The sequence below is a fragment of the Lynx rufus genome, unplaced genomic scaffold (genome assembly GCF_022079265.1).
Source record: "Lynx rufus isolate CCGP_SWC_20201006 ecotype Redwood Valley unplaced genomic scaffold, mLynRuf1.p SCAF_4, whole genome shotgun sequence".
Taxonomy (NCBI): domain Eukaryota; kingdom Metazoa; phylum Chordata; class Mammalia; order Carnivora; family Felidae; genus Lynx; species Lynx rufus.
The window spans coordinates 55,360,312-55,493,343 of NW_025814856.1; the positions used below are offsets into that span (position 1 = coordinate 55,360,312).

Below are 133,032 nucleotides of genomic sequence, written 5' to 3' on the forward strand. Positions count from 1 at the left end.
GACTGTAAATAAAAGCTAGGACATTTTGGATGCTCCTTAAACAGTAGCTCTTACATTGCCAGACTCTGAGTGTCAGGGCTGGAAAGGAGTCTGGGTGTTGAATTGTAGAGTCCCTTGCCCTACAGATGTGAAAACTGGGACTCATATATAGATCTGTTTACTTGTTCATGCGTGTAACACAAGCCCCCCCAGGTGCCTGTAGATGTTAGGCACTGTACTGGGGGATGTATCAAGACCAAAAAAAAAATCTCTACACTTACAAAATTTACATTCTAGTGGGAGGAGACAGTAAAGGAGAGGACAAATCCATAAACTGGGATAATTATACAGCTAACAAAATGCTATGAGAATAAGAAAGCAGGTACTGTGATAGACAGGGTCTGACAGTGGGGGGGGGGGCAGGGGGCTATGTTAGATGAGGTGACCAGCTGGGGCCTCTCTGATGAGGTAATGGAGGAGCAGAGACCTGAATGACAGGAAGGACAGAGTCGTACTAAATTTGGAAGCAAGTGTTCTGGAACACTGCTTCTTCCTTGGTTTATTTTGGTGTCTGCCCCCCCCCCAGGTCTTTTTTCAAGGGGGGGGGGAAGGACTTTTATTTTTGACATAATTTCAAACTTGCAGAAAAATTCCAAAATAGTGCAAGGAACTCTCATCTTCTAGATTCACCAATTATTTATGTTTGTCCCACTCTCTCTCCTCTCTCTATATAAATATATAATATATACACATACTTTTACACATACACACATACTTTTTCAGAACTGTTTGAGAGTACATAATGCAAACATACTGCCCCATTACCCTATACTTCAGTGTGTATTTCCTAAAATAAGAACATTCTCTTACATAACCACCATCCGTATAAATCTTGTTGGTCGCTCCAACCTTTTGAAATTACATACATTTTTCTGGGTCCAGGATCACATGCTGCATGTAGTTCTCATGTCTCTTTAGTCTCCTTTAATCTGGAACAATTCCTTAGCTACTGTCTTTCTTGACTTTGACATTCCTTATGAGTGCAGGCCAGCTATTTTGTAGAACGCTCCTCTTGGGGTTCCTAGTGATTCTCGAGGAGTTGACTGAGGTAATGCCTTTTTGGCAGGAATGCCACAGAAGTAATGTCATGTCCTCCTCTGTGCATTGTTGCAGGAAGCATGTGGTGCCAGACTGTCTCGATATGGGTGATGTTAACTTTGACTGTTGGGTGAAGGTGGTCTCTGCCAGGTTTCTCCATATAAAGTTACTATCTTCCCCTCTGTATGTCATTTGTGGGGAGGTTACTTTTAAGGCATAAACATTCTGCTCCTCAAACTTTCACCCATTAGTTTTAGCATTCATGCATGATTTTCTTACTCCATCTTTCCTTTTCTACTTATTAGCTAACATTCTATTGCAAGGAAGACTTTTCTTTCTCTCTCACTTATTTATATGATAATCTATTTATTTATAACACTACAAACTCATCAGTTTTATTTTATTCAACAGATTATAATCCACTATTATCAGATTCTTCTCAGATTTGGCCCGTGGGAGGCCTTTTAAACTGACCCCTTTGTCTTTCTGACATGTCCCATCATCCTTCAAGAATACCCTTGCTTTCTGGCACTAGGTATTTCAGTCCTATCTTGCATTTTCCTGGCACTAGCCCTGGAATCAGCCTTCTCTCCAGTGAGCCCAGTTCCCATCGATATTAAATGGTATTTGGAATCCAAGATGTAGGTGCCAGATGGGCTGCTGCTACCCGTGTTATTGCTTCTAGACTCTCTCAGGGGATAGAGCTAGAAGGCTTCTCAAATTTTAACATGCCTATGAGTCATTGGGGATAACATTAAAAGTACAGATTCTGATCCCGTTGGTCAGGTTATGAGCTGGGATGGTATCAGAAATTCGGCTTTTCTAACAAGCTTCCAGGTGATGCTGACACAGCTGGTCCATAAGCCACATCTTGAGCTCCAAGAATGTAGGGCAATGGTTCTCAAACTGAGGCATGCATTGGAATCACCTGCAGGGCTTGTTAAAATAAGTATTCCTGGGCTCTACTCTCCAGGTTTCTCGTTCCTGAAGTGGGGATTGAGAATTTGCATTTCTAACAAGTTCCCAGCTGATGCTACTAGTGCTGACCTGGGACACTTTGAGAACCACTAATTTAGGACATTTGTTCCCAAAGGTGGCTACACATTGGAATTCCCAGGTTGTTTTGTTTTTGTTCTTTATTTTTAAGTACTGATCCTTAAGCCCCCAAAGATTATGATTTAATTGGTATAGGATGTGGGCTGGACATTTAGAATGTTATGAGTTCTGTACGTGGTCTACTGCTCAGCACGAGTCGAGAAGATTGTTGGAGGAAGGAATACAAAACCTTTAAGAAGGAATGAGCTTGACATTTTAAAAAATGTTTATTACTTATTTTAAGAGTTAGAGGGAGAGAGAGCATGCGGGGAAGGGGGTAGAGAAAGAGAGGGAGATAGAGGATCCAAAGCAGGCTCTGCACTGACAGCAGAGAGCCTGATGTAGGGGTAGAACTCATGAAACCTGGATCATGATCTAAGCCAAAGTCGGCCACTTAACCAACTAAGCCACCCAGGTGCCCCTTGACATTTCTGAGGGCCATCAAGGAGGCAGGCCAGTGTGGCTGGGCAGAAGGAGGTGAGGTCAGAGAGATAGGCAGGGATGGGATTAGAAGGGGATGAGATGGGTCAGGCGTGTAGAGGTTTCTATGGTGGAAAGGGAAGCCGCTGGAGTCTTTGAGGAAGGATGATGTGACCTGAATGCCTTAATTATGACCCTCATCCAACAGTCTTGAGGCCAGATCTCCGGCCAGGCCGTTCTACCCAAAGGAGTTTGGATTGTGACAAAGTATGAAATGGCTTCACAGGTTTCTCTAAGTACCGCCCCCCCCCAGCACATATTTTAAGTACTGTCCATGGATTTTGTTTAGAATTACTGTTCAAGGCTTTGAAATCTTTGAAAGGTAAGTTTAGGTACAGTAATAAAGTTTTATGTCATGGGAGAAGGACTTGGCTGATAGGGGACATCTCTAATTACTGAAAAGACATCTAAGAGTGCTTTAAGAAAACTAATATATGTTGCAGAATAATGTGAATACACCTAACACTACTGCTTAAAAGTGAAGATGGTAAATTTTATATTAATGTTTTTTATCACAATTTTTTAAAAGGATAATATTCATCATACATGTGAAAGACAAATCTGCAAAGCACTGAATTCTTCAATTTGTTAACTTGTTATTTGTTCTTCAGGAAAGTTACCGTGGGTATTTCACTACCATTTGGAAAAACTATATAATACCATTAAGAATACTAAAGAGTTTAAGCCAAGAATGACAAAAAGATAAAAGAACAATGTATAAAACCATGAACTTGGGAGATGAACAAAGTTGGGAAAAACTACTCATTTTAACACAAAGATTCTTGACGTGAGGGTTTTGCATCAGGTTGACCTAAGTAATAGTGTCCCTCTAGGGCACTAAAAACATGATTCACTTGACACGTAGCATTGTAGAAACAGAACTAGCCTCCAGAGAGAGGACGGCGAGAGGCCTTCTGAGATGTCAATTCCAACAAAGTGATAATAACTTGGAGATTTTGCTTATCTGCTCTATCCCCTCAAGGCCGTTGCACAATATGAGTGTGCTTGGATTGGACAGGATTCCTGTGACACGATTCACATTCTATTTTGATTCTGGCAGTTGGTAACCTTTCTTCTAGGAAATGGAAAAAAACCTGTTGGTGATATTCTGTTGTCCCGAGCATGTGAGGGCAACAAGTCTGCCCAGGGCAAACCGAGCAGAGGCCAGTGTGGCCCCTGGGTAATTTTTAGCAACACTTCCAGGCCTGATATTTGGTGGTGGCCTGCAACTAGCCCTGTCAGCCTGCCATGGAGATGACCTGCCCTTTCCCTCGGTTATTTGAGCCCTGGGTTTTTCCTGGGCAGGAGCTGACAGTGATGTCATCATCTCGTGATGTTGTTGGGTGACCTTGTTCACGGAGCTGGTTCCACTCTTTTCTCTTATACCCTAAAGTTGAACTGTGAAAAACAGTCTTGAGAACCAAGGACGAGGAGGCTCTAGACTCTGCTAAAGGGAAGCACCCCCCGCCCCCCGCCCCAGTCCTTCGCACCCGATTTCCAAACCCTTATCATGATTAGCTTTTATTTGACCCAGTTTCTAGCAATCCTCAGCCTGGAAAAGCCATAAAGGAAAAACAATGTGAGAAGAGATCAATGAGATTAGTTTTTAAATGTAATGGACTCAGCAAGGCAGAAACTATGGACTCGTAAAGAACGACTTTGATTCTTGTAATAAAGGCAGGTAAGTATTTACAAGGGGTCTTTTTGCACTGTGGACCAACCACAGAGGTCCGAAAGGCAGTTAGGAGAAAGGAAGCACATTATGTGGAGCCGCTGGTTTAATGAAATGAAACAATGATACGTGAACTCCTACTGCATTCCAGGCCCCGAGCAAGGACGCCTTGGAAGCCTCAGCCCTTCTGCAGCAGGTGGGCAGTGCCACCAACCCCATTTCACGGAGGAGGAAATAGGATCAGAGAGGCCGAGTCTGTTATTCAACTAGTAAGTAGTGGTACTGGAATATGAACACAAAGTTTCTTGAGTCCAAATCTGTACTCTTTACCTAGCACACACAATTGTTGGCTCTCAGATACTGTCACCAAGAGTCTTCCAGAACTCCAAACTCAGGCTCTTTTCATGAGTAACAGAATTACCCCAGGCCTTGCCCCACCACAACAGGTCTGAACTGAAAGGACATTGCAAAGAGGCTTTGAGCAGGTAAGCGAATCTGCTCTACGGAGTGGCGGCATCTGGCCTCAAACCCTGACCAAAGAGCTCTCGAGCCACCAGTCAACTGCACGCGAAGGACAGAGTGCTGACAAAAGCCATCTAGTCTGGAATGTGGCCTTGTCGACAATCTCCTTTTAGCTCCACAGGATGTGGGCACAATTAGAAGGGCATTTTACCTTACAACTTGCTCCCTGGGGCCTAAACAGCATGTTGTTTTCTTTTCTTCTTTGCTCCTGGCAGCAACAGATACTGTTGGGCTGGAATTCCACAAACTGTTTAGATTTAAGAAAATAAATGATACAGACTTTTCTGGCCAATACTAATATAATATACATGGCAAACCCAAGGAAAATTTCAAGTTGAAAAGCAAAGAGCACAGCGCCACCTGGTGTTGACAATGAAGACACATAAGTTTAGGTGCCCTCACCGAGCTAGAAGCAGCTTTACTAGCACGAGCCTGGCAGGGGTAAAACTTACCCCTGCATTTCCCTTCAGATGAGGAATTGAGCCCCAAAGGGCTGAGAGGCTTGCCAAAATTCACCAAACATGAGATGAGGAAGCTGAGTCCTGACCATTTGGTTTCCAACTCTGTGTGATTTCCACCCAGCCCAAGTGAGGGGAAGAGAGCAGTTCTTTTGCCCTTGGCGAACATGGGATACTAGCTCGTGCTGGGTCTAAATGGCAGCTGGTACTCAGAAGGAAGAGCCCTTCCTTTGCAAAGGGGATGACCTTTCCGGCAGGGATGACCTCCCACTAGCACTTGCCTCATGCAAAGATCTCCTTCATCCCTCTGCAGGAGAGAAGAAAAGCACAAGAAGCGCCCGATGCACAGCCCCTGTTCCTGCGCTCCGTGGATGTGGAGTGCCCGCCAGGCTATACCGTCAGCACCCTCTGTAGCCAGGTGCAAACAGCAGCTGCTCCACTGTCCTCTGCCAGCCCACAGGAGGAAAGGCAAAACTTGCATAAGGTGGCTCCTTCAGACAGAGGCAGCACTCTGAACCAAGATGAGTGGGAACCATCCCAATAAACACTTTTTTTTATAAGAAAAAAAGTAAAAGAAAAAGGAAGTGAAATAGCATGTGATCAGAAGTAAGGGGACTGTGTAGCTACACAAACTACACCTTGCATAACTCCAGGGACTGCAGCACAAAGTGGTTTCAATTTAGGTTTTAGAACTAGATTGGCTTGGCCTTTTCCTCCCCACGTGTACAATGAAGATGCTGACTTACACCTGGACCACTGAGGTCTCTGGGATCCAATGCCCCTCCGGCCTCCTCTCCTTGGCTCACTCTCCTCTAGCCCACTGGCCTCCTTGCTGACCCTTGACTGTGTGAAACTGCTCTTACTTCAGAGCCTCTGCACAGGTTCCAACTGCCTGGACAAATGCTGTTTTGCCAATTCCCAACAGGACTGTCTCCCTCCAGCTCTTTAGATGTCTGCTCAAATGTTACTTCTTTGGACACACTTTCCCTGAGCCCTTCTGGTGTTCCTCCTTCTCTCCTGCCGCTGTCATGCCCCATCACCTTACCCTCCATGTCTATAGTACTTAGCATTGTGGATTCCCTTTGTTTTGTTCAGTCCTCTATTTACATGGCCTGGCACTCAGTAGATGTTTGATCACAATTTTTAATTGATTGAATTAAATTATTTCACATCTTCTGAAAAGTACTTAGGGAGAAAAAGAGCAGGGATACTTGGAATAAGATGAATGAGTGATGAACTGGCCTCCAATACTGCATCCACTTCTGTGACTTGTGCAGCTGGTGCCCATGATGTGTCAGTAACATTCCAGACACTATCCTAGGCTGTTTATACAAATGCTTTCCAATCCTTACTGCTGACCTTAAGGCAGATGTAATTTGCCCAGCTGGTACATGGCACAGCTGGGATTTGAAGCCAGGTTCATGACTCCACACTTCCAGACTTTATGGTCAGTTTTCCAACTCACCAAGGGCAACACTGTGGAGGTCCTGTCAACACCCAGAGCCCAGATCCCCACAGTCCTGTAGGTGGGTGGGAGGGGAGGCAAGAAAAAAAAATTCCTTTGGAGTAATCAGTATCAGGAACTACAGTGGGGTGTGTTGCTTCCACACCTAGCAAGCTTCTAGAAGCAGCCAAGAAAAGAAGAATCTACATGCTCTGGGTATTAAGAGTGAGCAATGGATCTAAAAGGAATTTAAAACACTTGGCTTTGGCTTCCTCATTTCTTGGTGCTAGTTTTCCATTAGGTATCTACAGCTAGTACATATCGCTATTCTCAGGTAAATGGTAATGGAGACAAGATGGCTAGAAGGGCAGAAAAGTGGGAAGCATTGTCCAATTTATAGGGAAGACACCGCAAGTATCTGGAAAACAATGTGCGAAGTTCACCTTGGAAGTATCATTTGGATAAAGAAGTGTGTGTGTAAATACATGGGTGTGTATGCATGTGTGTATGGATATTGTTCAGCCATAAGAAGGAAATCTTGTCATTTGCAACATGGATGGACCTTGGGGGAGTTACGCTAAGTGAAATACACCAAACACTCCATGGCTACCACTTATATGTGGAACCTGAAAGGAGAAAAGAAAAGAAAAGAAAAGAAAAGAAAAGAAAAGAAAAGAAAAGAAAAGAAGGAAAGGAAAGGAAAGGAAATGGAGAAAGAAAGAAAGAAAGAAAGAAAGAAAGAAAGAAAGAAAGAAGAAAGAAAGAAAGAAAAAGATAGAAAGAAGGAAAAGAAAGAAAGAGAAAAGTCAAACCTTTAGATAATAGAAAGGTGGTTGGCAGGGGCCGGGGGTGGGGGAAACAGGGAGAGGTTGGTAAGAGTACAAACTTTCAGGTATGAGATGAGTAAGGCCTGAGGATCTAATGTAAAACATGGTGGCTATAGTTGATAACACGACATTGTATAACTGAAACTTGACTCAGAGAGTAGAACTTAAAAGTTCTTACAAAAAAAAAAAAGATAAATATGTGAGGTCATGGATGTATTACTCATCTAGGTGGTGAGAATCCTTTCACAACTTATACATAAATCACCACAGTGCACACTTTAAGTGTCTTGTAATTTTTTCAATTACATTTTCATAAAGCTGGAGGAAAAAGTACCACTTGCCCCTCCACTAACAGTGTTGTTACTGGTTTTCCTGTGGTTCAATTACTCACTCAGCATTTACTGAGGACAAACTCTTGGCCAGGCCCCATGCCAGAGGTGGTGAGTGCCCGATCCCTGCTCATAAGCAGGAACTTGTCTGGTGGGGCTCAGTGTTCTTCACTCACCTCAAGCAAGTAACCTGTCTGCCTCTGAGCTCCACAGACCCCAATACCCACTCTCAGCCTCATCCCTTCCTGTGTGGCAGGTCCCATACCTAACTCCCAGAGGAGACTCCCGCTGCCATCAGGCCCCCTCAGGGAACAAGTCTAAGCTCCACCCACACTGACTCCTCCTCGGGATTCTCCAGGGCCTCCAACTAGATTCCAGAGTAATGGCTTCAAATCATACAGTCTCCACTATAAGGTGTGTTTCAAGAAGTTTTACCAATAATCAAGTAAATCAAAGGAGTTTTCTATCAACCAGGAGGCTCCAAGTGCTAGGTCAGGCACCTTTTGTCTGCAGTTCCCACTCACCCCTTCCTCTGGTTCCCTTTAGAGAACGACTCCCCACCACCCCCCCAAACCCCAAGCTCAGACCATATGGCTTAGGTGGGGAAAATCTGGCTTAGTTTCAGGAGGGACATGTGGCTCAGGCCTGGCCAATCAGAGCCTTACGTTCTCATAGCCCTAATGACTGGCCAGGGACCAGAACACAAACCAATCTCAAGGGAGAGCACTGCCATTGGCAGGTCGGTTGTTAAGCCTGGATCTGCTACAGGGGAGGGCTTGCCCACATAGTTGAGTGGAGCTGGGTGACAGAAACACCAACTGAGCCTCTTGATCCTGCCAGGATGAATCCCGGAATTTTTAGTTCCTTTCCCTGTCCAATACAGAGGAGTATTGCTCTACAGGTGACAATTGCTCACAGTGGAACATTCCTCTCATTCTGGCTACAGGCTAAGAACATTGTGGGCAATAGGTATTATTTATAATAAAAGGGTGTATGGAACCAGTTTCTCTCTTGGTGTACAGAAAGATAATACCTTGAGTTTATGTAGATCTTTAAAAGTCACTACTGGAGATGTGTGAAAATTTGTAGCTGATGATTTTAGCCTAAACTGAGATACTCAAGTTACTTGGGTTTCAGTTTGGGCACATTTTGTCTGAAAGAGAAATGCGTAATCCTAAATTTTGTCAGTCCACCCTCCTTTGTATGAGGCAATAATTCATAACAATCTCTTTCAGGAAACCACCAAGACAGGGATCTAGGTATGGCATCTGCTTGAGAGGCTTCCAAAGGAGATGGTCAAGAGGCTCGGCTTGAGCTATGTGACACCACATTGCAGAAGCCTCATCACCAGCTCCAGTGACCACGGCCGTCCAGCTGGCTGGAGCTCCAAGTGCTGTGCAGCCTAGGAGTCCAAGGCATGGCTCCAAGGTGCCCTCTGACTGCATAAGCCCTCAGAGGGCAGCCCTGTGCAGCCCTGTAGAGGAAGCCTTGACGTGGAGGGCTGTGGCAGGATGCTGCCTGAGCTGCCCGGGTGCAGACTGAGTCCCAGCTCCAACCCTCCAGGCAGGTAGCCTAAACCACAGAAGGGCTCACAACACCCACCCTGCTTCCTCCTCCTCCGTCTGGTAACGTGCAAATGGTTATCCTGCAGCTGATCTTTTATTGCCCTTCTTCCTGTATCTTAACAGCTAGGAGCTAAGTGGACATTTGTATGTCACATCAGTTTTCTGGGCACACGAAATCAACTGTGTCAGATTTTAAGGGCCACGGTTTTTAGAAACCTACGTGTGTACACAACAGCCCTCACACCAAAAGTTCTAGTGTAAAAAGTTCTATCACTTCTAGGAGAAAAAAGAGAAAGAAGGCCAAGAATAAAGTAGTATCCAGGAACTAACCATGGATATTGGAAGCCACTAAAAATAAAACACAAGCTCAGGAAGAACTGGAGGGTGTGGCAGAGCAAGAGGGCCAGATGCTCCTGTTACCCCGTGGCTGTGGGAGACATCAGGAGCAGTGCACTACCCTGAGCCAGAGTCTCCACAGCACGCCCGTCTCCGCACACACACACACAGGTAGGAGTCCAGCAGATTCACATCCCACCGTCTAGTGCTAGCTGTGGGGCCACAGGCAAGCAATGCAAGCTCTGGGAGCTTCGGTTTGAAGAGCTATTGTAGGGATTGAAGAGGGATATACATACAAGCTGCTTCTGCCTGATGCCCCTTTATGGCAATCATTACTGTGCAGTATCACCAGCAGCAGCATCTAGGCCAAGAGTTTTACTTGGAAACGGTGATCCAAAGTATCTGCCATTCGCCACCACAGAACCACAGGTCCTATTTTTCCAATATTGAACGGGTTGATGTAAACAGGTTACCCTCTGGGACTACTGAGGCCTAAGGACAAAGTGTGGGGTGAGCAAAAGCGAAGGAAGGTTCTCTCCTGTCTCCTCACATAAGATAAAACCTGGCAGCTTGCTCACACTCGTCTTCCTCTTCTCCATTAACTTGCAGGGACAGGTACAATAAATAATGAAAACGAAACCTTTTTACAGTGTTTACTGGAAACATCTTTCTTGCACATGGCTGAAAATACTGTGCATATGTTAGCATATTGTGCTTGATGATGGACTAACACACACATTCAGCATATTCACAGGCAAGCTATCCACACATCAGACTTTCTACATTTCAAAATGGTACAACCTACTTGGTAGAGAACGTCAAGTTCTAAGTCCTGTCTAAATAAAGTCTGAGAAACTGCCACACATACATGTACTTTCCTCTCTCTTTCAAGCATTAAGTGCTGACTGACTGAAGCTAGAAATAAAAAGAGCTTTGCTTTTTAGCCACTGTGTTTTATTGTGCTACTGAGATATGTTGCTGAAGACCTCTCGTCACGAATGGCCCGTGATCCAAGAGCGGAAATATGTTCTTTGAGTCATTAAATATGTGTGGCATTGGTAGATATGACGAGGCTGAACCACACAGGTATATAACCTCTGAAGCCTGACCTTAGAGATATATCGGACCAAGCAGAAGTAACAGAAATCACGCTTCATATTCATGGCAGTGTTAACATCTACAATGTCACAGTCCCACCACCACCACCACCACCACCACCCACCCACCCACCCTGTTCTTTGGGCACTCTTTTTTGTGCTCTTATGGCATCCTGTGCATGCATTATTCTATCTACCTCCCTGGCCTGCAACTGTTGGTTTAAAGAACTGCCTTCCCAGAGGATTTGAAGGAAGTATGCATATTGGCAAAACTAATTTTCAGTGGTCCACCTGGTGCCTCAAACCTAGGAGATGCACAGATGAGTGTATACAAGTAAAGTCAACGTAAGATGTGTGTTTACTTTAAAGAGTTCGCATTAAAAAAAATTAAAAAAGGAAACATCAAATTCAATTTAAAGGAAAAAAAACCCAGAAATTGTCTGAGAAAACAACAGCAAATCAACTCCTGAAAAAGAGTTCTGCATCTTGGTGATCACATTTATTGAAAGGGTTGGAAAAAATAAAAATACTCTTTAGCTTAAGAATTTTTGAGTTATCTGCAAATCAACTCATTTCAGGAGTGCAAGAATCCTTGGTCATTTCTTAATGTCGAAATTAACGCAGGTTTCTCTTTTGAATGTCTTCTACATTTAAAGAGGCAATCATACAAAGTCTCCTATATTCCATAACACGATAAATTCTTTGTTTCAGCCAACTCTTAATGGAGGGGCAACTAGAACAACACCATCTCCCCGGACAAAGAGCATCGGAATATTCCGTTTTGTTGACTGGAAGAGGAAAAAAAAAAAAAACAAAACACAACACATTTATACAAATATGTAGTAGTATTATTTATTTTTTGAGAAATTGACAACAACAAAACCCACACAGACGCATCATAACACAACTGATTTAAAAACCTCACCACTCACTTACCTTTGTAGCACAAAGAACCACTTTATTAACTGTTTACTTTTCCAGAATGTCAATAATTGGGGCAAAGATTAGAGCATTCACCAAAACCCACGTTCCTCCTCTTCCTAGCACAGAGCTAGACTACATTACTCACACTTCCTTACAACCTGGTGCAGCCCTGAGACTGGGTTTTGACCAATGGGAAGTAAAAAGAAGTGACTGACCCATAAGCCTCCCACAAATGCCCCTCTGTGGCCTTCCTCCCATGACTAGCCGGACTCAGATAATGAACTCTGGAGATGCCAGAGCCGTAAGACAGAGGAAGCCTGGGCCCTTGATTAAGTACCTGGAAGAAAGCTATCATGCTGAACTAAAACTCCACTCAGGACTGTTATGTGGGTGAGAAATAAAATTCCGCTGTTGTACTGAGCCGTTACATGTTGCTCCTGTGTCCTACTACTGCGCTCACATATGTGGAACGAATACTTGGGGCACTAGCCTATAGGTGGAGCCTTAGGCAGTGAGGAAACAGATACGGAATACAAATATTTGAAATCCTCTTATGCCTGGAGAAAACATTAGGTAAAAATGTTGCCTGCAAAGGCTTGGAAGGTAGCCCAAGGGCCTCCCTAACCTACAGGTTCTAGGGGAAGAGGTTGGAACAAGCCAAATGTTAGTTGCTATTAACCTGATACATTCAGCAAGGCAGTAAGAGATGAGCCCAGGTAAGAACTAGCTGGTTTTCAAGCAGAGATCACAAGAAATAGGACTCACAGGGTTTGAAAAGCCAACAGTTTTTAGATCCCAAACTATAGACAATGAACAGGCACAAAAGCTTTGCGGACTGAAGCCCAGCAAACCTTCCCAGTTAAACAAACTCAGCCCTGAGGCAAGAATTAGTTTAAGTGTGCTGCTTTCCCACCCAAATTTACTTTAGCAAATGGCCTAAGGGTGGGAAGAACAGTGGGAAGGAACTAAAATAAATAAAGGCATCTATAGGCTATGTGTAGGCAAGAATGTTGAGGTTACTGGCCCATAGAATTGATTGGAAATGAACAGATCAGATGCACACAAAGTCCTAAGCTTTTAAAGAAATTGCATGCAAAGAAACAGCCTGGCTAAAAAAGCTTTTGACTATTTTTCAGTCTTCCAGCATAAGCAAGTACTTGGCTGTGAAAGCTGAAGCCCCCATTTAGGGTCGCCAGATTTAGCAAATGAAAATATAGAGTGCTCAATTACATTTGAATTCTAGATAAATAGAAGAGAATTTTTTTTTTTTTTTTTTGGTCTAAGTATGTCCCGAATATTACATGGGACACACTTGACCTAAAAGCCATTACTTCAAATCCTAGGACAGGGAACATTCACACCTCCCCAGGGGATTCTGCTGTATGTTTCCATTCTTCCCTTTTCCGAAGGTAGGTTTTTTTTGTTTGTTTTTGGTGAAAATTCTGTCCCTGTTCTGCTATAATGGCTGTGGGAGGGGCAATAGTAATTAATTCCTCCTTTTCAGGTTCTAGGAATCTATACCACAAGTGACCACATGTGGATCTGACAGAAAGAACAAAAATATTAGTAACAGTTGTCACAGAGAGCAAGATGCAGTAATGACACACTGGAATCAACGTGAAGAATCAACTGAATTAGTTACTCATCAGTGTGACTGAAAGAGAGAAGTCCCAGAAAATTCTGAGATTTATGGTCTAAACAACAGAAAATCATGCACTGAGGATAGGAAACTGAGAATGATCTCATTTTGAAGGTGAAGAACACCTTCAAAGGAATTTACTTTCAGATGTACTGAGTTCAAGATAATATCCAATGTGAAAATAGTTTCAATTAGAATACTGGGTATGAAAGAGTGAAGCTCAGAAAAGGAAACAAACTGGAGACACAGACTGATCCACAATCATGACAGCTACCAGTCACCACATGCCATGGCTTTACACATACCAAGTTCAGTGCCTCCTGTTATAATCCTGGGAGGCAGGCACAGTTACTGTCATCTTACAAAAGAGGTCCCCTAAGGCTTAGGAAGTTTCTATAACTTGCTCAAGGTCATGAAACTAACCACTAGCAGTAAAAATGTGAGCCCAGATCTGTGAAGAGCTCAAGCTTTGGTGCTGTACTGATTACTGTTACAGACTCCTACTTACTAAATGACATCACACCTCTGAGGGGAAAAAGAGACACATAGGTTAAAAAATTCAAAACCCATGTTCAGAAGGAGAAAGAAAATTTGCAAAGGAGTCAGCAGTCGTTGAAGACAGAAGGAAAGCCAGGATAAAGCAGAAATACAAAAACCTTTTAAAAGGCTAAAAGATGAACACTTACTATGTGCCTGTCACTAACCTGAAGGCTTTTCATGTAACCTCTCAGTGAATCCTAAATAGCTGTATAAAGTGGGTCCTACTATTATCCCCATTTTACAGACAAGGAGACTTAGTCACAGACAGACTGCGTAGTTTGATACAATTAAATAGCTGGCAAGCAAGGGAGTCAAGATTTAATTCCAGTCCTGCAATCTGAGTCTATATTTTAAACCACTATACTCTAGAAGGGTCAAAGACTGGCTTTTCAAATACTTAAAAGACATAGGTGATTTCCTTTTTTTTTTTTTCACATTGAACAATGAAATGTGCCAACATTCAGAAGATCTGCATAGCTCCACGAACTAATATTTTCCAAATGACCAGTGCTTGATGTCACAGAATCACACAATGTAAAAGATCCATTAAAAGGACAAGGTAGTGGGGCACGTGGGTGGCTCAGTCGGTTAAGCATCCAACTTTGGCTCAGGTCATGATCTCACAGTTTGTGAGTTTAAGCCCCATGTCGGGCTCTGTGCTGACAGCTCAGAGCCTGGAGCCTGCTTTGGATTCTGTGTCTCCCTCTCTCTCTGACCCTCCCCCACTTGCACTGTCTCTCTCACTCAAAAATAAACAAACATTAAAAAAAAAACAAAAAAAAAACAAGGCAGACCTATGAATTTGCATATAGTAAGAGTATGAAAAGTTCAATGATGTGGTCTCAGATTCCACACTGCAATTAACCTTTAAGAAACTACCACTTGTTGAGTTTTAATGTAGCATCAAACGCTAATACCCACAAAAAATACTCCTCCCTTTTGTAACTACCTGTGAGGAAGGATTTTCAACTATGACATATCATAACAGATTACATGCAGAAAAAGATGTGAGAATCTAGATTTCAATTAAGCCAGGCATTAAAGAAATCTGCAAAAAGGTAAAACAAAGACGCTTCTAAGTATTTTGTCCTGTAGTTGATGTTATTTAAATCAACATGTAATAGGCTCACTATTACAGAGTTAGTGTTTTTAAAATTTCTCTGTTTTAGTTTTTATTAATTATTGATAGCTTAAATTCACATCAAACAAGGAACACTGTCCAGCATTACTCTTACAGACTAACACACATGAGCATCTTAAACTGACATGTATCAGTGAATCCTGGCAACCGGATGAGGTAAGTGCTAGTATTCTTGCCTAACAATGAGGAACTTAAATCTGCCAAGTTAATTCACTGGCCCAACATAACCCAGGTGGGACATGGCCACAACAGCACTATAAATTAGGTCCGTCTGACCCTAAAGTCTTTGCTTTTGATTGCTATACTTTACTGGGTCCACAAGTAGGTGTCAAATCATGACGGGCTTTTTATAAATAAGTGTTACGCTGTTGGATGTTGAGAACATTCGACATTTTAAAAGTGAAGAACAGAATTCCATGACTTACTTTATATATCTCCTCATAGGTTTCCTCATCAATTTCTATGGTAGTCACAGTCTCTTCCACATCTCCCAATATCATATTTAAATGCTGATCATAAGCCTGCATAAGTGGAAAGGTGAGCGATCAAGAAACTTAATCATCAAATAAAGGAACAATGAACAGAGCTTACGCACAATACTTATATCACACACTTTTATACACAAATAAAAAATAATTCTGCTGTGCTAATAAGCTGTTTCTTCACAAATTATTTCCAGTGACAAGTTAACTGACCTGATAAAAATACAAAGCTGTTCATATGGCCTAAAATGAATTTACTCAAAATAATTTGAAATTATTATTTTTTTAAAGCGTCTACCCTATTGGTCATCCAAGACAGTCACATCATTTATAATATTTATGAGAAAAAGCAAATTCATCACTTTTCAGTAGACTTCTTTCAATTCCCTCTGTAACAGCATGACAAGAGAGATACAGTGAAAGAAATACGATTCTTTAACTGTGAAGAAGATGGCACTTCAGTCTCCCAAAGGCACAAGACAAGACCTCCCTGTGCTAAACTGAACACCACCGCATGAAACCAGTAGAGCAATACCCGGCCCACGTAAAACCTAGCCAAAATAAACTGTGTTTGGCACCTGTAGGCTCAATCAATAAATGTTGCCATCCTGATAGGGATAGCCTTAATCCAAACTCTAAAGCTCATGTATTTTACTAAAAGGTAAAACTCCAGGGGCCTTGTTCAGAACCCACTTATGCTTACTTCTTTTTTAAAAATTTCTTTTATTTTGGGGCATCTGGCTTGCTCAGTTCGTTGGTGTCTGACTTTGGCTCAGGTCATGATCTCACAGCTTGTGAGTTCGAGCCCTGCATTTGGGCTCTGTGCTGACAGCTCAGAGCCTGGAGCCTGCTTCAGATTCTGTGTCTCCCTCTCTCTCTGCCCCTAACCCATTCGCATTCTGTCTGTCTCTCTCAAAAATAAATAAACATTAAAAAAAATTTTTTTTAATAAAAAAAAATTTATTTTTTATTTGAGGCAGGGAGGGAGGGGGAGGGGGGAAGGGAGGGAGAAGGGAGGGAGAGAGAAGGAGGGAGAGAGAGAGAGAGACAGAATCTTAAGGAGGCTCCAAGCTCAGTGTAGAGCCTGACATGGGGCTCAATCCCACCACCCTGGGATCATGACCTGAGCTGAAATCAAGAGTTGGATGCTCAACCGACTGAGCTGCCCAGGTGCCTCTCACTCAATGCTCACTTGTAACAAAGGGTTAAATGGTTTACCAGCTCACATCAAAATAAAAGTAACACATCAGCCACATAGCAGCCACTTCTACCAAAGCATACCAACAAGAGCAAAAATCTATAGATGAGGGCCAGAAAACAAACAAAATATTGGGGGCCATTTAGTATAGAGGCAATGAAGTCTAGAAGGGAACTAAAGAAGCCTCCAAGAGCTAAGGCGACATATCTGTCCCGGGGTGTGTCTCCACATGCCACTGGCCCATGTATTTAAGCGCAATTCTCTTTTTCTTGGTAAAGTTGCCACTCTTCCATTTCCCGGGGTTCCTCTTCTCATAAAGCCAGCTGTATATCAAGATCACTGTCTTCCTAGGTCCCTGCTTTCTAAGTACAGGACACTCTTTACCTTTAGGTCTTATGGAAGGTGAAATCAAAGTACTTAAGAATGGGGCTGCAGTCAGATTGCCTAGGGTCATATTCTGGATCTTCCTTTAACTTAAGCAAGTAACTTCACCTTTCTAGGCCTGAGCTTCTTCAACTGCATAACCAGGCTAATTAGCGTCTACCTTGATAGGGCTGTTACAAAGGTTAAATGAGACATTACATACAAAACACTTATAATAAAAGCACCTGGAATGTAATTAATGCTCAACAAATATGAGCCGTTTTAAATCCCTTTAAGGTAGAATGATGGTAGTAAAAACAATATATACAGGAGAGTGACAAGTTGTCAAGAAAAGACAAAACCCTCAGTATACTCTCTTTATGAATAAATAGGACCACTTCAAGGGACCAATCCTATAGAAATACGTACAGATATACACAAAGAAACATGCACAAAAATACATACTGCAGACTTACTTACGGCAGCAAGAAATGGAAAACAATCTAAAAACCACTTTCACAATACACAGAATTCTATGCAGTCCTTAAAAAGAATAAAGGAGGGGCGTCTGGGTGGCTCAGTTGAGCCTTCAACTCTTGATTTCAGCTCAGGTCATGATCCCAGGGTTGGGCGATCAGGCTCTGTGCTGAGCGTGGAGCCTGTTTAAGATTCTCTTTTCCTTTGCCCCTCTCCCCAGCTCACGCTCATTCGCTCTCTAAAAAAAATAAAGCTGAATGGAGATTTATATGCATTCATGATGAATAATTTCCAAGAAAGATTAAGTGAAAAAGAAAGCTGCTCAAAAATACGTACAGCAAGATCCCAGTTTTATTTACAGGTGGTGTATATAGTGCAAATACATGCGTGGGATCACATGTATATGTATTTATGTGTAAATATATAGAAAAGACCTAAAAGATCACAGACCCAATTTCTAAGTGGCTAGCAAAAGAAAAAAATGGGATTTCACCTTTTACTCTATGTACTTCTGCGCTATTTAATTTTTCTCACAAGAAAACGCAAACTTATGTACATATCAGTAACTGATAGAACGTTTAAATAAGAATGGAGAATAAATGCTGTTTACAAATAAATAGAAAAAATGAAAGAAATGAAAATGTTCTTTAAAATTACATCATTTCTGTTAGAAAAAATATTAAAGAGGTGAATTAAATGCAGTTGTACTTGACTCGTAGAAATATGGGTGACCTTCCACCTTCTTATCTACATTCAAAATACTCTTCTACATCAGACAGTGTTTATATTTCAAGGGGGTAGTGGTAGGGAGGCATGACAGAGAAATAATCTGATTTCAAGGTAATTTAATAAATTTACTTACATGTAATCTGCCTCGAAGCTCTCTGTCATTCCTCATTTTCACATAAATTCGCTCATCCAGGCTGAGCCTGATGAGATCCAGGGGCTCCTCTACGGTGTTGGTGGTTTGTTGCTGATGAAAGAAACAGGCTTAGTAATACAGTACTAGCGAGTGCAGTGTTCAAGTCATTGCTATCCTGTATGACGGTGGGCAAGTTACTTAAACCTCAATGCCTGTCTCAGACTCTGTAAAATGTGGATGACGATAGCGCCTACCTAATACTGTTGTTGTGAGGCTCAAAGGGCATATTATGAAAGCTTAAAACAGTGCCTGGATCATAGTGAGTGCTATGTAAGTGAAGGCTGAAACACACGTACACAGGAAGGAGTTATACAGCAAAATAAGCATGTACTTTGTTCTCTCAAAATCCAAAGTGCCTGACCCAATTTCAGGGTACAGGAAGTCACTGTCTGGGACTTCAACCTTACCTCAAATTTCATTTAGTGATTTGAAAAAATTTCATTTAATGATTACCACACACTAATCAGAATGCCAAGGGGAGATTCAATCTGGGGCAGGTTGAGTTTAGGGTGCCAACTGGCCACTAAGATGAATATATTTAGCAGGGAGTATTGAATACTGGTTGAAAGCACTAGCTTTGAAGTCAGGCAGTGTGTGTTCAACTCCTGAATCTGAAACTTGTGAATTCGGATAAAAAAAAAAAAAAATCATGCCATCTCTGAGCATCAGCTTCCTTGTTCGTAAAATGAGGACGCCATAATCTTCCCTTCATGATACTTGCAAGGACTGGATGAGCTAATGTATTAAGTTAACGTATTAAGTGTATTCACAATAGTAAGTGGCAAACTGAAAGTACTTAAAAATGGTTCTTGTTATTTCCAATTGAAGAACTGCTGGAAATATAGGTCCCAGAGAGATCAGGGCTAGGATGACTTGGGAGTCATCCAAATGCAAGGGATGGGTAGGCAGGAAAGTTGGTAAGATTATTCAAGGAGTTTCTTTGGTGAGTACATCAGGCCAGTGGCAGAATGCAACTGAAAGTTACAGGCTCTACAGTCTTAAAAAAACTAGAATGAAAAAAAAATTCCTAACCTCAACTGGTCCTCAATCCCAATTAAACAGGTGATTGTCAAAGACCAGCTAACCAACTACTACATTACGGTAGAGCGGTCAGTCTCTGCCCTCAAGGAGTTCATTCTAGTGGGGAGAGGGGTATGAATAAATATATAGTAATACTACAAGAACAGACACACCACAGAGCCCTACTGCTCCTTTGGCTACTATAGTCTACAATACCCAACTGTCCATACTTTTCATCCTGTAGCTTTAAATTTGCCTTTTCAAAGAAGCCTCCCTGATTAACCAGTTCATTCGTTCAATAAATATTTGTTCAGGGTTTCCAGCACTGTTCTGAACCTGGAGGACAGAATGGTGAACAAAACCCTGCTCTTAAGGATCTCACATTCGAGTGGGGAAAGTCAGACGTTGAACATCGAAGGGTCTACTTAATATGAACAAATAACATGCTACGAAAAAAAATAAAGCAGACTGGGAAAGAGTGCTATTTTACGCAAGCGGCCAGATAAATCCTCGTTGATGAGGTGAAATTTCAGGAGAAAGCTAGGTTGTGGCCTGATCCACAAATATATCTTAGGAAGAGCATTTTCGGGAAAAGGAGAGAAGATGAGAAAGCCTGGAGGACCATCATATTATTTTATATACCAGGTCCTTGCTTGTTTTCTTCATGCCACATCACAGTTCCTACATATTACAAGTTTGTTTACTTATCTGCCCTTCCAGAGAACATAAGCTCCAAGTGGAGACAGGGCTCACGTTTGTCAATGCCGGTGTCCCTGGTGCTTAGAGCGGAGTCTAACCATACAAGTTGATGTTTACTACTCATTTGCTGAACGAGTAACAACCGTTGCGCTCATAATAGTAACTATTTAGCTTTATTATCACCTTTTCTATCAGAATCCCGACATCTCCGTGAGGCAGGCAGGGATAATCATTCCCATACCACTGATGAAGATGAGATACAAGGGAAAGGAAGTGACGAGTGTGAAGAATAATTAGTTTTCAGGCGGGCTTCCAAGGGGAAACCATCTCAGGGCGTGAGACAAAATTCGGAGGGGGCGCGGTTACCAAAGGGAAGATTAAAAGCCGTGATAACCTAGAAACAGGGCGGCATGAAGGCCACCTTTCGGTGAGCTTGGAGAAAGTAGCCCTGGGACGCAAAGCCGAACAGGGTGAGGGCTAACAGTGGAAAAGCCGCTCTGGAGTGAGCCCCTCAAAATACACTCACCTGGTCCACGTCGTCCGCCATGCTTCAAACCCTGCGCTCTTTCCTGCCTCTCGCGAGAGTACGCGAGCCGCTCGCGCGCCCCCCTCCCCCCGCCGCTGTCTCCGGAAACGCGAAAAATACAATGAGCCGGAAGTAGAGAGAAATTCGCTCTGCGCTGTCTTGCTTTGTACAGTTTGTATTGGTCATTTGAGGCTGAGGCTGGGGCGGAGCTTCATCGGCGTAGACTTGGCCTATAAGGAAAGGGCTGGCGATGGCTCGCCCAGCTGGAGGCGGAGCTTGTACTCCCATTCCCGCGGCTTAGTGCGTCAGTCTCCGGGAGTCTTGCCTGGGCAACATGGTTCGGAAGCGTGCGGCCGGTAGGGAGCCGCAGGGACGTGAACCGTGCGGCCGGAAGGCCAAGGGCAAGAGCACGGCCCGGCGTGAGGAGAAGGAGGCGGGTGAGAGCGAGACCGAGCCGGGCTTAGGGGTAGATGCTCATGCTCAAGGAGGGCAGGAAACAAAGTGCGGGGGTGGGGGGAGCTGACTTCTGGAGGTGAGGGGGCGGAGAATACCCTGTTTGCCTTGAGCGGAGCCGGCGTTAAAGGCGGCCCGGGGAGGCGGGCGGTTGTGCCACTGCTTGGGTCCTCACCGACGTCGCTGTGCTTTAGTCCTCGGGAGGACTGATGCGCCCTGGGGGTTCCCCTGGAGCTCAACCTGACCATTGGCTCTCCGGCGTTGCCTCTTTCCTGCTCCCTGTTGCCCACAGGATGCTGTCCAGCCTCCTGCAGATGCAAAGGGCTGAATAGGGCAAAAGGCATTACAGTTGTTTTGTGGCCCCCAGAAGACGGATGGACCAGAGTGCTGTAATGTGCGGACTCCCAGAATAATATCTTCAGTTAAATCTCACCCCAGAGTTCCAGATTCGGATCCAACCTGACTTCTCCACCTGGATGTCGAATAGGTTTCTTATATTCGTCAAGGGCAAAGCAAAACTCTTGCTTTTCCCCTTTAAGCCTGTTTCTTCCCCACCTTTTCCCATTCAATAAATGATCCCTTCACCCACTTGTTAAAGCAAGCCTCTCCTTTTCATTACACATACACATCTAATCCGTCAGCAGGTTCTACCAATCCAACCTCAGAGCTGTATCTCAGATCCCTCCACTTCTCTTTATTTCCGTGGTTACAGCCCCTGCCTAAGCCACCATCACTTTCATTTGAAGGACCACAGTTGCTTTACTGGTCTCCCTACTTCCCCACTTCTCTGCAATGGCTTTCCACCTGGCAGCCCAAATGATTAAAAAAAAAAAAAAAAAAAATCAGATCGTGCCATGTTCCTACCTCAAACCTGTGGCTTCCCATTGCTCTTGGCCTAAAATCCAAATTCCTTACCATGGCCTGCAAGACCTTACATGATTTGGCTGCTGCTACTTTTGTTGTCTTTTAGGACTCTTTGCCAGATACCCTCCTTATTGGCTTCCTGTCTGTTCCTCAAATATGCCATGTTATTTCTCACCTTGAGCCTTTGCCTTTGATATTCCTTCTGCCTGCAATGTTCTCCCATGGCTCTAGGGTGGCTGATTTCTTCTGTTCCTTCACATCTGAACTTACACTGCTTTGAGTGTCTGATCTAAGGTGATCCTTACCAGGTACTCCTTCACAGGCCCTCACAGCCTCTGTTGCATAATGTAATGATCTTGTTAATTTATTTGCTTCCTTTTAGGGTAGCCCGTCTTACTACCATTTAAGTTTATGCAAATGTGTTTTATTTTTTGCTGTGTCCTGTATTGTCCTCTCCCTCTTCCCTGCATATGCCAAGTGCTCAATAAATGTTTGCAATAATTGCATAGTGCATGCTGTAGAAGGGATTTCTGGCATTCCTAAAATAATCTGAATAGAAGTTTAGGTAACCAACAAGGATTCCTATGACACTAGGTTCAATACTATGATTATATAAGTTCAACATTCATTAGTAAATAGGCAAATGGAAGTCATTTCCAAACTTAGAAGGTAATTTACCCCACAGTTAATGCTGTGAGTTCCATTTTATTGATTTACTCATTCAGGTAATTTACCTTTACACAAAGGTAAATTGCCCTTTACACAAAGTATTTCAAGACAGTGATATTTTGGAAGAAGGTAGCAGGCTTTGTGGCTTTTGAAGGAACAATCAAGTTTGGAGAGATTGGGAAATGCTCTCTGAAGGAGATACGTTTGATCTGTGACTTTAAGGATGGGTAACATTTCAGCATATGGCTGTGGAAAGGGGTTGTTATTGCAGTCAGAGGGAATGTATTCTGAATATGTGGCACTTCAGGAGTTCGAAGTTTTAGCCTGATGGAAATGCCACCTGCCTGGGTACCATTTCTTCCAGCTTAATACTTGATCTGGACTCCAGGTTGGTGCAACTTAGTAGTTATATGCACTAGTGCAAATTATTTTGGACAAATAGTTTACCTCTCTGAACCTCATCTCTGAAACACAATACTACCTTTCAGGGTAGTTGTGTTTGCGAGTGAGGTAGAAGCATCTGCCACGGTCCACGTCAGGTAATCAGATGGGCTACCTTCTGTCGGTTCGGCCTAGGTGTAGGTGAGGAAGCATCCAGGCATGAGTCAGACCCTGCTAGCTAGAGGAGCTTGGCAGTAAGTTCTCTTCAAGGAAGAGTTACAATCTTTGCTGTGGTTGGGTCAAAGAACAGTCTGGTTGTGGATTGGGCTACAGTTCACACTGATTTGATGACTTTACAGTATAGTTTCTGAGCACCTCATTGCATGCCAAAGAAGGTGACACTTGGCTGCTTTCAACGTTTAGGGACAAAGAAAACAGTCTTCCACATTATTTCCTTGTTTCTATTAGGGTATGTCTAATTTCTTTATGTTTCTTCCCTATATCAATGCTTTCGTCACTGTGAATCATTAATTCCTTCAATAAATATTTACTGAGAACCTGCTATGTCCAGGCACTGTTCTCAGTCCTGGAATTAATAGTAGTGAACAGGACAGTCACGATCCCTGTTCTCGTGATGCTTACAATCTGTGGGGGAGGTGGGGGGGGGCAGACAATAACAACTTAAATAAATTCATGCAGTGATAAGAGTTACGAAAAGAAGTAGAACAGGCAATAGAACTGCCATGGGGGTGAGGAAGAAGCAGCTAAGTCAGAATTGGTAGTCAAGGAAGGCCTCTTTGAGGAGGTGATTGATAGTTTGAACGAATTACTGAATGTCCTGAAGGAGCCATTCATAGGAAGTTCTGAGGGAAGGCAGAGGAAGCTGTAAGTTTTAACAACTTAGGAGGAAATGAAATGAGCTTGGCCGGTTGGCTGGACACAGTAAGTGGGGGGAGAGTGGTAGAAATTGAGGTGGGAGAAGTGGACAGGACTCTTAGTTTGGAGACCAAACTAAGTTTGTATTTTATTCTAAGCACTATGGGATGCCGCTGGCAGTTTTAAGCAGGTATTATTAAATCTCACTGGAAGGTCAAGTAGACCATGTGGTAATTCCTGCCTTTCTGAAATAACCACATTGGCTTCAAGGAGGCTGGTTAGGTAACTCTAGATCTTGGAGAGTGCTAGAAAATAGCTCTCTGGATTCTCTGGGACCCAAAAAACCATAAAGAATAAAGAAAAAAAAATAACCTATGTTTCTACCATCCAGAAAGAAGCACCACTGAATAGTGGTATATTTTGTTCAAGTTTGTTTTTCTAAGTAGTGGAAACCACACAGTAAAAACATATTTGCATGCTTAACATTTTATTAGATGTCATTTTCCTTTGTCTTAAAAGGTGACTGAATTACCTTCCATTGTGTGACTGTACATAATTATTATGTCATGGTTGGGCATTCAGATTTTTAAAATTTGGGGGTATTACAGTAGCCACCCCCCCACCCCGCATCTGCAGGGATATGTTTCAAAGTCCCCCCTCCCCTCACAACAGTGGATGCCTGAAACACAGTACTGAACCCTGTATATGCTGTTTTTTTCCTAGACTCCATACCTATGATAACGTTTAATTGATAAAACTAGGCACAGTAAGAGATTGGCAACACTAATAATGAATAGAAGTTCAAACAATATATTGTAATAAAAGTTAATGTTTGTTTATTTTTGATAGAGAGAGGGAGAGTGCGAGCAGGGGAGGGCAGAGAGAGGGAGACACAGAATCCGAATCCAAAGCAGGCTCCAGAGCCTGACGTGGGGCTTGATCTCACAAACCATGAGATCTTGACTTGAGCCAAAGTTAGATGCTTACTTAACCTACTGAGCCACCTAGGTGCCCCAGCCTTCTAATTCTTATGTGAGATGATAAAATGCCTAACTGATGAGGTAAATAACAGGCATTGTGAAGTAGCCTTAGGCCACTGTTGACCTTTAGGAGTTTGTCAGGAGGTTCGGTTGTTCCTCACTGCAGTTGAGCAGTGGGTTGAGTGGGAAACTAAAACCGTGGGTAAGGGGGGATTACTGTATGAATGATGATACTATGGGCATCTTTTTGATTCACAGTTTCTTTGTTTCCTTTCTTGCCCCCTTTTAACTCCTCTACCTCTCTCTTCAAAGCACAGAAACACAATTGTGTTTTTTAAGCAACCAAAAAAGTTTGGTGAGGAAGAAACAGTGCTTTTGAAGTATCCTCTCGCGTGCATTTTTAGATTAGTAAAAATGAAAGAGTTTCACATCTGTTTGTTTTACATCTATTCATAGAGGGCTAAGAAGCGTTAAAGATCCAGGAATTCTGACACCCTACTCAAACTGTGAAGTCATAAACCCTCAAGCAGCTTTTGGCCATGGAATAAGAAATGTCTCCAGATTCTAAATATTTTTGAAATTGTTTGTTTCTATTAAAATGTTCAAAACACAAGAATGCATAGAGTCCTTTTATAAAACATTCTAAAGAAACTGATCAGTGATTTTATCTAGCATTAGAACATATGTTCCACTATAAGAGAAATTTATGAAAATTATGGCCATCATAGGGTTTTTCCCCCATGCAAAAGTATATTCTTGGGGAATGTAAGTATGTATCCATAGAGTCAGTAAGACAAACCATAAATGGAACGAATCAATCTGATACTAGGTTACTATTGCTGCACCTCCATAAAGGCTAAAGTATTTTTGTTTTCCAAAATTAATTGAAGCAGAGTCATGCAAAGGCAAAGGAGGATTCTTTATTTCAGATTCAGGATTGATTATTTTTATGAACATGTTTGCAAAATAGAAGCCATCTTCCCCTGCCGTGTTACTATTTATTAAAAGTTGATTTACTGATACCTGTTAAGAAACAGACTGTATTTCTAGATACGCTGATTTAACGAAAGACAGCAGCTTGTGCCTTTTTTAAATTTCCCTTTAACAAAAACCAACAATGATTATTTTAAGGAAGCAAAGGTATTTCTGAATTACTACTGTTATTCCAACCCTAAGTTTGCTGAGGTGGTTGGTAAATGAGTGCCTTTGGGTTAGATTGGAAAGGTTTCATAACTGTTTTGAGCAGGGTTTGGTTGTGAAAGGTGGCGGAAACATGGATTAGTAGCAGTAGGGTTGTGGTAAAACTTGGACATGCTTCTGAACTCCAAACATTTCACTTAGAAGTGAGTTACCCCTAAAATAAATAACTAGTCTTGGCAGGTAGTCAATAAGCAAGGTGCTCATAGCAGATTGATGTACTTTCCTTCCTGGATACTAGCTGCAGTTTGAGATTTGAAAGCTAGATTTTTGAGTCATGTGGCAGTCTGTCGTCCCAGGAGGAGTAGAATAAAATGCTGGTAAAAGGAGTGAGTTTTTACTGTGAGTGCGGGTGTAAGTTGGAGTAGAGACAGAAGGCTGCAGGCTGGTTGCTGAACAGATGGGACGGTGACCCGGTGACGGAGATGTGGCCTGGAGAGAGGTGACAGGGGCTTTTCATCACGTGCCTGTGAAAACACACTGCCTCTGCCTTTCCCGTGTCCCTTACCTCATGTTCCATGTGGTCGTCTAGATGTCTTGCAAGATGAGAAACCTCTAAAGGGGAGCCTTCTCTCCAAAGTCTCACGAGAAACGAGGAAGAGAGGTTGCAGTGATCCCGGGGGCCCCGCACACAGTCCAGCCAAAAGGAAGGCGGCCAAGGTGACTGTTAAATCTGAAAATGCCGAGGTGAAGGATGAAGCTCTCAGCGATGGGGAGGACTTCAGGTGAGATGGCTGAGAAGCTTCCTGCCAGGTCTTGATTGCTGCCATCAGGGAGGTGTGAGTAATAAAACCTCCCCTTTTTTGCTCGTCACTAGGATCCGTGCAAAAGACGGGATCTTTAAACTCTTCCAGCTAGAGCTCAGACCACTAGTAAGATTCTTCTTAGCGGTTACAGTTGGCCGTTGAACAGCCAGGCTTGAACTGCAGGGGTCCACTTATACGTGGGTTTTGTGTGTGTGTGTGTGTGTGTGTGTGTGTGTGTGTGTGTGTGTGTTTTATGATAAATACAGTAAGCTCTGTAAATGTAGTTTTTCTTCCTTGTGATATTTCAAATAACATTTTCTTTTCTCCAGCTGACCTTATGGTAAGAATACAGCATACAAGACATGTAACATGCAAAATATGTGTTAAACACTGTGTGTGTTATCTATCGGTAAGACTCCCAGTCAACAGAAGCCTAGTAGTAGTTAGTGGTAGTTGTGGGGAGTTAAAAGTTCTGTGCGGATTTTCAATTTTTCAAGGGTATATAGTTTACCTCTCAAACTTTTCAGATAACAGTGACAGTGTGCAGAAAGTGATTTATTTGTGGTTACACAGCTAGATGGTGGCAAAAACCAGGTGAGACCCAGGTCTTCTGACTCGCGGTCCAGTGCTCTTTCTCCTGCATAAAGGTACTCCATTCGGAAAATACTGGCCTGCCATTCCAGCTCTCTCTTGTACTGTCCTCGAGCACACTCTCCTCCCACCCAGCTGGACTTCTTGTCCCTCCTGCTTTGCCACCTGAGTTGTGCTCATTCTTCCCTGTACCTGGAATGTTTTCTTCCACCTAGAAGATGTGGATCAGAATCCATTTGCTTGACAGTTTCATTGACTCTTCCCTCCTTTCCTCTGGTTTCTTGCAGCGTCTCTTACGAGTGTAGCTTGTCTGCCTCGTGTTGTGCTTATTTGTGCCCATGTCATGTACTGCACCTGCTCCCCTGGAAGCTCTCTGAGGCCTGGAACCACTCCTGGTTCGTTTTTGTGTGCCTTGTGGCATCTAGGAAAGGACCTTTTGTTTGGCAGAAACTGAGCAAGATTTTTGCAGTGAATGCACATTCTTAGTAATATGTGGTGGACAGGGATTACAAGCCCAGTGATCTTCCACCTCCCAGGAAAGTTGTGGGGAAGAGAGGAAGAGGAAAACCAGAGGCAGTAGTCCCTTCAAAAACAAATCTTCAATCTTAGTGTTGGCTTTTCCAGCAACCTCCAGTCCTGGCAGAGAACAGTTGCCCAGGAGAGGGCAACAGTAGACAAGAGCATGAGGAAGCAGGTCAATTTTGCACTCAGTTCATCTCCCTTTTCCTTAGGCTTTCCCTGAATCTGTCTCTGAGCTTACTGTTTCCTGGCTGCCCGTCCGCACTAGTTGGATTCTTTCTGCAGAGAAATCCACATACAGATAGACCAGGATACAGTCAGTTGAAGCTCTGGGACCTCCTTTCCCTTTCTGTTGAGAGTCCAGTGCAGTCAGACCCATAGCACACGGACATTTCCGTTACATTCACTCTCAGGAGAAATGTTTTTGTTTCTGTGGCATTGAGAGAGAGAAGCAGGCTAAAAAGGCAGAATGTGGAGTTTTAGAGCTGAAGACTGAAGATCGGTTATTTTAAATGTCTGTGCTGAAATCCGAGATGATGTTGTCACCACTGTCAAACATACAAAAGCTGAAAAGTAACTCAGAGCTCTAAACACATTTTAGAATGTATATGAAGTTGCAAAGAGTAGGTTACATATTAACAACCATTTCATCTTGGGCCAGTTAGTCAGCTGTGGCCACTTCCCCATGTCCTTATCTACTGAACCAGCTAGCTGCCAAGCTTTTGTTGTTGTGTATGACAGACCTGCATACAGTCACATCCCTGCATACCCTGAAGTTAGAATTCCACCAGCTTCTGTCTCCTTACATCATAATTCTTAAAGTGGGGAGAAACAATCATCTGAGTTGGCTCCTGGTAGGACCAGCAAATGGGAATCCCCTCTTCTCCGTTGTGGTGCCCACCTGCACGTGTAGACACCCAGACACCACAGCTTTTACTTCTGGAACTCCCATTATTACTGTGGTTCCTTCTGACGTTCCCTGTACCCCCTGCAGGCTCAGCTGCGTTTTTCCTCACACAGCTCTAGGTTGTAGGGTCATTGCGTTCTTTCTGACAGCACATCCAGTGTCAGACTGATGATCAGAGCACATCTTGAGGAGCACTTGGGACCCACGCCGATGGAGGGTATGAGGCTCAGAGCTCACACGTCATCTTTACATAATTGCGACAGGTTCTCAGCAAATAGAAGGAGTCTTTCTAGGGTATGGGAATCTTCTTCACCTTCCCTCCTGTGATCTTTACACAGGGACTTTGCAAGTGCCCCCAAGAAGGCACACCATCCAAAGAGAGAGGCTGCTGTGGACAAAGGCAGCTGTGAAGGAGACGAGGAGGAAGAAAGTGACGATGATTGGGAAGAGGTAGAAGGTAAAAACATCAGAGCTGTGTGATTGTGTTTTTCTGGTTGAATCGGCTTAGAGGCATGTCACTTAGTTACCCGTTGTTCCCTTTCGAAACTAAGATCTAATAAGGTTGCAGTAGGGACTTGCTTTTGATGCAAGGAAAAATTCATGACCAGGTTACCGAAAAGGTATGGTCTTCCTCTCGTGGCTGTCAGGAGTAGATTGTGAAAGAGAGAGGCAGCGTCATCTTGTAGAAAGCACACAGGCTTTGAGTCCTGGGTTCAGAGCCCAGCTTTGTCACTTATAGTGGAGTGAGCAAATCCACCTGTCAGAGCTGAGTTTTTTCACTGATGACATTCAGTAAGCATTGAATGCTCCCTGTGAGCTGTGCACAGGCTGGGATCCAGAACTGTGTTGGTGGAGGAAAGGTTTGCAAATGTAATGGGCCTAAAGCCTCATATATTCACAGTAAGTGGCAGCTAATATTATCATCCCTGATTCCTTCTGTGTAGCTTGACTCTATCTCAGCTCTTGATTTGGAAAATGATTTTTGAAAACCAACAAAAAAAATTTTTTAATGTAGTACATAGACCCCACCTAGATTCCTAACTGTAACATTTGCCATATTGAATGTGTCCTTCTCTCTGCATATATACATTGTAGAACCATTTGAAAGTAAGTTGCAAGGGCGCCGGGGTGGCTCAGTCTCAGGATATGATCTCACAGTTCACCGGGTTAAGCCCCAAATCTGGCTCTGAGCTGACAGTGGGGAGCCTGCTTGGGATTCTCTCCCCCTCTCTCTGCCCCTCTCCTGCTTGTATGCATGCACTGCTCTCTCTGTCTCGGAAAAATAAACATTTAAAAAGAAAATAAGTTGCAGACACCCTGGCACTTGTAAATACTTCATGCATTTCAAGAATAAGACATTCTCCTACATGATAAAATATTTTCACACCTAAGAAAATGAAAAGTCCCCATTTGTTACAAAAATATCCTTCCTAGGTATGTTTTTGTTTGTTGCTAATCCGGGATCTAAGGTGTGAGCCTTGTATTTGGTTATACTGCTGTAGTCTCCTTTAGTCTAGAACAATATGTGCTACCCAGCCCTGTTTTTTCACTTGTGGAACACTGCTGTTTTTGAACAGTCGTGGCCTCTTCTTTTGTGGGATGTCTCATAGTCTAGTTTTGTCTGACAGACAGTCACACATCTCAGGGTGGTGGTAACGGGTTTCAGTGTCTCTTGGTTTCTTATACATGTAAGGTTTACCTGAATTTAGGTTCAGCTCTTAATACTGCATCCGTTAAGAGGCACCTAATATCAGGTTGTCCTACTAGTGACGCAAAGTTCGATCGTGTAAGGTGGCCCTGCCAGGTTGCAACAATATAAAGGTACATTTTTTTCCTCTTTAATTAGCCATCTCGGGTGGTACTAAAGAAATTCTTTTTAATGTTTCTTTTTGAGAGAGAGCATACACCTGTGTGTGGGGAAGGGGCAGAGAGAGAGAGGGAGACAGGATCTGAAGCAGACTCTGCATTGTCAACAGAGAGACTGATGCGGGGCTCAAACTCACAAACAGTGAGATTGTGACCTGAGCTGAAGTCAGACACTTAACCCATTGAGCCCCCCAGGTGCCCCTACTTAATGGTTTTAGTATGTTTTGATCTTTACCAAGTCAGAGATTATTACACTGAGCATTGCAAAATGGAATATTCTGCATCTGTCATTTCATATTCATTGATCAGGTGACTTTGATCTGTAAAGAAAAACTTTCTCTTTTAAGAATTTATTTTGAGTATCGCTGTGGACTCAGATATTTTAAAAATTGAAATATGTTATCAGTTATTATCGTTATACTTTTTGATCTTCAGACTGTCCCGGATTTGGCTCGTGGGAGCCCCTTTAAGCCAGTTACCCTGCTGTGTCCTGTTGCTGTGGCCTTACTCATTTTTGAGAACATTTTTGTTTTCTGGCACGAGAAGATGTGCCAGGCCCACCCTATACTTTTCTTGCTCCAGACCTATAATCAGCTTTTGTTTCTGCAGGAAGTCCTGGCTCTTTTCAGTAGGGACCCATATATACAAACCAGGTCTTGACATTAGGTGTGTTCATTACCAACGGGGTGTCAGTGCGTCTGGACCCACAGCCGCTTTAAAAGGGCCTTTGCTGATGACATTCACAGTTAGATCCAGTTCATTGAATTCAGTTTATGTCAGCTAGCGTTTACAAGTGATGCAGGGGATAAAGAGAAAAAAAGATGCATTCCTTGTCATTACAAGTTTGCGATTGGGGCTGTGAGACCCCTCAGCCATTCCTCTATACAGAGCAAATTGTGATATGTGTTACTGTAGTAAAACAGAGAATAGAACATTGTTCTTGTTTGGCGCTTTTTTTTCCCTTGGATAAAGGCTAAGTCTCTACTAAAACACACACTTGAGCATCAGCTCCTTGATACCAGAGATCTGTATTTAATTCAGCTCAGTGTTTCTGTGCCCTAGTTTCCTGTGTCTCTGGGTTGCTGTTCAATCAAGTTCAATGAGCAATAAAGTAAAACAGCACAGTGTGTGGCATTTTTGAGGTACTCAAAAACATGATAGGAGTAGGGGACTCCTGCCTCGCATCTGTCCTGTTCTGTTCCTTACTCCCTCCATCTCAGCAGAACTCAATTTTGTTCGTGTGATCGCTGTTATAATAATTATTATCACTGATTTTTGAATATTTTTGTTGATAGAACTTAGTGAGCCTGTGCCGAGTGATGCAGGAGAAAATGCAGCCTTCTCTAAATCTGCCCTGCCTGTGAAGCCAGTGGAGATAGAAATTGAAACACCCCAGCAGGCAAAAGCCAGAGAAAGAAGGTAAGATTAGGCATTTGCTTCTAGATTCCTGTCGCGTATAATCAGCAAGAGCTGCTATGTGACGAGAGCTTTTGAGAAACACATAGGAGACCAGGGCTGAGTACCAAAGTGGTCAGGAGCCTTAGGTGGGAGAGCCCTGGGGTCACCCTTAGGACTTGAACAAGAATCTTGGTTGGTTCTCTGGCTGGGGCAGGGCGTGGAGAGAGAGGAAACTCTTAGGTATTGAACATCTGTTGTGTCCAAGGGCTCTGCGGGTTGTCTGTTAACTTAAACTTTCAGGTAGTTTGTGAGTGAGGACCTGGACGCTCCGAGAAATTTAGTAAAGTTTTAGGAGTCACTCCTAAACTGTCCTAAGACAGGAAGTGGATGAGCCAAGATCTAAATCCCTCTCCATCCAACTTGACCCTCATCTTGTGGCACCACATCACACTGCACAATTTGAGGCAGTGCCCCACTGTGGTAGGGAGCCCCCATTCCATCCCTAGGTCCCTGGGACCGCTGTAGCCCCTGGTGGCTTGGGAATGTGTAACACCACACCTGGTAGTTAATGGCCAATGACTCCCGCTGTGTGACGGGCACATCATCAGGCATGAAGAAAGGAGATGATAGAAGTCATTCAAGAAGTGTTAAGTTGGCTTATGGATGCAGGGGACACCGGCATGAGAGACCTCTTACAGCAGAGCAGCACCAACAAATGAGTGTGCACCAATGTAGCACAAAAGTACCCATGCTAAGGGGGGGAATCCGTAATCGGGAGGTCAGACAGGCAGAGAGGACTGCTTGGAGAATGTGCACTTCAAAGCACGTCCGTGCGGCGTGTCGGGTAGAGAAAGTCGAGGCATTTAGGCGAGAAGGACCAGAAAATCTGCAGAAGGTAGCCAGCTTGCAGATTCGCCTGCACAACCTCGTGCGGGAAAACAAAGGGCGCCATTCATGAGACATCACAAGGGAAAGGAAGTGACTGGGGGCTGGGGTCAGGCGTCGCCCGTCTCCCACTTCATCCTCGGATTTTTCCATATGCATGGCAGTGAAAGGATAAAAATGGAGTTTGAGACATATCTTCGGAGGATGATGAACCGTTTCAGTAAAGAAGTCCGTGAGGACACACACAAGGTAAGGGCAGGGGTGAAAGGACAGTGTCCTCTCTGTCAAGGCAAGGTGGTGTGGTGCCAGAACTTTGGTCTCAGTGAAGCCTGGGAATAAGGAAAGGGATCGGCGTGGGTTGAGTGGTGGAGGAAGGCTTTATTGAAGAGAAAGAGCAGAGGACAGAGGCTGGGGGGACTGCCCAGGCCGAGCTGAGAGCACATGGCGGGACGACCAGTGTGTCTGCATCTTGGGGGGTGCGTGCATCGGAGGCCCGTGGAGAGCGAGGGAAGGGCACTTTGATGTCCCTCGGGTCGGCAGCGGCAGCCAGAGGAGGTAGAGACGGCAGAGGTGGAAGAGACCCGTGTGTCTGCAGCAGCTGCAGAAATATGGAGGTGAGGTGAATGCAGAGCAAGGACAGTGAAGAGATGAGACGACCCCCCCCCCAAAGCCTTGAGGAGTATATGAGATAGCTGTGCTGCTTGTACCTCTTGGTAGAGGTGAAAGCAGGGGAAGAGTTAATACAGCTCCCAGATCGTAAGCTTCAGTGAGGGGAGAAGGGTGAGCCACTGACTCAAACGGGGTGGTCATAAGTGGGTTTGAAGACGGTTTTGCAGGGAAAATGATGTAAAGCTGTGGGGCGATGGGGAGCAGTCCTGTGATCGTCTCATTAGGTTGGGGAGCAGTTGGAACTCAGGTGAAGGGCAGACGTGGGGTCTGCAGTGGGAGGGGCTGGGTTCTTCCAGGGCTGGGGAGCTAGCAGCGTGGTGAACCCATACCGACCCCCAGCTTGGACAGTTGCTGGCGCTTGTGCGGCCTCGACCTTCTCTCCCCCAACTCACTTTTCCTCCCAATCTTTTTGGAGCAAACCCCAGACGTTGTAGAACGTCATCCGTAAATCCTACAGCATATATCTAAAAGACAAGGCCTCTAAAAGAAAAAAAAAAGTTTTTATTTTGCAGTTTTGAGACTTGATTATTTCTGTGAGGGAATAAGTTGGGAGGGGACAGGGTGACAAAGTCTTGGGAAATGGCTGACATGGAATTTTTCTTTCTCGTATGTAGAAATAACAACAAAGAACTCCTGCCCACAAAATGTCACTCAGTCTGGCAGCAGAAACCCCTCCGGTTTTCAGCCTACCGTCTTCTCCTTTTTCCCAGGTTCACCTGTTGTGCCTGCTGGCAAATGGTTTCTATCGCAGTAACATCTGCAGCCAGCCAGATCTGCTTGCCATTGGCCTGTCCATCATCCCAGCTCGCTTTACCAAAGTGCCACCTCAGGATGTGGATGCCTGCTACCTGTCGAACCTGGTGAAATGGTACGGCCCTCCAGCCCGTCCTGCAGAGCCCCAATGTAGGACTTATGTCTCTCAGAGTCTGGGGGCAGGTCAGTTCCACACACCTTCCCCGAAAGGATCCTATATGCCAGGCCTTGGGCACAGCACTGAAGACAGAGAAGTGTCAGGCATGATCTCTGCCCTCGAAGAGCTCCCAGGCTGGCGGGGAAGACCGGTGCACTCAGTTCATCAGGGTAGCATGCTGGTAGGAGTGCTCAGGAGGGGATGTGCCGGGGCCTGTGGGTGTACGGAGCAGCTGGGGGTCTGGGAAGGCAACCAGGGATGTGAAGTGTGACAGGGTCCTCAGTGGTGAGCAGGGGTCAAGCCGCTCAGACTGGGAAAAGCAGGGCATAGGCAGCCGAGGCTCATGTTCCTTTACAAGACCGTCCCTTCTGATTTTCTTGGCTATAAAAGAATAGCGAGCATTCCTCTTTGCCATGACCTGTGACACAGGGAACGCCTGGTTTCTTTCCAGGTTCATTGGAACATTTACAGTTAATGCAGACCTTTCAACCAACGAGCAAGATGGCCTACAGACCACATTGGAAAGGAGATTTGCTATTTACTCTGCGCGGGATGATGAAGAGTTGGTCCACGTAAGTGGTCTTCCTGGCAGCACTGTTCTTTAGGACTGTTAGCAAATGACCATGGCAGTCATGTGCCAGATACCGTTCCAGTGTTTTCCATGTTCTTACTCAGTCCTTGTAAGATAAAAAATAGGTTCTGAAGCTCAGAGAGGCCAAAAAACTTTCTCAGGGTCATTCCGTTGGGAAGCCCTGGAGTCCAGATCGAGACCAGTGACTATTGCTTGCCGTCCTGGAGTACAGAGCACTTCAGTTTTGGTCAGGCGCCCTCGACTTGTTTCCATTAAATATCCAGAAATTACGTCCAGACATCCCAGGGAAATGGTTTTTCAAACATTGGCTGCCGAAATCCTTCAGGAAGTGTTTTCCTCCCTTCCAGTTTGAGCAGCGACACTGGCCGGCTGCTGTGCGGCGAGGAGAGTTCTGTCCACCAAGATGTTGTTGTGTCTGAAAAACAGAGGTAGAAATGCAGTTTTACCCCTGAAAGATTCCTGTTAATCACGTATGCTTGTATTTGAGCTCCAGCTTTTCTCTTTGTTCAGGGCAAGAGACCAGACTTCTTGGATCTTAAGAGCCCAAATGACAGGCATCTTTACCCGTCTTCTGATCTGGCTTGAAAAAGTCTCAGATATCTGACACGGCCAGGAATCATGCCAAAATGCCACCTCCCAGGGACAAGCATTAATATTTGAGTTCTGTCCTCCCTGTCTTTGTTCCTGTGTGTATTTGCAAAGTATTTTCCCACCCCAAAATGATACCGTGTGCCCATTAAATAGTTACCCGGCATTCTGCTTCCTCCTCCCTCTCCCTCAAGCACCTGGCAGCCACCGGTCTGCCTTCCGTCTCCATGGATTTACGTGTTCTGGATGTTTCATGTGGAAGCAATACAACCTGTGACCTTCTGTGACTGGATAGACCACATGTTGTTTATTCATCAGTTGGTGGGCATCTCGGTTGTTTCCATCTCTTGGCTGTTGTAAGGAGCACTGCCGTAAACGTGTGCATACGTGTACTTACTCAAGCTCTTGTTTTCACTTCTTCTGAGGAGTGGAGTTGCTGGGTCATTCCGTGTTTAACTCTTTGAGGAGTCGTCAGACTTTTCCACAGCGGCTGCACCGTTGCACATTCCCACCAGCAGGGTGCAAGGACTCCACTTTCTCCACATCTTCGCCAATGCTTGTTGTTTTCCTTTAAAAAAAACTTTTTTTTATTGTAGTCATCCGAAGGGGTGTGAAGTGGTATTTCGTTGTGGTTTTGACTTACGTTTCCCTGGTGACTCATGATGGTTAGCGTCTCCATGTGGTTATTGGCCATTTGTATACCTTCTTCAGAGAAATATCCAAGTAAATCCGATGCCTGTTTTTTAATTGGGTTCTCTGTCTTTTTTTTGTTCAATCGTGAGAGTTCTGTATGTACTCTAGACACTAGGCACCTGTCACATATGCAGATATTCTCTCCTATTCTGTAGGTTGTCTTTTCCCTTTCTTGATAAAGTCTGTTGATGTGCAAAAGTTTTCATTTTGTCAAAGTTCAGTTTTTCTGTTTTTCCTTTGTTCCTTATACTTTTGGTGTCATATCTAAAAATCCATTGCCAAATCCAAGCTCACGTAGATTTCTTCCTCTATTTTCTGCTAGGAGTTTTATACTTGTAGACCTCTTACATATAGGTCTTTCATCCATTTTGAGTTACTGTTTATATATGACGTGAGGTGAGCGTTCACCTTCATTCTTTTGCATGTGGAGACACAGTCGTCCCAGCACCCTTGGTTGAGGAGACCATTCTCCCAGCTATCTGTTGTGTTATCTTCACTGTTGGCCGAAGAGACAAGATTTTCAGTGGGGATTGCATGGTCTTGGCACCCTCATCAAAAATCAATTGCCCGAGGATGTATGGGTTAATTCTAATTCCATTTATCCACCAGGACTCCTTGTCTCCTCTATTCTGACAGTTTCTCAGTCTTCTCTTGTCCTTGCTATCTTGATACTTTTGAAGAGTACTGCTTAGGAATTTTGTAGAGGGTCCCTCAATTTGGGTTTCTTTGATGTTTTCTCACCCCCTCTGCTTTTAACTTCAGAAGAAACATGCAAAAGTAATTTTTTTTTTTTTTGTCACAACATGGCTTTTCACGGAAAACTCACCCTCTTATTTCTGGCTTTCTCAGCTGGGCGTTACAGTAATTCAGGAGAAGCGGGTCCCTGAGGTCCGCGTGGGAAGATCTTGCTCAGATACTTTGTCACTGTCGCTGTTTTGGAGGTTTATTCCCCCAACCAGGCTCCCATCCTTACAGGGTAACAGATTTTTAGAGTCGCAGCCTCCAGTTGAAAGACTCCTTGTGGGAAAAATGGAAAATGGAGTAGACTTTGGGGATCTGGTGATAATGATGTTTTCTGTTTTTTCTTCTTAGAGTGATGTCATTTAATTATTTTCTTTTAATCACATGCACGACATATGTTGAATACAGAACAATCAGAAGATAGATAAACTGGAAAAAAAATCACCTGTAAACACCCATATCCCCAAAATGGGTCCTTTTCTAAACACGCTTATATGTTTATATTTCTATACTTTCTTTTTTTTTTTACAAAAATTAACATTACACATAAAAAGCAAACCATTTTTCTACGAAGATAAATCTCTCCAGCATTGTTATTGTTATTATTATTTTACATTATTTTTCAGAGAGAGAGAGAGAGACAGAGCACAAGTGGGAGAAGGGGCAGAGAGACAGGGAGACACAGAATCCAAAGCAAGCACCAGGCTCCTAGTTGTCAGCACAGAGCCCGACACAGGGCTTGAACTCACAAACCATGAGATCATGACCTGAGCCGAAGTCGAACACCTAACCGACCGAGCCACCCAGGTGCCCCTCTCCAGGATTATTTTTAATAGTGTGGAGGTTTCCAGACTCCCTTGCTTGGTTGTTTCTGACTTTTCCCCGTTATAAAAATCTCCCCACAAGAAACAACATGGAATTAGTTAAATCCTCATTTTTTTTTCCTTAGAATAAATGTGTCATTGTTTTTCATTGTAGATATTTTTACTGATTCTCCGGGCCCTGCAGCTCCCCACCCGACTGGTATTGTCTCTGCAGCCGGTTCCTCTGAAGTTACCTACAGCAAAGGTGGGGTTCTCCCAGAGGGTAGTTGTGTCAATAGGAGGGAGAAATTCTTGCACTTCACAAAAAAATTGGTCGTTGGACTTTTTTCAAGGGTTGGTATTCACAGGGCATGGGCCTCTTGGACCTGCCTTGCACGTCCCCTGTGTTGGGAAGACTGGACGCCAATGGGCCTCCGGCAGCCTGAGCTTGATGGAGCTTGAGGTGTAGAGAGGGGCCTGAGAGAGATCTTGGCTCCTTGGTGGGTTAGTTTCTGCCGTGAGGTGCAGTAGAAAGGCCCCATCCTCCTCTCCCTCCTCGTCAGTGTGGAGTGATAGCGGGTGAAGGACTGCATTCCGCCATCATCTAAGGAGGAGGCTCGGTGCTGTACTCACTGCACTGTTAGCACGGTCTGAAATGTAGTGTCAGAGGTGGATTATTTTTGTTTTTAAGTTTACTTATCTATTTATTTATTTATTTATTTTGAGAGAGGGAGAATGAGTGGGAGAGGGGCAGAGAAGGAGGGGGACAGAGGATCCATAGTGGGCTCTGACAGCACAGATGCAGGGTTCGAACTCGCAAACCATGAGATCATGACCTGAGCCAAAGTCGGCCGCTCAACCAACTGAGCCGCCCAGGCGGCCCTGAAATTCTGTATTCTTAATGCAACAACTTTATTAAGTCTGTCAGTATTTTGTTTGCAAGATACATTATGTGCCAAAAAAAAAAAAAAAAAGGTACGTTGTGTGCAAGGTAGGTATTATTGCCAAGGACACTGAGATTCAGAGGTTCATACGTACCTAATGATATGTTTATGGGTACATACGGAGATGTTTATAGGTGTTTACGTATAATAAGCCTATATGTAAAAAATATTTGAAAGCGAGTGAATAAACGTCTGCATACTTTACTGGCACCATAGAAGAAAGGAGAAACAGAGCTGGGATTGGAGCCCAGGTTTGTCTGTTTCCGGTGTTCTTTTCCCCGGGCCACACTCCAGAGTGGAAAGAGTCACACTGTGGCCTGTCTAAGGTGCCTTGGATTTCAGTGAATGCTGTCTTACAGTCCTAAAGTCGAGCCAGCCTGTCACTGTCTGAGCTGGGGACATCCTGTGTACATGGGTTCTGTAGCCGGTGACTTGGGCCTGGTAGATTATAGGATCTCCCATCATTAGCAAAAAAAAAAAAAAAGGAAAAAACAAAAATTCCTCTTCTGTTTAAGGGAAAGAAAGCTTCCAAGGAGAGATCTACAGAGGGTCCCGGAGGCTCCTTGGAAACTTCCAGCCCAGTTCCGGAAAACCAAGCTAAACCCAAGAGCGGCAAGGGGACCGGACAAGAGGGCACTCCTTCTGCGGGCACTGGCAGTCCGAGCGCCAGAGGGAAGAGGAGCAAGGCAGCCGCGGTTGGGAAGAAACGGCGTGGGCCCTCCTCCAGTGAGGAAGAGGAGCGCAAGGCGGGGGGGCAGGAGGAGGGCCCCCGGAGACGTCGGCAGGGCCGGGAACGGCAGGTGGCCTCCAGGGTGTCGTACAAAGAGGAGAGTGGGAGTGAGAGGGGCAGCAGTGGCTCTGACTTCGAGCCATCCAGTGGGGAAGCCCGTCATTCATCCGATGAGGATTCTGAGCCTGGCCTTCCCAGGCAGAGGAGGGCCCCGGGCCCCCAGAGGACAAAGGCAGGGTCTAAGAGTGACTCCAGGACCCACCGTGGAAGGCACCCTAGGCGCTCTGGCTTTCCGGCAGCGTCCACGAGCTCTTCGAGCAGTAAGAGCAAGCGAGGCAAGAAAATCTCCAGTGATGGTGAGGGGGCACAGAGAGGGACAGCAGCCGGCAGAGACCAGTGGCTGGAGGTGTTCTGTGAGCAGGAGGAAAAGTGGGTGTGTGTGGACTGTGTGCACGGTGTGGTGGGCCAGGCCGTGGCCTGTTACAAGTACGCCACCAAGCCCATGACCTACGTGGTGGGCATCGACGGTGACGGCTGGGTCCGGGATGTCACCCAGAGGTACGACCCAGCCTGGATGACCACAACCCGCAAGTGCCGAGTTGATGCCAAGTGGTGGGCTGAAACCTTGAGACCGTATCAGAGCCCGTTGGTGGAGAGGGAGAAGAAGGAGGACTCAGAGGTAAGGCTGGCGGGGAGGGAGGAGGAGGGGACTCAGAGGGAAGGCAGGCAGAGAGGGAGGAGGAGGAGGACTGAGGGAAGACTGGCAGGGAGGGAGGAGGAGGGGGACTCAGAGGGAAGGCGGGCAGAGAGGGAGGAGGAGGAGGACTGAGGGAAGACTGGCAGGGAGGGAGGAGGAGGGGGACTCAGAGGGAAGGCCTCAGCTGCCACAGGTTCGAGGCCCATCTTGGTGCACCTTATATGTGCCCAGCCCCATGTGGGGTTATCTTTGAGTGTGAGCTCCTATAATTATCACAACAGTACTATAGAGCTGGGATGATTATTGCCTTAATTTTACCAGTTAAAAATGTAGGACCTGAGAGATAAACTGCCTTCGTATTTGAACCCGTGTCTATCTGGGTTTGAAGGCATATACTGTGTGTTTTTAGTTATTGCCTAGTTGTAAATTTGGAGCTTGAAAATAATTTATGCAAGTCCTATAAATTGCACTCCGTGAAGAAAAACTCATGAATGTGATGATCCTCTGTGTCCCCGCCTGTGCCCCCCCCCCATGCACACTCAAAGGAGCACACACACACAAATGTCCCTCCTCGGATCTAGAACACTCCTCTCCTGGGAAGGGAGGGACTCCGGAAGGCACTCTGGGAAGCAGACTGCTAAGACATAGTACAGTGTGTGTGTCCTAGGACCCCCCATTGACCCAAGCCCCTTATGCATGAGTTATGTTGGGTAGAGCTCAGCCTTTGCCCAGATTTGCCAACGAATTAGTCCTACCTCGTCAGGACCAGTGAAGCGTGGGTTTATGTGCCACTCCCCCTAGCCATGCAGTTCACTCTGCTGAGAGTTCAGTCCGGCGGCGTTCGGGCTCATTTTACTCAGAAGTGATGGGGAGGTGGGAATTGTGCAGGTGGCGTCCTGATTAAAGTGTTTGCGGTGGAGGCTGACCGTGCTCCTACTCCCGACCACTCTGCCTTGCCAGTCCTTGCCAGTCTACGAGGGCCGTTTAGAAAGATGCCAGGGAAGGCGCAGGGGCCTTTGGGGAATAGGATGTGAACTACAGCAGGGGAATCGCCTACTGAGAAATCCAGAGCCTTGAAGAAGGGCTAGGAGAACAAGTACTAGTTATAGCAGACTAAGCCGAGTCACACAGCGTGAATGGCCCCTTTGAGTGTTCCGGGAGAGCAGGGTCAAGTACACGCGCGCTGCAGGCTAGTGGTGTCACTTCCGCGTGCGGCCGCCTGAAGAAACCCCGTGTGTCTTCCCTGAGGAACAGAGTAGGCGCTGCTCTGCGAGGGCTGCCAGGGGTCTGAGCGCTGAGAGTGAATAGGTTAGGTGACCCTTCCGAGCTGCCACGAGCCACAGAATTACATGCTTCTGCAGCTTTTGATTTATCTAAAATCTACTACCTGGGGACGTTACTGTTACTGGTGCTTGTTAAACCTCTGCTCCACTGTTTCCGAACAAGGGGGTCTAAGGATCGCCCACCTCAGACCTCCCCTCCTCTTCCAGACATGCTCAGTGTTGTCTCTCTGGCCTTTGCAGTTTCAGGCAAAGCACCTGGGCCAGCCTTTGCCAACGGTCATTGGCACGTATAAGAACCACCCTCTGTACGCCCTGAAGAGGCATCTCCTGAAATACGAGGCCATCTACCCCGAGACAGCCGCCATTCTGGGGTATTGTCGAGGAGAGGCTGTCTACTCCAGGTGTGTGAGGCGGCCCCGTGGCTTTGTCTTCCCGATGGCCCTGGACTAGCGGCCTTCTGGGGCAGGGGGCTGCTAATGTCGGCCCTTTAGTCAGAAGGGTTGAGCTTTCTGGTGTGTGTGCACGCCGTCCCACGTGGGACGTGGGTAGAGGGATTGTAGCTTAAAGATGAGAACAACAAGGATTAAAAGACCAGCAGGTGAAGAAAGGTTATGGGGAGAAATATAAAGTACAACAAGGTCTGTATAAGAATAAAAAAACATACCCATAAAATAGAAGGAAGAAAAGATTTGATCATGACAAAGTGAGTGGATATTTTAATGGGGACAAAGCTTCTCTCCGGGAAGATGAAAACGTTCTGGAGATGGATGGTGGGGATGGTTACTCGACAGTGTGAATGCAGTTGATGCCACTGAACTGCACACTTAATCACGGTGAAGATGATGCATTTTATGTATATTTTCTCCACACCCAAAAAAAAAAAAAATTGCCAGGGAATAAGAGAAAATGAATGTAAAATACACACAAAATGAAAACAAATCACTTTAATGTCAATTTAACGTGTGGAACAGAGAAATGTAGAAGCAGCACTTTTAAGAAATAGCAGATGAGAGAAATAATAACTAACAGAAGTGACTTTTTTAAAACATGGTAATGCAAGACCAAAGGTAGAGTAGAGGAAAGAGAAAACCAGGAAACCGGGAAATCACACGGGTGGGTGGAGTGAGTCCTGTGCGCAGGAGTCAGCCCTGCAGGGAGACGGCCACAGCCCCTGTTCAGGGTCTGTGGTGGGACTTCGTCTTCCAGCCTGCTCAGGGCCTCAGCTACGATGACGAGAGGCCCCCGGGGCCCGGCCTCCCTAACCCACGCAGTAAGGCACAGGCTTCCTGACGCGGTTGCGGGAGAGGAGGTCTGGTAGGAAGAAAGTGCCAGCATGATCCGCAGGAACCACCATGTCCGCCATAGGAAGAAAGCATTAGAGGTGGACGGTTTTTCTGGTAGTAAAAGACACCAAGCAAAGTGTGCCATTTAACCCTTTGAGAGCATACAGTCCGGTGCTGTTAAGTACATTGACATATAATGCACACATAATGTACGTAATGTACATATATGTACGTATAATGTACATTTAAATATACAACCATCCCCCCCCCTGCATCTCCAAAGCTTTTTCATCTTCCCAAACTGAGACTCTGTCCCCGTTGAACACTAACTCCCCGCCCCCCTTCCCACAGCCGCTGGCACCCACCCGCCTACTTTCTGTCTCTGTGCATTTGACTCCTTTCAGGACCTCACATGAGTGGGACCATGCAGTATTTGTCCTTGTGTGCCTGACGCCCGGGGGGTGGACACTTGTTGCTTTCCTTCCTGGCTTTTGTGAACCGTGCTGCTGTGGACAGGGGTTGTGCAGCTGTCTCTTTGAGACGCTGCTTCCGGCTCCTTGGGGTGTATGCCCAGAAGTGGTGTTACGGGATCATGTGGGACTTGGGTGTTTCACTTAGTGAAGAACCGACACACTGTTTTCCACAAAGCCTGCATTGTTTTACAGTCTCCCCAGCAGAGGACAAGATCCCAATATTTCCACACTCTTGCCGACACTTGTGTTCTGGTTTTTGTAGTCATAGCTGCCCTCCTGGGTGTGAAATAGGGAGCCGAGATTTATTCTGACAGGGCTGTGTCCACTTCCCTGCTGTGCTCCTTGGGAACATCCAGATAGTGCCCGCCTGCCCCGCCTAAGACCGTGACCACGACATAATTACTCCTTTGGGCAATCGGAGATGTGCTGCCTTCGGCAGGAGTGTGGGTAGCGCTCCCAGCTCGGACAGGGATGCTGTGGACAGAGGAGCGCTGCCCCCGCGCTGTGGACCTGGAACGTGTCTGGTCCTCCAGCAACCTGGCAAAGCAGAGAGGACAGAGCTCATTACCCCTGATCGACAGAGGAGGATCAGGGAGGGAAAGTGGCTTGTCCGGGGTCACTCCGTTAGGCAGTGGCACAGAGGAGGCAGTGCGCCCCTTGTGCCCCGTCCTGTGCCGAAGTTCAGCCTCAGGGCGTTCGGTGAAGGGCCTGATTTCTGCACTGGGAGGGCACTCAGTGCCCTTGCTCACTGGAGCCGCGCTCTGGGCAGAGCTCAGGGCTGCCAGCTGAGGAAGAGACAGCCGTGCCCTGTCAAAGAAGGCGCAGTGAGGACGGCAGTTGAAACTTGTTGGAAAGTCGCCTTGCAAGGCTCGGCTATAGCTCTTAGCTCTGGAAGGAGAGTGAAACCAGAGGCTGTCTCTAATCAGGCTGCTGGGAATTAATGACTCTCTCATGTGCATGGATCTTACTTCCGTGGTAATTCATTAGCTTAGTATAGTTTCCGTGTAGTCTTCCTTGGGGTTCACTGCCCCTTCTTTGGACACTCGTCCCTGCCCCCATCTCTGTGTTTAGCAGCAGACCAGGCCTTCGGCAACCACGCACTCGTTCAGGTATCTTGTCCTCTACAAGCTGCAAAGGGACTCTCACTGTGGGAGAAGGGGGGAGGCCTTGGCATGAAGCCTAACACAGACAGATAACTCCATCAGGTCAGGACCTGTAAGTAGATGCATCCCCCCAGAAGATAGGAAGTCCAGGTTAGCTGTTTGCCTAACGCAGGTCCCCCAGTTCCCTCAGGAGCAGGGCCTTAAGGAGAGAACTGAGGGCTGAGAGCATCCTTCTGAGAGGCTGTGTGAGGCCTTGCCTCTGTGCACACAGTGTTTCTTCGGTGCCTGTGAACTGAGTTTGTCCTGTGTCTCCCCCTGTTGGTTCCTGCAGGGATTGCGTGCATACCCTGCACTCCCGGGACACGTGGCTGAAACAAGCTAGAGTGGTGAGGCTGGGAGAAGTGCCCTACAAGGTAACCACTGGGGGGCGCGCGGAGGGCAGAGGCGTGGGCACTAAGGGCTGCTGAGTGCGCGCCCAGGAGAGGGACCCAAGTCTGACTTCTCTGGCTTGAGAAAGATTGGAGGAAGGGAAAAGCATTCAAATATGGCTTACTTGAATGAGGAATTTGCCAGGTATGGATCATTCAGAGCATGCAAGAAGTTTCATGTTTTTGAAGGGTTGGAAAACAGAGGCTGCAGGTGACCCTTTACAGAAAACCCTTCCCTGGAGCAGCTCATGTGCCCAGGCGCCAGTCCTTAGCCCCTTACGCTGCGCCCATACCACTCCTCCTTGTAGAAGTTATGCAGCCTTGTAGCCAGTCCTCCTGAGTGAAAAATTTGGCCACTAGACCTCCTTGGGGAGTGTGCCGGGAGTCCCAAACTCCGCGCCTTGCACGGCACGTGACATAGGCAATTTCCGGGTGTGAATCCTGGCACTGTCACTCACCTGGCCGTGGGGCCTTAGTGACTTCATTTCTGAGTCCAGTTACCCCGTGAGTGGTGAAAGTGCAGAGCATGGCATGGCCAGGAAAGGCCGGGTCTGGCCCTCGGGAGCTGCCGCTGCAGGTGGACGCTCTATACCTCCTGGGCTGCTCCTCTGTAAAACGCAGTGACAGAGCCTACCTGCTGGCTTTGTTGGCAGAGCTGAATAAGCTAACACAGAAGCACTGGGCCGAGTGCCCGGGACAGGGAGCACTCTGCAGGTGTTGGCTAGTGGTAGCGGCCTGAGGGGTCCTGGTGGTACTAGGACCTGTAAAGGGGATAAAAAAACACACCCGTCTCGGGTTTGTTGGGGTGGTTAAATGAGGCTGCGGCTGTAAAGCACTCAGCACAGTGGCCCGTATACAGTCAGTGCTTAGGAAGTGGGTGTCTGTGTCGTAAACTGGCTGTTCCCTCTGGCGTAGATGGTGAAGGGCTATTCCAACCGGGCCCGGAAAGCCCGCCTCGCCGAGCCCCAGCTGCAGGACCAAAATGACCTGGGTCTGTTTGGCAGGTGGCAGACGGAGGAGTACCAGCCCCCTGTGGCTGTGGACGGCAAGGTAAGGGCGGTGCTCAGTGGGGTCAGGACCCAGGCCACTCCATTCTGCAGCTGGCTCGACCTGGTGTCCCCCCCCCCCCCCGCAGGTCCCCCGGAATGAATTTGGGAACGTGTACCTCTTCCTGCCCAGCATGATGCCTGTCGGCTGTGTCCAGCTGAACCTGCCCAACCTGCACCGCATAGCCCGCAAGCTGGACATTGACTGTGTCCAGGCCATCACTGGCTTCGACTTCCATAAAGGCTACTCCCATCCCATGTGCGTGCGGGGCCTTCCATGGAGGCCAGGAGGGGCGGGGCGTCCTGGAGAAGGGGCAGGAAGTCCGTGTGAGGGTGGAGGCCATTTTCCGGGTTTTACTCTGGATTTGCAAAGTCAGCCTTAGCACTTTACCTTTTACTTTCACACTTCTACTCTGGCTTCCAACCAGAGGCAGCAAAACTACTGAAACCAGCATGCCGATGATGCTGGATGAAAACAGTTTCCTGGGGGTGGTGACAGCATGCTTCCTGCTTGGTGGCCTCTGTCCTCCCATGGGGTGGGGGTGGGAGCCCTCTTCCCAGGTGTCTCAGGCAGGCCTGGGGAAGAACATGCGGTGTTAGGGTCCACAGGCCTTCCTTTGCACGGACGGTGCTGCGGCTGGGATTGTGGGCGGCTGATGCAGGGAATCCTTCAGGGCTCTGAGTGCCTAGGAGCCACCTGCTGGCCTCCACGAGGGGGGAGGAGGAGAAGCCAGAGCAGGTGGCAGGCTCGTAAGACGATCCGCGTTGCATCCCCACAGAACTGACGGCTACATTGTCTGTGAGGAATACAAAGACGTGCTCCTGGCTGCCTGGGAAAATGAGCAGGCACTCATCGAAAAGAAGGAGAAGGAGGTGAGCAGCCTGGCCAAGGTGGGCCTGGGTGGGGGGCCTGAGGTGCGAAAGCAGAATCGCAGGGGGATGCAAGCCCCAGGTGGGGCAGGGGCCTCACTTGCACCGTGAACGAAAGGAGACTATGTGCGCTTGAAAGCTCTTTCCAGCTCTTGCACTTTGTGGAAGGCACCCTAGGGAGCCAGCCCCAGTGAACAGGGTCCTGTCTGCACCTCACAATCCGCCATCCTTGTCCACAGTCTGCCTGGATCCCAGCTCTGGGGACCCTGCACCTGCTGGCCACACCTGCCTCTGTTGAAAGGAATCGCCCATGGTCCAGGTCTGCATGGCCTCCTCCTTGAGGATGTTAGGGTCACTAACAGTTCACAAGAGGCTTCTGTTTTGCTGCCTTTTATGTGCCTCATTTTATAAATCACACTGATTTTTTTTTTAAATGTTTATTTTTAAGAGCGCGCGTGCGTGTCGGGGAGGGTCAGAGGGGGAGACAGAGGATCCGAAGCTGGCTCTGCACTGGCAGCACAGAGCCCGATGTGGGGCTTGAACTCACGCACCATGAGATCATGACCTGAGCTGAAGTTGGATGCTTAACTGAGCCACCCAGGCACCCCAGTCACATCGATTTTGAAACAGACTTGCACAACTGAGAAACTCACTTAAGCTCAAAATCTTATTTCAGATCTTTATATGTTCACAGGTTCCATCTTGACATTTTTCCTGAAAATGTCAGTACTTAATGTTTTGTGCCCTCCGTTTTATTCTGCCTGCAGAAAAGGGAGAAGCGGGCCCTCGGGAACTGGAAGCTGCTGGTCAAAGGACTGCTCATCAGGGAGAAGCTGAAGATTCGCTACGGGGACAAGGTCAGTGTGGCTCCTTTGGAAAGAAGACAATCCCAAGTGGGACTCTGAACCATGGGCCCAGATTCTGCCCAGAGATGGCTTATGTTTTGACACCATGGTCCTGTGTCTCTGAGGCCCCGTGTCCCTTATTTTGTTGGGAAAGGTGTCCCTAAAATGAGCCTCAGCCGGCTCTTCGAGACCCCAGTCCTACCCTGACACCACCTATTCTGTTTCTGCACGAGCCAGTGCCCGCTCTGGGTCTGATCTCATGCTAAACCCATCCAGGGAGGGACCGGCACCCTGCATTTCTGTGTTTGACATGTCACCCTTAGCCTTGCAGTGTGCCCTGTGCCTGTGACCATCCTCCAGGCCCCGGGGTTGCTCATTTAATTCACATCCCCGAGCACCTGCCCCGGCTGGGCTGGCCTCTGGGCGCAGGTGCAAAGTTGACACGCAGCCCTCAAGGGCCTCCCCAGGGAGGCCCCTCCCCACAGTTATGTGGTGTGTTCAGTCTGGGTCAGACACAGAAATGTGCTCTGGGAACAGCTGTAACCACACCTATTTTCTTCCCCGTCTCCAACCCCACATGCTGCCAATTTGCCTTCAAAAAATATTTTGTTGCCACGCTTCTCCCTCACATCCCTTCGGTGACCTTTCACCAGGCTTTATGTTGATCCCGTCCACCTGTGTGCTTTCGCCTTCTGCCTCCCAGCCCTCCCTGCCCAGCTCCCCGGCCCGGCGGTCAGGGGGTGCCACCTCGGAGCATTTGGCACTGAGAGTTGGTCCTTTGCAGTTGAAGACATTAATGCGCTTTTTCCCAAGTGAGGTAGAGTAGTAAGTGCAAAGCACCAGTCCGGTGATCTAGACTCGGCTGTACGCTCCTGGAGAGCAGTTTCCTGCATAAACATCTTTGCGATTCCCAGCACTGAGCCCAGAGCGAGTTCTCCAGTACTTGCATGGAGGAGTCCCCAGTCTGAGGAAGGCTCTTCCCCAGCCCCATGTGGTGCCTTTGTCATCCCAGAGCCACTGGCCCTGCGTAGGCTGCTGCTGGGGGCTCTACTGCCCTTGACGGGGCTCCCTGCCACCCGACCGCTGACCTGGGCCTGCCCTTCCCCTCCACTGTCCCTCCCTCTCCAGAGTGAGGCCGTCGCTGCCCAGGCACATGCGGGAGGTGGACTCTCTTCTGATGAAGAGGAGGGGACCAGCTCTCAAGCAGAAGCGTCCAGGATCCTGGCTGCCTCCTGGCCCCAAAACCGAGAGGCTGAAGAGGAGCAGAAGCCACAGTGCCCTAAGAAGACCAAAAGGGAAAAGAAAGCGGCAGCCTCCCACCTGTTCCCATTTGAGAAGCTGTGATGGGGGTGGCCACCTGTCGTATCCTGTGCCCCACAGGCCCCACACCTGCCCTGGGAGCTGCCCGGGCCCCAGGGGCGGTGCTGTCTCCTCTGAGAAGGCACAGAAGCAGATGGGGGCAGGGGATAGACGGTCAAGCTCAGGTGGTCTGGTCTGGCCCCCGTCCTCGTCAGATTCACCCCGGGTAGGGCTTCCCACGCTTTCTGCTCCCCCGCCCTATGCTTTGAGCTCCGGAGCACTTCCCTGGAGACTCGCCCACCTAGATGTTGCTCATCACATCTTTGGAAACGCGAGTCAGTTCTTTTACAGAAACCACTGGGCAATTTAGGAAGACACCGGTCCTTTCTTCCAAGTGGATCCTTCATCTGTCAGACCCTCGTGCGTGCTTTTCCCTCTCTTGCAGACCTGGGGCCCTCTCTCTGTGGGCCACTCACTTTCCTTCAGGGTTACTACCACTGCCTAATGCCACCCCTCCGTGGTGTGGGAGAGAGCAGAAGCAAATGCCCTCATCTCAGATTATGGGATTGTCGGGATATGCTTTTCAAAGTAACAGTTCAGGGTGGCAGACGACTGGAACAAAGCTGAAATCAGGAAAGAAAACGAAAACACTGAGAGTTAAATGTTAGTGAACGTGGATCAGTGTTAAACTAGATTTTATTCATTATGGGATAAATTTATAAAAGCTCTATGCATTGTAGATATTCAAGAGAAGTAACTTTTGTAACATTTTGAGGAAAAAATAAAGCATTTATCTAAAAAGTCCGAGCTCTGCGTTTTCTTCCAGATTTCACGTCAGCTAAGAACACCTGCATGGCAGAGTGGTTTTTCCACATGTTGATACTCAAGGTCGGGTTTTGTTCTCAGGTTGACTGGGAACTAACTCATCGTTACACAAACTGACCTTTTTCTTTCTACTCTTAAGCCAGGAGAGATGTTGCTTAACCTTTGATAGGAGCAAACTTCCAGCCAGTTCTATCCAAGGGAAACAAACAAAACACTTGGGGTGTGACTCATGCGGCAAGAGCCTGGCTGGAGGGCTGGTGTTGAGAAACAAACTGGAGTTGCCGTGGAAACCACAGAGCCTCACACTTCCCGCACGCTCTCCTAGAGGTAAGCGACTTGTTTTGTGGGAGTTGAATGGCAGTGGTCCCGCGGATGAGGAGAGTAGGTTTTGGGAAGTAACTCAGCTGCTTCACATCTTATAACAAAAAGGACACACACTGCCGGCCCCAGTGTGGACAGTCAGCAGCTGTCCGTGGATCCAGAACAGGAGGCAGTGGGGCACCCGGGGGGGCTCAATCAATTAAGCGTCCTACTCGTGATGTCAGCTGGAGTCACGATCTAACAGTCAGGAGGTCGAGCCCCGCGTCAGGCTCTGCACGGAGCTGCAACCCCTGCTTGGGGTTCTCCCCCCTTCTCTCTCTCTGCCCATCCGCGCGTGCACTCTCAAAATAAATGACATTAAAAAAAAAAAAAAAAAGAACAGGCAAAAAGTGAAAAACTAACATGCCACACGTCAGGCATTTCGTGGGCTTTATCTCATGTAGTCCTTTCCACGGTAAGGGAGAAAGGCATCGGGGCTATTTTATAGATGAGGAAGCTGAGACTCAGATCATGGACGTGGCCCAGCGTCACACAGCCACAGCCAGGCAGTGGCACACTTGGGGCTGGAACCCGGGTCTGTGCCAACCTAACGTCCAGGGTGCCTGCTGTGCACTGTGCCACACCGTGGCTCCATCCACCTCTTCTGATGCATTCTGAAGCTGCGTGAAGTCTGAGTCATTTACTTTGAGTCAATCCAAAACAAAGCATGTGTTAAAAATGACAAGTTGCCCTTTTCAGAAAAATTGAAACCCATTTTAACCACTAAAAGCTACTTAGAACGGAGTTCTAAAAACTCCCAGTCCTTCATCAGTTCTACAGCTGAACTGTTTAAGATAGAAATTTCAAAAAAAAAAAAAGTAACAGCAAGGTCCTATAAAAGCTCTTTTGAAATTTATTTTGAATTTTTATCAAAAATACAAATACGATACAAATTTCATGATTTCCCAAAGACTTAAAACATTTCTTAACATTATTTTGCTCTTTAAGAACACTACTGAAATTCGCAGTAATTTAAAATCTGTAGTAGAAAAAATTACACAAACCAAATCCCACAGAGTTTGTATTCAGCCACCATCTAGTTGTATTGTTTTCCAAAAGCATCCTTCACGAGGAGACACTCGATGACAACTGCTCACGTGATAAGCAGTGGTGAATACTGTTTTGATTCTTAAATCCAGCTAAGTCCTCTTTGGGGCCAGCTGTTCTCTGCACGAAGTACCTGAAGTTACACCACAGATCTCCCAGGCCGATGAGAGATTGTTAGGTCTCCCATCACTCACTCAACTACCAACTAATTTGCTAAAGCGACCGCTCCCAGCAAGGCAGAACAGTTTCCAAGTAATAAACAGATAAAGGATATACGAAGGACCTTTTGAGACATCAAGGTGACAACACACTTTATGCTTCAGAGGGCGTGAGAGTAGCTGGGAAACAGCAGGAGCGCAATGAAGTGTGGGTACATTTTACTTAGAGAAGCTGTGGACGTGGGCACAACAGGAGTTACCCGGGGGCCAGCTGCTAGTGTGAACGCCTCCCACGGTGAAAGGCATGAGGCCCGGGTGCTGCACAAGCGTCAGGTACCAGATTTCTGGTTTGGGGTGATGGGGGCACGAGGGAGCCCACTCAGGATGAGAAAGCATCCAGCCTTTTCCTTGAACGGTTGACTGAAAACTCAAAACCATCTTCAAGTAAATCGGTAGTTTCTGATGCCAGAGGATAAACGGAAATGCCTCTCTCCACCTTCTCCAAATTCCCCTCTCCTCCCAGAGTGGGATCCCTTCGCCAACGCTGGCTTCAAAAGCACCTTGGAGCCTCCCAGTGACCAGAGTTCTGACGGAGGTGACTCTTTTTTAAGCAGTAAGTCACGCCCCCATTTACACCTCTCTGTGCCCTGAATTAACTTCAACTGACAGATTAAGAGGAGTTTTTCTCTAACAGTCTGAAGTGCTCATCATTCAAGCAGTGTTTTGTGTTTTTAAATCTTATTTGAAACAACACCCTCTTAGAGTAGGAAAATACACATGAAGCGTAGCAAAGAGAAACATAACAAATGAGAGCTTTGGAAATCCTACACACTAAGAAGTTTCTGCCAAACTATCAACTACGTGTAAATAAAGCCCAACAAATATCCCACGCTTCTTCACTGTGACCTCGGTGGCTTTTCTAAGTACCAAGTCAGGTGCCGTGCCCGAAATGGGTTTGTGGTGCCCCGCGTGGGGGCCCGTGCCCGGTCTGTCCGGCACCGCAGCACGCTCAGAGGCCGCTGGTGATGGTGGCCACGCGGGATCACGGGGCAGGGGTGGCTGGGCAGAGCCCTGGCACTTGTCTCCAAGGGTGAGGGTGAGGGGCCGGTGAGTGTTAAAGCAGCAGGTCCGTGTGGAGTGTCACCAGCTCACTGTTGGCAGACATCAGCCAAGCGAGACGCGTGAAGCAGCCACACGGTCCCGAGGGAAGGGAGGGAAGCAAGCAGAATGGATGCCTGTCGCCTGTCACACGGCCAGCCGGGAGCTGCCGCCTCCGCTCACCAGAGCTGCCTGCTGGCGAGAAAGAGGGTGGGAAGACGCGAGCTGGTGGGCACCAAACCTGACGTCCACGCGCACTGCGAGGCGTGGCCCCTTGAGGAGCGGAGCGGGCGCAGAATCCAAAACCGATGCGGGCTCATGCTGGGGCGAGGAGCGGGGTCACGGGGGCGGGGGGTGAGCTGGATCCTGAGGAGCACGCGGGTGTCGGGCGGCGGCCAGGGCCTGCCTCACTCCAGCTTTTTGGCCGGCACCCGGGTCCGAGCAATGACGATGGGCACCAGGGCCAGGCAGCCAAGGAAGAGGGCCCACAGGGGCCGGTAGAAGAGCCAGCCGGCAGCCACGGTCAGCAAGGTGAGCGAGGTGGCCACGCAGAAGGCGAAGGCTTTCAGGCCAATGTTGACCAGGTCTCGGAAGACGGGGAACCAGTCCACTGTGGGGAAGAGAAAGGTGGTGAGGCTTCCGGGGCCACGGTGCTCTGCGTCGCACGAGGTCAGCGGATTGTTCCCGTGTCTGCGGACCAGGAGGGGCCCGTGTCGCCAGGTGAGGAGGAGGGAGGGAGGGGCCACGGTGGCGCGAACAGGCTCCCGTGAGAGCTGGAGGACCCAGAGGAGGAAGGCACACCACACACCATGCGCCGCCCCAGGAGAGCAGGCAGGTGGGAGTGCCTTGGTGCCATCGGTCTGGGAAGACATCTGCCTGTAATGGTGGCAAGTTACGCCTGCTTCACACCTCGACGAAAACTGTGGGCGGGACCTTCTGTGGGTGCCCAGGTGGGTTTCTCGGCCATTCGGGTCATTACCTGTGTGCACAGCTCTGCGCTGAGGGAAATAAGTCAGCTTAAGCTGGCTCCCACCTCAAGGATCTCACGGGCCACTGGCCCCATATGGTAAAGTCTAGGGTCCGGCTAATCCATCTGGAATTACCCTGTCCTTGGCCTGTCTGCCCCTTCAGGTAAGCATTCTATAGCTGATGGCAGTCCACAGGGGGAGTCTTCACTCAGTTCCAGGAAGCCCCAGTGGTCTGACGCTATGAACAGAGGACCCTGGCTCAGCTTGGTCTGTTCCCACACATACCCCGCCTTGGCCCTCACAGTAAGCAGGGTTCGTGTTTTTGTGCATCGACCACGTGTCAGGCACTATGTGGACCGTCTCCTCAAACCCTCGTGCCTGCCCTGGGAGGCTGTACTGTTTTACCCTCATTCTATCCACAAGAGCACCAAGGCCCAGGGAGTTCAACTTGCCTAATGTCTTACAGCTAGAAAGTGCCAGAGCCAGGAACCTTGTCTGTGCTGCCCACGGCATAGTCTCCAGGGCCTAGAGTGGTATCCTGCGTACAGCAGGCACTTAGTAAGTGCTTACTGACTGAATGCCGGAGTGAACGAATGCTGGCTCGTCGCTTCCCTGATCGGTCCCTGCTCTGACGTCTGTCCTCAGTCTAGAGCGTCAGCATCCCAGATGAAGAGCAAAGAGGAGGATCGTGGGCAGTCAGAGAATCAAAGGGCCCTCTGAGACAGATTCCCACCTCCTCATCTGGCAGTGGGGGGACTGAGGCTCTGAGAGGGGAAATGGCCTAACCCAAGGTCGCGTTCAATGCAAAGGAAAGGTGGAGAATTTTGATCAAATTCTAATCTCTCCCAAATGGCGCGCAATATGCGTCTGGCTGGTTTGAGCACAACTCAGCTGTCCCGAGAAGGCCTTGGAAGGGAGGAAGTGTCCTTTTCCCTCCTAGCCTGGGATGTACTGCAGCCAGACCTCCTACCCCCCCCCCCCACTGGAAAGGGTAAATGGGGGAGAGGGTTCTGTTGGAGCCTGGCGAGGGCTGGACGGAATTATCGGACTGGACAGACACACTGGGGTAAAGGCTTGGACACAAGTCCCCTGAGAAGCCCCGTCCACCCAGATCAACAGTGTGGGGCTAGTGCTTACTCAGTCAACCGGGGCCTCAGTCCTGTGCCAGGTTGGGTCACTTGGCAACTGCTGGGCTCACGGGTGCCGAGTGAGCGGCCCAGCACTCTGCCTCGCACTCCAACTTGCTGGCTGCCCCGAATCTAGCCCAGGTCTTAGGGTGAGGAAGCATAAAAGTTTTGGGGTGTTTCCTATTTGCCAAACATTTCACAAAACTGCACATTAGGTGTGAGGTGACTGACGCTGAGGCAGGAAGGGGAATGGCCCGAGTACCCAGAGCTCTGACATGACAGACCTGGCTCACTGCAAAGCCTGGCCGCTCTCCCCGTCGGGGCTGCTCACTTGTGGAATGAAGGGCTGAAGGAATGAGCGGGTCAGCTGGGGACAGATGGGCCGGACCCTCAGATCACAGGAGCCACACCGAACCCTCCCACACACTCCCTCCCAGGAGTTGGCACCCCACCCCACGCCTGCCCCCAAAAGCACCTGTCCATCATCTCTGTCTTCCTCCGCCCATTCATCCCAGGGCTGTGCACTGGGACTCAGACATGGGCCAAATACCCGGCCTCTGCCCCAAAGAGCACCGCAGCAGGCCGGAAAGGGTTAGAGACGGTGTGAGAAGTGCAAGGGAGGCATGTGGGCTGCATGAGGGTGAGCAAGATGCCCCCGCCTGTCCCTGCACACCTACCCAGCGTATACAGGATCCGCGTCATGAGGTTGAGACCCATAAACATGGCCATCCAGCCGGCGGCCCGCAGGCCCCATGTCTTCAGGGAGTTGCTCTTTTGTTCTCTACGAAACACCTCCTGCAGGGCAAGGCGGGGGAAGGGGCGTCACGTCTCATGTCTCTGAGGGGCCACCAGCCTCCCTAGCTGGCAGGGAAGGTGCCAGAGGGTCCATCCCAACCCAGGAGCCGTTTGGCCATTTCTGAGAAGACCAGGGGAGGTAAGGGCACGTCTCCTGCCCGGGCCTAGGTGTCTGCCCATCACGCACAGCACAGGATGGGGCAGGAGACCTCTGTGGAAGGGAGGAGTCCTTAGCCCACCACCTCATCCAGAATGAACTCCAACCTCCTTCCTCCAGGGGTTCCTTTCTGGGGTCATTTACCACCATCCCCAATAGTGCATCCTGTGTGACGCTTCACCTTGGCCGCTCCTCACGTGGTTCTGGGCACCTCGCTCCGTTTCCCCCCTGCTTCGCAGTCTCCACAGCTGCCCCCCTCCCTCTGCCTGCCCTCTGCACGCTGGAGTTTCACAGCGCACCCTCCCCGCGGGTCCCAATCATTTTCTCGGCGCCTCCGTGCCAGAACACCACCCTGCCCACCCCCGCCCCATGGTTTCTAGCTGCAGCCCGGGGCCTCCTGCTGTTCACATGCCATCCGACACCCACGCTGCAGCCTCCCCCCAGCCCCCGACCTGTTCCTCCTGTCTCCACCTCAGCAAATGCTACCACTGCCCACCGCCTGCACAAGCCCAAACCGGGCTGTCAGACTCGGCTTGCTGCTCCCCACAAGGACCACCTCCCATCCGGCCTGTCAGCAAGTCCTGTCAATGCTGCGTCCACATTTCCCCAGACCTCTCACCACAGTCACCCTCACCAGGACCGCTGCAATAGCCTCCTCCTCTCCGCCACCTCCTCCCCATGGCAACCTGCCGAGACCCTGGTGCCTGTCAGGGGTCCAGGTCAAGTGTCCTTCTGTCCCAGGGCCTTTGCACATGTGCTTGCTCTGCCTGGAGCATGCCCAGCCAGCTCCTACACATTCTGCCAGTGCCAGCCTTAATGTCATTTCTATAGAGAGCGCCCCCATTGTCTATGACAATAACGATAAGGACAGCTAACATTTAGTGCTTACCACTTATCAGTTGCTGTCCTCGGTGCTTTACAAGTACTACCTTACTTAAACCTCAAAAAAACTTCACAAAGTAGACACACTTGTCTCCATTTTACAGATAAGGAAACCAAGGCTCTGCATAAATGAATAATCTTTACAATAACCAAATAAGATAAGGATCATCATTGTTATCATCCAAGAGGATAAACAACTGGTTCAAGGTCCTGTAGCCAGTGGAAGACAGAGCAGGGCTTGAGTTAGGGCCAGCTCATGTCCACACTTGTCCACACTGAGCCCTCCTGCTGCCAGGGCTGGAATCTGGGCATCCTGACTCACGGGGTCTGGGTTTCTCCTCAGGGCCCTGGCCACCTCGTTGGCTCCGGGCCTTCTCTCCCTGCTTCGCGGAGACCCCAGGCCCTGTGCTGGAGGCCCGGGGTGGTCAGCACTGCCTGAGCCTGCCTTCCTGGGAGTTAGCAGGCCATGAACCCCACCCACTCCTCTCTGGGGGCAATGGCTCTGAGACCTGGGCCTCCACCTGCAGGAGACTGAAGTGCGGGATCGGGCTGGGGCTGCAGGAGAGAGAGAAGCCTGGGCAGGGCCTCCTAATTTTAGAGACTCCCTGAGAGCTGCCATGGAAAGGGTGACTCACGCCCGCCCAACTGGGAGGTGGCAGCCCCACCCTGAGGCTGGTCACCGGGCTCCTGGGTGGCAGCCTGCCCATACCCTGGTCCTGGCTGGACAGAGGACAAGGTGAGGCCCATCATCACCTGGGGCCAGGGGCCGAAGTGAGAAGGACGATAACAGTCAAATGGGCCACAGCTATGCCTGGACCCCTACCCACTGCCTTTCCTTCTCAAAGCTTTATGGACTGAAAAGTCCTGCAATCCTGCTCCAGGCACATACAGAATTTCCCACCAGTGATACACTGTGTTCATCAACAATGTAAAAACAATTTTTCTGTTGAAGAGAAGGGTTTCTGCCTGGAAAAGAGGGGCTAACTTTTAAGGCATGCGATCGAACTAATCAAAAGTTAGGGACTTAGGTGAGACATGACCCTCCCCATTGTACAGATGGGGACTCTGCAGCTCTATCATCCTGTCTGTTTTTCAGAGCATCTGCCTCCCCTACGCAGCTCTCAGCACACAGTGTCCTCACTCGCTCTTTCTTCTGATGGGTCCCTCCCCCCAGGAGGTGGGAAGCCTGAGGAGGAGGGGTCTGCTGTGCCCCCTGTTCTATCCTCGGTCGGCATCCTTTGGGCCTATGCCCAAAGTACGATCCTACACACAGTCCGCTGCCCATATGGGGAGATTCCTGCTCCTTCCAATTCTTTTTCTTGACTCATTGCACTGGCTACGCCCTCTAGTGTGGGAGCTTATTAAATAACCACGGGAGGGGAGAGGGAAGGAGGGAGATGCCTGCCCCTCCATCCCACAGACAGGCAGCAGCAACTCACCTCTGCCGAGAAGTCCCCATGGTGCAGGAGAAGCAAGGTGTCCCCAGACTTGGTGGAGTATGGGAGTAGCTGGTCACCCCGCTGCCGGGCAATCACAGTGACCTGATGGGAGAACTCAGTGTTAGAGCTGAGGGGACTGGCGGGCCGGGTCCCAGCACCCCTCCGCACTGAACGCCAACTGGGGGAGACAGTGAGGAGACCCGTGCCAGCCCGGAGCCCCTCTCTCCACCTATCGGCCTGGGGCACACCTGCCCCCCAGAGGTCAGTGGAGCTGCTTCATTTCAAGCTCCCGGGAAGACCCTGGCAAAAAGAAGCATGTGTCAGTGTGGGGCAGGGGCTGGGGCCAGGGGTGGGACTGCATGTGACAGGGTCAGGAACCGGAGACCAAGTATTTACAGAGCAAAAACTGGGGGCTGGGGGCTGGGGGCTGGGAGGCGGGGGTGGGGGAAAGAGCTGCATGTGATTGGAAGAACTTGGGCAGGCATGATTAGGAGGTCCCCCTACAACAGCAGTTCTTAGCCTGGGGCCCATGGATGTCCCCAGATGGCTGTGGACCACACGGAGCTCTGAAACTGCTCCAAGGCACAGCCGTCTGTGTGCGGGTGTGAGCACATGCACACACTTCCTGCAGGAAGGGTCCAAAGTGTTCACGGCATTGTACGTGGTGCCTGTGCCCTGGAAGGCCAGGACGCCCTGCTTGGGTCTGCCCTGGGGAAGCCACTTACCACGTGAGCTGGGCCCAGGTCGGGGTCATCGCCGCTCAGCCCCGCGTAGGAAAAGGACACGCGCAGGTCTCCGACCTGGGGGTGGGAGAGACGTGGGCTGACTGAGACCGGGAGCAGTCAGCCTGGGCCTGTGTCCCCAGCACCCAGAGCCGAAGCTCTTTTCCCACCTCCACACCTCGGCCCAGGGGCTCCCATCTCAAGGCTTCTCCCCTCCAATCTCATTTGGCCAAGTGGATGCAACTGAACCGAATCAGAGTCCCAAGCAGGAATGTGGCTCCTGTGTGTTGTCCGGGGGCTGGCACTGTAAGGGCCTCCACCTCTGCTGTGTGAACAGCCCAAGCCCCTGTGTACCTCCGGATACTTGGGGTTTTCGCTGTGGTAGAAATAGTCTCCCCGGCGAATGATGTCCACGTGCGGGTCCTCCAGCTTGGACAGGCTCAGTGGCTTGAAGTTGTCGACTTTGTCGATGAGGCCTGAGGGGTGTGCGGGAGTCACAAACGATGCTGTGCAAACAACGCCCCCGAGCGGTACACCCTTCAGCCCGACCGCCTTCCGGGAGCACCCTCCCCAATCCCTCCTTCCGTACCGCAGGCCCCTTTCAGTCTCCATCTCCTCCAGGAAAGCCTCCCCGTCCCCCTTCCAGCCGGTGGGAGTGGCTGCAGCTCTGGAAACAGCCCGAGCCCTGCACCTGTTCTGCCTCAGATCCCCCTACCTGTCCAAGCCTGGCTCGCCTGCTGTATGCATTGCACTAGAGGCACAGCAGCCACTGACTGGGCAACAGGGCAGATGGCAGACAAGCCAGGCCCCAGGGCACAGCCCGTCCTCCCTCTCCCTGGCTATTTGGGGCCTATGTGTCTTCTCTCCCACTCTATTGGGGCAGGCCCAAGGACAGACCCAGGTGGCTGGTGGTGCCTCCTTGTCCCTGGAAAGCCTCTCCTTGGTGTCACCTGGGGGGCCTACAGTGAACCACCCTCTCCCTCACATAGGGCAGGATGCCGGCTGGGGCTCACAGACGGAGGCCTTGGGGGCAGCCTTATCTCTGCGGCTGGCTCTGGGGCTGCTTGAGGAAGGGCTCTCAGCTCTGTCTGGTCAGATCAGGCACCAGGGGTGCCTGGTACTTATTCTCTGGAAGAGACCGTGTTTCAAAGGAACCTGGCTCAGGTGGGGCCGCTCTGCACAAGTCCCCCACCTCCTGGGGGTCTGCCTTCCCTCTGGCCCCCAGCCCAAAGTACGATGCCGGGAAAGTGCAGGCTGATCCCACATCCAGGGCAGTGGGGACCCCAGCTCCTGGGAGGTGGCCAAGTAGAAGTACAAGGCCTCTGGGTGCTGTTGGCTCATCTGAAGGGGCCAGAAACTTACCCGCCGAGAGGAAGAATCTGCCAATTTGGACAAAGGGGGCTGTAGCCGTGAACGACTCCACTGCCATTGCGCTGTGAAGAGAAGGAGCTGTCGGCGGAGCGGGGCACTGGCTGGGGGCTGTGCCGTCTCTTTGGGTTGCGCTGGGCAGGTTTTCCACCCCGGGGCTCCTGCAAGTCCCGACTAGCCCAAGCACTGCGGAGGTCTTGTCTTTACCGCCTGATCTACCCCTCGGACGCTCCTGTCCCCTCGCCTGGTGGAGCACCCTCCTCCTGTCTCCTGTCCCCCAGAGCTTCACATCTAGACCCCTACCAGCCTGGCCCACCCCAGCACCAGTCATCACATGGACCCTCTGTGGTTCTCTACATCATCCCTGACCCTTCCCAGCCTTCCCAGCCCCAGGTAGCTCCCAAGCTCAACTGTGCATATTCAAGACCCTTCCGGGCACAGGCCTGCCCGCGGCTCCAGCCACGCTCCAGCGCCAAGCCCATCTCACCACCCCCGTGTCTCTGAGCTAACTGCCTTCTGCCCAAATCCTACAAAGGCCCAGATCAAATGCCACTGCCTCCTGAAAGCCCTTCCTGATCGCCCTCCCATCCCCATGGCTGTTAACAAATGCTTCCCGGATACTGTATGTGCAAGTGCCTCTCAGCACTCAGTCCAGGCCTTACATTCGTGACCTGTTGGACCTGTGGGGGTCAGGAATCGGGATTTCCCTCCGTGTTCCCAGTGCCCAGCGCAGGAACTGTGTCCCAGACTTTCATCAACTCATGAGGCAGAAGCAACTCAACCCCATCACTCTGCTGAGGAAGCTGAGGCTGGGGACCCGCCAGTGGCCGGCAAGGCTGTGCTCAGGGCCACCTCTCACCTGGGGTTTTTGTGGCCAATCTCTCGGTCGAAGTTTCTGCTGTTGACGATTTCTGACCTCCACTCGGTGTCTGTCACAGGGAGAGGGAACTCAGGAACCATGGTAAGAGTGGCCACATGTCTGAGGCTCTGTGTCCTTTTATCCAAGCCCTTGGCCACTCCAGGGCCAGAGGGACAGCTCCTGGAGCCTCAGTGGACACATGACAGAGCCAGACTCTGAGGACTGACACCCAGCAATCCCGACATCTGGTTCCACGCCTTCCCCACTGCCGTCAGCCTCGGCCAGGGGCAGAGACCACATGTGTGCAGGGATGGTGGGGGCCCGGTACTCACTGTAGGAGTACCTTGTCTCTGTCTTCACCTGCCCGTCCTCGGTGTACTCCCTGTGGGGAAAGCACAGGGCACTCCAGAGTTAGCCTGTCACCCCCAGGGCAGTCCCATGTCTAAGCTTCTCCAGCTGGACACAACTTGGGCCCATGAGGTCAAAATCTCCAAATGGAGCTGGTCTTGTCTATACCAGCCAGAGACAGGTGTTTACTCCTGGGCAGACAGCCAGCTCCATCCCTCAAAGGCCCACCCTGGAGAAAAGAGCTTTATCCTCCTAGGCTGAAATGTGGCTCCACTTGGCTCATGCCAAGGGCTGCAGCCCTGCCCTCTGGGCTCAGACACCTCGCTGCACCCTCTGCCCCAGGCCAGCCCCACGGAGGGCCCCTTGCAGCTGCCCTGGCTCCCCTAACCACCTCCCCATCCTCACTCACAGTCCACATTGCTTGGCTCCAAGTGACTCCAGCCTAATGACAGATGCCCTCAGACTTCTGTCAGAAGGGACAGGATGTAACCCAGTGCCACCTCTGCCCCGTCATGGGAGACAGCACGGAACCCACATGCAGGAAAGCACTGTTTGTGCCTGGATCCAGTCATGCCTCAAGCCTGGGCAGCCCTGCGTAACTCCCTAGACACGGGAGCTAACCCATCCTCCCACTCGCATTAGGTTTTCTGCCACCTCCAAACAGAAGATCATTGGCTGATAACTTGGGGATGATTCAACACTTCTGATAGGAAGATTTAAAAAAAATTGTTTTAATGTTTATTTATTTTTGAGAGCAAGAGGGACACAGCATGAGCCGGGTAGGGGCAGAGAGAGAGACTGGGGGGGGACACGGAATCTGAAGCAGGCTCCAGGCTCTGAGCTGTCAGCACAGAGCCCGACGCGGGGCTCGAACCCACAAACCGCGAGATCATGACCTGAGCTGAAGTCGGACGCTTCACCAACTGAGCCACCCAGGCGCCCCCTCTGAGAGGAAGATACCATACTTTAAATTCCAGAAGTGTCCAAATAAAGAGCCACCTGCATCTGATCCTGACATCTGACGTCTGCACCTCTTATCCTGGAGTTTTCACTCCCTGCCAGCTCACCGGGACTCCTCCGTTTCCACCCACTGGTACATCTCCACGTGTCGCCGCAGCTTCACAGCCGGAAGGTTGACCCCATAGTTTGGATCCGACAAGAGCTTCAAAAAGAATCAAACAAATCAAACACACAAGCAACACAAAACTCAGGACAAGGCTGACACCAGCCCAGGATGCCAGAGGAAGCCGGACTGGACGAAAAACGGGCAGGGAGGACAGGGCCCGGAGGCAGGTACCACAGCTGCTTCGGGCGGGAGGACCAGGTGACGCTGCCTGTCCCGAGTCCACAATGCCCAGAGCCTGGGGCCGGGAGCCTCACAGCACCGGCTCGGGCTGCACGACCAATGCCCTGGCGCCAACCACGGGGTATTTAGGGTTCAAACAGGAGAGGGAGGTCTGATCACCAGAGTACCTTTGGGCCTTGTGCTAGACACACGTGTTATTGTAACTGCTAAAGCACCTTTTCGTGAAGCTCCTGCCACGTGCTGAGCACCGGGCCAAGGGGTTGGCCATCTGATCCCACCAAATCCTTGAAGCCGGCCCCCCAGTTTGTTACAGTTATTGTCTGCATTTTGCAGAGAAAGATGCTGAGACTCAGGACTGACAGGTCCGCACAGCTGCTGAGTGGGGCAACCGGGAATCACACCTGCGTGTCCCACGTGCTTAAAAGCCCCAACCAGACAACAACCAGCGATGCGCCCCGAGCCTCCGGCGGGTCAGAAAGCTTCACCAAACCTACCTTGGACGTGCGCAGGGCCCCGATGATGTGCACCAGCCTTCCCTCATTCTCTGGGGCCACACTGTGGATGCTGTCAGGGGTCACCACAAGGGAGAGCCCCTCGGCCAGGGAGGTGGCTGTCTTCAGTGCGCGGCCCTGGGAGCAAAGGCGAGTGGGGATTTCACCTCAGATGCGGCTCAGCACAGTCGTGCTTACCGCAGTGTATCATGTCAGGATGGGGCCTCGGGAAGCATGGGGCTTATCTCCCCATTTCACAGCTGGAAAACCAAGGCCTGGCAAGCGGCACAGGTGAACTGGAACCCAAGACTCCTGCTTTCCCAGGCAGTTCTCTTCCTGCCACACTCTCACCAGTCTCATTGCTACCCTGTGCTGGTGCTTCTGTCTGCTGTGTGCCCTTATGCCATCTCTCTCTGCCTTCTCCCTCTCCCTCACCTCCCAGTCTATGTGGTTTAGATGGGCCTGTCTGTAGTGCTGTCCAAATCACGGGACCCAGGCTTAGCCAATCGGAACACGGGTTCATCGTCCTCAGGGATTAGTTCAGAGAGAGGACTGAGATGAGCCAGGACACTGAAACATCTCCCTGCAACTTTTGCTAAGTTGGTCTTGGAAGAGACGGGGCTGCTAAGCTGGTGGGATGTGACCCTGCAGTTGTTGGCCATCTTTACCACCACAAAGGAAAAGTCCGCCAAAGAAGAATCCATAAAGAGAAAAACAGGCAAGAATGGAAAAATGGAGATTCCTGGTGACCCAACATGAACACCTGGATCCAACCATGCCTGAAGCTGAGGCTACCCCAGGATTTCAGGCCTGTGCACCAATGCACTTGTCTTCCTACTTACGACAGTTGTGACATGAGTCCTAAGAGAAAACATTCTGACTAATTTAGCACTGCCACCCCCACCCCCGGCCCCGACTGTGGTAAAATCTAGGCCCTTGTCACCACATCCAGCCTCTGGACTCATAGCCTTTGCTCTCTAATACTGCACAGGGGAATCCCAAACATTTTACCTCGTTGGTGAAAATTAAGTAGAAGGAGAGCAGGAAGGTCATGAGCCCCACAAACATCCCACCCGAGGTCTCGCTGAGCCGCTCCAAGAAGCCTGGCTGGGGGTTGCTTGTAGTTTTGACATGTTCTCTCCTGTTACTTGTACTGGAATACTGAGAAAAAAAAAATATTTAAAAAAATCAAAATGGAAATTAGTTTTTTAAAAATAAGTTGAATTCTGCTATTTGTTTATATTCAGTTTTCACTGAAATTATATACAGTAAAAATGCACAGGTATTAAACACCCCATCTGACCAACATCCAGATCAAGGTAAGAATGTTTCTACCACCTCAGAAAGTTACCTTGTGCCTCTTTCCTGCCAATACTCCCCTCTCCCCACCCTCTAGTGGTAACAAGTATTTGAATTTGTATCATCATAGATTAGTCTTGCCTCTTACAGAGCCTGACGTAAATGGGACCATCATACAGCACAAATTTCTTTTCCGTCCGGATTCTGCCTTGGCATAAAGCTTTTGAGGTTCAACTACATTGTGGTGTGTGTATCAGTAGCTCATTCCTTTACGTGGCTGAACAGTATTCCACTTAAGAATATACCACATTTGTTGACTCAGTCGCCAGTGGGTGGGTGTGTCGGTTGTTTCCAGTTTTCAGCTGTAATGAACAATGCCTCTATGAACATTCACACAGAAATCTGTATGCAGATACGGTGCTTTCCTTTTCCTTGGGGAAAGTGGGTAACAAATACCCACAAAGGAGTGAACTTGCTGATCATAGAAAAGATGTATGCTTTTAAGAAACTTGCCAAACGGTTTTCCAAAGGGGTTATCAGAGATATATTATTAATTCAATTCAACAAACGGTGGCTCAGCTTCCCGAGGGCCACGCTAGGGCTCATAGCGGCGAGGGAAGGGGAAGACGGGCTGCAGGGCCATCGAGTTACAGGCACAAACAGTACTAGGCCATGCTGAATGTCTGGTGAGGAGCAGATCCAGCACCAAAGGAGCGATCCCTTCCAGCTGGGAGATCACGGCAGGCTCCCCAGAAGAGGGGGCATTCGATTGGGATCAGAGAGGCAGATCCTGGGATAAGGGCATCCCCAGCAGGGGGAGCCATTGAGCGATGGTGAGGAAGCAGGAGGTGGTCCTGGGAGCACGGCTGCCCATCTGCTCTGGCTGGGTTTGGGGAGGCATGGGCTGGAGGGGAGATGAGGATGGCTAGACACATCCAGGAGGGTTCATGGTAGGCTTCAAACTCCAGAGTCAGTGGGTCAGGTTTTGTACAGCCAAGAAGAGAAGCATGGTTTGAAGTGTCCCCTGCTGACTAGCATCGTTAAGAGCAGAACACTGGAACCAGAAGAACTGGGTTTGAATCTAGGCCCTGCCCTGTACCGGTGATGGCGCCTTGGGTGAGCAATTAACCCCTTTATGTTCTCCATTCGCTCATCTGCAAAATGGGGATAATAATCCAATCCATAGCGCTGCTGAGACCAAAGGACTGAATTATCAGACAGCTCAACGAGCAGGGCACAGGAAGGAACGCACAGGTACCCACGGCTGGGGTACGCTGACCAAAGTCACAAAGGTGTAAAGTGGTTCTGAGATGAGTGATCAGAGTGGGCCAGGCCCCTGGCACAGGGGGCCAGAAGAGAGACTCGGGTCAGTTTCTGCTTGAACAAGGCTGAGGCCACATTCTCTGATTGTTCCCGAACGCCCCCAGCCCATGCCTCCCAGAAACCAGATGTCCATTGCATTCAGAAACGGTCTTAACTTTCCACACCACTGGGGAACATGAGTGGAGCTGTTCGATGCAGGCAGGCAGGTGACCATCATCCATCATAATGATGACAACGGCCAAATGCCAGTCTATTACAGGCCAGGCATGGGAAAGCTATCGCTATCCCATCTCACAGATGAGAAAATCGAGGCTCAGCAGTTAAGCCCAGATCACTCAGCCTCTAAGGGGCAGAATTAGGCTTCGTATATGGACAGACCAGAGGCCACTCTCCTACCACTTTGCTCCAAGCTGCATTCCTCACTTCCTGGGCTGTAAGAAGAGATGAACACTGGGAACCTGCTGCAGAGAGGGTCAGGGAAGGGAGCCAGTCCTGCTGTTCGCAGTGCAGCCCAAAACTTGGAAGCCAGAAGGCATGACTTCCTTCTGGGCCTCCCCTCAGCATACCTCTACGAGCCAACACCAAGGAGAGGAGCTCATGGAAGGCCTTGGAGGGAAGAAAGAAAGGCACTGGAGGATATACCTCAACCCACAGGAGGGGTAGGGTGGGCAGTGACATGCCACACCCAGCCCACATTCCAAACCAAAATCCCGGTAAACATGGAGGGTCTGGAGAGGAAGATGATGGCGATTTCCTGCAGCCACACTTCACTACCCACTCTGCCATCTCCCTAGCCTGCGGGGCACCCTCGGGTGCCTCTCTTCCTCCCCTTCAAGGCCACCTTTGAGCCCCTTACCTTGATGCTGGCTCCTTGATATGTGTTGAACACATACGTGTATCCTCCGTGAGCACTGCAGGCTCAGAAGCAAAGAGCAGTGAGTGATGGCACAGTGGTTGACACGTGGGCCCTAAAAACTACTTGTTGCATCAGTTGCTCTACCTCTCTGATCCTGTTTAGTCACTTATAAAAAGGAGATGGTTACCAGTGCCTCTGTCCCAGGGCAGTTTTGTTGTTATACTGATTAAGAAGCTGTGGCACCTCCCGCTCCACCCCACCATCATCAGATCTTTCTTCCTCACTGGGCCTGGTGGCTCCTGTAAATGTGCACCCAGCTACTGGATGACTCAACAAAGGTTTGGCAGCAGAAGATGCCCAAACTCATCCACATTCCTTGGACCAGGTCAGGTGCCACTGTACCCAAGATAGTTTCTGCCCACCAGGGCCACCCGAGCCAGACTGTGAAGATAGATTTTTCTCATGCATTAGGCATGTACCGGGCACCGTGCTAACCACAGACTGACTCCCTTAAACTTCACAGGAACAGATCCCACGAAGAGACACAAAGCCAGAGCGATTAAGGCCACACCGCTTCTGAGAGGAAGAAACTGGATTTGCCCCCCAGGTCTGCCTGACTCCCAAGCCTGCTGTCTTTGGACAGCATCTTCTCACGAAGTATCTGGCCAAGCTGGCTGTCAGGCCCTGGGCAAGTGCCTTGTCCTGCTGGGGAAATTCTCCATCTGTAAAATATGGTGGTGGTGGCGGTGTGGGGGTGGACAGAATCTACCTCTGGTTTCCTGACTGCCGGCTCCCCTGGCAGACCCTGGGTCTCAGACTACCCCTGAGGCGTTTCTAGGTGCAGCATTCACGGTTTCCAGATCTCCCAGACAACTCCAACTGAGGCGGAGTACACTAGGGCTGTGGGTGAAACAAACCCTGCCTCTTCAGGGGCGTGGGGCACAGAGAGGACCCAGGGGTCTGGCAAGAGGGTGTAAACAGGTCAGGGGAGAGTGGCTAGGACGCTCCAGCAAAGCAGGAGGGAGGGAGCGTCTGGGGCTGGCAGGGCACCAGGGCTGGCTCCAGAAGCACTTTCACAGAGGAGGGGAGTGGTGAGTCACCAGGCTTCTCCCACACCCAGCGCTCCGTCGGGAGGCGCTGCTCCTCCCACGGCTCGGTTTGTTGAATGAATGTTGGGCTTCATTCGAAAGGTTTCCGAGAGACAGGCTGGCTGCAGGTTGAAAGGGCCAGCAGCCTTTTGAAGGGAACCACCTTCAGCCAGGACCTCTCTAACCAAACACACCCTAGGAGGCCAAGGGGCCCGGCAGTGGGGAAATGGTCCCTCCCACAGTCATCCTAACTCCTCTACTCTCAGTCTCGCCCGCATCCCTTTGCAGCATCTCTAGCCTCGGTTTACACGCTTCCCTAGGGCGCGGAGCTCACGGCCCGCCCGCACAGCCCCGTCTGTCCGCTGATGGACAGCCCCACCTGAGCCGTGTAGGCTTCCCAACCCTTCCCGCGGACCGGCTCCCTCGGAGGTCCCGTCCAGCTCCCAAAACCCGTGTGTAAACGGGAAGCCCAAGGGCCCAGGTGGGCACTGGAAATGAAAGGAGGGGCTGCGGGCAGGCGCCGCGCACAAGGCGATCCCAGTGCTGGGAGCAACGGCTCCCGAGTCTCTCTCCCCGCAAACGCACAGCCCGACGTCGAGGTCCGGGCAGACTGAGAGAGATGAACAGACGGGTTAGCTGCCGGAAGGCCGAGACAAGGGCATGCAGAGGGAGATGGACCGGCCGCACGGAGGAGGGCCAGGCAGGCAAGATGGACCTAGACGGCCCCTTCGGGGAAGAGGCCCCAGGAGATGGGGAAGTCTGGGTGGGGTCCGGCAGACCAGGAGACACTCACGTTCGCGGCCATGGTGAGACCCGGCTCGCCGCTCACCCTCGTTCTGCTCAGCTGCGGAAGCGGTTGATGGCCTGAGTACAGAACTCAGCGGCCTACCACCTACCGGACAGCTGCGAAAACCCGCGTGAACCCCAGAATCTGGGAGGACGTGCCCCGTGAGCCACAACTTTTCTGCTCCTGCGCGCCGCAAGCCTTCCTGGTAAATGTAGTCTGGGATCAGGTGCTTTAGCCACTGAGTTGCAACACGCACGGTACCTCATTGATGCGCCTGTGCACTGCAAGCCATTCTGGGATATGTAGTTCCTATAGCCTGAAAAGTCGCCGAGCCGCGCGCGGCTTCCTGGGAAATGTAGTTCCCGGCTGAAGGAGAACAGGGTTTGGGGCTGGGAGGGCGCGCAGACAGGCGCGCGGCGGGCAGGCCTGGAGGGGGCGGGTCCGCGTGGGCCTCGGAGCCTCCCGCCCAGCCCGAGGAGAGGTCACAGCGGGAGCCTGCCGCCGCCTGGCCGCTGCCGCTATCGCCGCGAGGTCTGAGTGCCGGGGCTGCAGCCATGGCCTACTGCCGGCAGGAAGGTAGGGAGAGCGGGCTGCCATGGAGACGGGCCTACGAGGGCCTGCAGGGGACACGCTGTTTTGCCACCCCCGCAGCCCCACAGGCCCCGGCGCCCCGCGACCCCACTGCAGGGGCGGGCGACGCGAGGGGCGGCCCGGGATACCCTCCTCAGGACCCTTGGGAGGGCTGGGCGCTGGGGTCGCCACGTCCGTTTTGCAGATGAGAAAACCGAGACTGGGAGGAAGGAGGCTGGCCCAAGGTCACGGTGAAACTCGAACCCTGACCTCAGAAGGACCAGCACGTGGCGGATTTCATAAACCAGGCTGAGGGGGCGCGGGAAGTGCTGAGCACGCTTCCTCTGCCTCGTAATTGGGGATTTATTGTTACCGTCGCTCTTAACCGCACACCACGCCTTTCCATTTGTACCCGCCTTTTAACTGTCCCGAAAGAAAAGTTGCCACTCGGGTTAGGGCTGTGCTGGAGTAGTAAAAGTGCCACCAACGGGGACATTTATCGAGCCCCTACGATGTACCAGGCACTGTTCAAGGGGCTTTATATGGCTTTTCTCGTTGATCTCGCAGCGGTTTTTATAATTCTAGGCGAGGCTGTATTATCCGCGTTTTACCCAAGAGTAGACCTTAATACACAGAGGTGACTTAAGTCCTGGAGCTGGGGTTTGAGCTTCAGCAGTCTGGTCACAGAGCTGCACTATCCTGTTTGGTGGCCACCGGATTCTAGGGAGCTCTCTGCTGGGAATCTCCACCCCTCCACCCCTCCACCCCACCTCTTCAAGAAAGTGCCCGTCTCTCCACCTAGCTCCTCTTTGCTCCATCTGTTCTTATCTCTACTGAAGAGCCCAGAGGTCTTTCAGCTGGAGTCCTAGGGCCTCCTCACACACTGCCACTAACTGGCTTTTTGTCCCTGAGCTGTCACCTGACCTCTGCAGGCCCCAGCTTCCAGTCTTCTAAAATGACAAGTTGGTCTTCATTCATTCATTCATTCATTCATTCAGCAGATACTCATGGGCATCTTCTCTGTGCCTGGTGACAGGGATGATGGACACATGAGAAGGTAAAGCCACAGAGAGAGTTAGAACTCACCCAGAAATCCTTTGGTGAATAGTCTGGTTCCCTCGGTTTAATTCAGGGATCTGAAGAGCAGAGAAGGAGATGACCTACCCAGGGTCACGCATCCAGTTAGGAGAACATTTCAATCTAAAATGTCAAGCCTTGGGGCACCTGGGTGGCTCAGTCGGTTGAGCATCTGACTTCGGCTCAGGTCATGATCTCACAGTTTGTGGGTTCGAGCCCCTCATTAGGCTCTGTGCTGACCACTTGCTCAGAGCCTGGAGCCTGCTTCGGATTCTGTGTCTCCTCTCTCTGCCCCTCCCCCACTCACGCTTTGTCACACTCTCTTTCTCAAAAATAAATAAATGTAAAAAAAAAAAAAAAAATTAAACATCAAGCCTTTTCCCCAGTACCTCATTCTGCTTCTAGACCTCCTCCTTTCCTGGGTCATAGAGTGATAATCCTCACTGATGTGTCTACTGAGTACTATTTTTATTGACTTATAACTGTGCCATGAACAAAAGTCCTCAGCCCTCACCACTTTGTTCGACAGTAGGCCTCTTGTTTTTAATTTTCTTTCTCTGGGTTTCTAATTTACTTCGTTTAGTGAATAATTTTGAGCTGTTTAGGTAGAATGAGGCTGTGCAGATGAGTAAGACTTCTTGCCCATGAGGATATCTAGGAGTCACAGGTTCTTTGGGAAGGAAAGGCTGTTTCCATCTGTCACCAAAGCATGGATCCTTATCTTTTCTTGGGTCAAAGATCTCTCTCTTAGTTTGGGGATGAGAATTGAAAGCCCCTGCCCGATCGGGCTCCAGACTGATTTCTAACTACCTGGTTACTGCTGAGCCACACTGGCCTCTTCGTTGTTCCTCTGCCTGGTACATCTGTCTCCACCTCTTCCCATGGCTGGCTCCTCATTCTGTGCTCTGAGTGAGTCACTTGCCGGTGCAAATTTACTTCGGGGGGTCCACCCACCACCCAGTTTGGGCATTCAAGGTGTTCCAGAGCCTGGACTCAGCCTTGCTCCCAAGCCTCAGACCACCCACCCTTTTCTGTATCAGTGCCACACTGTTCCTTTCTTTAGTTGCCTCCTTTTCTATTGCCATCTGCCCTCTCCTGTTCCTCAAACAAGCATTTATTGGGCACCTGCAGTGTGCCAGCCTCGGCACATGGTGGTGAGCACAGGTGACGTAATCTACTCCGTGGTTTGGTGGAAAAGATGGCCGCTCTTTCTGGAATGGATCTGCTGAAGATTCTGCTGTGTACAGATCCTGTGTTTGTGTGTGCCCATTCTGGGGGAAATGAGAACACCCATCCTGGGTTTTTCGGTTTTGTTTTTGTAATCTGCTTAATGGTAACAACCATTCTGTCTTCCTGTCCTCTGCTGGGGCTGGGGTCTTCCGAGTTTGGTTTCTCCATTCACTTGTTCCGCAAATATTGATTACCCACCACATTCTGGATACTGTTCTAGGCTCTGGGGATACTGCGGTGAAAGGGATAGACAAATCCTTGCCCCAGAAGAGCTGATATTTCAGCAGGGGAGACAGGTGGTAAACAAATATAATATGGTAGGTGAGGAAAAGCACTTTGGAGAAAAAGAAGGCAGAGTAAGGGAGATGGGGAGTGATCAGGGAAGGTGGTATCAGGAGGTATAAAGACAGGGAGAGGGTGGCTGTGAGGGTATCTGGAGAGTGCTCCCGGAAGTGAGAGCAGCCTGTGCACAGGCCAGACGTAGGTATGCCCCCAGCATGTCCAGTAAAGGCAAGGAGGTGGGAATGGAGGGAGCCAGTGGTGGGAGATGGGGTCTTGGCAGCAACAGATGCAGATCTTTTTGGATGTATTTGAAGGTAGAGCCAACCTGATTTTTTTATTTTTTTAATGTTTTATTTATTACTTTGAGAGAGAGAGAGAGAGTGTGTGTGTGTGTGTGTGTGTGTGTGTGAGTGGGGCAGACAGAGGGAGAGACACAGAATCTGAAGCAGGCTCCAGGCTCTCAGCTGTCAGCACAGAACCCGACACGGGGCTTGAACTCACAAACCACAAGATCATGACCTGAGCCGAAGTGGGATGCCCAACCAACTGAACCACCCAGGCGCCCCTAGTCAACCAGATTTGATGATGGAGGTTAAGAGAAAAGAGTCAAGAATGGCTGTGCAGAGAGTAAAACTACCGAATTGGGGGTATCTTGGTATCCAGCTGCTCAGTTAGGCTTTCTGTTCTCAACCTCACCCTTAAGTCCTGTTTTCCAGAGTGGGCCCTGGGACCCCCAATTCCTGGCCCCTACCAGGGTCCTGGGGTGGGGATAGATTTTCTTCGAGCTGACTTCTCTTCTTGTGACTTTGGGTTTCTGTTATGTCAGAGAGCACTTCTCTCTCAGCTTTCCCACTTCCAGAACTGTACTGATCTCTCTGGCCTGTGATGGTCTCTTTTCTTGGCCATTTTATCCTTGTCATTTGCTGCTATTTAAAAAAGTACTGTCTTTTGAGTGGGATTTAAGGTGAGAGCAGAAACTCATTTCACCCCTTTTGCTTAAGTAAAGTCTTGTGATTCTTGCCCTGACCACGGGAGGAAGATAGGCTGAGCTTCTGGGGGACCTGTTTCCTGAGGCCCTAAGAATGTGCTTGAGATCACAGCTGTTATGTGCTTAAGCCCAGATTTGAAGTGCAGTGCTAAACTCTGTGATATTGATGCCACTGGGCCAGACCTTCTGAAGCTGGGTTTCTATCTCAGGCTCAGATCTGTGCTTCTGTTCTTTGTACACATGGTTTCTAGCCCTTACTGTTATTTGTCCATGCAACAAAAGGAGCATCATCTGGATACCAGGATTGGGGATACAAAGATATGTCCCTGCCCAGAAACCACAGTCCGATCGCCCAGGGGACAGTCTCTCCTCAGTTTTATGGTATGAATGTGTCCCCTCCCCTCCCAGTTTCATACATTGAAATTCTAACCTCCAAAGGCGATAATATTAGTAGATGGGGCCTTTGGGAGGTGCTTAAGAAATGAGGGTGGAACTTTCACTTATGGGATTAACCCCCTTATAAAAGAGGCTCCAGAGGGGCGCCTGGGTGGCTCAGTCGGTTGAGCGTCCGACTTCAGCCAGGTCACGATCTCGCGGTCCGTGAGTTTGAGCCCCGCGTCGGGCTCTGGGCTGATGGCTCGGAGCCTGGAGCCTGCTTCCGATTCTGTGTCTCCCTCTCTCTCTGCCCCTCCCCCATTCATGCTCTGTCTCTCTCTGTCTCAAAAATAAATAAACATTAAAAAAAAAAAAAAATTTAAAAGAGGCTCCAGAGAGATCACTAGCGCCTTCCACCATGTGAGGACACAGCAAGAAGGCAGCTGCTATGGGCTCCTCACCAGAAGGTTATCATACTGGTGCCTTGATCTTAGACTTGCAGCCTCCAGAACTGTGAGCAATAACTTTCTAATATTTATGAACTATGTCGGTGGTGGTATTTTGTTAGAGCAGCCTGAACGGACCAAGACACCCATCCAGGGTAGGAAAAGTGCCACTCAGGGAGGCTCAGAATCCTTACATTCTCTGCCAGACACAGCTCAGCAGGACCATTTCCCCCACACTTCATTTCTGTCCATGAAGCCTCTAAGACAGCTTCAGCCACCAAATTCAACTAAAGGTATCGTTAAGCTTCAGCCTAATTTAAAACGTGTAACTAAACATCCGCTAAGTAAAAAGACTAGTGGAAGAGGCAAGGAGCAGCAAGATCCAGGACTTTTGTCTCAAGGCACTTGGAATCTGAAAGATGGTCCAGATTAAGCTAATTTTGCTTGTGTAATTACAGAACTAAGATGCCAATGAGGGGACCAAACCTCAGTCCAGGACCCAGAGAGGCTGTGTTGCGCTCTGGTGAGAATAGCAGTCAGAGAGGCCTTGACTTCATCTTGTACACTTCCCAGCTGTGTGGCCTTGGCCTGGTAGAGGAATTGAGGACTCCCAACCTGGGATTTCATTGTCAGGGATGGGACTGCAGCTCAGCCCGTGTAGGGAGAGCTACAGTTTGACAAGCATGAAAGAACTGGTCATGGGAGAACAGAACCACAGGGAGAGCAGAGACCTCGGGTGGGCTGGAGGTTCAGTCCCCGTGTGTGCCAAGGGTCAGCTGTCCTTACTGTCCGTTATCCCTTGTGGGAGACCCTGTGGAAGCACAGGAAGGGTGCCTTCCCTCTGCCTCCTAAGCTGTCCTCTCTGGAGGTGTTGCTCTGGTTTTAGCCCCAGTACTTTTCCCCAAGCCTCTTCTTTAAATACTCGAGCTCAGTATGGGCCCAAACCTTTTTCCTTGCTTTTTCTTAGCAAGCCTGTGACTAAACTTTGCTAAATGTTGTAAAGAGAAAACAACTGAAATAATCAGAGAAAATGCCAGCAACTCTCAGAGAGCCACATTTCTGCAGACCCAGCCTCTGCCCCCATAGTAGCTCACTCTCTCCAGGCCACTAAGGCCCTGTCCAAGGGCCCATTGGGCAGGACCTGAAGTCTCCTTAAATGCCAGGCACCTCCTATCCCCTTCCAGATGAAGTCCCATTTATCCCATATTTCATGGATCAGAATGGGTACTCAGTACCAAGTTCAAAGTACCATTGAACTTGTCCTTGCCCTTCAGCAGGTGGGTACCCAGTAGCTTAGAGGAAAGTTCCTGTTTATTCACTCAGCAAACATTTTTGGGGGGCAGGAGTTGCATCGGTATTTATTGTACAAAACATTTATTCCTGCCCAAAGCACACAAAGCTCTCAGGACAGCATCCGAGTCATGCTAAGTACCCAGTTGGGCTGTCGTTTTCATTCCCGTGTGTGTTTGGGGTGGGGGGCAGTGCGGGTCTGTGCAAAGGATCTCCACCGCGTGGTGTTTAGAGCCGCCCAGAGCTGGGTGCAAATTCCAGGCCCGTGTGAGCTCAGGCACATCACTTCCCAGAGCCTTAGGCTCCCACTGTACAATGGGGCTCCTGCCCCAGGGCGGTGATGGGATGGCGGCAGGGAGCTGACACACAGGACCCAGAGAGCAGCTAGACCCAGTCTGCCCTCCAGGGACTGCAGGGGAAACTGATGAGCATGCAGTGTGTGGAGTGCTGAAGACAAGGTGCTCCCACCCACACCAGGACTATTGGGTGGACACCTGCTGTGTGGTTGGCTGATGGCTAGGGATTTTTAGGAAGGCGAGGTAGTGTTGACAGCTGTAAGGTATAGGGGAGAGCTGGAGGGAGTCGGGTAGCTGAGGGGACTGCCTTGCCATTCCAGCTGGGTGATTCTGAATAACCGTTCTGGGCCTGGTTTTCTGTTGTATGAAAAGCCACGGGTCACGCCCATCCTGGTTCAATCAATGCTGATTCCCTTTTCTGTGCTTACGCAGCCTCCCTTGAGGAGAAGCTCCTCACAGAGCATGCATTTGGCTCCCATCAGTCTGAAAGTTCAGGACCCTCTGGCAAGCCAGGCACGTAGGGCCAGGGGCTATGGCCTGACCAAGGCAGTGTTCACAAGAAGTGCTGGCTTCCTGATGCTGGTCCTTGCAGGGCCTCAGGACTACCCTCCCACTCAGCCTGTTATGTTTAGGTTGGGTGATTGTTCTAAAAAAAATAACACACTGCAGATTGTCACAGAAGTTGCTAACATCAGCACTTCGGGAATGGTCTCTCCTCCCCCTAGTCATTCCACTTGTTGGGAAGTTGCCCCAGGCGTCGTGGGCTGTGGGGAACTGCCACAGTGTTCCCTACCATCATGAGCCCTTCTTTCCTGGCCATGATTAGGAGCCAAGAGGCTAGAGAGAGTCTTGACTGTGGGCACTCAATGGTAGGTGACCAGGATATTTTCCCACAGGGAATCTTCTCGGACACACTTAAGTGGCTATATCAGCCAGTGGGCTGCTGGCCGGGCACCCACATCACTGCCCTCTTCTCTTGTCAAAGTTCTCAGTCCCCTTAGACTTTGTCTGCATTCTGAACACTGTAGGTAAACCCCTAGGGGGCTAGAAGCAAGTCCTTCCCTGTCCTTCCACCCCTTCCCTACCCACAGGCATTCGAGCCCTAGTGAGATTAGGTGGGGTCGCCGTAGTGAATCACCTTCATTCCACTAGAGTTGTCTGGAGGATGACAGCTTGTGGCTCCCTGCCGGGCCTGGGGAGGAGGGGAGACCTGGCAGGCTGATGAGGCCTTCCTAGGTTGGTGGGACATAATGGGGACAGTCAGAGCACCATGGGAGTTCTGAGAAGGGACTGCTCCTTTCTTGATGGGAAGAAGAAAGGAGTTGTTGCACCACTGAATTATCAGCAAATCTGGGGACTAAAAGCAGCATGCATTTGGTTGCATCGGGCATTTCATCTCCTGCCTAGAGGGTGCATATGGCATCTTCTTCCTCACTCGTGACCTTGGTGGACTTTTTGTTTCAGTTGTAGGCACTCAGTAGAAGTGGCTGCTAGACTGTCACACAGACTCAGTGATGCAGCCCAGGGAGGGCATTTTGATGGACACTCTTCCCTTTCGGGTTTTGCACGGGAAGTCTTAAAACTTGGTTTGTGTGGCTTCTTTGGGTTTGGGGCTCTTTGGCTGCTCTTGAGTGAAACCTTTCTTCCTCTGTTCTCCAAACGCTAGGGAAGGATCGAATCATATTTGTGACCAAAGAAGACCATGAAACCCCAAGCAATGCAGAGCTGGTGGCTGATGACCCCAACGACCCATATGAGGAGCACGGTGGGTATGACACACAGATCCTTCCTGGAGGAAATGTTCAAAATTCCTTTCCCATTTTGTCCTGGCCAAGGCTGGGTGTTCACGGGCCCCTCTCAGCCAAGGACCGTCTCCAGGGACTGTGAGCCCACCTCCCTTGGAGGTGCGAGAGGCTGTGCTGAGTGCCGTGCAGCTCTCGTGCTGCTGCTCTTCCCTGGCTGTTAGGCCAGAGCCTGAGTTTCTGCTGAACTGAAGTCTTCTGCCTCTTTTTCTTTTGAGGTTTTACACCGACTAAAGCTGGCTGGATGTTTCCGGATGACGAAGTTTTAGGCAGGGGGTGCGGGGCGGAAATGGATTCCAGTGCTGCGGGCAGGTTACGGCGACGGATCCTCCTGCTCGGTCCAGCTGCAGCCTGAACGCTGCCACATCTGCAGACTATAAGCAAGCAGGCGTGTGAGAGTCCTAACACCTTGTTCTGTGAGGTGGTGAAGCTCTGCTCTCTCTTTGTACGTGCTCCAGGAAGCACCTTCCACGAGATGCTCACTCGAGATAGAGGGACAGCTTTCCGGCAGCAGGACCAGCTCGCCTAGTCAGAACTGCTGCACACAGTTTAGTGAATGGTCACTTGGTCATATGGGCCGAGGGTGCTACTCCAAAGGCTTTAGACTGCTGGGCTCACTGGAACTTCCGCAGCGTGCGTAAGGCTGACGTGTGGGTGTGCGGGATTTATAAACAGTCCGTATCGTCAACGGTCCTCAGCTTGCCAGTCTAAAGCCATTTCTGACACCTGTGATGCGAACTAACAAAGCTTCCAGTGCTGGCTGGTGAGAAATACGGTTGAAAAGAGCTTGCAGCAGCAGCCTGCGGAGTATGAGCTCCTGATGGGAATTTCTCAGATGCTAGCTAAAGTGTGTGCTCTTGGGTGGGACACCTGACATGTTACCCTTACTGCCTCTGGGGGTTAGAGCAGAGTAGAGCTGAGGTGTCTAGCACCCTGCCAGGGACGCTGGGAGGTACAGATGTTCTCCGGTGTTCGCATTCTGAGAATGGCAGCCAGGGGAGTAATCTTGAACCAGCACCCTTACAAAGAAAAATAAGCCACGTGTCAGTTCCAATACTCTGCCTCTCTTTAGGTGCATATTAGTTAAGCACATTCTGCAGGGCCTACGGGACAAATCAGGCCTTGTTTTGCCTCGTGGTGTTTTTCAACACTGAATGTGTTTGTGCTGAGACTGTGTGTCCCCTCCAGTTCCTGCCAGGCCTCATCACTCCTCTTGTTTTCTCTCCTACCCACTTCTGTCATTTATGATAGATCTGCGTGGACCGTGAAGGCATTTGCCTTTGCAGCCCCTTCCAGTGAATGATTGTACCAAGAAGCACATTCAGCAGCGAGCCCTGGGACCCAGGTTCTGAGCTCTCAATTGCAAAATGACTCAGCAGAGTAGGCAGGCCCACAGTTTATGCCAGCTGCCTGTATCGAGGCACCCAGTTCCGTGACTGAGACAGCACTTGGAATGGCTAAGAGTGTCATGACCAAGATGGCAGAAGTCATTTTCATAGACTCAGGAAGACTGGAGGAGGGTCTTAAAGATCCCCTGGTCTGGAGGGGAAACTGGAGGAGGAGGTAGGGACTGGCCAGGGAAGTTAGTGGCCGGCCTTTGGTTGCATGTTTGGAACCTGCTGCATCTGGGCTTGATTTAACATGTTGACGTCTGTGTGTTTCTACATGTTGTCCTTGAAATGCAGATTGGCACCCTCAGTGCCCTCTGTGAGGAGCTACCTCAGTCTAGCATGCCTTCCCCTGAGAAAGAATCAAATGAAGACTCCTGCAGAGCTGGGCTCTTTTTTAAAAATGTTCTTATCATAACGTCTCGCTTGGAAACTGATTGTGCAGGTTTCCTAGTTTTGAGCCTTCGGAGGGAGCGTTTGTATATGGGCCCCCTCATTTTATCGCGCTTTGCAGATGCTGCGTTTTTCACAAATTGAAGGTTTGTGGTGACCCTGCTTCAAGAAGCAAGTCATTTGGCGCCATTTCTTCAACAGCGTTTGCTCACTTCGTGTCTCTGTGTCACATTTCGGTAATTTTTGCAACAGTTCAAACTTCTTCATTATTGTATTTGTTAGGGTGATTCTGTGATCACTGATCTTTGATGTTACTATTGTAATTTTTCTGGGGTGCCATGAACCATGTCCATGTGAGAAAGGGGATTTAATCGAGAAATGTTGTGTGTGTTCTGACTGTTCCACCAACTGGCTCTTCCTCATCTCTGTCTCTCTCTCTCCTTGGGTCTCCCCATTCCCGGACATGACAGTACTGAAAACAGGCCGGTTAATAATCCGACAGTGGCCTCTAGTTGTGCGGTCTCTCATGTCACATCAGAAATTAGAAATGATTGAGTTAGCGAGGAAGGCATCTCAAGACCACGATAGGCTAAAAACTAGGCCTCGTAAACCAAACAGCCAAGTTGTGAATGCAGAGGAGAAGCTCTTAAAGGAAATGAAAAGTGCTACTCCAGTAGCACTTACAAATGGTAAGCGAGCAACTGAAAATCAGTCTGTAGTTGCACCCCTCTCTGACACACGCGTGCAGCTGAGCAGTTTGGTTAGTATGGTTAACATCCCTGGAGGTTTTTCCCTGTTACAAGACCGGAACCACACCATCTGGTGTGCCACTAGCTTTTTCCCTTGTACACCATGTCTTGGACATCTTCCTGCCTGTGCAGAAGGATCAGCCTCCTCTCACCGGGCCTCACACCAAGCTGAGCTTCTGTGGGCAGTGGCAGAGCCAGAGGGGCCGGAGGGAGCTAAGTGCCTGTTTTGGGGGAGGGGACTAATCTTACCTATTTGAATGGGAGGGGAGCAGAGATCGAAAGAAAGAGATCAATACCTCAGCTTCTTAAGGTGTCGGGGCTTTGAAAAAGCTTCTCGCTAAGCAACCCAACGATGGCTGCTTCTTTGGATTAAACGGTTTCCAGTTTGTAGCTCTCGGGGCACAGCCACAGGCATCGCACTGGGAAGCGGCCTAGAATATAGATCAGTGTCGTGCATGGACAAAGCTGCCATGGTGGCCTCTCTCCAGCTGAGCCAAGGAATGCTGCATTTGAACCCAATCCAAATCCAAAGATAAGGGCCTACGAGGCGACAGTTCCTAGCTGGACAGTGTCCAGCACCTCCTGAGTAGCTTTCAAAGACTGCACTTGGTTTTGCTTTTTCAGAAACCGTAGAGAGCCTGTCTCACATTTTCCTTGCCCATCTTCCTGTTGTAGGATTGATCCTGCCAAATGGAGACATTAACTGGAACTGCCCGTGCCTTGGGGGAATGGCCAGTGGCCCCTGTGGGGAACAGTTCAAGTCGGCCTTTTCCTGCTTCCACTATAGCACAGAGGATGTCAAGGGGTCAGACTGTGTAGACCAGTTCCGGGCCATGCAGGAATGCATGCAGAAATACCCTGACCTCTATCCTCAGGAGGACGAGGAGGAGGAGGAAGAGGAGAAGAAGCCAGCAGAACGTTTAGAAGAGACAGCTCCCACTGAGGCCACTGCAACCAAAGAAGAGGAGGGGTCAAGCTAATGAAGGCCATAAGGCACTGGGCTCCAGTCCTTCTCCTTCAGAGTGATATGAACCTTTTGTAAGATGCCTTTTGGTCATTCTCCGAGAACGTGTCTTTCCCTCTGTTGTTCTGTGCACTATAATGTACAAAATAACTTATTTTGATGATCGGGGGTCTTGGTCCTTTGACATATACACTGGAAAAAATGTATGTGTGTCTCCTATAAACCTATCGGCAAATGTAGCTGTCACTTTCGAATTCTCAGATTATCCTGAATTTTGCCTCTTTGAAATAATGTGCTGACTATGCTCAGCAACTAGAAATCATTATCTGGGAGTATCTTGTGAGTGAGCTGATTTATTCTGATTGATTATATGCTCTTGTAGATTTTATACCCCTGTGGGAAATGAAATAGAAACAAAACCATCTTCCTTTAAAAATGCTGGAGTGGGGCCATTCCCAGTACAAGGCCAGATGATCAGATACGTATTTCTCATGAACCGTCTTGACCTTGAGTATGTGAGGAGGTACTATAGTTCATTTCTGATGCATTTTGGTTTCCATTTTCACTTTGAGCTCCAGGTTTTCCGTGTTTAGAAATTGGAACTGTGGACACTCTGATTCACAGTCCCTTTCTAAGTGAAGAGAAAGGCTGGTTTTGCTGTTGTTGTTCTTCCACAAGCCCTGGTTTGGGGCCTCTGTTCACGCTGGCTGTGTCAGCCTGTTCAATGCAATGTTCTTGAGAGGTGGGGACCTAATTGTTACCAAAGTAGCAGCCAAGAGAAGAAACGGCGTGTATTTAGTCACTTAAAAGGAAAATATGACTTTTATCTGGTGTTGAATGTGTCCTTTGTTTTTACTAACTAAAAATGTTTTTGCTATAAGGAAATATAAATATGAAAAGTTCACTGAAATTCCTCCTTGAAGATACTGGTAAGCCAGTTTGAGTCCATTAAAATTTTCGGTGTTGAATTCATAGCAAGCCGGTTGTTTATCAGTGAGCAGATCCTTCACACAGACACTGCAGTTAACTTGTGAGGTAGGGAAGGTTGTTCTCTTGTTGAAGGTAGGGACTGCAGCCCTCACAGGTTAAGTAACTCGTCCAAGACAACTGTAGCACAAATTTCAGGCCGTGATGTAGTAATGCCTTGTTTGGCCCAGGTGTATTACTCATCTATTGCCATGGAAAAAGTTACCTTAAAACTCAGCAGCTTGAAACACATTTAGTAACTCACAGTTTCTGTTGGTCAGGGGTCTGGGCACAGCTTACCTGAGGTCTGGGGCTCAGAGTCTGACGAGGCTGTGATCAAGGGGTCAGCCAGGGCTGTGACCATCTCAGGGCTTGACAGGCCTTCCAGGATCACTCAGGTGGTTTTGGGCGGAATTCAGTTCTTTGTGGGTTGTTGGGCTGAGGGCCTCAGTTCCTCACTGCCTGTTGGCCAGAGTCCTCCCTCAGTTCCCGGTCACGTGGGCCTCTGCTTAGGTCAGCTCATAACATGGCAGGTGGCTTCCATCAGAGCAAGCAAGATAGAAGGCGCAACTTATGATCACAGTGATTTGTGCCAGCTACCTACATACACAGTGTTTTCTGTCTGTGCTTTGTTAACTTTGTGATGCAGGCCTGTGCAGTGTATTAGCCAGCCTTCGAGCAGAACATTGTTCTGCCCCTACTGTTTTTGTTCTCAGTAAGTTCTGTGATGGTATTGACTTTAACAGAATAATAACATTTTAGTAGCCCAAACTACTAGAAAGTAGCTCTTACATAAATAAAAGTCTTCTCATTCACCTGGACGAACCAAAGAAAAGTCACATGCATTAGATAATTTTACACATAACTTTCAAGATCTGCTGTAGGCCCAGAATGTTAGTGTGATATAAATAGATAGACCTTTTCCTCTAATCAACCAAAGGGGGTAAATAAAGAGCACACAGTTCATCAAAATTGGGCATTAAGACAGAGTAGGGTTGTTTGGTGCTGGGCACAGCTTGTCAATAACCAGTGTTGTGGCTGGACCAGCCCTTGTGGGTCTTACTATGGTTGCAAGATGCCCTATGGCAGTAACCATCAGGAAACTTTGAAAAAAATAAATAAATAAAAGTTTTGTTACAGCACCTGGAAATTACATGTACCACATAGCGAAGTTGAGGGGAAGCTGGAGGAAAAGACAGACAGTGAGTGAGCAGGCCTGGGGTTATGCTTTTATTGGGGTTGAGGAGGGCAGGGCCTAGGGTTTCATGGGCTCACGTTTTACTAGTGAATTTAAAACACAAAAGTTGGAATTTAAAGCTTGGGAAGAAAAAAAGCAAATGGCCAAAATGGTCAGTTATAGAAACCAACTAGGATCCCTAAAACTAAGGAACCTGGGACAGAAGGGAGGACAACCTGGCTCTTTACGGTGTGGTGTGGCTGGCAATGTGTTTATTTGAGATCGCCATCTTTAAAGTGGCTCCCTAGGCAATGAAAACTCCAACCAGGCACTTAACCTTAGAAAAAACAAACATTGTCAGGGCTTCCATTTCTAGGAGTTTCTATGGGCTATTAATTGAATCACTCTAATTTCATATATGTTTGAAATATCTCATAATAAAAAACGAAAAAGCATATGCTACGCAAGAATGTTTAAGCACCTCTCGTTACCTCAAGTCATAGCCAAAGGATTGCTGTCCCACATAAATGGCCCTATAGAGATTTCTCTAAAGAAGATATGCACATTTGCATATGAAAGGTGTTAACAGCACTGGTCTTTAGGGAAATGCAAATCAAAACCACTATGAGGTATCACCTCACACCCATTAGGATGGCTATGATTTAAAGAGAAAAAGAAGTAGGCATATGGAAACATGGGAACCTTGGGGCTTCCTCAAAAAGTTAAACATAGGGGCACCTGGGTGGCTCAGTCCATTGATCATGGACCTGACTTCAGCTCGGGTCATGATCTCGCGGTTGGTGAGTTCCAGGCCCTCGCAGGGCTCTGTGCTGACACCTCAGAGCCTGGAGCCTGCTTCGGATTCTGTGTCTCCCTCTCTCTGCCCTTTCTCTGCTCATGTGCTGTCTCTCAAAAATAAATGTTAAAAAAAAATTTTTTTTTTTAAGTTAACTATAGAATGAGCATATTACTCTTAACTATGGGGAACACACTGATGGTTACCAGAAGGGAGGTGGGTGGAGGCGGGGTGAAAAAGGGGAAGGGATTACGAATACACTTATCATGATGAGTACGGAGTAATGTATAAAATTGTTGAATCACTATATTATACACCTGAAACTGATATTACAGGGGCGCCTGGGTGGCGCAGTCGGTTAAGCGTCCGACTTCAGCCAGGTCACGATCTCGCGGTTCGTGAGTTCGAGCCCCGCGTCAGGCTCTGGGCTGATGGCTCGGAGCCTGGAGCCTGTTTCCGATTCTGTGTCTCCCTCTCTCTCTGCCCCTCCCCCGTTCATGCTCTGTCTCTCTCTGTCCCAAAAATAAATAAAACGTTGAAAAAAAATTAAAAAAAAAATTAAAAAAAAAATTGAAACTGATATTACACTGTGTGTTAACTAAGAGGAATTTAAATTAAAACTTAAAAAAAAAATACATGCAGATATGAAAAAAATGGAAAACTTAGAAATATAAAAGATCATCGAAAGGAAAAATTCTTCAAAAGCTGAGATCAAGTTTAAACTAGTTTCATCACCAGTAGCCGGTGATTTAATCAATCATGGCCACATAATGGAACCTTTGCAAAATCCCACAAATTACGGGGCTTGGAAAGCTTCTTTACCAGAATAGAGCACAGTTATATACAGAGATTTTTTAAGAACAACTATTAAATATTGAAAATAAATTGCACAATTCCAAAATAAGTCTAACATAGATCTAAATGAGAGTAAAAATAATTGAGAGAAATAACCAGAGACAGTTACTAAGAATTGCCCAGAAAAGCAGAAAGACTTTGTCCTCAGGTAGGTTTTGCACACTCGTAGAGAAGCTACTGATAAATCAAGGATAAAGAAAAAAAATCTTAAATATCTACAAGGGAAAGAGACAATTTTTAAAAAAATCAGTAAGTGAAAATGAAGCAAAAATGAACTATTGGGACTTCATCAAGAATTATCTACATATATATGCTGTGAAGGGAACTAAATATCTTAATGATATATTCATATATACATATATGGCAATAAGTTTAAAATGAAAAGCAAGGAAATAATGATAATAATCAAGATAGCAATCCATTTGGGAGACGTTTTTTGGTTTTTTGGTTTTTGTTGTTTGGTTGCAGGCATTTAGAGAAAGATACACAGGGGCTTCAAATATATAAATAGACTCCCATTTTTTTTTTATAAGCTGAGAGGTGGTTTTAATAGGGCTAATTCTATTTAATATGATAATAATTATTCTTTAACATACTGATTCCCAAATTAAGAGGTAAAAATGGAAACAGATCCCTTGGAATTCATTTTGGAACATTTGTAAGGACATCACAAAATTGGTATTTCTCATGAGATACTATGGTCTAACAAAGTTTTATATAGTTAGTCTAAAAAGTTTTTCTTTCATATACAAGTAGTGGTTTTTCTGGTAATTTAACAGATTAGAAATACAGAAGAACTTTCCACTACTAATATTTTATAAGCTATGTATAAAGGAACCTTTTTAAAAATGCAGAACAGTTTATAAAATAGTATGGGAAATCCTCAGGGGGCTAAAATGAAGATGGATCTGAAACTGAGAAGGTGGGATTCCTCTTAAGTCATTTACTGAACCTGGAAATGAGGTTCTCATTTCAACAGCTATGCAGAGCTGTTGGATCTCAACAGCTATGCAGAGACAAGAGACAATATCATTAATACATACAAGGTAGAAAGGAGGAAGAAGAAGGACTCCTACAAAAAGCCTGTCTTCAGAAGGATTGATGTCTTTAGCAAATATTTGAGTTAGAATCCGATAAAGGAATTTAACAATGATATTACTCTGCCACTTTGTTGGCTTCTTTTTGGGAACAGAATCTTGCATTCACATTGGCTTGGGGTTCAAATTCATCCCGATGTGTAGAGTCCAGAAAAATCTAAACAATAGATGAATCTGAAAATTCCCCAGACTTCTGCATATATTGGAGGACGAAAATTTAAATGCCCTCTGGATAAGTACATCTCAACTAGGATATTCAGTTTCCCTCTGAATTAAAAGTTGCCAAATGTGAGGGCGCCTGGGTGGCTCAGTCGGTTAAGTGTCCGACTTTGGCTCAGGTTGTGATCTCACGGTCCGTGAGTTCGAGCCCCGCGTTGGGCTCTGTGCTGACAGCTCGGAGCCTGGAGCCTGTTTCAGATTCTGTGTCTCCCTCTCTCTCTGCCCCTCCCCCACTCATGCTTTGCTGTTTCACTCTCAAAAATGAATAAATGTTAAAAAAAGATTAAAAAGTTGCCAAATATGAAACTAAACTTAAAATTTTAAAATGCTAAGAATAGCCCTCAAGAACTAAAGTAGAATTATATTTGTGTGGATATCAGATATTGTTTATTAGGTAGAGTCAAACATTCTTTAAATGCTTAAGGACATACAAAAATTAATAAAATATGAACAAAATATGTAATTATAAACTACTATAAGGCAGATTAAAAAAACAAAACTCTTAGGAACAAAAAATAAATAAACTAAATATAATACACTGTCAATGGATGTGTGAAACAGCAGTTTAAACACAGCTGAAGAGAGAATTAGTGGGCTAGAATATTGGACTGAAGAGATTGTTCAGGGTGTAGTTCATAGAATGTGGAGATGGAAAATATGAAAAACCTTAGGGGATATAGGAAATAAAACAATAAGGCTTAATACACACTGAATTGGAACTTCACAAATCACGAGTAGGGAAAAGGACAAGTATTTGAAGCAATAAAGACATAGAATTTCCCAGATAGGATAATCACATACATGGATTGAGGCTTAATATGACACATACAGCAATAGCATATTAAGACACAATAGAATGTAGAAAAGGAATGTAGGTACGTTTTAGTGAAAATATAGAATATTTTAATACAAGAAATTAAGACTACCAAGAGTGGAGGGAATTTTCCTAAAAAGAAAAAGAAACAATCTTTCCTAAAAAGAATTTTCATGAAGACAACATAATTCTCAAAAAAGTCCCAAAATTATCTACCATGTGCTTTATAGCCATATATTTACATATATTAGGATTTCCATGCTATGACAGAAAATGTATAATTCCATATTTAATCATTTTTTTTCAGCGAGAAAATTCTGTGAAATATAAGCTTGTTCTAATGAGAGTGGAAACATTTTTTCTTAAGATATTTCTATTGCTGTTTTGTTAAACACTGACCCTTCCTCCCCCATATGGTATGCATAATCTTTGTTTGTTTCAGCAGAGTGATTAACACCGAAGGACTGTGCCATAGCCATTGGCCGCGAGCATCTGGATACACACCAAGATTGGGTCATTTGTCCATGTCATGACCATGGAAAATGAAATGATGAAGTCCACACAGTATATGATCACAAAACAACTCACTAGCAGCAGAATCATCTGAGTAGCCCTTTTTTTCTGGAGAGCTTCTTGGAGAGAAACCCTTGCTGTGAAGACATTGTGACTGCTGCTTATGTCTGAATAAGAGAATGATCATGTATCGACTTGATGGGACCATAAGACCCATGAAGAAGGTCTCTCTGAATGCTATCAGCGTGAAAAACATCCCCTGTGGAGGCGGCTCATGGGCCAAAAGGACCAGCGCTCAGTGAGGAACAGAAGACTAGCCTGGGTCTCACTGGGCATGTCTACAGCATGGAGGAACAGGTTGCTACATTGTTCAGGATCCATAAGAAGAGAAAGAAACACAGGATGGGATTTGGAGATTTAAGTGTGAATTTAGCGAAGCAGGAGCTGCTGGGGATGATGGTGATGGCCTGAAGCACACTCAAAAGGCAGGTGGCCCAAATGGGGAGTCCCCTCAGTACCTTGTAAAGGAAGACAATCACTTTACATTTGAAGTCACTCTGGATATCCCGTGTCCCCAAAATGTCTGTAGACACAAAGAACCCTATGGTGAGGAGTACCATTATATATATTATAGCTAAGTAAGTAATGGTCAGGTCAGTGAACTTGGGCTTGGGTCCCACAAGGAAAACTCAAATGTGGAGGAAAAGAAGTAAGGTGTTTCCTGAGACCCCTGTACCAGCTTGAGGATAAAAGGCATTTTTTTTATGGCAATATAACTAGAACGTTTGTTCATCGTCGTGTGAATGTTAAAGCAAATAATATTATTTCTGGAAAGAAAAACAAGAGATTTTGCAACAGTAGTGCTTTCATTGACATTCTCTGACTCATCACATCACACATTTTCAATCTGTAGAATCATCATTTTAACCCAAATAATTCTACATAAATATGACTTGCTCTTAATCAGCATCGGAGTGTCACCTCAAACACTGATTCCTCCCATGCAATCCTTTCCGTGTACCTCCCTTTCGCCTCACGGTGGCACTAACATCACACCCTTCTCTGTGAGCCCCCAGTACCTAGCCTCTCCTTTACGGCACACATTATTACCCTATTTAATGGGGACCTTTCATTTACTTTCCTCTCTCTCCTGCAAATTCCCCAAGGGCAGAGATGCTCTCTTGTCTTTGGATCCACAGCATCTGGAACACTGATGCTTATATAAGTTGTTCACTAAAGCTTGTTGATGTAAATTTTGGACAAGAGAAAGTAAGAATCTTCCGAGTAAGCAATCCCAACAGGACCAGTCTCCCTGTTTATTTATAGAAACGGAGAATCATAAAGGATTTAGTCGGTTGTACCCTAGATCCACATGGCCTTTGTTTAAACCCAGATTCCACCCCTGACTAGCTGGGTGAACATTATCTGCTCACTTAACTTCTTTCGTCTCAGTTAACATCATAAGTTAAAAGGGGGATAATACTAGTTCTTTCATCATAGCACTGTTGGAGGAATGTATAAGTCAATATATAAAAAGCATTTAAAATCTTAAAAAAAATTTTTTTTAAATGTTTATTTATACATTTGAGAGAGAGAGAGAGAGCATGAGCAGGGGAGGGGCAGAGAGAAAGGAAGACACAGAATCCAAAGCAGGCTCCAGGCTCTGAGCTGTTAGCACAGAGCTGGACGCAGGGCTCAAACTCACGAGCTGTGAGATCACGACCTGAGCTGAAGTTGGATGCTTAACCGACTGAGTCACCCAGGTGCCCCCATATGAAAAGCATTTAGAAAATGTGTGACATACATGAAGCACTATAGAACTGTTAACTATTGATTTATTATTTATCACTACCTAACTTTGGCTTGAGAGAGTTTATATATGTACATATAATGTATGTATGTGTGTATATGTACATTATATATAATATGTATGTTATACATATAGTCATATTTCCCCTCAGAATCTCCATGTGAATAGTAAGAATGGTAGAATAAATGATTCTAAAGATCTACCATAGCCATATAATTTTACCAATATAAATTTTTTTAATGTTTATTAATTTTTGAAAGAGAGAGCATAAGCGGGTGAGCGGCAGAGAAAGAGGGGGACAGAGGATCCGAAGTGGGCTCCACGCTGACCGCAGAGAGCCCAATGCAGGTCTCGAACTCACAAACTGTGAGATCATGACCTGAGCCAAATTCGGACGCTCAACCGACTGACCAGGCGCCCCTATCGATATGCATTTCTAATGGAAGCCAGAGGCACTGGGAGTCCATGCCCTTGACATAATGCTCATGAAGTCAATGCCAAAACCAATGAGAGAAATACACAGAAACAACTGGCACAGTGAAGGGAGGCCGGATATCCCGTCTGTGGAATATACAAATGCCGTGTGCCTGGAAGAGGAACACTTAGGTCTTTAGGAAGTGTGATGCTCTTCTTTGACTGTCAAACTGTTCTATGGAATAGATCTTTATATAAAAAAAAGAGCAAGAAACACCTTTGGGATGAATAAAGGAAGCTGACCCTGATGAAAGGTGGAGCGAATAGTCTTCCTTGCTACTGGAATTTACTGCCCCAAGGCATTGCTATGTGTTCTGTGAAGAAGTAGCAAGACAGAAAATGGTGCTGCAGAGTGAGGAGATGGGAAAACAGGAGGAGCTGTGCCACAAATGCAGTGCTAAGTTTAGCTAGAAGCCGAAACATCAAGTCTGGAGGTGTCTTTGTAGCAAAGAACGAAGTGGGACTTTCATACAACCTGCCAATTCTTTTGTATCTCAGCAGATAGCAGAAGGGTCTCATAACAGGTGAATGAAGCAGTCAATTTCTAGGAAAACCAAGTATTTAAAATCTATATTCCAGGCATCGGTACAGGACCAGTCGAATTCAATCCATCACACTCTTCAGAACCACAGCTGGCACACACATCACCAGTGAGGGAGAGGATACTCCAACATGAAGTTTAAGAACAACTGGGAGTCTTCTCAGTTACTTGGCTGCTATTTGAATGACACAGGACGTTCTGATATTCTTTACCTAAGCTGTGTCTTACACTGTACTCGCTCATGCCCTGAGAGTCGCTTTTCTTCTCAAGAGTAGGAGCCTTCTTCGAGTCTCTAGTCTCGAGTCTTCGAGTCTCCTCCCATGTTTCCCAAGATTACATTGTTAGATATTTGGGACTCAGGAAGGGAAGAGCCTCCATTATCATTTTCTTCTCCTTCAAAATCAATTACTGGATAATATGCTTGACTTAATTTACATATACACCCCAAATTTGAAATCTGTGATAATTCAATGACTGGATTAAAATTCTGCTTGGCAAATATTTGAGGAAGAAAGTTCTCAATGAGATCATCATTTGAAATTTGGGAGGAAGGGGAAGTGAAAACTTCTTTGGAAGATAAAATATTAATTATTATTATCATTATTATTTTTTTTCAACGTTTATTTTTGGGACAGAGAGACAGAGCATGAACGGGGGAGGGGCAGAGAGAGAGGGAGACACAGAATCGGAAACAGGCTCCAGGCTCTGAGCCATCAGCCCAGAGCCCGACGCGGGACTCGAACTCACGGACCGCGAGATCGTGACCTGGCTGAAGTCGGACGCTTAACCGACTGCGCCACCCAGGCGCCCCTCATTATTATTATTATTATTATTATTATTATTATTATTAAGAGAGAGGGTACATGCAGACATTAGCAAGGGAGAGAGAGAATCTTCTTTAAAAAAAATTTTTTTTAATGTTTATTTATTTTTGAGAGAGATGAGAGAGAGAAAGAGAGAGAGAGAGAGAGAGAGAGACTCTGAAGCAGGCTCCCGGCTCTGAGCTGTCAGCACAGAGGCCGACACGGGGCTGGAACTCACGAACTGTGAGATCATGACCTGAGCCAAAGTCAGAGCACATCTGAGCTCATTATCTCATCTGTAAGACACATATCATCACATTAGTACTTCCTAGAGGTACTATGTGGGTAAATGCACCAAAAATGGGAGAGCATCTGGAACATAATGATCTCTATAGATGTCAGCTATTATTTTTATTATGCCGTCCTTCATACATTTGACTTGAGAGTATTGAGTTATTTTAATACTTTTTTTTAGCTCTCTCCTTGCTTAAAAGAGCAAAAGGAAATGAGTACCAAAATAATAACTATCAATAATCTCTATTCATAGGACACTGATGGAATATATAGTCTTTTCTCTGAATCCACCAAAACAACTATACATCTTCTGTATTGTAGAAATGAATGCCAAGAAAACCTTGTCCAAGTGAGCGGAGTCCAGGTATCAATTATTGGCAGGGCCACATTTCCAATTTCTTCTCTCTCCTTTCATTAAGACTGTGGAATCAGAGTGGTAACACTTGAAAACAAAAATAAATAGATTGTGTTAATTCCTTTCTAAAGATTTACGTAGAGGTTGGTTCTCCACTCCCATCCTGATAGGATGTAGGAGCTCAAGTTTTCACTTGAAAACTTCCTCAAGTAAGCAAGGACATTTCTCCAGAGTTAAGGAGCCCAATTATAAAACTTATACTAGGTAATTTGGTGATTACCTACACGTGGAGATTTTTATTGTGCAATGCAGACATTTTCTTTAATTCAGCTCTTTATAAGGCTAAATATAATGTGAGATACATAATATTGTAAAATAGGTCCAGACACATACTCTCGGATTTGTTATCTGAAAATCAAGAGTGTAAGGCTAAATTGTTTTCACAGCTACTCAGGGTAGTTGTCCTATATAAGTTACTAAGGCATAACTAAAATGGTTATGAGTCATGAACATGGGATGTAAAACTTCAGAGCCTGGGTGGGTATATGGTCTAAAACCTTTGGAAAACTATGGAATTCCATAGTAAGAAATAGAAAAACTTAACCTTTTCCCTAAATATTGAACTAGTAAAGTGATACAATTTTCTCTGTTCATAAATTCAGCAAATTAAAGTTTGCTTCTATTATATGTCAAGAAGAAAAAACAAAGATATTAATCTATTTGTGCAGCTGTCTCTGAGTTTTATTGGTCACACACTATCATTAAGCACATGACCCTAAATGGTCTCCTCTGTTTTTCATGTACTTATGAGTGACATACACATATTTCCTGTACATCTATTTCATGGAAGTATGTAAAAACAAATTTTTTAAAGTATATAACAAATACACTGATCATGTTTTAAATAATAACACTAAATAAATATATAACGTTTAAAATATATATTTAAAAGAATGAAATAAGGGGCACCTGGGTGGCTCAGTTGGTTAAGTGTCTACCTGTTGATTTCGGCTCAGGTCATGATCTCACAGTTCATGAGTTCAGGCCCCACGTTGCAGACAGGGTGGAGCCTGCTTTGGATCCTCTCTCTTTGCCCCTCCCCTCCCCTGCTTGTTCTCTCTCTCTCTCTCTTTCTCTCTCAAAATAAAGAAATAAAACTTAAAAAAAAAAAAGAAATAAACTAAAACATTCTAAACTTGTCTTTTCTCATGTATTTCTGTGAAACACAGGCTTTGCTTTAATTCGGTTTTTAAAAATTGAGCCTTACAATTTGTAAAGCTGGCCAAGTAGCATGTCCTAATGGTTTATAAATTGAGGATATAGGACTATATTACTTTTTCAGCATTATTTAGGGGGCAACAATAGCCAAATTATGGAAAGAACCCAAATGTCCATTGACTGATGAATGGATAAAGAAGATGTGACATAATTATACAGTGGAATATTACTCAGCCATCAGAAAGAATGAAATCTTGCCAATTGCAACAACATTGTTGGAGCTAGGGAGTATTATGCTAAGTGAAATTCTGTCAGAGAAAGACAAATACCATATGATTTCATTCACATGTGGAATTTAAGAAAGGACACACATGAACGTAGGGGGAAAAAAGAGAGGCAGACCATAAAACAGACTCTTAACTGTAGAGAACACACTGAAGGTTGCTGGAAGGGAGGGGGGTGGACGGATTGGTTAAATGGGTGATGGGGATTAAGGAGGGCAGTTGTGATGAGCACTGGGTGTTGTATGTCATGAATCACTAAATTCTATATCTGAAACTAATATTACACTGTATTTAACTAACTGAAATTTAAATTAAAAAAAAAACAAGAAAAATCAATAAATGTTTAAGGAAAGGCAGGAGTGTGCGTGCATATGCCATGAATTTACCTCGACATTTAGGATATCATGGTATATGTGGATCATTACCTAAAACCACTGGTAAATATTGTTTCTTTTTTTTTTTTAATTTTTTTAAAAACCCACTGGTAAATATTGTTTCTTTTTTTTTTTTTAATTTTTTAATGTTTATTTTTGAGAGAGAGACACAAAGCATAAGTGGGAGGGGGGCACAGAGAGAGACACACACAGAATCTGAAGCTCGCTCCAGGCTCTGAGCTGTCGGCACAGAGCCCAAAGTGGAGCTTGAACTCACAAACCATGAGATCATGACCCGAGCCAAAGTCAGACACTTAACTGACTGAGCCACCCAGGTGCCCTAATATTCTTTTTCCCAGGAGAAGAAAAGTGGATCTCTTTTCTCCAGAGTATTGATCAGGAAAAGTGATACAATTGAATACATTCACAAACGCCCACTTACATTAGCTCATACGAAGTGCCAGAAAACAAGAAATAAAATTCTAATCATCCAAGCGTATCCAAACTTCTTGGATCATACACAACTGTATTAGTGAAACACACACTCCAAATATCTATGTTCTTTATTTGTATGTCGATTATAATTATAAAGAAAAGTATATACTTACTTCTGTGCTTTATTAGAAAATATTCTGGAGAACATGAACATTTCATAAAAACAAGCTAAAAGAAATTCTCTTTGTGCGTCCTCTTACAACTACCCTTGATCACGCTCACCACCTGACTCGCACATCACTGTTTAGGTGAGCAGGGAGCAGAATATCAATTGAGCGATCAGCAGGCTGATCTAGGAGACCCTCCTCAAATAAGGCTCTTAGGAGTGGGTGATGCCCAGATAGTGCCTGCCTTGCCTAACATATCAAGGACAAAAATCTCATTTTACAAATTGGAGAAAAACAGATGTCCTCAAGGTGACTTGAGGTTCTGATCAAAATGACATAAATCACAGGAAAAATAATATGAAAGAAAAATCTGAAACAGATCATACTCTAAGAGCCACACTGTGAAAGAGGAAAAGAAGGGCTCAGTGAGCAAATCAAAAGAGAGAAGGAAGCAAAACAAAATAAAATACAGTGGGAGTAAGAAATGTCAAGGCGAAAAACGAACATTCATATGGGAAAATTACCACCAAGAGCCATTAGAACTGATAATGAAGGCTGAGGTTTCTTCAGGAGAAAGGGAACACAACCCTTTAAAAACTTGATCAGGGAAGCAGTCACTTTAGACACTGTGTCATTCTGCAATTACCTGAATCACGAATAATCATGTGACACAGTGTCCTTCCAATCGGCTGCAAAGTAGTGAAGAATGCTAAGCTCACTGCACTGGAGTCGGTGGTCAGAGAAGTGGAGAATGTGGTGAAGGAGGAAACTCTTCGCCAGACCCCAGTGCAAATTTGGGCAGTATGACCTTGTGAGTGGGACAGATTACAGGGGGGAAGGAAGAACGGGAGAGCACATCTGCTTTCACTGTACAACATGAGCATAAAAATGCAGACATTTCTTAGGATGGAGATAATGTCTAAATAATATGATTTATCTTCAGCACTTACTTACATACAGCAAAGAGCATATCATCATATGGGTCAATTTCACCTTCATTGTCATCATTATAATCCTCTTCCAGAAATTGAAGTGAAAATGAACAAAAACGATCTGGGACGCTAGACTAACAATATACTACCCATGTGGATTTACTGGACACAATGCTCTACTCTGTGGCACAGGGACCAGGGAGGGAACTGTGGGCAACAGCTGGCACAGTCAGGGAAGGCAAAACCACCACCACCCGGATGTCAGTGTACAAAGCATTGGTGAAATACACCAACTGTAAGGGAATGAAAACAGGAAACCTGAGGAACATTTGAATACATGAATAGCAGCAATTTCCAAAAAAAACATGGGTGAGAATTACTCACTGCTTTCGTAAATTTCAAGGATTGTGAGGTTCAGCTCAGGGTGGTCTCTTACACATGGGTATTTATAGTATCAATATTTTTACATCTATTTTGAGAAAAATCAAGAGAAGAGTAATTATTATTCCAAAGTAAAGAAACAGGAAAACCCCAGAGGTGCTTTATCATGAATACGAAGCGAAGCAGTCATTACTGGGAAACCCAAACAGTCCTACTTGAGAATTGGTTTCCACGATCCGTTCATTAATGACATAAGAGTAGTCTTTCTTGCTGAACAGTTTTCCCTTTAATTTAACATCATCTTCTTTTGGATTTTAGTTAATAAAAAAGGGGATTAGTTCTCATTTATCTTATAATAAACTCATGATAAGATACAGTTTGGAGAAAGAATCTAAAACCCAAGCATAGAGATCAGGGCAGATGAAAATATTCTGTTCCAAATTTTCCTCTTAATGAAATGGGTTCTGGCACATGCTCAACGAAAAGTAAGGGGGTATTTTTAAAATGAATAATACACGGAGAAGAGATAAATAGACAAAACAGTCTTTCTCCTCACCAAATATTGTAAGATTATATGCTTAGGTCTTCTGCAGATAGGCAGGGGATGTTTCTATCATCATCACTGTGTTTTCTTTATTTTTTGTCTAATTGCAGCCTCATTTTCACTGTCCTCTGATGTGAAGTCTCCTAACTGCTAGAGCACATGGTTAAGTACTGTCAACATTAATTTGAAATTTGTGAAATTAAAACTGGGACAAGAAAGATCTTCATGAGAAAATACTGGTAAATATTTTGTAGGAATGTAAGGTCAAACTCTCTTGATAAAATGATGTTTTAAACAAAGAACCTCATTTTCTTCTGAAGACTTACATTATTTTTTAATAATCCAAATTAGAGGGCACTTATTAAAGAACAGTTGATTGATTTATGAAGATGAGAGAAGCAAAACTGTATTTTTAATGAAAACTCAGAGCTAAAATGTATCCCTTTATGAGGAATACAAATATGCATTACTAATGTTCTGCTCTAAAATGAGAAAATGGGGCACCTGGGTGGCTCAGTCAGTTGAGTGTCTGACTTCGGCTCAGGTCATGATCTCTCAGTTCATGAGCTCGAGCCCTGCTTTGGGTGAGCCCTGCTTCTCTCTCTCTCTGCCCTTGTTCACTTGTGTGCACGTATGCTCTCTCTCTCAATTAAAAATGAATAAAATAAAATAAAATGACAAAATGTAATGTCTTCCTTGAGAACTGAAATGGCAAGGAAATAAAAGTAACTCTATTCAGAAAAATATACGCATAACTGAAATTAATTCAGTATTTCAAATGGAAAGGTTGACTATTTTTAGGAGTCACTAAATTAAAGGACTAAATATACTTACAAGAACATGTCCCTATTCTATTATACAGAACATAATCTTCTAAGCTGTGGAAGATGATTAGAGCTGGGTGGCTAATTAGAGGCTACCAAAAATCTTACTGTAGAGACCCAATTTGCCTCTTTCCCCAGCCTGCCTGGGATCCTGCCCATGTACTGATTCCAAATCTGTGGAATAAAGAGGCACTTATCCGGATGGACGTGTGGGATGATCTTTGTATGTGAGAAGAACCTGCATGGTCAAAAGGAAAGAATATCCTTACTTCATCTCTCTGTAGGCCCATAATTTTAGTGTCTGTATAAAGGTGAAAAGATCTGGCTGGGGAGGACAGAACCGTGGAGTCCCTAGTAGAACATTTTACCTGTCTCTTAATCATACTTTATTCTCTCCTGGAAAATAATCTGGGAAGATCTGTGCTCAAAACTTTTCTATAAAGTTCCTTGCCATATCTGTGTGGAAAGATCAGAAGAGTCACAATCATAGTAGAAAATACCAGTTCTTTCATTTTGATCCTAAAATCAAATTAGTACAATCCCATTTCATTCCTTGTAATGCCACTCACTGGGGTGAGGGATTCCTGCTACCTGCTAGGAGTTCACAGTGGCTCTGAGTGTCCTCTTCCTGCAGGGTGTGATGGGCATCCTCACGCCTAGGTCAGTTCTGAGATGGAGCATTAGCTTCTGAGTATTAGTGGCCATGTACTTCATGATTTCCAAAACCATAGTTTCAGTTTTCAAGCTATGAGTCAATTTAATAAATTAATTTTTAAAAAGAAAATACAAAAGAGAAAAATAGAGGCAGGGCTGGAGGCTTAGAATTGAGGTAATCACGGGTATACTGAACGTAATTAAAGCTGAAGCATAGCCCATCTCAATTAAACTGTCTGAGGAATCTGAATAATCCAACCTTCATTCTAACTAATGGAAGTAGGAAAAATCTTGTGCTTTCTCTGAAATAAACAAGATAATATAATGCTTCAGTATCAAATGCAGTTTACACAAAATTATATAAAAAATTATACGACTTGTGACTAAATGGGACCTTGTGACTTATAATTGAAAGAAAATATAATCACTAGAAGCAGACCCATGGATGTTTTGGTATTGGAATTAGGAGATATACTTTAAAATAAATATTATCAATATTTTAAGGGTTAAAACAGATATAATGGATGAAAAGACAAATTGTTACTAGAGAGAAATGGAAACCTAAAAGGAACTAAATAGAAATACAAGAACTAAAATATGTAATACCTACAATCTAAAATTTCAGATGCACAAGTCTGATGGAGGATTGGATACTACAGAAAAAAAGCTTCAAGGAACTTCAAAACAAATTAACAGACATCCAAATTCATGCAAAGAGGGGAAAAAAGTTTTAAAAAATGAAACAAGCATAAGTAAGGAAAGAAGTATTCTAAAATATGTGTCATTAAAGTCGCAGAATAAGAGGGGGAAAATATTAGAAGAAAACAATGGCCAAAGTTTTCCCAAACTTGATAAAACATGTAGACCAAGAATCTGAACAAACTCTAAGAAAAACACAAAGAAAATGAGACCTCAGGGGTGCCTGGGTGGCTCAGTCGGTTAAGCGTCTGACTTTAGCTCAAGTCATGATCTCACACTCCGTGGGTTTGAGCCCTGCTTCAGGCTCTGTGCTGACAGCATGGTGCCTGCTTTGGATCCTCTGTCTCCCCATCTCTCTGTCCCTCACCCACTCGTGCTCTGTCTCTCAAAAATGAATAAATGTTAAAAAAATTAACAAACAAACAAGCAAACAAACAAATAAAAAGAAATGAAAATGAGACCTCAGCACATTACAGTGAAACTGCTTAAAAACAAAGAAAAAATCTTAAAAGCGGCCAGAAAGTAGACACATTACAATAGACAAAAAATTGTAAGAATGAAAGACAATTTACTATCAGAAATAATGCAACCAGAAGACAATAACCAATATCTGAAAAGCTAAAGAAATTTTTTCTACAGATTTCTATGCCCACTGAAAATAATGGTTAATGATGATAACATTAGTGATATTTTTCCACCTATAGTAAAACTGAGAGCATTAATCACCAGTAGAAATAAATAAAATATATAATAAAAGATTCTTCACAGAATAAGTGATTGAAATATGGATCTACAGGAAGAAATGAATAATAAAAAATGGTAGATATGTGAAAAAAACCAAAATTATGTTTTTTCTCCTTTCTTAATTTCTTAAGTAACTAAAGAAAAAATAATAATACAGTAATACATTGTGGGATTTATAACATTTGTACAACTAAAATATAGGACAAAGGACATAAATGGGATAAAAGGAAGTGTAATGCAAAAGTTTTACATTTTATATATATACATATACACATACACTTACATTAAATATTACCTTAGAATATGGGATAGGTTAAGGATACATATTATAATCCCTAGAGTGGTAGTTTCTGAACTTTTTGGTCATAAGAACTCTTTCCACACTTACAACTTATTAATGATACCAAAGAGCTTTTGTTCGCATAGGTTATGTTAAAGACTTAATTTTTTAGAAATTAGACTGAGTGATTCTAAAAATATTTTATATTAATTCACTAAACAATAAAAGATTTTAGAAAACATTATGTTAATTAGAAGGTATTTTAATAAAGATAGATATATTTTTCTAAACAGAAACAAATCTACTGAGAAGATGGCCTTATTTTACATATTTACCAATCTCCTTAATGTCTGACTTAAGAGAAAAGAGCTGGATTCCTTTGTATATTACTCTCTGCAATCTTTTACGGAATAGTATCATGGCTAAAGTATAAGGAGAAAATTTGTTATATAGATATGTCATGGGAAATGGAGGAGTATTTTTATGGCCTTTTCCATGTACATTGTTTTTGAAACTGCATCAAAACTCACAGTGGTAGTTTGGCTCAGGTCATGATCTCACCGCTCTGGTGATGGATTCCCGGGTCGGGTTCTGTGCTGACACCTCAGAGCCTGGAGCTTGTTTCGGATTCTATGTCTCCCTCTCTGTTGCTCCCTCGCTCTCTCTCTCTCTTTCTCTCTCTCCCTCTCAAAAATAAACATTAAAAAAACTAAAAAAAAACAAACAAATAACTGGCTGCTACATGGGAAAGAGACACCTTACAAATAGCAAGCATGATGTCTGAGATGTTATTCTGTTTGCAGATAAAATGGGGTATTTCATAATGATAAAAGGGTTAAAACAATTCAAGAAGACATAGTAATACTATGTGTACAACTATTTACAGAACTCTAAAATACATAAAGAAATAATGACAACACAAAAGGAAAATGTTGACAAATCCACAATTACAGATTTTTTAACTTTCCAGTTATTCATAGAATTATTTAAGACCAAAAAAATTAGCAAGAAAAGCAAAGTTTTGAATGACACATTAGTCACCTTGACTTGACTGATTTTTATAAAATACTCCAAGAAGACATAATGATCCTTAATGTATGTGTGGCTAACAACAGGGCATCAATGTATATGATCCATAATTGGTAGAACTGAGAAGAGAAACAGATGAATCCATTATTATAACCGGAGACTTTGATGCCCTTAAATCAGAAATGGGCAAATCCAGCAAGCAGGAAATAAGAAAGGACACAGTTAAACTCAGCAACATCAACAATCAACTACACATAATTGATGTCTATAGACTACTTTATTCAACAAGGGCAGAGTATACATTCTCTCAAGTTCACATGGAACATTCACAAAGACAGAGCACATCCTGGCCCATTAAACACATCTTAATCAATTTTAACAAGAGATGTCATACAATACATGCTCCAGAGCTCTGATGTAATTAAACTAGAAGCCAATAGCAGAAAGATAGTGGGAAACTCCCAATTATTTGGAGATTAAACAACTACTTGTAAATAACACATGGTTCAAAATAGAAATCTCAAAAAGTTAAATAGGACTAAACAAAAATGAAAATACAACTCATCAAAATTTGTGGTATGCAGTGAAATAAGTGCCAACAGGGGAATTCAAAACACTGAAGGCATATATTGGAAAAGAAGAAAGAAGTAAAAACCAATAATCTAAGGTTCCATCTTAAGGAATTTGAAAATAATGAGCCAATTAAACTCAAAGCAAGCAGAAGTACAGAAATAATAAGTTAGAGCATAAACCAAATGAAATTGAAATAGAAAAATCAATACAGAAAATCAATGTAACCAAAATCTGGTTCTTTGAAATGATCGATAAAATTGATAAATCTCTTACCATAAATGAAAGAGAAGTCATCGCTACTGATCTAGGTATATAAAAGAATATTATGAACAACTCTAAACTTGTAAATTTGATAACCGAAATGAAATGGACTAATTCCTTCAAAGACAGGAACCACCAAAACCCACACGAAGAGAAACATAATCTGAATGGGTCCCCATCTATTAAATAAATTGAATCAATAACTAAAATGCTCCACAAAGAAGAAAGCAACAGGTCTGGATCATTTCACTGGTGAATTTTACCAAACACTTAAGGAAGAAATTATACCAGTATATACCAATTCTTCACAATATCTTCCAGAAAATAAAAGCAGAGGGAAGGGTTTCTAACTCATTCTATGAGACAGAATTACCCTAATACCAAAGCCAGATAAAGATATTATAAGAAAGGAAGCTACAGAACAATACGTCTTATAAATATAGATGCGAAAATCTTCAAGAAAAGATGAGCAAATCAAATCCAACAAAGTGTAAAACGATTTATACACCATGACCAAATGGGATTCATTCCAGGTGTGCAAAGTTGCTTCACATTTGAAAATCAAGAAACAGGGGGGATGGGCTAAATGGGTGACAGGCACTAAGGATGGTACTTGTTGGGATGAGCGCTGGGTATCACACGTAAGTGATGAGTCACTAAATTCTACTCCTGAAACCATTAATACACTATATGTTAACTAACTTGGATTTAAATAAAATGTTTAAAAGAAAAGAAAATCAATAAACACAAACCATCATATCAACAGGCCAGAGGAAAACAACATGTAATTGTATCAATGGATGCAGGAAAAGCATTTGACAAATTCCAACACCCATTCATGATAAAAGCTCTCAACAAAGTAGCAATAGAGGGATACTTCTTCCTTCTGATAAACAGCAGCTACAAAACACATACAGTTACCATCATAGTAATGGTGAGAAATTAGATGTCTTCCCTGTACAATCAGGAATAAGGTAAAATGTTCCTTTCACAACCTCTATTCAGCATCATGCTAGAAATCCTAACTAATGCAATAACACGAAATAACAAATACATGGAAAGGCAATAAAAGGTATACAGATTGGGAAGGAAGAAACTAAATTGTCTTTGCAGATGACAGAATTGTTTGAGTAGAACGTGCCACAGAATCAACAAAAAAACCTCCCATAACTAACAACTGATTCAAGCATGATTGCAGAATACAGGGTTAACAGACAAAAGTCAATGGTTTCCCTATATATCACCAATGAACAATGAAATTTGAAATTAAAGCCACATTACCTTGGCACACAAGAAAGAAATACTTAAGTATAAATCTAGAAAATATATGTACAGGATCTATTTGAGAAATTCTACAATACACTGATAAAAATAAATCAGAGAAGATCTCAATAAATGAAGAGTCCAGGTGGATGGATACGAAGACTCGATATCACCAAGATGCCAATTGTTCCCAACTTGATGTTTCCATTCAAAATAAACCCAGTCAAAATCCCAGCTACGTACTTAGTGGATATTGACAAATTGATTCTAAAGCCTATATGGAAATTTTTAAAAGATCCAGAATAAACATAAAAATACTGCAGAGGAACTAAGGCTGACACTATCCAATTTCAAGTCTTACTATAAATCTAAATAATCATGATGGCATGGTGAAAGAATTGACAAATAGTTTCATGGGAAAGAATTGGGAGCCCAGAACGAGACCAACAAAAATACAGCCGACTGATTTTTTTGACAAAGGAACAAGGCAATCCAATGAAGAAAGAACAGTGTTTTCAAAATTTGATACAGGAACAAGTGGACATTCATATGCCAACAATTAATTTAGACACAGACCTTACACCTTCACAAAAGTTAACTGAAAATGGATCACAGACCTAAATACATAAGTAAAAAATACAGAGCTTTGGGAATACAACACAGGGGAAAATGTGATGACCTTGGGTTTGGTGATGAGGTTTCAGATTCAACACCAAAAGTGTAATCCATAAAAGAAAAAAAAATTAAGTTAGACTTTACCAAACTTAAACACTTGTGATCTCTGAATGATACTGTTAAGTGAATGAAAAATAAGCCACACCATTTTCAAATAACATAAAAAGGGACTTGGAACCGAAATGTACGAGAATCCTTAATACTCAACAAGAAGATAACACAGGACTGTATATAGTTGACTTCACAGGATTATATATATTTGCATACTTTAAAAGCTGCTGTCTGAGAGTCTGGCTCCCAGTCAGCCTTAAACTAGGTGCTAAATGAGATTCCTCCCCCTGGGACACTCAACATCACTAATCATCAGAGAAATGCCAATCAAAACCACAAGAAAATATCCCCTTGCACCTGTTAGAATGGCTATCATCAAGAAGATGAGAAGTAAGTGTTGTCAGGATGTGTAGGAAAGGGAACATTTGTACACTCTTAGTGGGGATGTAAATTGATTCAGCCACTATGAAAATCAATAAACTTCCTTTAAAGTGTTCTTTATTTTTTTTTTAGTAATCTCTGCACCTAACATGGGGCTTGAACTCAAGACCCTGAGATCAAGAGTTGTGTGCTCTTCTGACTGAGCCAGCCAGGTGCCCCAATAAACTTGTTTTAAAAAACTAATTTAGAGACTAGCTGGAAAAATTTTATTGTGACAGATTTGACAACTTTAAAACAAATGGACAAATGTTTTTAAAGACACAAATTACCACAGGTCACTCGAGAAGAAATGTATAAGTTGACTAGCCCATGGCTATCAAAGGAATTGAATTAACAATGAAAACATTCCCACGAAGGAAAATTCCTCTAAGATGCAGTTAGTGGTTAACCATACCAAATATTTAAGGAAGAAATAATGCAAATGTAATAAAATATCTTCCAGAAAATAGAAGAGTAGGGCACATTCTCAACTTGTTTTATTTAAGGCAAGCATTACCTTGATACAAAACCAAGAACATTCCAAACAAACAAACAAACAAACAAACAAAAAAACAGAAACAAAATTCCTCATGACTATAGGCAAAAAAATTGTAAAAATAATTTAGAACACAGAATCCAGCAATACATATAAAAAATCATAACCTTTGGGGCGCCTGGGTGGCGCAGTCGGTTGGGCGTCCGACTTCAGCCAGGTCACGATCTCGCGGTCCATGAGTTCGAGCCCCGCATCGGGCTCTGGGCTGATGGCTCAGAGCCTGGAGCCTGTTTCCAATTCTGTGTCTCCCTCTCTCTCTGCCCCTCTCCCGTTCATGCTCTGTCTCTCTCTGCCCCAAAAATAAATAAACGTTGAAAAAAAAATCATAACCTTTGAAAGTGCCATTAAAGAAAGATGACACACTTAGGAATTATTTTAACAAAACCTGGAAAATCTATACACTGAAATCTATAAAACTTGTTTAGAGATATTTTTAAGGACCAAAATAAATGGTGAGATACCCCATAGTCATAGATCAGAAGACACAAAATTGCCTAAATTTTTGTTCTCAAATTAGTTTAGAGATTCGATGCAATCATAATCTTAGCAGTCTTTTCCACATACATTAATAAGCTTCATCTAAAATCTACATGGAGGGGAACCTGGGTGGCTCAGTCGGTTAAACGTCCGGCTTCGGCTCAGGTCATGACCTCACGGTTCGTGGGTTCGAGCCCCACGTTGGGCTCTGGGCTGACAGCTCAGAGCCTGAAGCCTGCTTCGGATTCTGTGTCTCCCTCTCTCTCTGCTCCTCCCCCACTTGTGTTCTCTCTCTCTCTCTCTCTCTCTCTCTCTCTCTCTCTCTCAAAAGTAAATAAATATTAAACAAAATTTTTTTTTGAAAAAAAGAAAAATGAATGTTGACCAGAACCTTACACTACAGATGAAAATTAACTCAGGATAGTCACAGTCTTCAAAACTAAATCAGCTGAACTAAAAAGTCTTTTGGAGAAAACATCAGACCATATTTGCAATGTTGTGTAGGCAAAGATTTCTCAGGACACAGAAAGCAATTACCATAACAGAAAAAATGATAATTAGACTTTGCAAAGACTACTCTTATTTATCATAAGTCAAAATTTCAAATATTAATAGGAAAGCCATATACTGAAAGAAAATATGTGAACAATATTTATCAGCCAAATACTTGTATCCAGATTCTTTAACAACTACAACTCGATAACAAAAAGATAAACAAACCATTAACATTGGCAAAAGACATAAGCAGACATTTCACAAAGCAAGATGTCTGGACAATAAACACTAGACAACACAAAATAAACACAGGAAGAATTGCTCACTTCGTCTTTAGAGACTGCAGTAAGTACTCCAGTGATATTCCACTACACATTCGCTGGGATATTTAAAGTTAAGAACCAAACAACAAAAATGTGGCAAGGATATTAATCAACTAGAAGTCTCACATATTTCTGGGAAGAACACAAAATGGTACAATGAGTGACACTTGGAAAGTTTTTGCAGTTTCTTGCTGAGTCAAACGAACACCCTTTTACTCAGCATCTACGTGCGGATTTATCCGAGGAAATTGAAAGCATGTCCACAAAAAAGCCAAACTTAGTTGGCGGATGTATTTGCTAGCTGATGCTCATCTGACACTACTGGAGGAGAGACCTCGGCCGTTGGCATCTGTGATCACCACCCCCCCACAGCTTTCCACTCTTGCTTGGAATGTCTGCTTAGCAGTCACAGAGAACACTTTCCTATTTCATTAACAAATTTTGTGTGAGAAAGAGAGAGAGAGCGAGAGAGTGCATGAGATGGGGAGAGGGGTAGAGGGAGAGAGAGAGAGGGAAAAAAATCTTAAGCAGGCTCTACACTCAGTGCATAGCCTGCTGTGGGGCTCAATCCCACGAACCTGGGATCATGATCTGAACTGACATCAAGAGTTGGCCATTCAACTGACAGCCACCCAGGCGCCCCAAGTTTCCATATTTCTGATCAGGGCAGCAAATGCAGACCTGAGGATGGATCCTACATGGTCTGGATTAGTCCACATCCATGAAAGACCTGTTAACGTTTAGGGCACTTTTTAAATGAAACCTTGATTTACTAAATAGCAATGGTCTACATTTAGTCTGGGTAGGAATAAATCCCCCCCCCCACCTCCCCACCCAGAGCATCTTATTTTCCTCTCTTTAAACTTCTTTGAATGTACAGAAACTTTTGTCTTCTTTCTGATTCCCTTTCTAATGAATTTAATTGGGGAAAAAAATGTGAGAATCACTCAAGATCATATCGTGAAAGGATTCTGCTTTTACAGGGATGTCCTTATGAAAGTCTGCAATGGCTTTACTGCCAGAAAACCCTCTGGTCAGCACCACACTGTTCCATCATGATGTGTTTCTCACCGGTGGTCTCAGAGGGATCAGAACCTGGATTTCTCAGTACCTCAGTCACAGAATGCAGAAGGTTCCCAGCTCTTTGCAGGCACCTGTTCCATCCCCCCAAAAATCTGGGGTCACCAATATGCAGGGGATGCATGTTTATAACCCAATGTGGGGCCACTGCAGGGATTCCTGGAAAATGAAAACCAATCGGCTCCAAATGGGTTTTGCTGCCTTCACCTGTTGCCATGAGGGATATTTTTATACCTAATTTAAGTTGAGGACTTGTATGAAGCATGGAAATCATGGGATGCATGAGCAATGCTACCTAGAAACCATGAGTTTCATCTGAGAATCGACCTAGGGATGAGGGTGTCCATCACACTGTAGAGACAGGATGCTCACAGCCACTCTGAACTCACGGGAGGTGCAAGGAATCTCTTACCAAAGTAGTGGTATTGCAAAGTCTGACGTGAGACTGTACTAACTTGATTTTAAGACTGAAATGAGAAAACTTAGTAAGTTCTACCATGATTGTGTTCTCTTCTGATCTCTCCATGCAGATGTGGCAAGGGAAGTGATTGGGAAAGTTTTGAGCTCAGCTCTTCCCAGGAGAGAATCAAGTAGAGTTAAGAGACAGGGAAAATGTTTCCACTGGGGACCCCATGGTTCTGCCCTCCCCCATCCTGTCCCTGTCACCTTTCTATAGACACTGAGATGACAGGCCTGTAGAAAGATGAGCTAATGACATCCTTGCCTTTAAACTGTGCAGATTCTTGGGGCGCCTGGGTGGCTCAGTTGGTTGAGTGTCCAACTTCGGCTCAAGTCATGATCTCACGGATTGTGAGTTCGAGCCCCACATTGGGCTCTGCGCTGACAGCTCAGAGGCTGGAGCTTGTTTCAGATTCTGTCTCCCTCTCTCTCTGCCCTGACCCCACTTGTGCTCTGTCTCTCTGTCTCTAAAATAAATAAACAGTAAAAAAATATTAGAAAAATATTTAAACTGTGCAGATTCTTCCAGTGTGCACAGGTCACCCTACATGTCCACCCAGATAAGTGTGAAAAACTTCCCCAGACTTAGAATCAGTGCCCGGGTAGGTGGTGGAAGTGGGCAAATTGGGTGTAATAGGGAAGTTTCTGGTAGCCTCTGATGAGCCATCCAGCTCTAAACATCTCCCACAGCTCAGAGGACTATTTTCTCTGCTGTGCACTGCGACCATTCATTTCTCGGAATAAAATGGCTTTCATTTATTTCCTGTATCAGTTCAGAAGGTACATATTATTATATTATCGACTCATTTTAAACTAAAACCTTACTAATTCATATTCATACTCATCTTGAAAGGGCACGTTTCAGGTCTGGTCTTTTATTTATTTATTTATTTATTTATTTGGAATGTCAGAAATGTCTTTATTATTACTTGTTCTTATTAAGCACCAATTCAATACTGCAGAAAATTTCCAATTACCCTTCGACAATCCATTCTTCCCTCCCCCACCCAAATTCTTGATAAAGAGCTCTTCAAGCGAAGACACACTCTCTTCTCTCTTCTGTAAAAAATTTATCAAATAAAGGCAAAGAAATGTGTTCATCTTGCTGTAAAATGCTGCCCATGGCTGTGGAAAAGTGTCTGCCCAGGCTCCTTTTATTGTCCAGGTCCTGAAAGACTCTCGTTCATGAACTGTCTCTTCACAAGCAAATCCACCACGTGCTGAGGGTCCAAAACTTTCTCACAAAGTCTCAGTCACATCTCTTGTTTCAGCTGCCATAACAGGCCCTCATCACCTCATCATCCTGTTTGTTTGCAGGTTTGGCATAAATTGCATTAAGTGGAAAACCAGGCTCTCCAGGAGTGGGAAAATTAGTGAATCCCAGCATATATAATTTCTTTCTCACTTTGGATTTTGGAATTGCACTTTTGGAGTTTCTTTAGACACTCAGAAATGCAGACAGTTATATATATCAAGGTTCTATCAGCTTCATTCTTAATCTCATAGTTTTGGAAGAAGAAGTAATAAATGGTTTCATCTACAGTATCTGTATCTTTTGTCTCTCTAGGGGCAGGTCCTTTGAACTGACTTCTGATAGGCAACAGTGCCATGTTTCCAATGAGTTTGGTGTCAGGGTCCACGAGAGAAGAGTGGTAAGCGGGCATCTGGGCACCGCCTGGGTTTCAACCTACAGGAGGAGGTTGGGCATCAGGTCTGGTTCTTAATTACTCAGTTGACGTCTCTCCATGAGTCAACTAGAACTATTATTTAATAAGTGTCTTCTATAATTTGTGTAATTAAGAAAACTTAGATTCTTTATTGGGAAATAAGGTTCTTTGTTCAAAAAATTGTTTTACAAAGCAAGTTTAACCTCATAGAACTATACGATATCCACCAGTATTTTCTCACGAAACCTTTCTTGCCCCAGTTTTAATTTCACAGATTTCAAATTAATGGCATCAGCACTTAAGCTTGTGCCCTAACAGTTAGGAAATTTCAAATCACAGGACACTGGAAGTAAGGTTGCAACTAATTAAAAATAAAGAAAACAAAGTGATGATGATAGATGTCTCTTCTGCTTGTTTAAGAACACTATCTCCCAAAAATTTGTGAGGAGAAAGACTATTTGGGTCCATTTATCTTTTCTCTACAAATTAGTTCATATTCATTTAACAAATTCCTCTACCCCTTCCATTTATGGATATGCCAGAACACATTTCATTAGGAAGAAAATTTACGACTCTGATCGCTATGTTTGGGTTTTAAGTTATTTTTTCAAACTTTACCTTATGCATTTATTTTGAAGAGGTAAACGTGAACTGATCTCCTTTCTTGTTACTGAAATACAAAGATTTTGGTGATAAATAAAAGTGAAATCAGTTTAGCAAAAAAGACATACTGCTCTTATTTCACCACTGTTTGGTTGATCAGGGAAACCAATTGTCATGTAGGACCATTTGAGTTCCTGAGGTTTGACAACTCTGTATTTGTGATGTAGTGCCTCTGGGATTTTAATGTTTCTTTAATTTGGAGAAATAATTACTCTTCTCATGATTCTTCTTCTTCTTTTCTTTTTTCTTTTTTTGAGAGAGAGCAAGAGAGCACACACATGAGTGGAGGAGGAGCAGAGGGAGAGGGAGAGAGAGAATCTCGAGCAGGCTCCATGCTGCACATAGAGCTCCGAGTTGGGGCTTGATCTCACGATTGTAAGATCATGACCTAAGTGGAGATCAAGAGTTGGCCATTTAACCGAGTCACCCAGGTGCCCCCAGGATCCAGTGGTTTTAAAGCAATGACGACCTCAACCATGATTTCTTGAATATTAGTGCAAGTTCATGGCAACTACACACTCCTGCCTTTCCTTCCTTAATCATTTCTATTTGTAGGACTGTAGTCCCCTTAATAACACTGAAAATAATGGGAGTCCTTCACCCTAATGCATATGATTGAAACTTGCTACTTGATCACTTTTATAATGTTACCTATTTATAAAATTCTATATTTTCTTTTTTAAAAGTCTATTTATTTATTTTTGAGAGAGAGAGTGTACACGAGTGGGGGAGGGGCAGAGAAAGAGGGAGAGAAAGAATCCCAAGCAGGCTCCACACTCAGCACTGTGCCTGACAAGTAGCTCACGATGATGCTGAGATCATGACCTGAGCCAAAATCAAGAGTTGGAGGTTGAAATACAAAGATAAAGAGAGAATTCTGAAAGCAGCTAGGGACAAACAGGCCATAACCTACAAAGGTAAACACATAAGGGTAGTAGCAGACCTGTCCACTGAAACTTGGCAGGCCAGAAGAGAGTGGCAGGAAATATTCAATGCGCTGAATAGGAAAAATATGCAGCCAAGAATCCTTTTATCCAGCAAGACTGTCATTCAAAATAGAAGGACAGATTAAAAGTTTCCCAGACAAAAAAAAACCCTAAAGGAATGCATGACTACTGAACGAGCCCTGTGGGAGACCCCAAGGGGGATTCTGGGAGTGGAAAGCATCAAAGACTACAAAGGACCAGAGACATCACCACAAGCATGAAACCTACAGATAACACAATGACACTAAATCCGTATCTTTCAATAATCACTCTGAACGCGAATGGACTAAATGCCCCAATCAAAAGCAATCTATATGTTGCCTATAAAAGACTAATTTTAGACCTGAGGACACCTGCAGATTGAAAGTGAAGGGATAGAGAGCCATCTATCATGCTACTGGAAGTCAAAAGAAAGCTGGAATAGCCATGCTTATATCAGACAAACTAGATTTTAAAACAAAGACTGTAACAAGAGATGAAAAAGGGCATTATATCATAATTAAAGTGTCTATCCATCAAGAAGAGATAACAATTGTAAATGTTTATGCTCCTAACATGAAGGAACACAAATATATGAATCAATTAATCACAAACATAAATAAATCTATACATAACAATACTGTAATTGTAGGAGACTTTAACGCTCCACTTACAACAATGGATAGATCATCTCGTCAGAAAATCAGTAAGGAAATAACGGCTCTGAATGACACATTGGATCAGATGGACTTAACAGATATATTCAGGTCTTTTCATCCAAAAGCAGAATACACATTCTTCTCAAATGCACATGGAATATTATTCAAAACAGATCCCATACTGGGTCACAAAACAGCCTTCAACAAATATAAAAGGACTGAGATCATACCATGTATATTTTCAGATCACAACCCTATGAAACTTGAAATCAACCACAAGAAAAAATTTGGAAAGCCTGCAAATACATGGAAATTAACATCCTACTGAAGAATTAATGGGTCAACCAGGAAATTTTAAAATATATGGAAGTAAATGAAAACGAAAACATGACAGTCCAAACCATCTGGGATGCAGCAAAGGCAGTCCTAAGAGGAAAACACATTGCAATCCAGGAATCTCTCAAGAAGCAAGAAAAATACCAAATACAGGATCTAACCTCACACCTAAAGGAACTAGAAACAGAGCAGCAAAGAAACCCCAAAGCCAGCAGAAGAAGAGAAATAATAAAAATTAGAGCAGAAATAAACAATATAGAATCCCCCCCCCCAAAAAAACCCAAAACCCAGTAAAACAGATCAATGAATCTAAAAGCTGGTTCTTGGAAAGAATTAACAAAATGGATAAACCCCTAGCAAGTCTGATCAAAAAGAAAAAGGAAAGGACCCAAATAAATAAAATCAAGAATGAAAGAGGAGAGATTACAACCACCACTGCAGAAATACAAACAATAATAAGAGAATATTATGAGCAATTATAAGCCAATAAATTGGGCAATCTGGAAGAAATGGACAAATTCCTAGAACCATATAAACTACCAAAACTGAAACAGGAAGAAATAGAAAATCTGAATAGACTCATAATGAGTAAAGAAATTGATTCAGTTATTAAAAATCTCCTAACAAACAAGAGTCCAGGGACGGATGGCTTTCCAGGGGAATTCTACCAAACATTTAATGAAGAGTTAACACCTATTCTTCTGAAGCTGTTCCAAAAAATAGAAACAGAAGGAAAACTTCCAAACTCATTCTATGAGGCCAGCATTGTCTTGATTCCAAAACCAGACAAAGAACCCACTAAAGAGGAGAACTACAGACCAATTTCTGTAATGAACATGGATGCAAAAATTCTCAATAAGGTACTAGCCAACCAGATCCAACAATACATTAAAAGAATTATTCACCACGATCAAGTGGGATTTATATCTGGGATGCAGGACTGGTTCAATATCCGCAAATCAATCAATGTGATACATCACATTAATAAAACAAAGAATAAGAACCACACAATCCTTTCCATAGATGCAGAGAAAGCATTTGACAAAATACAGTGCCCTTTATTGATAAAAACCCTCAATAAAGTAGGGATAGAAGGATCATGCCTCCAGATCGTAAAAGCCTTATGCGAAAGACCCAACTTTAACATCATCCTCAATGGGGAAAACCTGAGAGCTTTCCCCCCAATGTCAGGAACAGAACAGGGATGTCCACTCTCACCACTGTTACTCAACACAGTATTAGAAGTCTTAGCCTCAGCCATCAGACAATACAAAGGAATAAAAGTCATCCAAACTGGCAAGGAGGAAGTCAAACTTTCACTCTTCACAGACAACAGGATACTCTATATGGAAAACCCAAAAGATTGCACCAAAAAACTGCTAGAACTGATCCATAAATTCAGCAGAGTCACAGGATATAAAATCAATGCACAGAAATTGGTTGCATTTCCATACACTAATAATGAAGCAGCAGAAAGAGAAATCAAGGAATCGATCCCATTTACAATTGCACCAAACCCCATAAAATACCTAGGAATAAACCGAACCAAAGAGGTGAAATATCTATACATTGAAAACTATGGAAAACTTATGAAAGAAATTGAAGAAGACACGCACAAACAAAGGAAAAATATTCCATGCTCATGGATTGGGAGAATACTGTTAACATGTCAATACTACCCAAGGCAATCTATGTGTTCAACACAATCCCTAACAAAATAACACCGGCACTCTTCACAGAGCTAGAACAAACAACCCTAAAATGTGTATGGAACCAGAAAAGACGCCAAATACCCAAAGCAATCCTGAAAAAGAAAACCAAAGCAGGAGGCATCACAATCCTGGACTTCAAGCTATATTACAAAGCTCTAATCATCAAGACAGTATGGTACTGGCACAAAAACAGACATACAGGTCAACGGAACATGCGCTAGCGACTGAGCCTATCAGACGCCCCAGTAAGAAAGTCTCTTGAAAACAGTAAGAGATAAAAGATACATTCCATATTGGGAAACAATGATTTGGATGACCATGGATTTCTCATCAGAAATAACAAATGTCAAAAAAACAGTGGAAAAATATCTTTAAGTGGTGCCAACCCCCCCCTCAAAAAACCCTCCCAAACCTGTTCTATATCCAAAAAAAATTTTCCTTCAGGAATAAGAGTAAAATGAATTAATTCTCAATTGAAGTAAAACTCAAAGAAGTATGTGCCGGCCAATCTGCTCAATGAGAAAGGCTAACGTAGTTCATCCTGAAGGGAAATGATCCAGAGGGAAAGCCAGTACTTCAGGAATTAAAGTAAAGCCCAGAAAAGGTAAATAGCAAGATAAGTAGAAAATACGACCTCTTATTTCTTCCTAGATTTTCATTAAAATATACAAGGGCTGTTTAAAGCAAAATTTATAACACAGGTTAGTGGCTGTTTCACTCCATGTATGTGTACCACATAAGACAGCAGTGGGGTCATAATGAACCCACACGGTGTCCCAGTTCTGAGAATTTACATAAAGTGGTACTTTATTAATTCTAAGTAGATTCTAAAAAGTCAGATACGTATATTATAATTCTCAGGGCAGCAAGAAATAAAAATGTTCGAAGACATATTGCCAAAATGCCGTGTGATAAGTTAGAATAGTGATATTATTAAACTGATTCAAAAGAAAGCAGGAGAAGAGAAGAATAAAAAACAGGAGAGACAAACAGACAATACATAAGAAAATGACAGCTCTCAATCCGACTGTATCCATAATTATATGAAATGTTACTAATATAAACAATCCAAAGGCAAAGATGGAGAGTGATTTAAAAAAAGAAGTCCATGACAATAAATTATATTCAGAAAAGAAAAAAAGAAAAAAGACAAGTCCATATTATATGTATTCCAAAATAGGAATACTTTAAAACAGGAAGTGAGAGACATACCATGTAAAGAGTAAGGAGAGGAAGTCCTGGGCGGTTATTCTAATATCAGGTGAAACAGAGATAAAGGCAAAGCAATTTTTTACCTCTTCAAAAGTGGGATAAAATACATAAAACATAAAATTTTTAAAAAAAATTTTTTTTTCAACGTTTATTTATTTTTGGGACAGAGAGAGACAGAGCATGAACGGGGGAGGGGCAGAGAGAGAGGGAGACACAGAATCGGAAACAGGCTCCAGGCTCTGAGCCATCCGCCCAGAGCCCGACGCGGGGCTCGAACTCACGGACCGCGAGATCGTGACCTGGCTGAAGTCGGACGCTTAACCGACTGCGCCACCCAGGCGCCCCATAAAACATAAAATTTAACATCTTAACCGTGTTGAAGAGGCACTAAGCCCACGCACACTGCTGTGCAGCCATCACCACTGTCCACCTCTAGAACTTTTCTCATCTTGCATAGTTGAACTCTGTCCCCATGGAACACAACCCACCGTTGCCCCTCCCCCAGCCCTTGGCGGCCACCATCCTATTTTCCATCTCTGAATTTCACTCTAGGGACCTCATGTAAGTGGAATCGTTCAGGATTCGTCCTTTTGTGATAGGCTCGTTTCACTGGGCACAACGTCCTCAAGGTTCATCCATATCGTAGCCTGTGTCAGTTTCCTTCTGACCCTCAGAAGTCCCCTTCCTCTGTTTCCTCTGGCCAGAACAACATGGTTTCTACTATTCACGAGAGAAAAGAAATGGGAAACTCATTCTCATGTAGGATGCATCTTCTGGTTTTGGCTCGCGCCACAATTGGCCTGCTTTTGTTGACTTTTCAGAGGCCTCGGACAGTTGCCTCTTACGGTTCCCCCAAAGATTTAGCTGTCGTTAGCAAAAACAACAGGTTTCAATAGCAGAATTGGAACTCTTCCATCAAATTTCAATTTAAATTTCTTCCACATTATTTTTATAATTTTTATATGGATATGATGTAATGAAAGTTTTCCTTCGTATTAGTTTGGACTTCAAATTCTACGAATGTGAGTGATTTGGAATCTATACATTCTCTAGTTATTTCTCAAGAACAAGAAGGAAGCAAATAATAAGTCATTCATAAAATAGTCCCAAGAATAAGATAAGCTATATATGAGTGAAAAATCTAAATTTTCAGAACATTCAGAAACCTAATTTCTGGTGAAATTAAGTGTCCAGATACTGTAATAACCAACAGTCCAGATATTGTAATAACCACATATGTAATATAAGTATGAATAAATATAAGACTTAAAACATGAACAAAGATCCAAAATACTCTAAAAATGAACCAGATTTTATGCAGGGGAGCAAGTTTCCCATTTCTTGGCTCCCATGCATTTTTTTTCTCCTGAATTGGCCCGGCAGTAGTAACAGAAACCACATCCATCTGGCCCATGGATACGGAAAAAGGACCTTCGAGGACCAGAGGGTGTGGGAGGGAACTCCAGAGGAGAGAACCAGAAAAGGGGTCCTAGTTCCGTGTAGGCCCGGCAGTGTCCCAGCCAAACCCCTGACCACGTATGGCACACATACAGAATAACAGAGCAATGTGATCTAGTACACAGAATCTGAACTAGACATATAGGTTGATGGACCCAAACCAGGTTGATTGCCTTCTTCAGCAAAACAACATCTCAAAAGGCATCTACCAGGCCTGAGAACACAGCATAATACTCACAATGTCTAAATATAATTCAAAAGGACTCAATATACAAACAGGAAAATGTGACCAATTGGAAGGGATAAACACAATCAACAGATGCCAGACTTATATAGATGTTGAAAATATATTACTATTTAAGTCACTCTGTTTGTGGTCATTTGTTAGAGCAACTCTAGAAATCTACCAGGGGTTTTCTTCTGATGTGGAATAGAGTGTGACTTCTTGAAGAATGCTTTACCAAATTCATTGCTTTTATAAGGATTATCATCTCTGCAGAACTTTGGTGGCTAAGGAGTTTTAACTCCTGGATCTATAGCTTCTCACTTTCATTAAAATCAGAGGGATTCTTTATAGTATGACTTGTTTGCTCTCTTCCCTGTGAAGGCCTTCCTACTTTTATCACACTTACGGGAATCTCTCCACTTTATTAATCCCTTGAGATCTTATGAGGTTTGTTATGACTGAAGGTTTTCCCATACTGATTACATTTTAGAAGTTTTACTCCTGCATGGCTTGTGCAATAGCACAGAATAATTTCCCACATTCGCTGTGTCCGTAAGAATTCACTCATGCCAGCAGTTTCTCTCATCTTCGCCTAAACTACGTTTGAAATGCCCTCAAACAATTACGGGATATTTTTCTTAGAGGAATAAGCTCAGAGCTCAGATGCAACTGGGTTTCCACTTTGACCATATTCATGTCCTTCCTGCGCAGTCCAGTGCTTTCTTGAAAATGAATACAACTGGCTTGAAATCTCCTTTTCCATAAATGGTACAAATAACTCTTCTTTGTGAATACTCTTGTAATCTACCTCGGCATATGCTTGGTCAGAAGAGCCCTGTTGTCTGTTTGATACTCTGATTTCAGGTCTACTTTTCCAGTACTAAAACTCTCAAGTGCAAACAGTCCCTTCCCTGTCTGAAAAAGTACCCATCCTAAGCCAACTGGTACAAAAATGGACAAAGCGGGGAAGAGAACATTTGAATTATTTCAGATATGATCTCCTATGATGCAGCAAACCCATAAAGCACACACAAGAAGTTAGCAGAAAACTGGAGAGCTACTAGAAACTAAGGAGCTTAGAGAGATGTCAGGGAGAATGGCAGAGTTAAGTACCTCCAATCCCTGCTTCATAAAAGCAACGAGGACATCAGCAAAAAATAGTCCAAATCAACCCTTTCAGACTCTTGAAATTAACCAAAAGCTTGTAATAAGAGAGCATTTATTCAAGAAAGGTGGCTGGATGTGGGTTAAGCACAGCACACTCTGGGGCATTTAAATTGCTCTATTCAGACCCTCTTCTCCTTGTCTGTGGGTATTTTTGAAAGTCAAGAGCCAGCAGTCATGGTGAAAATCCGCAGCCCAGCAGCCAATGGAGGGGAAAGAACCGGATGGAACACATTCAAAGCCCCATTCCAAGAGAATTATCTTTATTTCATCTGTCTGGAAGTTCCTGAGATAACCCCACTCGAAAGCTTTCTCTTTATTTTATCTTCCTCAGGATTACCCACAGTGAGAAGCCTTTGTAACAGGGCCCTGGGTCAAAAACAATCAGCAGCAGTTCAGCCACGTGAGGTGGTGATAACAGGAGGAGGTAAAAATCAAGCTAACCAAAACCTTCTAAAAAGTATAATCTGGAGAAAATCTGGAGAACAAGGGTCAATGGGGGGCTCCGAATTCCAGGGGAATCTAAAAATCACGAGCACATACAGGGTATTGTTCACACTCAGGGCTACAGGTACGCCAGGAAAGGCATGATGAGGCCGAGTTCTCTCGCCTGTGGCCGGTCATGATGCTTTGTGCAAGCAGGGAGCAAAGACTAAGACAGGATTATAAAGTGACTTGCAGTGTTCAAGCCAATGCCCCAACACACACAGTGCCGCTCAGTCAACTCCGAGACATATTAGCTCCATGCTTTTAAGAAAATCTCTCTCCAACCAATTACCAGCTGACCGATGTGGTCAAATAGCCAGTATTTCAGTGGCCACAATGAGAAAAAAAATATTACGGACTTTACAAATTCAGCCGAATCCCACGGCCCCAATATTAGCAATGTTAACATCCTGGGCAGGTATCCTTTTATCCTGTTTTCCTTAGAGAAATACTACCTATAGTTGCTGCCTCTAAACTTAAAAAAAAATTTTTTTAACGTTTATTTATTTTTGAGACAGAGAGAGACAGAGCACGAATGGGAGAGGGGCAGAGAGAGAGGGAGACACAGAATCGGAAGCAGGCTCCAGGCTCTGAGCCATCAGCCCAGAGCCCGACATGGGGCTCGAACTCACGGACCACGAGATCGCGACCTGAGCTGAAGTCGGACGCTTAACCAACTGAGCCACCCAGGTGCCCCTGCCTCTAAACTTTTTAAATAATGTTTATTAATGTTTGAGGCTGGGAGGGGCAAAAGGAGAGGGAGGGAGACACAGAATCCAAAAGAGGCTCCAGGCTTGAGCTGTCAGCACAGAACCTGACACAGGGCTCGAACCCATGAGCCATGAGATCATGACCTGAGACAAAGTGGGATGCTTAACCACCTGAGCCACCCAGACACCCCTGATTGTTGCCTCCAATTCCTTCACTCCCATTCCCCCAAATCTCATCGTCCCCCTTGGTGTCTCTGTTCACTGCCTCAGTGAACAGTGTCTCATTTTGAGCACAAGGTGGTATCATCCTTCTTGAAATCACCTCTTCTCTGAAATCCCTGTCATTACATTTACCTGGTTTGCCATCTGCCAGACTGAATGCCCTTTCTGTCTCCTTCACGCACTTCCCTCTCTCTCTAAAGTCGGTGTGCCCAGGACTCAGGGTGAGGTCTCTATGCTTCTGTCTGCACCTGCAGTCTCATGGCATTAAATATTATCCAACTCCCATGACCTCCTGTCTTCTTCCTACCTGGAGGGCTCTCCCCATGGATATCTAAGAGTATCTCACGCTAACAATGCAAACATGGAAGTCCTCCTGCCCTGGGGAAAAAAACTGTCTCTGTTTTTCCTGCCCCAAGTCTCTTTTCCTCTTTGTCCAGGAGCAGGTGACATGAGCCTTCTGTGTTGTTGTCACGAGCATGCTATGAAGGCGTACGCTCAGAAGACACACAAGTCGTGTCTTTCCATGAGGCCAGTTTAAGTCAGTCATCAAGCAGGGTTAACATAATTCTAAAGCAGGTTCAGGATTCCCAACCCAGTGACATTGCACCACGTGATTCACCTGGCTCCTTACACGGCACACAAAGGAGAACACTAGACAAGTCACACAACAAAAGAGCTAACACACGGGGGGCAGGAAGCTAAGGAACCAAACGTGAAGTCAGTGTGTGGGCTCACAGCCGAGATGAGGCCTCGGTCCAGTCCGGGTCAGCTCTCGGCACTTACTGCTTATTATGTTCAAGCAGCGAGGGATCCCAGTTCTGTTTGGAGATCAGTCAGGCGGAGCCTTCGGCATCAGCTACCTTTCTGAGGGATCCCAGTTCTGTTTGGAGATCAGTCAGGCGGAGCCTTCGGCATCAGCTACCTTTCTGAAGTGGTCAGGCAGGGGTCAGTGTCTGAGGAGTCCGACAGCTTGCTGCCAAAATCCTCCCCCTTTAAAGGGATTTCATCAGCGTTGGGCCCCTGCAGACCTCTGCTGCTTCTGCCTGTTCTCAGTTCTGGGGTGTCATCAGCTGGCGCTGGTCTCAGGGATATCTGGTAGCTGCGGTACGCTTGGCTGCTTGTGTCATTGCTTGACTCAGGGACCTGCTTGCTCTCTACAATTATCAGCAAGGGACCTGCTTGCTCTCCACAATCTTGCTCTCTACAGTTATCTAAGCCAAAAGCTCAGGAATCATCTTTAGATGCTTTTCTCCTGTATCTGTCATACCTATCCATCGGCAAACCCTGCCTTCTTTAGAGCCAAAATAATATACGGTAAAACCTTGGTTTGCGAGCATAATTCGTTCTGAAACGGGCTTGTAATCCAAAGCACTTGTATATCAAAGTGAATTTCCCTATAAGAAATAATAGAAACTCAGATGACTTGTTCCACAACCCAAAAATATTCATACAAAAATGACTACAGGGGCGCCTAGGTGGCTGAGTTGGTTGAGCATCCAACTCTTGGTTTCGGCTCAGGTCATGATCTTGTGGTTTGTGAGATCGAGCCCTGTGGTGGGCACTGTGCTGACGGTACAGAGCCTGCTTGGGATTCTCTCTCTCTCCCTCTCTCTCTGCCCTTCCCCCACTCACGCTTGCTCTCTCTCAAAATAAACTTAAAAATTTTTAAATGATGATAATACTGTAATATAATACAAAATAATAAAGAAACTATAAAATATAAAGAAAAATAAATTAACCTGCACTTACCTTTGAAAAACTTCATGAGTGGTGTGAGGGAGACAAGAGAGAGGAGGGTTATTGTGTAGGACAACTTTCATTATCACTAATGGAGTCACTGCAATCTATTGACTCAATGGAATCTTTTTTTCTGCATGGGGGCCATTGTATACGCTTGCATGAATGTTGACTACAGCACTGTATTAATAAACTGCTGTCAGATGCTGTATTTAATGTAACTGGCAACAAGGCAGCAGAGGAAAGGGTCTATGTCTGCAGGCAGCCTGACCTAGAATGAAGCAAAGCATTCCTAAGCTTACTCTTGGATGGAAAAGCAAAGGACTGTCCACAGGTGCTTTGAAGTGACAAAAAATACAGGAGTGCCAGTTGCGGGCACCTTCCAATGTTCTGAAAAATCACGGATTTCTACCAAACATCATGGTGTGAGACTGAGCATCTGAGCATGGGAGATGATCACCCACAATCCTGCAGGGAGAGGGGGAGAGAGAGAGAGAGAGAGAAGAACCACTGGCTCAGTTGTGATCACATGACATTCAGCATCACGTACTACTACTCACATTACAAGACATTGCTCGTTTACCAATTTAAAAATTTGGGGTGCCTGGGTGGCTCAGTTGGTTGAGCGTCTGACTTCAGCTCAGGTCATGATCTCACAGTCTGTGAGTTTGAGCCCCACGTCGGGCTCTGTGCTGACAGCTCGGAGCCTGGAGCCTGCTTCGGATTCTGTGTCTCCCTCTCTCTCTGCCCCTCCCCTGCTCATGCTCTGTCTCTCTCTGTCTCAAAAATAAATAAAAACATTAAAAAAATAAAAATAAATAAAGATTAAAAAAATAAAATTTATTAGAAATGTTTGCTCATCTTACAGAACACTCCCAGAACAAGTTACTCGCAATCCAAGGTTTTACCGTCTACCCCAAATCCAAGCACTTTTAGTCTATCATCTAGTCATGTGCCATGACACAATATACATTCTACTGATACCCATGTCTATTGTGGCAAGATCTGCCAGGTGCTCACAAATCCTCACTTCCCAGTCTCCCTGAACTTACTTCAGACCACATGACTGGGTTCATGATGCTGGAAGAAGGAAACAGGTAGCATATGCTGCCCCCAGCTTCAAATATCCCCCTCAGTCTTCCTCTCACAGGCCGGAAGCAGGGGTCGAGGAGTTGGCAGAGCGACAAGCTGTTCCAGCCCAGACCCCAAACCACCTTCCGGGGTTGCTGCCAAGAGTTGCCTCCCGAGCACATCACACCATGCAGTGTGAGGAATAAACTTTTTTATGTTAAGCAACTGACATTTGGGAGCTTTCTGAGCACTGCAGCCGGCATGTACCGTAATGGATGGACACGTATAAAAAGCACATGTAGAGACCGATCCACGTGGACCAGTAGCTACCTCTGGGACGGCGCTTGAACTGGGTGCATCAGACAAGGTGAACCTCAGCCTAATCTACAATGTTTTTATTTTCACAAGGATAATGAATGTATACATTTTAGGTGTTGATAACAAATTTAAAAGACAATCCCTGGGGGCACCTGGGTGGCTCAGTTGGTTGAGCATCTCACTCTTGATTTTGGCTCAGGTCATGACCCCAGGGTTGTGAGATTGAGCCCCGTGTTGGGCTCTATGCTGAGTGTAGAGCCTGCTTAGGATTCTCTCTTCCTCTCTCTCTCTCTTTCTCTCCCCTCCCCCGTCTCTTAGCCCCTCCCCCCCACTTGCATGTTCTGTCTCTCTCTAAAAATAAAAAAAATAAAAATTTAAAAAGACAATCCCTGAATTCCCCTCCTCTTGCTCCTGGAAAACTCTATTCCCAAATTGCCTTTCCCTTACTCAGCTCCATGGTTCCCTGGGCTCCGTGCCTTGGCTCAGGGCTAGGGCAGGAAAGGATGAGATACAGTCAATGAATCAGTCAACAGACACCAGCACCAATCCCTTGGGCCCTGGACTGTCACAAACTGGACAGGATGAGGTAAATGAGTCATGTTCCCTGGCCCTGGGCAGCTTTCTCATCAGAGTGGCCACTCTGTGCAAAGAACTGTGCTGTATTACAAGCTCACATGCTGAAGATGGGACTTGTCTGGGACACAAGGGAGCCGACTCTCTGGGTCTGTCTCTTCATCAGTGTCCAAAGCTAGCAGGGAGGCAGAACAGAAAGGATAATTGCATCAGGGCGAGGACAGAATGTGTGCTCAGATCAAGGAGAAAGGCCACAAAAGTAGAAGTGATCAAATCAGGAGCACCTAAAGAAGACGCGCCTAAGGTGGGTCTTCATGGCTGAGCACAAGCTCAATGAGACAGAAAGAGTAAGGGAAGGAGCATGCAAGTCGGCAGGACCCACATGTGCAAAGCATAAGAGGTGAAATGATCCTTTACTGTCAAGACACCGATGGCCTCACTCTGTTATAAACTCAGGGTGTGTGCATGGGAGAGGCACTCTCGGCAGGCACCCCTGTGTGAATTTGGACTTGATCCACAGGGCTGCCACCACCACTGTGTAGATTGCATCCTTGGGTGTCTGGCCACAAGGGTGAATGGGGCTGAAATCCAATCAACTCAATCCACCAAGCAATGCACCCTGGCACTCGTTTGAGTCTACCCGGAGAAAGGGATGGCTTTTTCTCACTTCCCAAATATGCTGTGGAGTCTGACAGCAGCCTTCATTATCCTGCCCCCAACACCACAGCTTTCAAAGCCTTTTCACTTGTCGGACCTCACTGAATGAATTCTCACAACTCTGTGGAATAGGGATTATGAGCACGATTTCACAGATGAAGAAATAAGGCTGAGAGGTGGAGAAGGACAAAACTCTCCAAAGAGGCACTACTCAATTCCAGGGAGTCTACTCAGGTCAAAAGATCTTGGGAAATGGGGTGCCTGGGTGGCTCAGTTGGTTGAGCGTCCGAGTTTGGCTCAGGTCATGATCTTACAGTTTGTGGGTTCGAGCCCCTCGTCAGGCTCTGTGCTGACAGCTCAGAGCCTGGAGCCTGCTTCCAATCCTGTCTCTCCCTCTCTCTCTCTGCCCCTCCCCCACTTGCAGTCTTCCTCCCTCTCTCTCTCTCTCTCAAAAAAATAAATAAATAAAAATTTAAAAAATTAAAAAAAAAAGATCTTGGGACAAATTAGTGAGACTGTTGGCCATTTGCCCTGTGCAAAACACAGGCTTGACGAATACAACTAAAGTTCATTATACACATTGTGCAACATGACCAGAAATAGAAATCTGAACAAGGCAAAATAATAGCTCTTTTAATAATTCTAATATTTCCTTTCATTCTATTAGACTGTCTTTGGTGGAAACTCATCTATAAAAGGATGGACTATCCCCTCACTATCTGGCAGCAGAGACCAGGTCGTGACTGCTTCATGACATCAAGCAAAAAATCCATTTTGTGGCCCCTCCTACGATGGGGAGGGGCCTACAATTTCACACATCTGAAATGTTAGATATTTCACCAAGAAACCAAGGCAAGTAACACTATCTGATTTTTACCTAATATTACTTGGGTGGAAGATAAATGGGACTTTGCGGGGAAAAAAATCCTTCTGATGGAATTCTTTTTCCTGGTTTATGAAAAAACAGCCTGACAAAGGGAAGGGCATGTTCCCAACCTTGGCCAACGTCCCTGAAGCATCCAGGCACCAAAGGTTGTACGAAGAAGCTATGAGTGAATTTGGACCCCGAACTAGCTTCTGAGTACCACTATGGGGCCTGTTGTCCAAGGATAGATGACGGTACCAAAACACTGGGTAGGTAAGCGTCCCTGTTTCTATCTGGAACATTAATGAGATACATAAAATTCATCGAGAGTTGTACTAGAAACACCTAACCTAAGTTTATAAAACAAGTTGTCTACGGTCTTTCTAAAAGTTCCAACAACCAAGCCAGTTTACAGGTAGCCAGTACTCAGGGGCTACTGGAGAAAGCTTTGAATACGGTTTCGGCGCCATCTTGTGTCAGTATCGAGATCAGCATTTCTAAACAAGAAAAAGAAAAAAAAAAACATACAGCAGAGGTATGAGGGAGTTGATACACTCTGGGAGGGGTGAGTAGCCAAGTGTTCCTGAAAATTTAGGGACGGAAGGGAGATGCCAATGGAGAAACAGGCTGGGGCCAGCTCCTGAAGGAAGCCTGTGTTTCACAGGCACTGAAGGGCTGTTAGCACCTCAGGGAGGTGATCAGATGTGTGTTTTAGAACACTTCAGGTGCAGGCATATAGGCATGGGCTTCAAGAAGGCATCAGGTGCTTATGGGGTCAGCATGTCCAAGCCTATGCTTACTATTGGAATTCTTGGGCCAGATCATAGGAATAGCTGCCTTCTACCGGAACACGAGCAGGGATTATCGGCTGACTTGCTCACATCTCTATCCACACTGCCTAGAACCTTAAGAGTTCTTCTTAAAAAATGAAAGGGGCACATTTCACAATAGAAAGACGCCATGATAATACTGTCAAAGTGCAGATCCCCTACCCCATCCATCCCCCCAAGCACCTTTGTGAGAATAAGGCATCTCACAAGCCTGACCAGCAGGCATCAGTCTCCTAACCTTACAGGTGAAAACAAGGAGGCTGAGCGAGGTTGCCCTGCTAAGAGCAAAGACCCTCTCCCCATCTGTGACTCCTTCACTGCTCAGGCCCCAGAGAGCTCCTGTTTCATGTAAATATGTTGGACTTTGGGACCAGGCAAGGCTTAACCGTGTGTCAGCGGTGTCACACATGTACCCTCTGGACCTCCAGGTTATGGCATCTACCGCACGCCCGGAAAATGAGGCTTAATTATGGTTCCAGAAAAACGGTCTTTCAAGTGACATTCCCCAGGACGAACCCCAACGAGAGAGGGAACATTCAATCCCCCTAGAAAATATAAAAACTCCGCATCATCCCCTGAGGGGGAGGGCTTAAGAAAGGCTGCGTCTTCTGCCTCCCTCCATTACCCTAATTGTACAAGGGGGGAAACTGAGGCCACCAAAGAAGAGAGTCTCTCTGAAGCTACTTCGCAGGCTCGGGAAACCGGAGTGCATGGCTTTCCCATTGGTCCTGGAAAGGAGGGGTCCAGAGACGATGTGCTACAGGATTTCTGGGGCAGCCTCACCTCTGCACGCTCCCATCGCCTCCGCTAGCCGCGACCGACTCGGCTTCGTTCCTGTCACCCGCTCGGCTCCACGTGACTCTCTGCGCTGACGCTCGCCTCCTCCTGGCACCACTCGGCTCCACCCGACTCGCTCCGGGCACCAGTCGGCTTCACTCGGCCTCTCTCGGCTCCGCTCGGCCCCCGTTCGGCCCCTTTCGGCCCCGCTCGAGGCTTCGCTCGGCTCACACGTGCTTAGCCTCTGAGCCAGTGGAATCTCGTAATTTCTCACCTTCGCCGTGGCTAGTCACGCGGCCGTCTGCTGGGTCGGGCCAGGCCCACTTCGGGTTGTGGCGCGCACAGCTCGGCTCCACCGGGCACACCTCGTTCCCTTCTTCAGTCGCCTACGAAGCTCCCCCGCACGCCCGTGCACCTGCCAACTCCTCACTTAACGGTGGTCCGCTCTGGGGGAATTGGTCCCAGGTGACCCCGAAAGGGTCTCCCAGGGTTTACGTCATCGCGGTGGCCTCGCGGACTGAGGGACGGTTCTGAGTTTGGCGGACTTGGCGTCGCGTCCAGGGCCTCCCATGTCACAACTGGATGAACTTGGGGCACCTCCCCTCTCTGAGTCTCCGTCTCTCCATCTGCACCAGGGAGCTGTTGAAAATTCCGCTCTCCTGAGGCTACTTGGAGGATTCGGGAGCCAGTGAGCACGTGTGAAAAGCCATCTATGTGCTGAGTGAGTGTGGACGCAGGATGATCTCCGGCCCAGCATCCTCCGGGAGCACTCAAGACCAAACTGGGCGTGTTTTAGAAGACCTGGCTCTCTGCTTGGCCCCAGTGGTTTGAGCCCATCGCTTAGACGCGCTGAACCCGTTTCCTCTCCTTAAGGTAGGCATAGCTCCTTAGCGAGCAAGAACCGACTGCGCTCGCCCTGCCCTCCAGCCCAAGACGGCTCAGAAAGAGGCTGCACAGGTGTCAGTCCCGTTTCCCATCCTTTAGAAAGTTGGCCTGGGGCAAGGATAGCCTCTTATAACAACTCTGTGTGTGACTGAGATAGATTCATTCCAGAAACATTTAGTAGCTTTGAACTCGGTGCCGGGAAAACGGCAACAGTTGGCGGCTTGAGTTGTAGGCTGCAGAAGCTGAATTTACTAATTTGCATAGCAACAGTTGTTGGAAGGATACTGGCGAGATAGTGGAATGGGGGTGCTTGAAGACAAGGGTCGGTAAAGCAGGAGCGGGGCTGTCCCAGGTGGTTTAGGTGCCCCAAACTTCTGAGCAGTCACTCCTGGACACTGCTGCTTTTTGAAGGCACTCTCTAACCTTTTCTGCTGTCTGAGCTGTCCCTGCTCAGAGTCTGTGTGTCTGGAGAAGGAGTCTGATTAATGGGGCATAGGTGTCAGGACCTGTTTCACATTGGAGTAGGTTTTGAAGGATGAGTAGAAAGTTACCGAAGGGAAGGGGACCTTCTAGGTAGGAGCTGCGTGTACAGGGCATGTCCAGCACAAGGCAGGAATCTTGGGGCGGTCTCAGAAAGCTGCTTCCCACACTGTGCCGCGTGCTTGCCTGGTTATCTTAGTCAATGCTCATGAGAACCCTACAGAAGTAGGTATGATTAATTTTTTTGGAAAGTGATTTTATTGTCTTATAAAAATACGAAATGCTTTGTAAAGAATCCACACTATACAGCAAAATACTGCCAAAATGGGAGGGTGGCTCACATATATTCAAGTACCCCAGATATGCAGGAATAATATTAGGCAGCATCATTCCAGATATCCTTCTAGGCATATATATTGCAGGAGGGAAGAGGGAGAGAAGGAAGGAGAAAGTTTGGGTGGAAGGAAGGTAGGGAGGGTAGAAGAAAGGAAAGAAGGAAACGAAAGAATTTTATAAAGTGGGATCACACTCTGTATGCTAATTTTTTTGTTGATTTCCATTTGTAATGTTTATTTTAACAACTACAAATATAAACTTGAGTCCTGAGTTTTTATTTAACTAATTATGAAATAATGAAATGTTATAATGAATAATGAAATAATGTTAAATAATGAAAAATTTCCAAATCTTTTTTTTTTAAATGTTTACTTATTTTTGAGAGAGAGACAGACAGAGCATGAGTGGGAGAGGGGCAGAGAGAGAGGAACGCACGGAATCCGAAGTAGGCTCCAGGCTCCGAGCTGTCAGCACAGAGCCCACGCGTGGCTCAAACTCATGAACTGATAGATCTTGACCTGAGCTGAAGTCAGACGCTTAAATGACTAGGCCACCCAGGTGCCCCTCCAAGTCTTTAAATATGCTTTGGAAGCAACATTATAATGGCTGCATAATATTCTATCAAGTTCATGAATTATAAATCATAACTTATTCTCTTATTTACCTAAAGTTGGACATTTTGATTATTGCTAATTGTCACTGTTATAAATAACATTGCAGTAAACATCTTTGCATATGCATATATCTGTGAACCTATCTCTGATTATATCTTTAGAAGTAGGATTACTCATTTAAGGACTATGAATATTTTTGAGATGATTTTCAGTTTGCTTTCCTAAAATTAGTATTAATTTATAACCTCACAAATAATGCATGAGTGCCTGTTTTTTTTGTTTTGTTTTGTTTTTATTTTAGAGAGAGAGAGCGAGGGTGGGAGCACGTGGGGTGGGGGAGAGGGGCAGAGAGAGAGAGAGAGAGAGAGAGAGAGAGAGAGAGAGAGATCTTAATCTGGCTCCATGCTCAGCAGGGAGCCCGATGCAGGGCTTGATTCCATGACCCTGGGATCATGACCTGAGCCAAATTCAAGAGTCAGATGCTTAATGGACTGAGCCACTCAGTTGCCCCTCATGAATACCTGTTTCAGTGAGTATTGAAAATTCACATTTAAAGTATATTTGGTCAAGTGTACAGATTATAAATAGTATTTTATTGTGGCTCTATTGCCTATTTCTCTAGGATTGAGTTTGGTGGTTTTTTATATATTTGTTCTAATTAATGTTTTTTCAATCAAGAATTGGCTATCCATGTTCTTCTTTATTAGAGGAATTGTGAATTTTAGAGCCTTTTATTATGTATCAAGGGTAGCTACCTCTAGTCAAAATTATTTTTACCTAAGTGAATATGTACTTGAATATTTTGTGTATAGTTTTGTGTTTGCTTTTTATAATGTACAGAAATTTTAACTTCATTACATCATTTTTTTCCTTTGTGATCTCTTTCATTGCCTTTATCTTATCTTAGAAAAGATACCTTTTTACCTTCATGCCAGTTAAAAGACACATCTATTTTCACCTAGTGTTTTAGAGTTTTATTGTTTACACTAAAATCTTTAATAAACCCCTTACTATGGTGTAAGTTAAATGCTTAGTTATTCTTCACTAAGTAGTTTTCCAAAAATCTTTTTGAGTCAATCATCCATCTCTTTTCCATTTGCTCATGATGCTTCTTCACAGTACACCTATTTCTTATTCTGTATGCTAAATTTTAAAATAACATATGGAGCTTACTGATTTTTGAATTTAACGAAAGAAAAAGAATTTAATGGAAATAAAAGCAGTTCTAACGTTACTCGTTGGTTTGTTACCGTATCAGATATTATTTCCTACAAGACCCCCCAAGATTATGAAGAACATTAAGAAGTTGGGGGTCATGTATTTTTTTTAAATTACACATTTCACTCCGCTCTATTTTTCCCTACCGTGAAGGATGAGAAAAGTAAGGCCCTCACACTCTTCCCTGCCCACGCCCAACATTCTGCTGCTGGGCTATTGTTTTTATAATGCCAAGGTCTGTGATAATCACATTTACTCTGCCACCTCCCTTCCCTTGGATGTTTAGACCTAGTTCTGAGTTTATTTGGAAGCACTGCTTACCTCTGGTCCTGTTACTTTGTCTTTTCCCTCCAAGTTCCCTGTCTAACTGTATCTCTTGGTTGACATAGTCCCACTGACAAATGTGACCTCAGGCTTGTTCAAAGACACTTTGCCCGTGGCAAAACAGTGCAACAGTCAAGATTCTCATCTATATTCGCCTGACTTCAGAGACAGTGCTCAGGAGAGCAATGGGAGCCATGAGTTTTAGTTTTAGGGGGCATGGGGGAGGCACGCCCTCTTTCTGAACCTTCTGAGGAGGCCAGAGGAGCATGGATAGGAACCCATGGCTAGCTCTACTCCAAGGGATCACATTCAGGACTGGGATTTCTGTGGTGCCAGGAAGTCCTCAGCCCTCTTAGTGGGTCCTCTTGGCATAGCTTTATCTGGAGTCTGATGACTATGGACAGAAAGTAGAAAAATGAGTGTGCTCGCTTTGGGGGCACATATACTGAGGTTGGAACAGCATAGAAATTAGCATGGCCCTTGTGCAAGGGTGACACACAAATTCGCGAAGTGTTCCATATTAAAAGAAAAGAAAAGAAAAACAGTAGAACAATGAGGCGGTCCAAAGCATCTGTTTTCCTTCTATCAGAAACAAAAATTCCCCAGCCAGAGGCCTAAACAACAAGAAGTCTATCTTCTTTTCACTTGGGGGAAAAACGAAAGCCCAGAGTTGCCTTCTGGGCTGCAAGGGCAGCTCACCCAGGCCGGTGAGTCCCAGGATCCTTCTAGTTTTTCATTCTGCCGTTCTCGAGATGGCAGCCCGAGGACCACAAAGAGGGGAAAACGCAAGGGACGAAGAACCTGTGACTTCCATCTACATCTCAGTGGCCGCCACAGAGCCATGGCCACTCCTAGCAACAACAGATGCTGGGATCTGTACGTTTTTAAGTCTGTCAAAAGACAGAAGCTTTGTCTCATGATAACTGATGTTTCTTATTTTATTTTATTTTTTGTTCCAGTTTTTATCGAAATTCCAGGTAACATAAGGTATTATATCAGTTTCAGGAGAATTCAGTGATCCATCACTTCCATAGAACACCCAGTGCTCATCACAAGTGCCCTTCCTAACACTCATCGCCCATCTAGCCCATGCCCCACCCACCTCCCCTCCATCAGCCCTCAGTTTGTTCTCTGTCGTGAAGAGTGTTTTATGGTTGCCTGTCTTCTCTTCCCCCCAGGTTCATTTGTTTTCTTTCTTAAATTCCACATATGAGTGAAATCATATGGTATTTGTCTTTCCCTGACTGACTTATTTCACTTAGCATCATACATTCTAGGTCCATCCATGTGGTTGCAAATGGCAAGATGTCATTCCTTTTGATGGCTGAGTAATATTCCATTATGTATCTAGATAGATAGATAGATAGATAGACATATATATATATATATTCCATTATATATATATATATATTTCTATTTAAAATTAATAAATACGTATACATATATATACCACATCTTTATCCGTTCATCAGCCAATGGACTTTTGGGCTCCCTCCCTAGTTTGGCTATTGTTGATGATGCTACTATAAACACTGGGGTGCATGTGACCCTTCAAATCTGTCTTTTTGTAGCCTTTGGGTAAATAGCCAGTAGTGCAATTGCTGGATCATTGGGTAGTTCTATTTTTAACTTTTTAAGGAATCTCCACACGTACTTCAGAGCGGCTGCACCAGTTTGCATTCCCACCAGCAGTGCAAGACGGTTCCCCTTTCTCCACATCCTCGCCAACATGTGTTGTTTCCTTGTTTTTAATTTTATTCATTTTGGCAGGTCATGATAAGTGATATTTCTTCATCGCTTTTTAACCTATGGTGATAACACTTACTCACGTTCATATATTTGTTTGAAATGCCAAATGTGACTCTGGCACAGAGCCAGCTGTAGTGGGTACAGTGGTGAAGTGACAAGGTGCTTGTCCTCACATGGGTCGCTTGGGGTGCTCACATGTGCAAAGCGCATAATATGTGTTACTCCTTTTAGTTCTCATAACAGCACTGGGAAGTAAGTACTGTCATCCCGATCTTATGGGCAGGTAAACAGAGGTTCTGAGAGGCTAATAATCTATTCAAGGGTCCATACTTATATAACATGGCCAGAATCCTAACTCATGTTGGTCTCCTCCAAAGCTTTGGCTCTTAACAATTATTCCACACTAGCGGTTTCCATCACTGGCTGCATCCAATGCCTGGGACCTATCCCTCAGATTCCGATTTAATTGGTTGGAGGTGAAGCACAGACATCAGTAAGACTGTATTATCTTATTTAAAGCGCACAACAACTGGAGATGGAGGTATTTTTCTCTCTACTTAAAAATTAGGTAAACTAAGATCCAGAGAGGTAGATTCACTTGCCCAGAGTTACACAGCAAGCTCACAGTGGAGCTGGGATGTGGGTCCACATCTCCTCACCTTCTCCAAAGAGCTGTCTTTGGCTCCAGAAAAGGGTGACTTCCATAAAGTTGTGAGGCACACCGGCCAATCCCTCTGCTCCAGCCAGCCCAGAATCCTCCCTGGGAATGTGTGTGCCTGAGGGGCAGGGCACCACGTGGGAGCTGGGTGATAAACAGGTCAGGTTAGGCCAGGATGTGCGGCGGAAGCCCAGCCTGCTGAAGGCAGAGGTGTGGCTGGGCCAGGGTGAGGGCCGGACGTGGGGAATGCACTTTTTCCCCAGCACAACAAGCTGTGGGCTTCCTCCGCCCTAGCTGAGCCCTGCCTGATATGTCAGGCCCAGAATGGGTCACTAGCCGGGGACTGGAGGGCTGGCAGGCAGGCAGGAGCCCAGGGCCAGTCCCCAGAGGAAGTCACATGGCAGGGGTCACAGGCCTGACCCAGGAATGGTGAAGGGAGGGAGATATTTCAGGCCTGAGAGGAAGGGCCCAGCCCACGAGATGAATCACCCGGGACAGATTATCCTGAGGAAGACCTTGGGGGTGGAATTGTGATAAGCACCGTCCTCCCAAGGTGACCAGGAGCCTGTGGTCAGCTGGCCAGTGATCAGCCAGGCCCCGTGTGGCTGGAGCACTCGTGTATCTAAGAAGGCCCACTAGCTCCAGATGCATTGCCAAAGTGACCTCTCAGAGACCTTAGACCGTGAGGAGGAGCATCTCTACCTTCAGGATGAGAAAACAGAGCCTCAGAGCTAAGCTGCTCACTCAAGGTCACACGCCGAGATGGGATTTGAAATGGGGGCCTGCCACCTGGCCTTTCCAAAGCAGGGAGCTCAGATGGCGACCGTCTTCCCTCTCCTCATGCTCCCTGTGTGGACCCAGAGCCTCACCAGCAAAACCACCAGGCTCTAGATGTATAACGGCAATCCAGGCCTTGGGTCTTATGCTTGCTTCTGGATGAGGTGCTTGACTTGCCCAAACTGCTGAAGGTACAGACGGGAAGGATGGATCTCAGAGAGGGCAGAGGGCTTGCCCAGGATTCCGGAGTAAGTCCGTCAGAGGCCGACTCAATCTGACTTCTGCCTCCCAGCCCATGGGTCTGTGCACTGCACTAGTATTTGGATCCTCAACAGACTCTGCTCCGATGAAGCCAGACATGGTCGGTAGCTGGGGAGCTCCTTAGAAGCAGAAGAACGACTCCTACCTCTGCCAGGAGGCCCTGCTTGATCTGGAGGGGACCTGGGCATCTGTATTTGTAACCAAGTCATTCTGATGGATGAAGAAGTTTGAGAAACACTGGCACAGATGACCTTTAAGATTCCTTCTGGTCCTAAAGGCCGGGTTCCAATATATGTCATGACCATTGTCATCGTCATCATCATCATCATCAAATACCTGTCATATGTTGAGTGCATGATATATGCCAGATACTCTGATAAATACTCTATGTACATGATTTCATGTGACTCAGAGGTAGCACCATTATCTTCCCCGTTTTACAGAGGAGGTAACTGAGGCTGAGAAAGGCTAATTATTTTCCTAAGATCACAAAGCAAGTGGCTGAGCCGAGGCTCAAGGCTGGGTCTGCCCCAGCAGCCTCAGCGGCCTTTCACATCTGACTCTTCTTCCCCTAACCGGCCATGTCTTGGGAGCCTCTAGTACCTGCTTTTGGATTCAGTCTCGCCATCTATGGGACGGACAGTCTCTTTGCACTCTTCGGGCTCTGCCTCAAATTTGCAAACTGGCCTTTGGGTTTGCCACCCAGCCGAGCAGCTGACGGGACTCTGACAGCAGGAGCAGTGAGGTGCTGCTTTTCCATGCCCATGTTCCAGCTCCTCCCAGTCGGGGTGCTTCAGCCCTATTCATCCTGGCCCCCCTGTGTTAAGTACTGAATCACTGACCTGGGGTGAATGGACTTAGTGCGTAGCAGTGGGAGAGCTGGGATGGAGATGAAACCAGAGTAGAGGCCCCCATTGTTAGCAGGGTGGGGAGACGTGGAGACAGAAAGGAAATTGACGGTTAACTTTTATTAAGCACTCACTGGGTGCCAGACACTCAGCGAGTTGCTGGACAACCGACTGAACCTCTCAACATCTCAGTTTTCTCTTCTGGAGAATGAGGTGGTTACGAGGGGTAAATGACACCCATTCGATTATTCATTTACCCAACAATCATCCATCGAGGGCCGATTATTTGCCAGCCATCTTTCTCGGAAATGCAGCAGTGAAGTGACAAATACCTCCCTTGTAGGGCT

At 45.9% G+C, this 133,032-nt stretch overlaps 4 protein-coding genes, 1 non-coding gene and 1 pseudogene across 5 annotated transcripts; 3 read left to right on the forward strand and 3 right to left on the reverse strand.

Moving 5' to 3' along the window:
• Positions 1–11,379: 11,379 nt before the first annotated feature.
• On the reverse strand, positions 11,380–20,941 carry LSM3 (LSM3 homolog, U6 small nuclear RNA and mRNA degradation associated). The gene is made up of 4 exons (XM_047097211.1): positions 20,834–20,941; positions 18,529–18,639; positions 15,572–15,667; positions 11,380–11,690 (listed from the first exon to the last, which is right to left on the reverse strand). The coding sequence occupies exons 1-4, from the start codon at positions 20,852–20,854 to the stop codon at positions 11,610–11,612; spliced, it is 309 nt and encodes a 102-aa protein (XP_046953167.1). The 5' UTR covers positions 20,855–20,941; the 3' UTR covers positions 11,380–11,609.
• Positions 20,942–21,054: 113 nt separating this feature from the next.
• XPC (XPC complex subunit, DNA damage recognition and repair factor) lies at positions 21,055–49,963 on the forward strand. Its single transcript, XM_047095860.1, has 16 exons — positions 21,055–21,270; positions 26,786–26,978; positions 29,355–29,473; positions 32,178–32,301; positions 33,330–33,414; positions 34,545–34,702; positions 35,196–35,316; positions 38,337–38,426; positions 39,621–40,514; positions 42,056–42,216; positions 45,006–45,087; positions 46,018–46,152; positions 46,238–46,407; positions 46,928–47,021; positions 47,786–47,875; positions 48,992–49,963. Exons 1-16 carry the CDS (start codon positions 21,168–21,170, stop codon positions 49,205–49,207), a joined length of 2,835 nt encoding a protein of 944 aa, XP_046951816.1. The 5' UTR covers positions 21,055–21,167; the 3' UTR covers positions 49,208–49,963.
• Positions 49,964–51,177: 1,214 nt separating this feature from the next.
• On the reverse strand, positions 51,178–68,676 carry TMEM43 (transmembrane protein 43). Its single transcript, XM_047096079.1, has 12 exons — positions 68,472–68,676; positions 64,124–64,273; positions 63,116–63,250; positions 62,383–62,477; positions 61,300–61,349; positions 60,968–61,037; positions 60,103–60,173; positions 59,095–59,216; positions 58,744–58,818; positions 58,019–58,120; positions 55,423–55,540; positions 51,178–53,260 (listed from the first exon to the last, which is right to left on the reverse strand). Exons 1-12 carry the CDS (start codon positions 68,481–68,483, stop codon positions 53,058–53,060), a joined length of 1,203 nt encoding a protein of 400 aa, XP_046952035.1. The 5' UTR covers positions 68,484–68,676; the 3' UTR covers positions 51,178–53,057.
• A 176-nt stretch (positions 68,677–68,852) lies between these two features.
• Positions 68,853–81,141, forward strand: CHCHD4 (coiled-coil-helix-coiled-coil-helix domain containing 4). Its single transcript, XM_047097130.1, has 3 exons — positions 68,853–69,041; positions 76,686–76,784; positions 80,027–81,141. The coding sequence occupies exons 1-3, from the start codon at positions 69,020–69,022 to the stop codon at positions 80,329–80,331; spliced, it is 426 nt and encodes a 141-aa protein (XP_046953086.1). The 5' UTR covers positions 68,853–69,019; the 3' UTR covers positions 80,332–81,141.
• A 26,240-nt stretch (positions 81,142–107,381) lies between these two features.
• LOC124524835 (actin-related protein 2/3 complex subunit 3-like) lies at positions 107,382–107,891 on the reverse strand (annotated as a pseudogene).
• Positions 107,892–128,813: 20,922 nt separating this feature from the next.
• On the forward strand, positions 128,814–128,917 carry LOC124525219 (U6 spliceosomal RNA). The gene has a single exon (XR_006965439.1). It is a non-coding gene; the product is annotated as a U6 spliceosomal RNA (small nuclear RNA).
• Positions 128,918–133,032: the final 4,115 nt, after the last annotated feature.

Bases quoted from the DNA above. Each gene is read 5' to 3' on its own strand.
- LSM3 (XM_047097211.1), bottom strand. From the start codon at position 20,854: ATGGCGGACGACGTGGACCAG. The intron at 15,668-18,528 runs GTAAGTAAATTT...CCACTTATGCAG, and splicing joins AGCTTCGAGGCAGATTACAT to GCTTATGATCAGCATTTAAA. The intron at 11,691-15,571 runs GTAAGTCATGGA...TTCCTCTTCCAG, and splicing joins CCTATGAGGAGATATATAAA to TCAACAAAACGGAATATTCC.
- XPC (XM_047095860.1), top strand. From the start codon at position 21,168: ATGGTTCGGAAGCGTGCGGCCGGTAGGGAGCCGCAGGGACGTGAACCG. The intron at 29,474-32,177 runs GTAAAAACATCA...TTTTGTTGATAG, and splicing joins TGATTGGGAAGAGGTAGAAG to AACTTAGTGAGCCTGTGCCG. The intron at 45,088-46,017 runs GTAACCACTGGG...CCTCTGGCGTAG, and splicing joins TGGGAGAAGTGCCCTACAAG to ATGGTGAAGGGCTATTCCAA.
- TMEM43 (XM_047096079.1), bottom strand. The intron at 61,350-62,382 runs GTGAGCTGGCAG...CTTTCCCCACAG, and splicing joins GTGGAAACGGAGGAGTCCCG to GGAGTACACCGAGGACGGGC. The intron at 58,819-59,094 runs GTACACAGGGGC...TCCCACCCCCAG, and splicing joins AAAACCCCAAGTATCCGGAG to GTCGGAGACCTGCGCGTGTC.
- CHCHD4 (XM_047097130.1), top strand. From the start codon at position 69,020: ATGGCCTACTGCCGGCAGGAAG. The intron at 69,042-76,685 runs GTAGGGAGAGCG...TCCAAACGCTAG, and splicing joins GGCCTACTGCCGGCAGGAAG to GGAAGGATCGAATCATATTT. The intron at 76,785-80,026 runs GTGGGTATGACA...TTCCTGTTGTAG, and splicing joins CGACCCATATGAGGAGCACG to GATTGATCCTGCCAAATGGA.